At 38.0% G+C, this 144,179-nt stretch overlaps 2 protein-coding genes and 4 pseudogenes across 2 annotated transcripts; 3 read left to right on the forward strand and 3 right to left on the reverse strand.

Annotated features, from left to right (window-relative positions):
• Positions 1-18,981: 18,981 nt before the first annotated feature.
• LOC143387004 (olfactory receptor 10N1) lies at positions 18,982-19,911 on the reverse strand. The gene has a single exon (XM_076841720.2). The coding sequence runs from the start codon at positions 19,909-19,911 to the stop codon at positions 18,982-18,984; it is 930 nt and encodes a 309-aa protein (XP_076697835.2).
• Positions 19,912-19,955: 44 nt separating this feature from the next.
• Positions 19,956-72,936, forward strand: LOC143387018 (von Willebrand factor A domain-containing protein 5A-like; annotated as a pseudogene).
• Positions 48,428-49,360, reverse strand: LOC143392086 (putative olfactory receptor 10D4). The gene has a single exon (XM_076844937.2). The coding sequence runs from the start codon at positions 49,358-49,360 to the stop codon at positions 48,428-48,430; it is 933 nt and encodes a 310-aa protein (XP_076701052.2).
• A 16,371-nt stretch (positions 72,937-89,307) lies between the features above and the next one.
• Positions 89,308-90,170, forward strand: LOC143387034 (olfactory receptor 10D1B-like; annotated as a pseudogene).
• Positions 90,171-98,078: 7,908 nt separating this feature from the next.
• Positions 98,079-105,142, forward strand: LOC143387050 (olfactory receptor 8G50-like; annotated as a pseudogene).
• A 19,480-nt stretch (positions 105,143-124,622) lies between these two features.
• Positions 124,623-125,558, reverse strand: LOC143391087 (putative olfactory receptor 10D4 pseudogene; annotated as a pseudogene).
• Between the last annotated feature and the right edge of the window lie 18,621 nt (positions 125,559-144,179).

Below are 144,179 nucleotides of genomic sequence, written 5' to 3' on the forward strand. Positions count from 1 at the left end.
TCTTTCTTTCCCGTGTGTGTTCCTTTGTCCTTGATCATTCCACCATAAGAGAATACAACATAAAAACACTCACCAATGTGATCCCTCAATCTTGGACTTCCCAGACCTTTGATCATTATCCATTTCTCAGTCCCTGGTATTCTGCTACAGTAGCATGAAATGAAGAAAGATATATCTTTCCATAATTCCAACTTTTTTCTGTGTTCCTGTTTTCTCACAAGGCATCCCACTGTATGCTAACGACCAACACAGTAAGCAGTTCCATTACCTGTTTCCCAATCATTGTAATTTTGACTGCAGGTTTGGGTCTCTGGTCCCAGGGCAACAGTTTGCCCCTGATGTCTGACTTGGACACATGCTCTTTATTCCTACTGCTTCCTGTCCTGCTCTGCTAATACCTTGGGTGGTTTAAAGCCTTGGACCTTTGTGGGGCATTCCCAAGTAAACTGCCTTGCATGAGTAGTCTTAGCCTCCATTTGCCTGAACCATCTTAGAAATGAATGAACCAAAAGCAAAATACCAAAACAGCTTAAAGGAGAAAAGATTTCTCTGTTTCTTAACAGTTAATTGAGGTAGAATTGATATGAAAGTAACTGTCTATATTTAATGAATGTCATTTGATCTGTTTGGACATAGCCATGTACTAATAACACTATCACCATAATCATGGTAATTATCATATCTATCACCTCCCCAAATATCTTGTGTCACTTTGAATTTTTTTGTTGGTTTGTTCTTGTTTTTTTTTTTTTTGTTGTTGTTGTTGCTGTTATTGTTGTTGTTTGTGGTAAAAATACTTATGAGGTTTAACATCCTTTGATTTGGAAATGCAAAATACCATATTTTTAGCTGTAGATACCATTCTCTGTTGAACATCTTTAGGTCTTGCTCATCTAACATAACTGATGATTATTAATTATTGAATAACTAGTCCCCGTTTCACCCACCTCTGAGTCTCTGGTTACCATTATTGTACCTCTGCTTCCATAAGTTTTACTATTATGAATACCTGATATAAGTGAAATCACTCAATATTTGTTCTTTTGTAACTGACATTTCATTTGGCATAGCATCCACTAGGTTCATACATGTTGTATCAATTGGACAGAATCCTTTGGGGAAGAAAATGGCTTTGAATTCTAATAAAAGAAAGCAGTGATGATTCAGAACCACCAAAAAAACTGCTCAAGTATACCCCAAATTTGTGATTCATTAGGTTTTTACTAAGTTGATATAGTAACATAATGACACTTCTCATTATCCTGATTTTTTTAAACTGATAAATCTCTCTTATTAATTTTATGGACATGACACAGTTATGTAGGTGAAATTATATCCCATCTATGTATGATATATCAAAGTCCATAAATGTATTCTACTGCCATGTATAACTAATTGAAACAAATTTAATGATATTCTCCAAATCCAACCATTTACTGGCAAATATCATAATTTCACTCCTCTTTAAAGCCAAGTAATATATGAGACCAATGTATCATACTTAGGGGAACTCAGAGGATATATGAAAACTACACTTAAAGTGAGAAATCTTTGGTTACTATTCCATAGGACTTTTAATATAGTCTTGAGAAAAGGATTTTATCAATTAACTTGCATGGCACCACACAAAACTCTGTGAAGTTTAAACTAAATAGTAATCAAAATTCATATGGAATTAATGATTTCAGAAGATACTGTTGGGATTTTTACTTTTAGTAAAGCAAATTTAGCTTCTGTGAGAAGCAAAAGTTTCATTGTGACATTCAGACTGAAGAACCGTGTAATGTACAATGTCTGTCCTTCAGAATGTTGCATTCAAAAAAGGGCAGGGTGGCTGCAGACTAGACACATAGATGACTATAAGAATTGGGCTTGTCACATAGGGACACAGATATTGTAGTGCTAACCCAGAATAGCATCAAGGAAATCTTTTTAAGCATCATCTGAATGTGGAAATGTATTGTGAATCTGAACAATAATTAAAGTTGAGAAGCCTAACAGTTTTTCATTTTCAAAACATCCAGAAAAAAGCCCCTAAAAATACTGATAATTCCAAAGGGTTTATTGAAAAGTAACAGAGTACCCAAAACAAGGGTAGTGATAGATATAAGATAACTGCATCTGGTGTACTGTGCTTAATTTGGGATACTCTATTTTATGATGGTGTTTAATAAATTATAATTACCAAGAAATACTCAAGATTGAGATCAAGATAATTACACCTAGGATCCATATGATTAGCAATAAAAATTAGGATCAGACTATAGCAAATAAATGAGAGGAAGAGCTACAATCAATGAGATACACTTTGTCTTAAAATCCAAATCCCTCCAGCCACTGAACATACCTGGAAGCAGTATGAGTTGGATTGTGTAAAAGATAATTCTCTGCTTTCTGATATGACACAGAAAAGATGAATAATCTGTAAGAAACCACTGTAATATTGTGAGGAATCTCAACTTCATGAAGGTGCTTCAACCTGAGATGGAGAGTTTCTGGGACACTTGGAATTGAAGTACTCACTGTTTCTCTGCTTGGAAACGTGGGTCTGAGTCTCATGTCAGTTTAAGACCAAGTGCCTCTGAGGGCAATAGCTCTTGGTGATATTGATGGAAGTAGTTCAAAACTGACTTCTTGTGCTCATTCACTTAGGGGATCATGATGCAGATCTGTTCCTGAGTAGTTGATTGCATATTATAAATCAAATCCTATGATTTTCTCTTGCAGCTTCTTCATAATACTACCTAAGACACTCACCAAAATGATGTCATTTTTATCTAGAGATTTGAGACATAAGAGGTATCATAACAATATATAGGTGGAAGCTCCCTCAAGATTTACTTTCACCAGGGATGAGCTGTTGGGATGTAAGAGCAATTACAATTTCCTTTTTTGTTCTTTTGTATGAAACTCTCATTAACTCCCTTGTGCGTAATAGTCTCTCTGGGTTGAAGAAATAGCAATGATTGTATTAAGGTTAAGAAATTAAAGCCTCCTAGATATGGCTCTAGGAGATCTTGAAAACAAATTCTTATGTGAACACAGTTTCTGAAATATTTAAAATTATGATATCAATCCTCTTCCGCTTACTTGAGCTTGGAGAAATAGCTAACTAGTTGTAATTATTAGTGAATGTTGTTCTTTATAGGTCTGTGTTGTTCTTTATAGGTCTTATTAATTTTATGGGCATGACACAGTTATGCAGGTGAAAATAGAGACCAATGTATCATACTTCGGTGAACTCAAGAGAACATATGAAGACGACATTTAAAGTGAGAAATCTTTGGCACTTTATGGAATATCTCAGTGAAGGGGTTAAAAATGAAAGGTGTTGACCTAAGCAATTTAGGAAATAAGTAGAAATAACAAGATTAGAGACAAGTGAATTTTATAATTGCTGTGCTATAGTTGACAATAAAGTTTATTTTAGCCGTCAATAAAGGTTGTTATATGTTAGATTCCCCAAAAATTTTATGTGGGGGATGATGCAGAAATGTTCAGATGTGGAATGTCTAGACTATGAGAGCTGTACCCAATTCACTGGATGAGTTCACTTGACGGATTAATAATCTGAAAGGACTACTGCACAGGGCAGTGATGATAGGCAGGTGGAATGTGGTGGAGGAAGTATGTCACTGGAGGCATGACTGTTCCTGGCTGCCATGAACCTGTTAGGTGGGAGTTCAGGGACACCATGATGTGATGTCCAAAGGAAGTATGCAAGAAAAATGCCAGCTGGAGTGCAATGCAGAGACATGAATCATGTCCCTATTTACTGTAAGTCCCACTAACATGGCATCTCCCAACACCGAGGACTTCTTGCTCATGCAACTTCTGTCATAAGTTCAGTATTCGAATGTAACCATGGGGGTAATGTGAGCAGTATTCTAGCCAGGTATCATACGGTAACCAATGGGAGCAAATGGGGCAAGGTCTTCAATCAGGTCCAACAGGGAAGAGAACACTTTTCAGCTCAGGATATAGGACAAGAATTCCCAGACATCTGGGCTCTGAGCCTCTTTCCTCGCTCAGCCCACTTTGCTCTACCTTACAGAGTGCTATTTTCACCTTTATTTTCAATAAATTTGTGCTTTGCCTGTTACTTTTACTCATCTCTCTCTATTTTGGACCCCAACTGAACACTGTATGGGTAACCAACTTAACAGGTTTCCTCCACCAAGTCCTTATACCGTAATGTTCTGCCTCACCTTGGGCCCAGAGCTATGGAGTCTGATGATGAAAGGCTAAATTTCTAAAACCTTTTCCTCCACTAGGTTGTTCTCTCTGGGTATTTTGTTTTTGGTCGCAGTGATAAAGCTGACTAATGCAAAGGGGTTCCCCTATGATTTGACATTTCTGAAAGAAGTATAAGACTATACTAGGAATGAACAAATAAATCATTCAGGTGATAATGGTAAGTAGGTTACATGAAATGGAAGGTTACTGTTGAGTGTTGGGGAATTCGTATGAACGTGTTTTCCTAAAGTGTGAAATTTAAGTTATTCTTTCATTCTATTTTATTTCATACTTTTCCACTTACAAAAATCACATAATCCCTCAGTAAAATACTTTGTAACAAACAACTAAAGTGAGACTTGAGTTGAAGTGATATAGGACATTGTAAATCATGGCCTATGCCTTTAGGGAGGTCACAGAGAAACAGCTCAGAAAAGAGTGAATGATGAAAGTCACTGTGCAAATGAGCCAGAATGTAAATGATAGTCCATGTGAGCATTCATCATGTACTTTAGAAATCAGAGAAGGGACTGAGGAGGAGACTAATATCAACTACAAGTAGAAATGGAACTTCTACAAGAGTGGAGAAGAAGGATTGAGTGGGACATGGAAAGGAGTCATGGGTATACTTAGAATAGTGAGACAATTCTAAAGAAAATGAAATATTTTCCTCAAGTAAGGGATGATATTAGGCAGTAGAGCTTTGATGTGGATGAAATTATATCATACTTTGAAATTCATGTGGATTGGTTTAGACATGAAATTTATTGTCTTTTCTTCTTTCCACCTTTATTGAATGTAATCAGCTTACAAAAAGAAAAAAAAAAAGAAAGAAAACCCCAAATATTTGCTGTGTATATACAATTTTATAAAGTTTGGATACATTCATGCAGAGATGTTTCCATCACAACTCTCAAGGTAATAAACATATCCATCTTCTCCAAAAGAGTCCTTGAATCCCTTTACTTGTTTTGGTGCATGTGTGTGTACTCACAGGTGTACATGAGGTGTGTGGTAAGATCACTTAACCTGAGGTCTACTCCCACATTGTCAAGGGCTCCCTGCTGTGTTCTTAACAGCAGGCACTATTTTTTATGGCAGATATCTAGAACTTATTCATCTTGTATAACTATAATTCTGCACTCATTGAATAATTCCCATTTCCCTTCTGCTTCTGGGAATGACTGTTCTACTCTCTGTTTCTATAAGACTGACTACTCTAGATACTTCTTTTTTAATAGAATGATTCATTTTTTTTTCTTTTTGTGACAGACTTATTTCCATTAGCATAGTGCCTTCCCAGTTTACTCATGTTGTTGAAAATGGTAGTAGAATTTCCTTTTCTAAAGCTGAATACTATTCTAATATATGTATGTACCAAAGATTTTTTATCCACTCAATTATTTGGATGGCTTCCCTATCTTGGCTGTGGAGAATAATGCAGCAACGAACACAGGACTGCAGGTCTCCCTTTGAGATGCTGATTTCAATTCCTTTGGATATGTGTCTAACAGTGATATTGCTGCAGCATATGGTTACTTACATTCATTATCAGAAACAACAGCAAGTTCTCAGTGTGTGTCACACAGAGAGCTAGGAGTTGTGAGAGCAGCAAACATAGGTTAGATGTAAGTCTGTTCATCAAGGTCATTCTCTCCAAGAGGAAGAAGAAGGTCTGTGGTTTCCCTAGGAGTTTCCAGACCTATCTCTACTGTTTCCTGTTTGGTGCTTTAGTTTATTTTCTACTAATACTTACCTCTATTTTTGGATGATTTAATTAATCAGTATTGAGTCTCTAAAGTCAATGTCTTCATAGAACCATGGCAAGAATGTATGCATATAACTAAATATTTGTGCTTTGTATTTTCAATATATCAATATCAACAATTGGTTCTGGAAAGCAGGGATGAATTGAGTTAGACAGAAACATGTTTTTAAATGACTAAATCTGTGTGGGGACTTGTTGACGTGCATACTAAGCTACTGTTATGCTCAAATTCGGGACCCCCAAAAGATCACCAGAGACAAAGATCGATGTAAACAGCAAAGAGGTGTTTATTGTGAGCTAGCTCGGTCCTCCACGAGCACACACAGCAACTGGTGACGCTGAGAGGCCCCAGCCCAGGGTTTGCAGCAGTTTTATACATTCTTTGGAGAAGGCAGGGACCCCCACATACATCATAGCATCTCTTAGCAAATCATCACACACCGTGGGAAAATCAAATAACAACTCTAAAACATGATTAGCATATTCACTGGCAGGAACAAGTTGGGTAGGGGTGATTGGTTACTACAAGAGGGGGATTCATTTGAACTGATTTGTTTAAGCCAAGAGGGGTGTTTGTCCTGAACTACATGGTTTCCCAACACCATAAACTACTGGGAGGGTCATCTGGCATCCCAGGTATTTCCCTTTCTCATGCTGATTGGTGGCTGCTAGGGGGTTGCTATGGTTCCCCACCTAGCCTGACTGAGTCAGGGACACCTGGCCCAGCAGATCTCTCCAGTTATTTGTAGATAAATCACTTAGCAGGGTGGGAATGTGCCTAGGAGTGCTCTGTGGGTCTTTCCAAGGACAAAGGTCATGTCCCTTCCTTGGACAGGCTTTGCTCTGAGATAGAGGCTGGTTTTTCACTACTATTGCAGGTTTTAGATTCAAAGACCTACTTCTTTCAATGGTATTTCACTCTGAGTGAGAAGACACATGAAATAGAAGCTCTTTAAGTGATTTCAGATAAATCTATGGTCTGTGTTGCTACATTTAAAAAACAACAAACAACAACATAAAGGCATAGTAATCTCTATTGTTTTCAATATTCCCCCCATCCCACGCCCCTTGTGTTCAAGATTTTAGAAAATTTGTTGCTGAAAGTTCAGTCCTTGTCCCAGATGTCAATCCAATATTGAGGACATGGTTTTGAGAAAAAAGGAAAAAAAAAAAGATCTTGCTTTGCTAGTAAAGGAGAAACATAGGAGACTCCTCTCCCAAAGGCTGTGATTCTGCCCATCAGGAGGAGCAGGGGGATTGTAAAGAAACTCTACAAGGATTGCATTCCAGGTGTGCTCTGGTAGGAGGTCCCAGGGAGCCCTGATGGCCTCTAAGGATTCACTTGTTAATTTGGGAGATTTTCGCTTCCCAGATCCTCAGCAGGCATCTCCTTCCCAGAGTGGGTGTATCAAGGACAATTAACCAGGGGAAGAAAACACTATCTCCCTATTCTTGTTAGGGAGGGGGAAGGGGAGAAGAGAGAGAAAAAATGTTCTTTTCAAAATAAGCCTGAGAGCAAAGAGGGCTATATTCAGAAGATAAAGCCGATCCCTGTAACAAATTGGAAGAACAAGCAATTGAATTATATATTAAGGACAGTAATAAACAGGCCTAGTGGCTAACAATATAAAGCCACTTTTTGGAAAGCTTGAAAAGTTTATAGGGGTGATTTAGTTTCATCTTTGCCTAGAGATGTAAACAACTCAGCAGGGTGGCTCTGTGCCTGGGAGCCTCTCTGTGGGTTTTTCTAAGGACAAGGGTCACACCCCCTCCCTGTGGACAGGCCTTGAGGTAGAAGCTGGTTTCTCAAAAATGGAGTCACATCAGTTTTCAGAGACAGCAGGCTGGCTGGTGGCATCTTGTTTTTGTGCTTCTAAGGCTTTTCCTTACGTTATTTAAATGGGGAGCTTTATATCAACCCATCTCCAAGGTTGTAGCCTCATCTAGTCTCAGCTCAATTATTTCCTTGGGATCAAAATGCTCTATTTCATGAGATTCCCCAACTCATCTGAAGGCCTATTGCTAGAAGCAAACTGTAGTGCTAAGTCCTGAACTCTCAGGTGAGCAGGAACTGTGAAATTGATTATTATGTTGTGCTGTCTCTCTTGGATTCTTAGAGGATGCTGAATGACTTCATCATTAATGAAAAATAATTCTGAGTTTTTACTAATAACAAACCCCTTAAATTTTAATTCTCTCAGGGCTTATGTTCAAGCCAGGAACAGAGTATTTACTTTAATTCTAAATTAGTCTCTGCATCTATAATTATTTACTTTAATTCTAAATTCGTCTCTGCATCTATGCAGTAATGTTGTCTTTATTTTCACTCCTTTTCTGTTCTTGGGCTAAAAGCAAGTTCCTTTGTAATCATCTGATTTCTACACTCAGAATATAAACCCAGCACATCCATCGAGGGATACCAGATTCACTCTCTGTAGCTCTTGGACCATTTGCTTCCTTGTTTGTTTGGTTGGTTGGTTTTGTTTTTAGTTATACACGGACACAGTATCTTTATTTTGCTTATTTATTATTATGTGGTGCTGAGGATGGAATCCAGGGTCTCACAACAAGGTATCACACGTGCGAGATTAGTACTCTACTGCAGAGCCACTACCCCAGCCCTATTCCCTGTTTTAATTGGGTGGTCATTAGCTGGAGTAGACAAGAGTTTGTCTTCCATATCAACTTTAGACTACAGGCTGCCCTCTACCTACTGAGGAAGTGTGTTCAGAAATAGGCCCATTTTTAAAAGGAAAGAAGTTCTGTTATGACACAATACACATAGTCATGCACCACATAGTAACATTTTAGCCACATGCTACTATACTGGGTCCCCTAAGATTATGACATCTGGTGATGTCACAGCCATCTCAGTTTTTCCAATACATTCTATGATGCTCACACAAAGAGGCTATCAACTAATGACCCTTCTCATAAAGTACCCATCATTAAGCAAAATGTAGGACTGTGCCTTCAGATCTTTGGTTCTGCTTCTACCAAAGGCTGAGCTCAAGTATAGGCTGTTCAGTTATCTATTTCCTCCCATTTATAAGGAGCTTTTGCATTTAAGTAAACACTTTTTCAAGTACTATAGGATTTCAGTGAATTCCTGTGAAGATATTGTGTGATGTATGATTTCTGTTTCATAAATTAAGAAGATAAATGAAGTTCAGTGAAATTTGTTTGCTCTACAACTGGGCTTGGATTTATAATCTGTGGCAAGTATTTTATTAAAAACTCTACTTTTAAAAATAAATATAGGTCTATTCACCCTGCCTATTTTTTCTTGAATAAATTTTCATTATTTATGAAAATTGATCTTCTTTTGTAAACATTATCACAAGTCTAGGCCTGCCTTCTGTGGGGTTGTAACAATGGTCCCTTCACCTTCTGAATGTAGCCTCATTGCTGGAAGGCTTATTTATTTATTTATTTATTTTTAATTTTTTTTTTTTTTTTTTTTCTTCTTCTTCCCTCTCCTTCCTAACAAGATTAAGAAGACAATGTTAACAGTTCTTCTCCTTGTTATTTGCTCTTGAACACAGGCACTCCAGGAAGGAAATGCCGGCTGAAGATCTGGGAAGTAAAAATCTCCCAAATTAACAAGTGAATCCTTAGAGGCCAGCAGGGCTCCCAGGGACCTTCTACCAGAGCACACCTGGAATGCAACTTTTGAAGAGTTTTTTTAACAATCCCCCTGTTTCTCCAGATGGGCAGAATCACAGCCTTTGGGACAGGAGTCCCCTATGTTTCTCCTTTGCTAGCAAAGCAATAAACCTTCATTTTCCTTTTTCTCAAAACCATGTCCTTGTTATTAAATTGACATTGATTGGCATTAGGGACAGGGATCAAGCTTTTGGTTACAGGGTAATACTCCTTAAGATCAAATTAGTTTTGGAAGCAACTGCACAGATTTTTGGATTGGTCCTGTGTGTGGACCAACTTGTGCATTGGGAACTTGGAAAGTTGACCCCCTAGTTCTGTTATGTAAATGTTTCCTACACTGCTAATGAATAAGTCCATGCATATGCAGCATGGATGCAAGCCCAGAGGCTCATATAGAAATGTTATGAGGCTGATTCTTTAGACTCTGTAAATTACTAGGCAACTACACTTTTATTTATTAGTCATAATTTAATGAAACTCAAGGGCAGGGAAAAAGAAAGGAATCACTCCAGATATAAAAACACTGCATGATGTCACTTCTGTGTCAATTCTAAAAAAATGTCAAATACATAGAAACAGTAGAGAGGAACTTATCAGGGTGGGGAAATGGAGAGATGTAGATCAAAGCTTCAAAGTTGTAGTTACCTAGGGTGACTGAAACTAAAGATCTATTGTGCAACAATGTGACCATGGTTAGTAATATTGTATTATACACAGGAAACTTGCAGAGAGAACAATTTCAGGTCCTTTCATCTTACACACAAATGCAAAGTAAGTTCAAACACCCACACACACCCACCCACATACATATGGTGTGTGGGTGTGTGTGTATTATATGTTAATTTGCTTGACTTTAACAGTCATTTTCATGTTGTATACTTCAAATATATACAATTAAAAATTCATGGTGTAGATAATAAAATATTTTGAAACTAAAAGGATAAAGATTTTCTGAAAATTCACCATAACCAATATGGTGTGGAATGAACATAATATCAAAGAAATAAAAGAGAAAGTCCAATATAAACTATTTATAATTTTTAATATTTTAGAATGTAGACATTATGTCTTCATATTCTTGTTTAAGGTGTGTGTAATTTATCTTCACTCAATTATGGTGTCCCTTTAGTATATGTGGAGTTACATGTGTAAAAATCAGAAACACAGCCTCTGCTGACAAGTAGCTTAGTGAGTCCAATATAATTTAATTCATAATATTATGGCATTTTACTATATAAAATTAGAACACAAAAGAAGCATAGTCTGCGTCTTCATATGAGAACCAGATCTGCTATTTCTTGGGGGAATTCTAACAGGTAAAAGAGAAACTAATTGCATTCTAGAGTGGGAACAGTATACACAAAGACACTGAAGTTTGATAGTTTGTTTTGCAAAATGACAAGTAACTTGGTGATTTTGAAGTATAACGACCAGTGGGGAAAATAAATTAGGACATGAAATTGGGAGTGCAAATATAGCAAATTGTAAAAATTATTGTATTTTATATTTAAAAGTTTATATATTACTCTAGATACAGAAGATTTTAAAGCATTGATGTAACATCATCAGATAATGTTATGTTAACAGATAAAACTGGTTTTTTGAAATATTTAATTTTATCCTATAGCCTTGTTATATAATGAATATTTTTATCAGATTACAATAATCAACCTTATTCGTTGTAATTAAAAATATGTTGTAAAAATGCTTACAACCAAACTGATTGGCTTTAATTTTGTAACATTATTATGCAATATTTTAGTTGTTTTCATTTTTTTCAAATCTTTTAAAGAATATAATGGGGAATATCTTTGTGCATAAATTTTTATGAAGACATTGTCATCTCTTCCAAATTACCATGAAGTTTGTAAAATAAATGTTGTTCCCTATTCTGGCCCCTCCAAATACAAACAGTGCAATGATGCCTAAAGTCAGGGAGAATTGTGCATTTCACATGTTAAGATTGGAGACCTTTCTCTATCCTCCTAGGAGTAGAGGAGCACAGTTTGCAGAATATGTGCAGATTCCCAACTGAAGCACTCTATTGTTGAGGATGACTGAATTAAATAGAATCACAGATATATTATTTATATATAATAATAAAACCAGAATGAATTTATAGCAGAATAGCTGATGTTCAATTTCAAGAAGTTGCACAAAGGTTTCTTACAGGGAAAAGATTTCAGAGGAGAAAAATCAATTCTTAGCTTGGAGCATCAGGGAAAGATTTTTAAAAGAAATGGTATTCAGATTATGTTCCAAAAGTAGTATTATTTGGATTTATAGATGTGAATGAAATGGATATGAAGAGAAGTAGGAGCAAGAAGACCAACACTCACAATCACCATAGGCAGGACATATATGTGAGAGAGCCATCAAATTCAGGACCTGTGAATCAGCAGAATTTGTGCAATATGGCCAAACATGGCAGTATCGTAGTTCCTGTTAAATATTCTATAGATATCTGTGATGTCCATTTGATTGATAGCATTGTTTGAACCAAAGGTGTCCTTTTAATTTTATTTATTAATGTTGTCTCTTGTTGAAAGGGTTGTGTTGAAATCATCAGTTTTTACCATATTTGGGTCTGAATGGGACTTAAAGAAGTGTTTGTTTTATGTAATTAGTACACTTATATTTGTGGCGTAAGTATTTACTACCATTGTATCTTCTTGTTGAGTTTTTCCTTTAACAAATTGTAGTGGTGTTCTTTGTCTCTTCTGATTAATCTTTGCTTGAAATCTACTTTGTCAGATAAAAGAATAAGCTACTTCTCTTTGTTTTCCAGCTCCATATGTGTGGAATATTTTTTTCCCATTCTTTTATCTTCAGTCAGTGGATATCTTTGTCTTCAAGATGAATATCTTGCAAACCACACATGGTTAGAATGTTGCTTCTTAATACATTCTGCCAGTCTTTGAATTAGAGAGTTGAGACTGTTTTTATTCACAGTTTTTATGGAGAGATTTATGATTTCCAGTCAGTTTGGTTTGTTTCATAGATTTAACTTATTTTTCATTTGCTTCATTGCCTTTTGGGGAACTTCATCTGTTAGAGAGCTCTGGAGTTTAGAGTTCTTGTTTGTATAGTATATCTTTACCTTTAATGCAGGTTAGTTTTTTATCTTAGAGGTAAAGTTTTATTTCTTCTTTGATGCTGAATGAAAACTTTGCTGAATATAGTAGCCTTGGCTGGCAATTATTTTATTCTGGAGTTTGGCTTATCTCATTTCAAGCCCTCCTGACTTTGAGTTTGAAATAACAAGTTGTAATTGAGTCTAAATTGATCTTGTGATCTTATATATTTCTTATGTAGCTTTTAATACTCTAGTCACGTTCTCCATGTTAGTAATTTTGGTTATGATATACTATGTACTGAAAATTTTTTTCCACCTTATCTATTTGGTGTTCTCTGTGCTTTCTTGCATGTGGCTATCTAACTCATATTTACCATTTGGAAAATTATCAGCTATTATTTCTCTGAAAGGCTTCTTAATGCCATTAGGATGTATTTCTATGTCCTCTTTCATCATGATGACTCTGAAGTCAAACTTAATGTTGTCTTGAGTTCTTGTATATTCTGATCATAATCTTTTTCTTTTTTCTTTTTACTGTCTGCTGAATATTCCAGCTACAATACCCTAGGCCTGATTTTGTTTTCCACATAATCTAGTCTATTGGTGATCATTTCAATTGAATTCTTTATTCGATTTATGATGTCTTTCATTTCCAGATGTTCTGATTGATTTATTTTCAGAGTTTCTGTCTTTATTGATTAGGTTTTTCATCTCCTTTATTTTTCTTAATTTCTCAATTCTTTTTTTTTTCAGCTCTTTAATCATTTTTTCAGAGAGAGAGAGAGAGAGAGAGAGAGAGAGAATTTTTTTTAATATTTGTTTTTCAGTTTTAGGTGAACACAGCATCTTTATTGTATGTGGTGCTGAGGATCGAACCCAGCGCCCCGCGCATGCCAGGCAAGCGCGTTACAGCGTGAGCCACATCCCCAACCCTCTTTAATCATTTTAATGATCAATTTCTTAAAGTTTTTCTCTGAAATTTCTTCTATTTCCACATCTTTGTTTTCCTTTGTTGAGGACTGTAACTTTGGGGAGGAGTCTTGCTGCCTGATATCTCTAATGCCTCTCAGTTTTTCACTGAAGAACTGCTAATTTAATTCACTCTTGTAGAGTTGCTGTAACACTGGCTGTTCTTGAGCCGTTATTTTGCAATCATTCTCTGATACTCTTGTAGAAGTAGATGTCCAAGTATATGAACAGATGTCCTCTAGGCATTTCTACTTGGGGCCTAGTCATTGGTTTGGAATTTTTGCCTAACATATTCTCCGTGCTAAAGAATTGTTGAAGCTTGAGTGTGGTTAGTTTGTGTGTGGAAGTAGGTTCTCTGTCACTTCGTTGAATTGTGTGTATAGCTCAGCCACATAGTTTCTACTCTGTAGATTTGTAGTACACAATTGCTTCCCAGACACTCTCAGGAGAAAAGGAAACATACATCAGCAACAATAATAGTAATCAACATATAGTTTTAGAATAAATGTCTGCAACGAACTATTGCCTGTACACAATTAGTTACCACAGAAAGAGAAATAGTGATGTTGTTTTACCCAAGAATTTGGGGGTAATTTTCTGGGTTTTTTAACTGTTCATATTTTTATTTGTGTTTATTTTTACAGAATCTTGAATTATTTATAAATTTTCAAATTTCTTTTCATTAACTTCTTAATGAAATCACATAATATCATTATATTTGGGGATTTGAACCCATGACCTCATGCATGCCAGGCAAGCACTTTACTACTGAGCATATCCTAGCCCCTAGATATTTTTGAATATTTAGAGATTTTATATTTTTAGTCTTGATGTTGTCTTCTCTATTTTTTTCCTTGACCTAGAAATTAATCAATTTTAATCATCATTAAAAAATCCTTTTGGGGGTTTATCATCCTCTGTTATATACTTTTTTTTTTTTATTTTGTTAGTTTCTCTCCTATCTTTACCATTTTTTTTTCTTTAAAGTTTTTAAAGTATTCATTAGCTGTCCTTTTTCTACCCAAATGAGATGGATGCTTAGTTTGCTGAATTTTAGTCTAAGTTTTGTTCCTTATGTGTTTTTTAGAGCCATAAATTTAAGCATATCTATACCTGATTTCGAAATTTGGATGAAGAACTTTTAATTGGCATGCATCTATCTACCTAACAATATTTATTAATTATGATTATTTTCTTCTTTAAGTTTGTGCTGTTCACAAGTGTGTTTATTGCATAATGTTTTAGTATTTTTTCTTTAGTTTTCAATAATATAAATTCAATAATAATATTAACATCTATAACTGAAAAGTTACAGATGTTCCTGGGGTCCTCTTAATGATGTCCTCCCTCTGAGAGGTTTTATTCTGCTTATGATGGGTCACTAAACTAGGACCAGACATTCTTGATCCAATTAAGAACTAATAAACTTCAAACATGGTAATCTTCCTCTACCTCTCAGTGTAGTCCACCAGGGATCTATCCAAAACCTCAGATGCACTTCACAGCCCCATTTGCTGTTTTTCCTTTTACCTCTGTGAAGGAGCTCAGGTTTCATTCTTTCATTGTGTACCTGACACTTCAAAGCGTAAATGGACACAAGATGTCAAGCTCAATGTTTCTGGATTCCCTCTTCTCTCTGGTCTTTTCACAGCTTCTTAGTGTCTTTAAAGACAGTTGATTCAATTGCCTTACAGTTTTTTTTTTTTTTATCATTTTATTTTTATTTTTTTTAATTAATTTTTATTGTAGGTTGTTCAAAACATTAGTTTTTTTTTAATATTTTAAAAATTGTATATAGCTTCCATAGTTCTCTATTAGATTGAAACCACTCACTCTAGCATTTCTGTGAGCAGAACTCATATAAGGTGTTTTATTTGAAGTCATATATTTAAGTTCTATATAGTAACAATATACCAAAGTTATAAATTCAGTGCTAGTTCCTTTCCTTGGAGATGTTTGGAACAAGTAAAGTTTCCTTACCTGAAAATGGGCTCACTGATGTTTTTTTCTGTGTAGGTTTTTTGAGTTAAAAGAATAAATTTAAGCAAAGCACCAGAAATTATATTTAACACAACATAAGTACTACATTATGTTGCTAGCTCCTATCAATGCCTCTCTGTTTCTTGCCACTGAGAAATTACTGTGACATTTTTTCCACTTCAACTTCTTAGCTCAAATCAGCCTCACTTGATCCCAGCCTGAATTGTTCTTTCCTATCTTTTAAAAATATCTTTAAAATAAAAAAGTCACAAACTCATTGCCAAATACTCAAAGCAACAGAGAAAACATAATGCAAGTTATGAAAGTCCTCACAAACAGGATTATTCATTTTAACATTTAGGTGGACATTGTCTCCATCATTCATTTACACACAGGCAATTTATATGGAGATTAAAATAATTGCAAGTATTCACAACACTTTTTCAGCTTCCACCCACTATAAATATTTATGGCCTTTGCCTATTTTTCTATCAAGTAATTTGTTTTTGTCATTGGTGTTGGTGGTGGTGAGTATATCATGTAGTGATGTGTGTATGTGTGCCTGTTTTTTTTAAAAAAATTTAATATTTATTAATGCATTATAGTTATAAATAATACTAGGGTTTATTTTTACAAATGCATATAACACATTTTGCTTCATTTAAATCACCCATACTTCCTCTTCCCCTGTGATCCCCACACCCTCTGCTCACCTTCCTCAACTCTATTGGTCCTCTTTCTTTTTTTTTTTTTTTTTTTTTTAGATTGGTGAATTATAGTTTTATATATAAAATTCTAATGCATTGTGATATATTCATATATGCACATACATGACATAATTTGGTCAACTTCAATTCCCAGTTCTTCCTCTTTCCCTCTTTCCCTCCTCCCTCGCTCTTGGTTCCCTGCTTCGCCTCTAATGATTTCTCTTGCCTGAGTGTTTTAAATTCAATCTTGGGTTAGATGCTTTTGTCACAGGAAAGCAGGGAGTTGAACTCCAAACCTTGATTCTTGTGTTCCCATGAAAGAGAATTTAAAGTCAAGACACCAAAAGCCATGCCAGAAAACTTCATCATAAATGAAAGTAAAAGGAAAGTGAGGATTAAGAACAAAGCACTGTCAAGAGAGAGAGTGGGCCCTCTCTGAGCAGAGAATGGAAAGGAGAGGGTGCTGTCTCCAAGTTTACTACTGTTTGATGTTTTCCAAGAGAACTGGAGGCCTCCTTCAAGCCATCTTCACAAATCAAGTGACCAACTCCTCCTTCACATTGGGGACTTTAACCTTAGTTGGTCCTGTACAGAAATGGCATGGTGGCTGTCCTATTCAGGGGGCTTCATCTACTAGTCAATCCCATGTTAATATGGGCACTGGGGTCACAAGTTATCTTAGTGTGCCTGCTTTACTAAATGAATCTTCCTTCCCTGAAAAGTGGAGACACTGATAGCTATAATTCCTAGCTTTACACTAACATTAGTGGACTCTGTCAAGAGGTAGTCCCATTAATCCTTTGCTTTTGATGTGTTTTCTAATTAGCTCCTTAGATTCTGTTTATTTTCTAAAAATTAAATGCCACCCTTTGATTTCTTATCCACTTTGAAAGTAGTTTTAAAAGACCCTAAATTAGTTTAAAGAATGCCTATGATCTTGCCATGCATTTCACTGTTCATTGCTAGCTCCTACCTAACACTTTTAGATATAGGAAAGATTTGAGGTATTCTAAATAAATTGATTTTCTCAATGAATGTTAATGCAGCATTGATTTAGAAGGTGTTAAAAAAAGTGGTCTTTCAGTTTGACTTTCATTTTTCTTCAATCTTATGTAAATGTGGATATATGACAGAATTGGCTAATGCTGGTAATTCTGTATCCTAGTAGTTTAACTGATATTGCTATCTCATTGACAATAAATATCCTTTTTTATCATCATTTGAAGATTTAAGTGTTATCCATTCACACATTCTTTCAAGAGATCTGCATTGGAAGCTTATTAAATCATTGGACTGTGTCTTTTGGATACAATACTGAAAACAAACAAACAAACATAAGCCTTCTTCTTATGAACATTTCCATTGTCTGGAAAAGAAATCTGTTAAACAAGTAAACATGCTTATGGTCTAAACTTGTCCACCAACACTATCTAGGCTTTACCAGGTGTCAAGGCAAGTGGATTCTTACACCAATATTCACCATTAGAACAGTGAACTGATACTGGAATAGTTTGAATCCAGCACTTCCTCTAGGACAGACATTTATAAAGTGTGGGAAAAAGCCTCACTGTGATCTTGGATTTTTGCAGTCGGGAAGGGCCATGAAAACCTCATACTGCCTCTCATATTATTTATTTGTCCTTGAAAGGACAGTTTTTGTCCTCTTTGCCTCATTCAGTCTTTTGCTAAGGGAAACCGCAGTTTTAATTTGAGATTTACAGAGTATTTTTTGGTTTGTTTAATAGTTTAAAAAAGGATGGGAACTTTGTGATTTAATGTGGAATATAAAAACTATAAATGGCTGCAATGTCATGAAAATAAAGAGCTATAATATTAGTGCAATCCTCAGAAAATAGTTTTCTTCTTTCTCCTTGCAATCTGAGAAAATTGATGTAGAATTCTCAAGTCTATTCTGGGTGGGAAGGCCTCCCCACACCTTTTCATTAAAAAGTAATGAGAACACTGGCAGCATAGTGCAGATGCTGAGCCATGACTTGGGAAGAATTAAGAGGACTTGGCTGAAGCCTGGCTTTTATAGAAAATGTAAAGTCTACGTTTTGGGGGTAATGTGAAAATCAAATAAGATGATAGATGGGAAAATTTCATCACAGAGCCTAGGACACAGGTCAGATTCTATAAATGTTAGTGATACTTTGCAAAATAGAGATAATGAAATGATTGAAGGTAAAAATAAAACAAATTAATTGCAAGTAGAACAAGAGTATAACTGGATATGAATTGGCACAGACAGGATTTTGGGAGATAATTTCTGAGACAGCCTTATTGAATCAGGCAAAATTGACTGCCCATTATGGGGACAAGAAATCTGTCTCCGGCTACTTATTATTCTCTTTGGACTTCTTACCCAGGATAAAGGAATGGAGAATAATATAAGAGTTAATTACGAGATCTCAGCAACTACAGATACATACCAAGATAGAAAATCATTTATAGGCAAACAAAATATATGCCTTCCAGACAAAGTTTCTTATTATGTAGATATTTATTTAAGAGAAGGGCATTGGAAGATTGGTGCTCAGGCACATTAAAATTTTTAAATCCAATACAATCTCCATAATTCATTCCTGAACAATAAACACATTTCGGAACATTTTTTTTAGGGACCTTTTCACTTCTTTGTTCCTTAAGGAGTAGATCAACGAGTTCAGCATGGGGGAGACAATGTTGTTTAGTATCTGCACCACGGCCCCAAGCAGAGGGTTGGGTGTGCGCTGCAGGTAGATGATGATGACAGGTCCGTAGGCACAGAGGATGGCAGTGAGGTGGGCACTGCAGGTGGAGAAAGCCTTCTGCCTGCCCTCTGCTGAACGAATCCTCAGAATGGCAATCCCAATGTGAGTGTAGGAGACACAAACGCTGAATAAGAGCATTAAAGCCAGGAGGCCAACATTAATGGAGCCCACCCTCTGGGCCAGAGAGCTGTCAGTACAAGCCAAGGGTAAAACTGCAGGGATGTCACAGAAGAAGTGGTCCACCTGATTGGGGCCACAGTAGGTTAACTGAAAGGTAAAGGAGGTCAGTGTGGTGGCATGGACACACCCCACCAACACGGCTACCGTGACCAAGCTGACACAGACTGCAGGTTTCATGATGAGCATATATCTTAGTGGGTGACAGATGGCAACATAGCGATCATAAGCCATTACAGAATACAGGCATCCTTCCGTAGAGCCTAGCAGGTGATAGAAGAAGAGCTGTGCAGCACAGCCCTTGTAAGAGATGGCTCGGCTCAGACCAGAGAGATAAAAGAGCATCTTGGGACAGGTTACAGAAGGGAACAACATGTCAAAAACAGACAGAAGTCCCAAGAAGAAATACATGGGAGTGTGAAGAGTGGAGGATGAAATGATTGCTGTAAAGATGAGTAAATTCCCAAGCAGGGTGAAGAGGTAGATGGAAGAGAAGATGACCAAGAGCACAGTCTCCAGTCCCTCCGTCTGGGGGATTCCCAGGAGGATGAACTCATTCAGCAAGCTGTGATTTCCCATCTTGCTGGAAGGCTCTTCTGGGTTTTCACAAAGAACATGAAGACATGAATGTGGAGGCTGATTATGACAGACACAACACTACTGTGCATATTGTCAACAAATTTTGTGTAAACATAAAGTTAATGATGAAAATGAGAATTAGGAGTTTTAGTCCAAAGAGATTTAGGTGCTAGCAAAGTCTACCTACCACTTCACAACTGAAGGCATGCTCCTTCACACCCATGAATACAAAGCAAAACTGAAACACTAACAAGGTAAAATAAAGGGTGGATTAAGAGAACAAAAAATATCAATATAAAGCAGGAGAGCACAATTTAACTAATGTCCTTAACACACCATATAATATGAATTCCCTATAATTATCTGACCTGGAAGCTTGATTTTCTGTATTCCTTTTAGCGTATTGTAGTTATTCAAAGATGTCTCCTGATAGACTAAGTATTCAGGAAAATTAACTTGGGTACCCACATATCTGACTAGAAAAATGGATAACCATACATGACAAGGAGCAATAGGATGTGGGTTGTCTGAATAACATTCTAATTAGATAATTTGATATGTTCCTTAGTTTAAACTTTTTTTTCCCTTGGTACCAGGGAATGAACTTAGGAGCATGCAACCACATTCGCAGACCTTTTTATTTTTTATTTTGATACAGGTTCTTACTAAGTTGCTTAGGGCCTCACTAAGATGCTGAGGCTGGCTTTGAACTTGTAATCCTCCTGCCTCAGCCTCCTGAGCCACTGGGATTGCAGGCATGTGCCACTGCTCCCAGGTAGTTTGTACATTTTCTTATATGAAAATGGTTATTTTACTGAAAATAACTTACCAGTAGAATATACTTGGGGACTTAAATTGTTTATATATCAAATACAAATGTGAGATAGTTAAACATTGTTAATAGTGTAATTTTTTGAAAACTTAGAGCCATAAAACTAAAATATTTAATTACTACAACTTTTGGGGATTTTTTTATGTAAAAATTTGTACTTATAAATAATAATTATGGTAAGAATATTTAGCATTAATTAACTTTCTTCACAGATTTATAAATATACTGTACAGTACTGTCAAATATTTATAAATAAATACTGTACAGAGCATGTTCATCACTGTATCTCTCGAATACTATATCTACTATAATTTATTATTGGAATCAAATTTTCAAGTGCTCTAAAATGAATATTTTGTCCTAAGACAATTATCAGTCTTTTATAATAATTCGAGAATGCAATCATTGCAGTGAATCTGCATTTCGGTCTACATTCCATGCACAATGAAAGGAATTCAGATTTTCACTTAAGTGCAGTGTTTTCTAATTCCTCATCTAGGATAAATGGGATGAGAATTGACCATCCTCATAATTACTGGCAATCACTCATTCATTGTCTATTGCTGGAGTGAAAAAATGTAAAAGATAGATGGAGATTGAGAGTCAAGGGGAGATAATGAACTTTCCCAAGTACAGGGAACATCGGAGAGTCAAGAATAAAGTTCTGCAACACAAAGAAGAGAACATGAAAAGCAATGAATGTAAAAATACCTGAAATAGGACAAAACTATTCACACACCATTGCCTGTTTAAGATATATTTGATCATGCATGTTGGTTCATGAGATAATAAATTACAGAATATTGTCACAAAATGTTAATGCAACTTATTTACTTTCCTGCTGTCATGGCATTGAGTCTCTAGAGACTACGAGTATTGTGTTGGTGGGCTCTTTGAGTCTTAGGACCTTTTGTGTTTCATGTTGGAAAAAAAGATGACATTCTTTACATTTTTCCCCCTGTACTAGTGTTGTCTTTTCCCTGTGGAGGATCATCTAAACTTGAAACCAGTTTGTATTTGTACAGAACCTAAGAGAGAGTGTGGCCACTAGGTGGCGCCCATGCTCTGAAGTATCGACCTCTACACAGGCCTAGTTGGAGGTCTCTGAACAATTCAGTCAGGCTCAATTAACAGAGAGGGAGAACATGGTAACTGCCATGTAGTTTTTTTAACACACTCCTATGAAAAGATGTTTAACAAGAGAGAGACATTTTCAAAATAATATATGATATTTCAGCTGTGAAAATGCCAAGGATATGTAGAGATGTAGGCAGGTGCCTGAAATTATGATAGATTAAGTGAATGGGAAAATAGTGTTGAAACTCTGGGACATTGCTATAATGGTGCTTGATGTATGATTAATGCTCAATAAACACTTGTTATTTATTAATCCAGATAATTTTCCCTCCAAGAATTGCTATAAAGATTAAATATGATGATATTAGTGATACACTTTGGAAATGATAAAGAATTTTACTGCTGTCTGGAGGAGAGGAGATAATAGGGAATGTGATTAGAAAAGACAAGATTTTTTAGATGGGAACATTTAGTTGTGAATCTAGATTATTTTTTGCTTATTAGTTTTGATTCTGATTTCCCTTCATTTTACTTATACCAAAAATAGGGATCATATTATATTTTAAGGGTTGTTCAGTAGATTAAACACAGTAAGGTTTCATGAGGCACCTAATAAAATGTTTGACATTTTGCAGATGCTATTTAGTGCTATTCAAGCGACTGCTATTTACTATGTCATTCTGGCCAAAGAAAAGACACTCTTTTGCTGTTCTGGGTTAATATGAGAGTGCGCAAAGCTGGCATTGATAGCACAGTTTGGGGAAGTTTCAAAGAATACCCTTTGGTCTCCGAGGAGATTTTGACGGGGCTCAAAAATATGTATATAGGGGAGAAGACTGGGGACCACTGCTTAAGTGCCTACTGTATTGTTCACATGCAAGCCCCACTCAAATTCATTCAAAACAGTGAATTATGAATTATGCTAAACATGATATCATGATGCACAAGGGGAGAGAAGACTCATGTTTTTGAGGCTTAAGCAAAAATCCCATGACTTCTTTAAGATACAAATTCAAAGTACAGAAAGCCTATAAGAAATTTCTCATGAAAACTATACTATGGCAGATTGAAATTTTAGTTAAAAACAATTAAAACAATATTTATTTTTATAACTTCAAATGTTATTTTTAAATCACCAAATATTCCATCTTATTATTTCTGGACTCACAACCAGAGAGTTTCATAAGCCTCTGAGACACCTGGAATCAAGTATGATAATTTAAATAGTAATTTACGGGACACCCATAATAAAAATTAAGACAGCTTTTGTAGAAGATTGAACTCAAGGTCTAACATTTTTCTGTTTTTTTTTTTTTAAAGAAAGAGAGAGAGCAAATTATCACTATTTGCAGATGACATGATTCTATACCTAGCAGACCCAAAAGGGTCTACAAAGAAACTATTAGAGCTAATAAATGAATTCAGCAAAGTGGCAGGCTATAAAATCAACACGCATAAATCAAAGGCATTCCTGTATATCAGCGACAAATCCTCTGAAATGGAAATGAGGACAACCACCCCATTCACAATATCCTCAAAAAAAATAAAATACTTGGGAATCAACCTAACAAAAGAGGTGAAAGACTTATACAATGAAAACTACAGAACCCTAAAGAGAGAAATAGAAGAAGATCTTAGAAGATGGAAAAATATACCCTGTTCATGGATAGGTAGAAGTAACATCATCAAAATGGCGATATTACCAAAAGTTCTCTATAGGTTTAATGCAATGCCAATCAAAATCCCAACGGCATTTCTTGTAGAAATAGAGAAAGCAATCATGAAATTCATATGGAAAAATAAAAGACCCAGAATAGCAAAAACAATGCTAAGCAGGAAGTGTGAATCAGGCGGTATAGCTATACCAGACTTCAAACTATACTACAGAGCAATAGTAACAAAAACAGCATGGTACTGGTACCAAAACAGGTGGGTGGACCAATGGTACAGAATAGAGGACACAGAAACCAATCCACAAAACTACAACTATCTTATATTCGATAAAGGGGCTAAAAGCATGCAATGGAAGAAGGATAGCATCTTCAACAAATGGTGTTGGGAAAACTGGAAATCCATTTGCAACAAAATGAAACTGAATCCCTTTCTCTCGCCATGCACAAAAGTTAACTCAAAGTGGATCAAGGAACTTGATATCAAATCAGAGACATGGCGTCTGATAGAAGAAAAAGTTGGCTATGATCTACATACTGTGGGGTCGGGCTCCAAATTCCTCAATAGGACACCCATAGCACAACAGTTAATAACTAGAATCAACAAATGGGACTTACTCAAACTAAAAAGTTTTTTCTCAGCAAAAGAAACAATAAGAGAGGTAAATAGGGAGCCTACGTCCTGGGAACAAATCTTTACTTCTCACACTTCAGACAGAGCCCTAATATCCAGAATATACAAAGAACTAAAAAAATTAGACAATGAGTTAACGAATAACCCAATCAACAAATGGGCCAAGGACCTGAACAGAAATTTCTCAGAGGAGGACATACAATCAATCAACAAGTATATGAAAAAATGCTCACCATCTCTAGCAGTCAGAGAAATGCAAATCAAAACCACCCTAAGATACCATCTCACTCCAGTAAAATTGGCAGCCATTAGGAAGTCAAACAGCAACAAGTGCTGGCGAGGATGTGGGGAAAAGGGTACTCTTGTACATTGCTGGTGGGACTGCAAATTGGTGCGGCCAATTTGGAAAGCAGTATGGAGATTTCTTGGAAAGCTCGGAATGGAACCACCATTTGACCCAGCTATTCCACTACTCGGTCTATTCCCTAAAGACCTAAAAAGAGCACACTATAGGGACACTGCTACATCCATGTTCATAGCAGCACAATTCACAATAGCAAGACTGTGGAACCAACCTAGATGCCCTTCAATAGACGAATGGATAAAAAAAATGTGGCATTTATACACAATGGAGTATTACTCTGCATTAAGAAATGACAAAATCATAGAATTTGGAGGGAAATGGATGGCATTAGAGCAGATTATGCTAAGTGAAGCTAGCCAATCCCTTAAAAACAAATGCCAAATGTCTTCTTTGATATAAGGAGAGTAGCTAAGAACAGAGTAGGGACAAAGAGCATGAGAAGAAGATTAACATTAAACAGGGATGAGAGGTGGGAGGGAAAGGGAGAGAGAAGGGAAATTGCATGTAAATGGAAGGAGACCCTCAGGGGTATACAAAATTACATACAAGAGGAAGTGAGGGGAAAGGAGGAAAAATATAAGGGGGAGAAATGAATTACAGTAGAGGGGGTAGAGAGAGAAGAGGGGAGGGGAGGGGGGAGGGGGGATAGTAGAGGATAGGAAAGGCAGCAGAATACAACAGACACCAGAATGGCAATATGTAAATCAATGGTTGTGCAACTGATGTGATTCTGCAATCTGTATATGGGGTAAAAATGGGAGAGCATATCCCACTTGAATCAAAGTGTGAAATATGATATATCAAGAACTATGTAATGTTTTGAACAACCTACAATAAAAATTAATTAAAAAAAAAAAAGAAAGAGAGAGAGAGAGAGAGAATTTTAATATTTATTTTTCAGCCTTCGGCGAACACAACATCTTTGTATGTGATGCTGAGGATCTAACCCGGGCAGCACGCTTGCCAGGCTAGCGCGCTACTGCTTGAGCCACATCCCCAGCCCAAGGTCTAACATTTTTCTATGAAATATACAACATGGCATAGCTAGAAAATTTTGAATTCAAGGTTTAAAAGCCCAGATTCAAAAATATTTTTTTTGGTGGTGTGACTTTGGACTAGTAGTTTATCATCTCTACAGTGCTGCTTCTCCCTGTACAAAGCAGAAAGCTTTCCCCCGCACGGGTAATCTCACCCTTAAGTACTAAGTCAAAACTCATCATTCCACCCAGGACACTTTGAGAGTAAAAAGAGATAAAATTAATAACTTAAACATAATGATAAGGGTAAAATGGGGAAGTTCAGGCCAACGACTGAATATGCTTTCTTCATTGGCTCCTCATTTTTTCCCCACAAGTCAGTACTTTAACATCCAGCACTACAATGGTGTTCCCTAGCATGTGGGATGTTCTCAAAATTGTACTTTGAACACAGTAGGCACCCAATAAATGTTTGGTTTTCGAAAAATAAGATAATATCTACATCACCATGAAGATCAAATATAAAGATGTTCTTAAAACGTTTTGATACATTAGATACAAAATAAAATGATCAAACATTTATTACATTATACATTTATTATGGAAGTCCCATGCTGATGGACTTGGAAGGTACCTACATTCAGAGGCGAGTTCTGTCCCAAGCTCAGTGACATCACTAAAGGAGACAGGATAAGGCCATCACAAACTAAGACTGGAGGTCAAACCTTGGGAAACAATACATTTCAGGAAAAGGAGATAGAATTGGAAGAATTTAAGAAGAAATTTATTCATTTCTCAGAAAATAAGAAAGAAATTGGGAAAATTTTTTAATATCTTTGTTTTATTGTTATTTTGAACTTATCTAACTAATATTTAATTCTCAGCAATTCTCAACATGATAGATGTTGAATTGATTAGGAGAGAGCAAAAAAAACTAATAAAGGAATATATTCATGCATGCTGTGTGCTAGAGAGAGGAAATGGGGAATGGACCCTGACCATTACATCAGAAACTGATGCCCTGAGTCATGCATTCTACACCACAAGTATTCAGAATGAGGTTGAAAGGCAAAACTTGAGAAACATGGGGAGAATTTCCAAGTACTTACATGATCAAGAAGGTCATACTGGCTCAACAAAGAAAAATACAATTTTCCCTCTTTTTATCTTACTTTTTTTTTTAATAGGGCAGTGGAACTTTACATACCAAATGTGTCTCTTCCCTAGATGCCATGGAATTGAGCTTGGATTCTCTAGGTGACAACATCAAGTGGTTTTTTTCATTTGCAAACAGAAAGTGAATTCTCTACATGCTAGGTGACAGAGTGATTTCCTCCAAGTTAGTGGAAACAAAATTATCTTGTACATCTCTGGGACTTTAAATGGCTCCAAGGTCCCTCTAGAGAAGCTTCCTCTGTGATATATCCCAAGACTCCACAAGCAAGAGCTCTGTGAGCACAGGGAGCAATTAAGTGCTGAATGATGAAACAGTTCTAGAGCTACAAGTTAATACACAGTAATCAAGATCATCTTCCAAGGAATTAGGAACCAAAGAGCTTGTGAATCTCACCTGACCATCCACTTCCCTGTTTGGGGCAGATATCTCATTGAACTTTTATTCTCTATAAGCCTGGGGGAATTTGGCTGCCTATTTTTCCATTTCTCCAATTTTCCCCTATTCCCTGTCTCTTGTGGCTTCTCATTTCCCGTGGGCCAGAACTCAATTGCATGGTGACGCCTGCTTTAAGGCTGCTGGGAAATGCCTTTATTCTGAACAGCTGTGGAATTAGCTGCACTTGGTTTGGTTACTAATCTACAAAAAATTGATTATCAATATTGAAGAATATTCAGAAAGGCCGAAGCATCAGGACAGACTTTTGTGTGGAGATACCTCACTGAAGTAGTCTCTGTTTGTTTTGTGTTGCACTACACTCATGTGATTGCCAGTCCCTCCACAACTGGCCAAATCACATCTATGATGGTGTCACCTAAGAGAGTCATGGAGGTGAAAATTCCCATTTCCCAGTGAAATGTTGTTCTAACCATCATAGCATCATAGCACAATGTATCAATGTATCACTCAGGAGGGGTGATTCTGGTAGAAACAAGCCTACTGCACAGCCAGTCATGTACATGTACTGTATACAGCACATACAATTATGGAGGGTACACAGTACTTGACGGTAACTATAGATGAATAAGCGTTGGCTATATATTTACTAAATTATATTCTTTTTTGTTCTTTTCAGAGAATATTCCTACTATTTGTTTAAAAATACCTTTAAATAAAACAATGTTCTGTGTTATGCTAGCTCTAGCCTACTACCTTGTCTGTTCAGTGAATATCTTGGTTGTATTAAGGGGCCATGTCTGGTAATTAACATAGACCATCTAGGTCTATGTGAGTGTACTCTGTGGTCTCACAATGAAGAAATCGCCTCTCAGAACATATCTCATGTTTAAACACACATGATATTTTGTTTTAAGTGTTTTATTACTGGATATTTTCTCCTTTGTTTATTTGCTTATTTATTGAATTTTCCTCCTCCCCTTTATAGTGTGAACTCCAGTTGAGGATTTTTGTCTGTCTTGTTGTTGGCCATAATGTCAATGTGTAGAACAGTGCCTTGTGTATAGAAGCCCAGTAAAAACATGGGATTCAAAGACTGAATTATGTGTTTCTCTTTCATAAATTTGATCATTGGACTCATTAACTATTTTATCTGAAGAGAATGAAATTGTATATCATGTTTAAATAAATATGAATAAATACAAAGTAAATAAATAAACACAAAATAGAATACCAACAGAACTTTATTAAAGTCCTGCCTGTTTACTGGTTTATTGTGCCAGGTGTAGGGACTTTTCAAATATTTTCTTTCTCATAACCGGCAACATAAGTGTGTTTCCTGATTCAGTTATTTCCAACCAGATTATCATGTCTGGTCTGTGGTAAAATTTTAGTTCTGTGCTTTTATCCCAGCAAGATCAGATGATGAACTCTTCTCACTTTTCTAGCTTCTCTCTGTTGTTTTCCAGAATCTTCAGCTAAGAGAAAGAAAATTTATACTCTTTACCCAGATAAGTAAATCATGTCTTCTCACAAATTAATTTGGCATATGCAGTACTAATAAATATCTGCACCAGAATTTAGAAGCTATGAAATAAAATTTGTTCTTATATAGTGCTTTCTATATGTATACAGATGTGTGTGCGCGTGTGTATGTGTGTGTGTGTGTGTGTGTGTGTGTGTGTATTTACTTTCCCACCCATTAAGATCCATTAGATCGTAGAAACAACCGAGGGAGTTAGCTACACCACTATCTTCATTTCTCAGATTCAAGAATGAATACTTGGAGAAAAAAAATGCCACAACAAATACATGACAGAGACCCAAATCAAAGCTGGATAACCACACACATGGTATATACTTAACACAGATTCTCTACATTTATATGACTTTCTTTAAGTTTCAGATTAAGTGGGCTCTTTTGAAATATAGAGGATACAAGGAATTTGATCATGTGTACTGTCCTTCAGCCAGGTGTCCTGCAGGGCTCAGACCTGGGGACCATATTCAGGATCCTGCAGGTGAGATAAGATGTGAGGTGATGGAATTGTGGACATGCTTTATTTGAAGGTGGCAGCAGACTCCTGCATCTTTCCATAGACCTTTTCTATATTCAGGCCAAACAAAGGAGGCCCAGTGCCAACAGGTTACATAAATACCTTCATAAGTGCACGCTCACCAGCAGATATTTTTGACCTTGAGTACATATGCTGCATCAGGGTGCTTATGACCTTGACTACATACAAAACAGAGCTGGCTGGAAGTACCAGTGAGGTAGCCCAACTCCAGCCATCTTAGGACCACCCCACACCAAGAAAATGAGCACTGATATTCTTGACTTAAAAAGATATTCTACTTAAACTATTCTATCAAACACTTGATTTACCATCCCAATGAGACAAACAAGTCACCATACCTGGAAGGCAGGATCCCTAGAAAATGGATGCTACCTCAACAAAGTATGTTGCTGGCCCTACCTCTAGGTAGAATGTAGGGACACAGAATTCACATTAAAGATGAGGAATCAATGATACAATGCCCGTAATGTTCCTAGAAGTGATACAGGAAGATAGAGCCCCATAGGAAGCCAAGATAAGGGCCTTGGAGAAGGAATGAGGAGGGGGACATCATCAAACCAAAAGAAGACATTGGTTCTGAAAGACATTCCATGGCTTGCTACCCTGTGTTTGCCACAGTGACTTCTGGGTTAAAACCCCTGTTTCTGTTTATGAAAGCTTCAACCACAGCACTCCTTGCCCTCACCCCTAGCAATGACCGACCACAAGCATACCCCTATCTGAACTGCTTCCACTTCTTAATTGAGGTGTCAAAAAACACCATATGAAACCTGTCATTTTAATTATGTAAATCAGGCATTGAAATTATGTATTTCTAATTGGTTTATTAAGCTTAGAGCTTGAAGAGTTTGACTGGTCCCTGCCAGCAGCACTTATCCCACCAATCACCTTCACTGGACCATCAAATATGACTTTAAAAGCCCCTAGACAACAGTCACCCATTAACATCCCTCTCTTGGGGCCCCTCCCCTACAGGAACTCTGCTTTCTTTCTATTACTCTGACAAATTCTATTACTTTGCTCTCATCCTTGTGTTTGTGGATTTCATTCCTCAAATTCATGAGAACCCAACTTCCTAACTTGGTATTACATTAGCAGGGCCAGTACACACCAAGCTTTTGGTAAAGTCTGTTACAGATATATATATGTATGTAGTTATACGTTATATATATAGCTATATATATTTTTACACATATATAGTTTTTTTTATATTATTACTGATGTAACTGTTGCACCTTTTTCACCTAAAAAACAAACCCCTTCCCTGTGCCTGTCCTCTTAACAGTTCCTTTGGAGAGATCAGGCAGAGGTAAGTCAACATTCTCAATTCTCAGACTTTTCTCTGGATCCAGAGGAAAGAAGTTCAGACCTTTAAGAATTTCCCACTGATCCCTTAGTGATATGGTCCCCACTTGATTACTGGTCCCTAGAAGGGGGCAGGGCTTCAGGGAAATTTAGCCACAGTTGCTTTCACTTTGCATCAGCTCAGAGCCCTGGGAACCTCAGGAGGAGGTAGCTGACCCTGCTGCCTGCCCTGGGGGACTCCCAGCCCTGCACCTCAGGCCTGAGGGCCTCCCATTCTGCCTTCCTTTCCCCTGCCCCCGGTCTGTTGGTGCCTACTGTAGTTGCAAGTGCCAGAGGTGTGGGACTTAGCCCTGGGGTGTGTCCCCAGGGATTTCTGCAGGTTTGGCTGTTTAGGGGAACCTTGGGGGGATGCCTGGAGGGGGCATGTAGCCACTTTCTGATAATCCCCATGGCTCCCTTTCCCTTTCCTTACTTCCTCTCTGTTTCTCTCCATCGCTTTTTACTTCCCTCCCTCTCTCTTTCTCTGAGATAAGTGATGTTTTCTCAATTTTATGTAAGTTTCTGTTTGGGAAATGTGGCTTTAAGCCTCCATACAACTGAATCATTGCAGCCTCTAAGCCCATCTATGTAGAAATTCAAGAGACTGCTGCTGCCCATTTTCTAAGACTAAAAATGTAAAGATAAATCACTCTGTTTCTGTGCAGGCCCCACTGTGCAGCCCACATCTCCTCCTGGCTGCGCTCAGGCTCTCTACTTCTGCCTGCAACAGGTGGTCCACTGGGCTCACTTGCTCCTCCCCTTCCCTGCCTGCTTTTGACTTGTTTTATGCCAGAGTCTTGCATATCCAGTGTCCAACACAGACAAAGCTACCTGGCACAGAGAGAAGCCCTCTGTCCTCCCAGCTGCCTAACACTCAAGGCTTTGGCCTTGGTCAGCTGTTGTGGCCAGTCTTTACCCTAGGTATTGCTAAACACATTTCTGAAGTGCATTAGTGTAGGAAGTTCACACATAAGTCATATGTGATATGCAGGTTTTATTGTTCTTATTTTAGAAAAATAGTACTAAGGTTCAGGAGGGTTAAGGTTATGACACCTATGCTATATTCTAAGGAGTATTGTGGGAGCCTCCCCTAAGCTATTTGAGCTTCTTCACTGGGCCTTGGAGCCAAGGAGATTTTGGTTTGGCATTGCAAGCTATTTTGTCACTCCTCCTACTTCTTGGGTTGCACAATGCTCATGACCTCTGTCTTCACTTGGCTAAGAAGACTGATATTTGTCTCTGGAGTTGGGCATAACCCACTGGGAACTGGACAGCCCACCCCCTACCTTAATTGGCTAAGAACATTCTCTAAAAAGCTTTTGAATTTCCGCCATATAAATGTGTGGACGTCCCACCCCCTAGCCCTCGCTCTTTAAAACTATTTTCTGGGTTGTGTGATTTTTCACCATATTTCTCAGCCAGCCCACTCCATGTAGGGGAACCCAGCTTCTGTCGCCTGCAGGGGCTGCAGGTGAGAGAGTATTGAACATACTTCTGACTACATGGCACTGCTGTTTAAAGCAGCCACAAGGTGTTGTAGAGACTTCCTCTTTAGTGGGCACTTGGTGAATCTTACCGCCTGCCCACCTGTGGTTGGCATTCAGAAGGAGGCTTAGTATCCATATCTTCTTGCCTTTCTCTCTACCTACCTACTTCCTAGCTCCAACATTAACCCTCTGAATGTATTTTTTTTTTTTTTTTTTGCCAGAGAGAATCATGCCATACCCCTGTGACCAGCTGTCTCCACAGCCAAGTTGTATCAGCATACTGCCATCTTGTGACCTAATCAGTCTCCAAAAGGAGCCAGGTAAACCCAAATAGTGATTCTTACTAAACAATATATCCTTGGAACATAGCCCAATTCCTGGCCTGCAGGAAGCTTCTTGAACTCTTTAATACTGAACAGTGAAGAGCATCTCTGTGACCTTGTCCCTCCACAAGTTTGTGGCTGGTGTGTCTACAACCTAAAACTATGAGAATGAAGAGAAAGTCCCTTTGAATCCCTCCTTTGTGTTCCCTATGAATGAGGACTCTGCTATCTATAGCTTTAAGGCCATGGAGGATGGGAAGAAAATTGTGGCAGAACTGCAAGACAAATTGGAGGTACAAGGAAGGATGAGTACTGTATTTTCTCTTTTTTTCATTCTGCACAGTCTTTATAATTGCTACAAAAAACACCTTCACAGAAAACGCTGGTTTTGAATACTGTTTCTTGCACTTTTTTTCTAACTGCTAATGTTTGAAAATCATTTTTGGGGAAATCAATTTGAGGCATTCCAACTGTAACTGGGAACATGTCAAAATCCATAGACTGCCATTCCAACAGTCTTTGTTTTCTGTGCTCCTAGTCTCTTCATATTGTGTTTCTTTTTTTCATCCCTCATTATATTATTTTTAGGCCCAAAAGACCTGTGAAGAAGCAATGTCCTGGATCTCCATGCCTACATACTGGATGAAGACAGGTACTCTGGGGATGACTTCTGTTGGAATGTGGGGAACATTTAGCCTGGGTTGAAAGTGGAGCTCACCCTGAAGTATGCACAGGAGTTGCCCCAGGAAGCTCATGGGGCCATGTGCTACCTGCTCCTAGCCATTCTGAATCCTAGATACTATCTTTCTGGTAAGTATCTGTCCTCTTTAAAGAATAGTGGTGGCATAACTGGGAAATTTCCCTTACATTTATAGGGATGCTAAAAGTAATAGCAAGAGAAACAGTACTAAGTTAATTATTTGTAGGATAGCTTGGGGACATGACTTGATATGAAAACTCCTGTAGATGCCTTGAAGGAACTGCCCTACACACTCAGCATGGTTGTGACCATCAGCTCCCAACATGGCATCCAGAGAGTTCACTCCAACTATCCCTTAAATCCTGTTGAGTTCCTTGCAGATGATAAGACTTCTAATCACGTAATCAATAAGAGAGGACTGGTATTCCCAGAACCCTATTCCTTGGGTCCTGACTTTGTCCAACCTTTCCCAGGTGGTCCTTTCTTTTCCCTGTTAACCCAGATGGAGCTGCACTGTGCTTCCTCCTCACCCAAGTTTAATGTGCTGAGTCTTCTCTTGATTCTTCCCTCTGTTCCTGGTCGTGTTCACTGGTGGAGGAAACCTGTCTCTGACCTCAGTTCCAGGCAGCAAAGAGTACCTAACCTAGCTCCCTTGCAGGTCCTCAACTCAGATTTCCATGGGTTGAAGGACACAAGTTTGACAGGGATGTAGAACTTCTGATTTATTACAATCAGGTGCACAGCCCTCCCTCGCCCCAGTAGCTGTGGAGATAGGGATGCCTAAGAAGCCAGTTATTTTCTTTCTTCCTTTTTGGTCGCCTCCTGGGAGGTAACTCTCTATCTTGGAATCATCTTCAAATATTCTCACTTCCATTCCCTCTGTGTAGCAGCAGGAGAACTTATCAACGTGAAATACTGAAAGAGCTTCACTTCAGCATGCAAAGTGTCCAGGCCTGGGATTATCCTGTGCTATTGTCTTTAGGCAGATTTATATAGAGTAGTAAGAAATTGGGTACAGGATGTGAATAATTCACAACAGAAAACACAGTATTTATATGTATGACTCATCATTGTCATGCATGATGAGTCATGTCAGAAAGGCAAATAAAAATAATAGTGTGACACTTTTACCTTTGAAACCATCTTAGATTTCCAACTGTGGTGATGCCTAATGCTTCAAAAGGTGTGGTGACTTTTCACATTTCACAGATTGCTTTATACAAAATAATTTGATAAGAAACTTTTCAGAATTTTGTCTATATATGTCAAAATAAATGGTTATTTTGGTAATTCTAATTTGGGGCTTTTACCTAAGGAAAAAAAATCATAATAAAAGTACAAATATACACTGTATGTTTCCTGCCATCTCAATTATTAGTAAACAATGAAAATGACAGTGCCTAAATATATGTACTATGCCATGTGCAACTCAATGAGTTATTGTACAGTATTTACTGTAAATAGATAGATGGGAATAATTTGAATAAAGGCCTCTAAAGGATAAAAGTTAAGATAAAAGGGAGTTATAAAGACAAATTTTAACTACAAAATAACTTTACAGCCAAGCATAGTGGTGCAAGCCTGTCATTCCAGTAAGTTGGGAGGCTGAGGCAGGAGGATCATGAGTTTAAAACCAGTCTCAGTAACTTAATGAGGCCCTTAAGCAACTAAACAAGACCCTCTCTGAAATGAAAAAAGAAAAAAGGGCTGGGGGTGTGGCTCAGCAGTTAAGTGCCCCTGGGTTCAATTCCTGGTACCAAAAATAATAACAATAACAACAAATTTACATAAGGAAAAAAACACTTGGAAAAAAATGTAGTTTACAAATAGTAATTCTGATTGGATTAGCACTGGTGGCTTCATGTATTCTGTATAGATAATTTGATGGGTGGTTCATATGTAATAGTGAATTTCTCTCTGAATATCCCAGAGGTTGAGGCATCAATGCCTCATGGAAAATTTGGGTTTCTCATTGACTGCTCACAGAAAATGTGGTTTCCAATGAATGGGGAGGAAGGGTCTCAGCCACATATGAGAGAGCTAAGGTAAAATAAGTTTTTCTCTGAGTCACATATTCAAGTAAGGATGAATCCAAGGGGCTAAATTAGGGTTCATTTGTAGCTTTAGGACTGCTTGACAAACAGCTGGCACAACCACGCTGAGAATATGAAAGGTAAAGTGGCATAAGTCAAGATGATGATCTAGACTCTAAAGAGTTAGGTTGGCAGGGTCTGTATGCCTCACATCCTGGCACTCAGTCTCCCCATCCTCTTTCACCTCCAGAAAGCACTATTTCTGCTGCTGAAGAGTTTGCCTATGGCTGCTATTTTAACATCTATGGATTTGGATCTTCCTATCAGACATACTTTTGGAATTTTCTGGAAAGGCCATAGAGTCAAAAAAAAATTATTAGGTAGAAACTAGACTGGGAAAGAAGATAATATGTAATTGACTTGGACATTGGGGCTGTCAGTAGGATTTTTATATGATGGGGTTTCTCAGGAGTGGACTATATGGAGCTGGCATCATGCCACCAAGTACTGAAGTACAATCAGTAGATCATGAAGAGGAAGTAGAAAGAGTTAGCTTATGTGTGCAGACCTGGAAATCCTGAAACCAATCAAGGACATTCACAGGAGACCTTCCATCCCAGGTCATCCCTGCCACCACAGGTAGGAATTGGAGCAGAAGTCACGGAAGGGCAGAGACTGAAAACTGTTCAAGAATCTCTGGCCCTGAGCTTCAATGCAGTATTGTTGAAATATGGTGCGCAATGCAGTTTTCTATCATATAGTAAAGAGGTAAAACAACAGGTGGCATTTTTCTCCTTCATTAGCTCCATGGGATGGATCTGCTTGTGTGGAGTGACCCACAGGTCTTTGATTAAGCTTAAAGGGGAGGAACTACAAATCCCCAGTGTTCTGAACAGACCCTGTGAGGACACCTTGAGAGTGACTGTGGAACACTAGGTAGCTTGGACCTGTTCAGAAAGGCATCACAGCCTCTGAAATGAAACAGTGTAATTAGAGAATTCTGGCATGTTAAAAATGAGTTTGACAGAGGCTTGATGGAAGTTTTCTTTCTTTTTACACCTTTTTGTCTTCACACATGGAGAAGTTACTGATATCTTGAGGATAATTAAAAAGCTCCGGGTAATAGCAAGAAACACAGGTATGAAAGGAATGTGATTTGTGTTGTGGTCAGAGGACCCACGCAGTGCCATGTGAATTGCAGTGCCCCCTCAGACCACTGCTGACACTGCGTGCAGAGAAAAGCCTGACTCAAGAATTTTAGTTACCCACTAACAATATTTTTTTCCTCTACAAAATTTGAAAGCAATTTTCTATAAAATATCAATAAAAAGCAAACTTAGTATCCATTTTTCTAAAGCATTGTGAAAAGAAAATTAAATAGTAAATTATTAATTTTATAAGTATTTTAAACAGAATTCACATTTAGAGAATGACACAAAACTTAGAGAGAACGACACAAATTTTAGAGAACTTTCATCATTGTGATGGCCAGTCTATTTCTGGTACTCCTCTACCTCTCAGGTATAATCCTGTAGGGTTCTTTTCAATAATCTGAGGTTAGGATGATTCTGCTTTAGAAGTCTCAGTCCCTGATATTTCTCTCACCTCTGTGAAGCAGATTAGGTTTCAGCCATCCATTTGTCACTTGCCACTTGCTTCAAAGTGTAGACCGACACCAAAGGCCAGGCTCATTGCACTGGGTTTTCCTCTCTTCCCAGTCTTGTTAGTTTCTCATTGTATTTGGAGACAGTTGATTGAATTGTCTCACTGTATTTGATATTTTCAAACAAATTATTAAATGTGTTGGTTATGGATGGTGTTGGAGAAGATAATGTTAAGTAAAATTAGCCAATCCCAAAAAAACAAATGCCAAATGTTTTCTATGATATAAGGAGACTAACTCATAGTGGGGTGGGGGGGGAGCATGAGAGGAAAAGATGAATTCTAGATAGGGTAGAGGGGAGAGAGGGGAAAGGAGGGGACAGGGGATTAGCAAGGGCGGTGGAATATGATGGACATCATTATCCAAAGTACATATGTGAAGACATGAATTGGGTGTCAACCTACTTTATATACAAACAGAGATATGAAAAATTGTGGTATATATGTGTAAAAAGAATTGTAATGCAAAAAAACAAGTACATATGTAAAGACATGAATTGGCATGAATGTACTTTATACAAAGATATGAAAAATTGTGCTCTATATGTGTAATAAGAATTGTAATATATTCTGCTGTCATATATTTTAAAAAATAAAATTCATGTAATAAGAATTGTAATGCATTCTGCTGTTGTACATTTAAAAAAATAAAATCCATATCCACAGGTCAAAAAATAATAGTAAACTACCAAAAAAATATGTTTGTTATGGCTTCCCTGTTTCTCTACTGGATTTAAATACCAGACTCTAGCATTGCTGCGACCAAAAGTCACCACAGAGCAATTTGTTTTAGTCATATTTGACTGTTATAAAGTCATAATGTGTTAAGAAACCATACATGTGATTTGTACTTCTTCTACTTGCTACATGTTTGGAAAAATCTACTAACCTCTGTTAAACATTTCTTTTCCTGAAAATTGTGATACTAATATTACTTATACATTTATTATGAGAGTTAAATGAATAAAACTATGCAAAGCATTAGGAATTGTCCTTCACACAAATATTTTAGTATTTAAATTTTCCTGTTACTCTGTTATTTTTATTATCATCCACATGAAAAACTTTTGTGAATTATAGGAAGACAGCTATCAATAAAAACTCTTCAATTTTGTTTTATATGTTAAAAAAACATTTAACTATACACACAAGCATTCTATAACCCAGGCTTTAGTTCAAAGATCATGTTGTTAATGTGAAAGTGACATGATCAAGGTTCTGGCAAACTTTAAACTTTCATGTGAAGGACCCCAGGTACATCACTACAATTAGAAGTCTGGTCCTCACAAGTTAAGAGCATTATTCCTAAGTGTAAGCTCACTCTATTTGGGGATGATGACTCATTAACCCAAAATAAAAGATATTGATACAGAAGCCATATTTAGAGCATGTTAATATACTGTGAAAAAATATTTCTTTCATGTGTTCTAAAAATACTTGTATTAGTATTACCATTGTATTCTCTGTTTATAGACAGTTCTGTGTTGGAAACAAAATTGTGGACTAGGACAGGATGAGAATTTTCTAGTAAGAGGAACAGGAGGCAAACTTCCATGTCCTGGGAATGGCCATGTTAGGCAGATACAGTGCCTTAGGCTGGAAATAGTGATGGTTTCTATCTATTTCTTGATCTGCCATGGGAATCTTGTGGTCAATCCAGAACTCCCATGCCACCCTTCTATTTAATAAGGATGTAGTCTTAGACAGATTTATTAAATAAGCTGGGGCCCATTGCCTTATCCATGAAAAGAAACAGAAGCTAGCCTGTAAGAAGAATAATGATGATTAAATTGTACCATTAATTTAAAACATTTAATGTGGTCTCCAGATTATAGAATATGCTCAAGCAACAATAACTATCATACTTTTGGTCAAAAAAGAAGACTGTCTCATTGTATGCTTTTGAGCATCTGTGCTAATTTATAAGTGGATTCTTGAGTGCCTGTGTCTAACCTCCATTCATTTATAATTGCAGATGTTTCTCATTTGGCACTGGAGAAGGCGACTTCACCAGCTTAATAAAAAGCATTGCCATAGCCAAGTGTGATGACACACACCTGTAATCCCAGCAGCTTGGGAGGCTGAGGCAGGAGGATCATGAGTTCAAAGTCAGCCTCAGCAAAAGCAAGGCACTAAGCAACTCAGTGAGACCCTGTCTCTAAATAAAATAAAAAATAGGGCTGGGGATATGGCTCAGTGGTAAGTGCCTCTGAGTTCAATCCCTGGTACCAAAAAGTAGCATTGCTAGGGCGACAGAGGGCACTTCTGAGTTCATCACAGGCAAGAAAAGGATACAGTTCAAGGTGAGGGATAATCCATGTGTCCAGAGGTGGGCAATCCAGACCAAGTTTGCAAAATGGTGGGGGACACTACTATCAGGACAGGAGCCCAGCTTGCCTCCAGCATGTATTTTTCCACCCAAAACTTAGGCTATGTTCTTAGTGTGGCTGCTTTGGGCCTTTTATTAATTTATCCACTATGGTTTCTAGAGGATGTCACTTAGCCCTACTAACTGGAAGCCCAGGGATGAGAGCATGAAAGAGGGTGAAGCTTTTTTCTTTTAATATTTATATTTTAGTTGCAGCTAGACACAATACCTTTATTTTATTTATTTTGTTTTTTTAATGCAGTGCTGAGGATCGAACCCAAGGCCTTGCAAATGCTGGGCGAGCATCTTACCACTGAGCCACAACCCCACCCCTGAGTGTGAAGCTTTTGTGTTGACAGCAGACAGAGAAAAGGAAGAGCTTTGGCTCTTATATTTGAGACCCCACGTCTGTGTTCCAGGACCTCTTTTAGTACTATAGAGTATCTCTCACATGAAGGATACAGACCAGAGGAGAAAGAACAAATGTAATATGTGTAATGGATAGTGGAACAGTGTCAAATTGATATTCTGTTATCAACATGCAAAGGAGAAGATGTCTCTTGCTCTATTTCTAAGTCCCTCTATCCCAGTTGGTGCCATCACTTTTCTAATTCCCTTCTTCAAGGGTCTCATTTCTCTACAATTTCCTTCATTTACATTTATATTGTGAAACCTCTTAGTCTTAGCTTCCTCATGTGGAAAGAAAGAGAAATAATTTCCATATTCTAGAATAGGATTAAAATTTAGGCATCACATGTGCTATGTCACATACCACCTGATGCATAATTAACATTCAATTAATTGTAGCTATCCTTTTCATCCTTATTCTCTTTCCTTTCTTCCACCAGGCTCTTAAGTCCCTAAAGCACTTGCTATAGTCTGCAGTAGATAAGGCCTTTACGAGCTGCAATTTGCATCCTGGTGTATCTGCTAACATGCTTTCTCAATAATTTATTGTCATCTCTAGGGGTCAGCAGTTCAATGTTTATGCCCAACCATTTGGGATGATATGGGTGAGTCCCTGATCTTTGTTGTCCCTCTGGTCAGAGTAGCTACTGCCCTGACAGTTTCATTGAAGCTGGTTGATATATATTAGGGTTTCAGCAAGAGATTGCACTTGCCAGATAGAGCCTGCCCACCATCTTCCCAATATATTTGATGTTTGCTATGAGATGGGCTTTGTGTTAGATGATTTTTTTTTAATGTAGGCTACTGTGAGTATTCTGAGCACATTTGTGGCAGGCAAGGCAAAGCTATGATGTTCAATGAGGTAGGTGTGTTAAGTGTCATTAGTCAGCTTTGTGTTGCTGTGATCAAAGAGGAAAAGCTTATTTTTACTCACAGTCTCAGAGGTTTCCATCCATGCTTACCTGGCTTTATTGTTCTGGGCCTGACATAAGGCAGCACATCATGAGGGTGGCAGAGGTAAGCTGCTTGTGGGGAGTCACAATGAATGACCACACTCTTCCAGTCCTGATGCCTCAGATTCTGACCAACTACTGCATTTGCTCTGGTTAAAGTGGGGTCTATCTCTGATAGTAAGAAGGTCTTCTTTGTGGGATGTGCCCCCATGGTTGAGTCACACTCACCTGTCTCTTGTAGCCCTGCCCCTTCTGGCCTTTTTTGGATAGAACTTTCTAAAGAACAAGTGTCCCCAAACGTCAGCGCTTTCTCTCTCTCTCTCTCTCTCTCTCTCTCTCTCTCTCTCTCTCTCTCTCTCATCAGCCTCTCTTGACTTTCTCTTGCTCTCCCTCTTGGGGAGCCTGAGGCCAAGAGTGGAAAAGCCATCGTGAAGCTTATGTAAAGATACATTGTGTCTGTGTTTTATTTGGTGTCCCTACAAATTCACACAAGCTATCTTAAGTTCAGCTCCCGGCACAGGTCGGGGCAGCAGCTGCTCAGTTCATGGCAGCTAGAAATGAAAGAGAAAGAGACACAGAGAGAGAGAGGTAGGGAGAGAGGAAGGACCTGAAGGAAGATAAGCCCTTTCAGGTCACACCAGTGGTGTGTTTCCTACAACTGAGTTCCACCTCCCATTCAGCCATCAATGAATTAATCTACTGATGAGGTCAAAGGCCTCATGATGTAAATATTGCCTAAAAGTCCCACCTCTATACACATGAGACTTTGGGGGACACTCTACATAAAAACTAAAACAAGTGCATTTTTAAATTTTAAATATTTTCAACTTAACCTGGTCTGTTGGGACAGATCCCAATTATAAGTTAAAGAGCATGTCTAATTGATTCAGGCAAAACTCACACATGAATGATAAAACGAACACGCAAGATTTTTGAGTGGTGACTGGATCCCTACATAACTGAAAAATATTCCTACTTTCTGGAAAACATATGCTCTTTTAAATGAAAATAACCAAAAGAGAAATGACTTTACACAATATGTGATCCTGGCCTTTGTTGTTTGTTTGTTTTGACTTAAAGAACATTATTGAAATAAGTAAAATCGAAAGCATGTCTATAGATTAGACAGACATATATTAGAAAAGGAGCACATGTCTATAAATCATCTCTACAACTTACCTTGGTTCAGAAACAAATACCTATGCAACTATGTTCACATATACAAAAGAAAGAAAAGAAGAAGGAAATAAAGCTAATTTAATTCAAGATGACATTTAGTGAATCTGAAGAAAGGGTGTACATGGATTCTTTGTATTACTTTTACCATTTTTCCATAATTCTGAAATTGTCTAAATTTTTGCAAGTCAATCTAAGCTTCTATAGATATTTCATCAGAATAGAAATGCTAAAAATTTATTATTTTGTATTAGATTTTTTATGTTTGGAAAGGTTTAATTTGCTTGAGGTTAGAAAAAATATCTAAATCAGCAGAGATGCTCCCTTATAACAAAATGAAGAATAATTTTTATTTAGTATTTTTATGATTGTGATAGCTTGTTTTAAGGTTAATCAAAATCATATCGCACTAAGATAATTCATAAATTTTTCTGTTGGCATTATAAACTTGTGAAGCAAGAGAACTGGATCATACATTGGAAAATCTGGATTCTAGAGTTTGTTATGTTATTACATAAAATTTCAAAATTTAGGCTCTTTACTGGTATTTATTATTTCTAATATTGCCATCTGTTACTTTATAGTGATAAGTGGTAAACAGTTTTTAAAAATTATTTGTGTGTGTGTTTTTGTATTTAAAAAACAGAAAAGGGGAGCTTGTAAAAAAAAGAATGTCTACTTCAACATTCTTTGTGGGGACACGTGCATGGAGTACCACATACATGTCATATGTTAAGGGCATCTGAGTGGTAAACCACTCCCCTTGTGCTAGGCTCATGAGCGGCAGACCGCTTACCCCGAAGGCACAGCCCTCGGTGTGAGGCCATGTGTTGCAGTCCCTGTGCTTACTCCATGGCCCACTCCTCAATTGGCCCCTGCAAAGATGGTTAGCAAGACATTGTCTTGGTGGCTGCCTATTATCTATTTAGCTACTGTCAGAGATCCTTTTGAAGATCTATGTAAGATAGAAAATGAAAAGTGGGGTAAGGGAATACAAGCCTTCCCAGTCAACAAGGCCCTCACACAAGAGCGACCTGCCACTTGGTATCCACATACATTGGGTACCCTGAAGGAGTTAAAGAAGTCAGTAAGAGAGGATGGGTCCTGGGTGCTATTTGCAGAGCAAATGCTCAGATCACTCAGTTTTGAACTTAATTCCCCTCAAGACTGGGAAGACCTAGCCAGAACCTCTCTTGAGCCGGCATCATTTTTGAAGTGGAAGGCATTTTTCTATGATGACTGTGAACAGCAGGGAGATCATAACCACACCACAAATGTTAACCTCCCAGCTGAATATTTGCAGGGAGAAAGAATCTACAGTTCCCCTGCAGTACAAGCCACAGGCCCACCAAATTATTTTGATCAGGTGGGGCTCTGTGCTCTGAGAGCTTGGAGGAAGTTACCAGCTGGGGGAGGGGCAGTTTCTAAACAGGGCTTAAGGCAGAAAGTCACCGAAGACTTGCCACAATTTATTGACAGAGTAAACAAGGTGGTAGAAGGAAAGGTATCTCATGAAAAAGCTAGGGCAGCCTTAGCCAAGGAGTTGATCTGGGGGAAATTAAATAAGGAACATAGTCCAGCAGTGGTGCCAGTACACAATGGCACACTGGATGACTGGATTTTAGCCATTCAAGATATAGGGTCACAAGCAGCTCAAGCCTCTCTGTTGCCCTCAGCCATGGCAGTTGCATAAAAGCAAGTTTAAGGAGGTTTGCAAACAGCTAGTCAGAGACTGCAAAAAAAAAAGTGCACCCATTTTTCCAATTGGTCCTTTACAACCTGCTGGAGTGAATCCCCGAGAGTTAAAATCTAATGCTTTATGGCAAATGGATGTCACTCATTATGCTCCTTTTGGAAATTTAAAATATATTCTTATAGTTATTGATATCTATTCAGGCTGTGTATGGCCACAGCCTCCACTGGAGAAACCACAGAAATGGTCATCTCCCATCTCTTAAATGTTTTGGTTATGAATATTCCCATGTCTATTAAAACTGACAATGGACCAGCCTATACTAGCAAGACATTTCAAGCAATTTGTAATGATTGGCATATACAGCACTTAACTGGGATCCCCTATAACCCTTAGACTCGAGGCATCATAAACACACACACACACACACACACACACACACACACGGAATTAAAGACCATGCTACAATACAGAGGGGAGGAAACTATACCAATTGTCCCCTTGCAATGCCTTGAACAAAACCTTATTTGCTTTAAATTTTCTTTCAATTTCAGAATTTTCTACAGAAACAGCAGCCCATAAGCATTGGGCCCCCCTCATGGGGACCTCTCATCTCCTATGGTCTCATAAAAGGCTCCCATAACAAATGCATGGGATGGTCTGGGGCCCCTCCTAACCATGGGTTGAGGGTTTACATATGTTAACAGGAGCCTCACCGCAACTGGGTGGCTGTCAGAAAAGTTAAGCCCTGGACTCCCAAAATACCAACCAAGAAGATAAAGGAACTAACTCTGGAGGATAAATCTCACAAACAAAGGACTCAAGGATACAAACAAACCTCACGTAAAGTAACCTAGGGTGATATTAAAGGTGCTGTTGACCAAGCCACCAGATTGTCCCCTTTGCCTGGTGGCAACCTCATTCCTGGGCCTATGATGATGATTCTATTTTGTGCAGTGCTCACTGCTAACAGTGAAGCCTCCCATCAGGTAAACTGGGCTTTGGTCACTAGGCAACCATCTTTAGCTGTTGTTAATTGGAAAGGGGATTTATCTAAGTTCTTCTGTAATAATTCCAACCTTATTGATCCTCAGTTATCCATCCAGGAGGTGATGGTACCCTGAAATACCAGCATTTCTATACCTACTCTGCTCATTTATTTCTCTAAAGTAGATAATGAAACCTATAATCCAGATAGTCCCCTCTGTTTTGCTCTTGCCAATGAAACTATTATGGATAACTATAATAAGTCATATGTTGGCCTGTCTCTCACTGACCTTAGAATTATAGTTAATGCTACCTATAGCCATAGACTCCACCATGGCAAATGCAAGAAACCCTTGCTGCCAACATGCCCAACAATGCTTTTTGGAAAGCTCCCCTCGGATAATGATGGCATCCCATGGAATCAATGTGTCACTGCCTTACCTTATCTCCTTGGTAAGAGGAATTTCTCTGGGGAAGAACAACATCTATGCACCTGAGTGGGTGCAGCTCCCTGGAATGTAACTGATATTCCTCAAAGCTATATGAGCTACTGCAGTAACTGCTACACGGGACAAGCCATTACCAACCATTATGCAGGAAATCAGTATTGCGTGATAGATATCATGCCAATATTTCTGACTGCTAGACCCATCAAATGAGCAGTAGCTGGCTGGATGAATGGACTAATAATGAGCTCAGACCCTCACCATGGATTTGCTTTTATGCCAAATTATACCCATACCCACTGTACTCAAGCTTGTGTTATGCCACCCTTTGCCATGCTAATCATCAATGGTACTTTTGGCATAAATATCACTCATACAGAGATCCCTTGTGCATTCAACACATCCTGCTGGCTCACAAATTGTCTAACCTTTGCTATGAAAGCTAAACATATATTTATCCTCAGAGTGCCCCCTGTGTAATCTGACTTCCAGTGAACCTGTCTAGAGAGTGGAAGAGTCCGGGGGACATGGAGATGGAGAATCTTCTGAATGAGATCCTGCACAGGACAAGGCATGCAATTAGCCTCATCATGGCTGGGATTACTGCCCTGGTTGCCACCATCACTGCCACAGCCACTGTGGCTTATTCACTCACTCAGAGTACCCAGACTGCTCAGACTGTAAACAAGTTGTCTACTGCCATGGCAGAAGCCTTTGCTGTTCAAAATGACTTGAATAAACTGTCCCAAGCTGCTATTTTAGTCATTCAGCAAGAACAAGACCTCCACCAGGAACAACTAGATATTCTGTTTATGTTGCAAAGGCTCACTTGTGACCCTGAATTTCATTGCATTTGTGTCACCCAATATCTGTATCTGAAAATGTAACCTTACACTTCTCCAGTTTTTCTCAGTATATGAAGGGTGCTTGGGACGCTAACTATGTTATGATTATGCATAACCTTACCAAGGCAATTGTCAAAAATCAATGAGACTAAGATCTATCTTGACAACCTCATCTTTCTTCCAGGGATTAACTGAACATTGGAAAAACCTGATAGCCAAATTAACTAATTCTTAAAGTGGAATTACCCTGGCCTTGCTGTTTATGACAGTGATAAATTTTTCTTGTGTTTTGTGAGATGCTTGTATAACCATATAAAGACCATCGAACAGCAATGCTGGCTGAAGTCCTTGCAGCACAGTCAGAGGGGTGAGATGTGGGGACAAGTGAATGGAGTACTGCATACATGGCATATGTTAAGGGCGTCTGAGTGGCAAACCACTCCCCCCCCCCATAGGCGCATGAGTGGCAAACCACTTACCCTGTAGGCACAGCCCTGGGTGTGAGGCCATGTGTTATAGTCCCTGTGCTTGCTCCAGGGCCCACTCCTCGACTGGTTGCTGCAAGGACAGTTAGCAAGACATTGTCTTGCTGGCTGCCTATAATCTGCTTAGCTACTGCCTGAGTTTATATACATTGTAAATGTGCAATAAAATCAGACCCGCTTCCACCTTCGTTTCCAGAGGTCTTGATTAGTGACTCCTCAGCCACTCTCTTCTCTACCCTGTTCCGTGGACCTCCTCACTGGATGTGGACCTCCTCACTGGATGAGAGAGAGCCCATGCAATTTGTCTCCCAAAAGGCAGGTGAAGGAAAAAGAAAGAAACATATAAGTGTTTAAAACTAGAGGGACTGTTTGGGTTTTCTGATTAGCAGAATATTTAGAGTCATAACAACCTTACTCTAACAGATGAATATGTTTTTTTAAAAAATTTACATTACATATAGGAGAAAATGGAGCCACTGTTTACATTGTATTAGTTAACATTAGATATGTTTCATATTTAAATCCAATTGTTGCTTTTTGAAAGGAACATTTGTGTATCAATGATTTTTGAAATTTGCAATATTGTTCATTTGATTTCTATCAAAAGTGGAACCTCACTTCTTGTGAAAAACAATCACAGCGTCTGTTATAATTTGAATCTTGAATGCCCTTCCCAAAACTAGCATGTTGAATAGAACTAGAGGCACTACTGGAAAGGGATGGAGACTCTAGAAGTTGGACCAGGTTGGAAGAGGTGGGTAGCCTGGGCCACGTCTTTGAAGGCAATATCTTGTTCCAGACCCCTTCCCAATCTCTTTCTCTCTCTCTATCTCTCTGAGTTCCCAGAAACCAGCAGAGGAGCAGCTTTCCACTGTCATGCCCTTTTGCCTTGATGTTTCTACCTTGAAGCCAGAAGATGGCCATAAACTGAAACCTCTGAAACACTGAGCCAAATTTTTCTTTACTCTCTGAAATTGATTATCTCAGAATTTTTTCACAGCACTGAAAAACTAATGAATACATTCTTTCTTTAGAAATTCTTAGACACCACATTGCAATTCCCTGGTTACTGGCATGAGCTGCCACTGAACCTTTTAATAGTTTCTAATAGTGCATTCCACACTCTGTGATGACTTAAAGATTCTTATTGGAGAACTGATTTTTAGTCACCTGTTGATGGGCAGAAATTGAAGAAAAGAAGAAAGCAAAAACAATTTTATTACAAAGCACTATTTTATTTTACTTCTAAAATACAAATTACTTCCTCCCTCTCCTACTTTTTTCTCTCTTTTTCTCTTCTCTCTTTCCTTCCTTCCCTCCTTTCCTCCCTTCCTCCCTCTTTCTTTCTCTGTAATATTTATTTCATTCATCTGTCCAAGGGGAGTTAATGTGGCTTATAAGAAAAGTCATAAATAACTAGTAGAAAAATATAAATAGAGGAAATAATATAGAAAAAGAGGAAGAGAATTATATTTATTACACAATTTAGTATAGTTTCTAGAAATAAAACCTACCTGTTTTACCCTTAGCATTATGGAACACAGAAATTAGAGGAAGAAAAATAGCTTATATTGTTTGTTTTATGAGAAAGGAAGAAACTTCCCATGGGAGGGAAATTTATTATTCCTATTTGAATTTAAATAATTTTAGTTTGGTTTTTCTTTATAGACACAGAGATAAATCAACATCTTTTTTTAAAGCCAAATAGCAAACTATTTACTTTCAATAGGAGTTTTTTATTTTTTAATCACATTTTACAAAACAAAAATTCTTACTTTGTGTATCTAATGAGAAGCAATATAGACTCATATCTTTCCAGAGGTCTAATAATGCAATGAAAATATCTAGGTCCAAAGGAATCCGCACAATAAAAACCTCTCAAAATCACACAAGACTCTATTCCAAGAAGATATTACCTTAAATGTTAGTTAACTTAGTTTCAATTTTGTGGTTGCTTGCTGGAAATTGGAGTTCACACTCTAAAAGAAAAAAGACAGAATTCTGATGTTATGTATTAGCCTTTCTTCAATTTTTTTCTCTCACTCTCTTTTTCCTCACGATATATAAGAGAGTACTTTTAACCAAGACCATGAGGAGACAGATGTGTTTTAATTCTTTCAATTATTTAAATAACTGAGAAATGTTTTGGGGTACAATTGTGCTGAGACAGAATTCATACAGCATAAGTACAATGTCAAGTAGCAACATTATCAGTTCTATTTCATTATAAACATGGGGGGAAAAGATGGACCTGAATATTAAAATACTGAGAATAAGAGGTAGATTGATTCAGAGTATATTTTATTTCAATATGTTTTGAGAACTGCAGATGAGAATTTGTCCTATGATACGGAAAATCAGACTTCATCATAAAAAGCTTTAGAGTCTTTTATTTATTTCTTATTTATTTTTCCAGAGCAAGACTTCTCTTGGGAAATACATTCCTCAGGGCTGATTTTACGTCTTTATTCCTCAGGCTGTATATAAGCGGGTTCAGCATGGGAGTCACAAGGTTGTTCAAGATCTGAACGACAGCACCCATCAGGGGCCTGGGGTTGGGCTGTAGGTAGATAATGATGACTGGCCCATAGGCACAAAGAATTGCAGCCAGGTGAGCACTGCAGGTGGAGAATGCTCGTTGCCTGCCCTCTGTTGAACGTATTTTGGATATGGAGATCCCAATGCAAGTGTAGGAAACAAGGATGAGAAAAAAGCAAACGAGAGACAAAAGACCAACATTTGTAAAACCTACTCTCTGAGCCAGAGATGTGTTCTCACAGGCTAGAGGTAGCACTGCAGGTATATCACAGAAGTAATAGCCCACCTCGTTGGAGCCACAGAAGGGTAACTGGAAGGTGAGGGAGGTTAGGATAATGGCATGGACACAGCCACCCATCCAGGTCCCTGTGGCCAAGACAGAGCACACTCTGTGGTTCATGATGACCATGTATCTCAAGGGAAAGCATATGGCAACAAAGCGATCATAGGCCATCACTGTGTACAGGAAACACTCAGTGCAGCCCAGGAAATGGTAGAAGAAGAGCTGAGCAGCACAGCCCCGGAAAGAGATGCCATGTTCCTGCCCTGAGAGGTACAACAACATCTTGGGAGCAGTTGTGGAAGAGAAACCCAGGTCAAAGATGGAGAGGTTTCCCAAGAAAAAGTACATGGGAGTGTGAAGCCGAGAGGAGGAGATGATAGCAGTGAGAATGAGCCCATTTCCCAGGAGGGTACACAAATAAACTAATGAGAACACGATGAAAAGGGCCATCTCTAGGCCCTCTGTCTCAGGGATTCCCAGCAGGATGAATTCGCTCACCATGGTTTGATTTCTCATTTTTATAGAAGAATCAATTCTTGGTTGTCTGTAGAAAGAAAGCTGTGGTTAAATTTAATATGTATGTAAATTTGTTCTGTTTAGATGGGTGCAATGAAATGGAGAAGAAAATTATCTAGATATTTAGAGAGTGATGCTTTCTGAAAAAATTGTCTTTATCTGCCCACATCTCCCAAGATGGGAATACCCTTCCACAGTGCAGTTTCCAGTAGCAGGTGGCACTCATGAACAATCCCACTCAGCCTCATAGGTCTATTCTCCTATCTTCCATTCTGCATACACGCTGTTAAATTGCATTAATTCAATTGTTCCTTTGTGACACTTGTGGAAACCACACATGCAAAAGATACAGTATTATTTCAGTGGTCTCATCTTCTGGAGTCCCTGAAATTAGTGCAGATGAGTGACTGGTAGCATCCACCTCAGGCTCCAAAGTCTGTAATTCTTTAAGCAGGTCCAAGTTAAACAACACTAGTTTTGCACCAGTAGGAGACACAGGGGAGAGGGTAGTAAAAACACCTTTACAAGTTTTATAAATTGAAAACCTCAAAATTTTTTATTGTTTTATGTTTTCCAACACAGTAAGATCTTTATATTATAGATCGCTCCATGGATTCTAAAAAAAATGCCTAAGACCCTATCAATATCTACTATCGCTCTCTTTCTCTATCTCTCTCTCTCTCAAACGCACACACACACACATACACAAATCTATATGTGTTTGTGAGGAAAGCCAAGATAAAAAAAAAAATAAAGGTAAACTGGGCATGGTGTCCCAGCCCTGTAATCTCAGAGGCCCAGCATGCTGAGGCAGGAGGATCATGAGTTCAAAGCCAGCATCAGAATTTTAGCAAGGCAATAAGCAACTCAGTGAGACACTTTCTTTATTTTTTTTCTTTCTTTAAATAAAATACAAAAACAGGGCTGAGGAGGTGGCTCAGTGGTTAAATGTCCCTGTGTTCAATCCCTGTACCAAAATATAAATAAATAAATAATAAACAAAGGCAAAACTTCAGGTACTCACATAGCAAACACTGTGCATAACTGGCTGGATCCGTTGAATGTTGTTTTTGTTTCCTCCCCAGTAGAAGAAAGAAGCTTCCCCTGCCTCAATTCCCAGCAGCCTACAGGTTGCTAATAAGGATCCTGAATTACTCTCTTTTTTAGCTACTTTCATGTAGAATGCCACATATCGAAGGGTACTCCAGCTCCCTTACAGTCATTTCCTGTCTGACTCCAGGAACTGCAACAATTCATAAACACAGGAGATTTTAATAAGCTTGCTTTCCTTTGGGAATTAATCCTTCAAGTCAGGAACCTCATTGTGCAAGAGTGCAATTAGCTACTTGGTATAATTGGAGCTCAGAAATGAGAAAGTGAGATGAAGAGAAAGAGAGAGAGAGATTATTATAATTTCCTTTGTAAAATATACTTTGTGGAATAAAAGGTTGATCTGTCACCTATATAGCACATACTTATGTACACATGTTTTTATTTAGTGCTTTTTTATGTGCTAATGTTTTTAATAGATCATTCAAACATCATTTTACTCCACAATACTGCCTGAAATGACCTATAGCAACAGCAACTTCAGTAGCTGAGAGAATTAAAGAAATTGATGAAAAGCTAGGCCCAGGAAGTGTGGGAACAAGGGCAGCTCCAGGGCCATTAGCAGTAGAGTTTTGTGGAGCAGCCTTAGAGCAAGGCTGTGCAATGATTCAGGTTCCATGGTCTCATCCTCTGGAGTCCCTGAAATTAGTGCCCTCTGCTTTTGTGGAACTCAACTTAAAATTCTGTACAATGTCCTTGGTTAAGTCATATGCTTGCCCTGTGTTCAGGGTCCAAGGTTCAGGGGAACAAATATGCGCTCAATAGTATGGACAGGGGATACTGCCTAGATAGACAAGTAGAAAATATGCTGAAGGGCCAATAAGAGTTTGAAGCTATTACTTGAAATGTCTGCCTTATGTACTGTGTGGCATATATTGTGGCTTCTATATTAAAATGTCATGAATATTCAATAAATATTGGGTAGAGGGTACCAGACCTAATTCTTCAATGAAAACAATTATACATTAGTTTATTTACATGTACATGAATTCCACTTATTCCAACAAATATCTAGAGTCCAATTTATGACATATATTAATCACTTGCTAAGAGAGACAGACAAGTGAACTGTAAAATGGGTTAGACATATTCCCTTGCCTCAAGAAATGTAAACTATCTCTGGGAGAAACAGCATCGTACAGTCTTATTTAGATCTCAAAATTCTGATGAAATCTACAGAGATAGGAAAAAGTAAGTAATAAAGAAAGTTTTTGTTGTTTTTGCTGCTGCTGTTGTTTATAAATGCCCCAAATCAAGGAAGGAGCTAGCCTTTGGCTTGTTTTTCAGGACTTTTGTCCATGAAGTTTCTGATCAAGTTTTAGTGCTTATAGGATGTTTAGGTAGTTACACCACTCTGAAAACATCTCAAATCTGGAATCATTAAAAATTAATAAAATTAAAATTTAAAACATTATTAAAAATTAATAATGTTTTCTTACACACTAAACAAATGATAAAAGATAAAAACTAGATACTTTTATCTTTCTTTCTTTTTTTTTTTCCCTTTTCAGTATGATACAGGGAACTCAGGGCCTGGCACATGCTGGGCAGGCACCTTACCTCTGAGCCATACCCCCAGTCCAATTCTTGATTATCTTTAAATTTTGGAGTACCATGACTGGCATGAAGAATTATTTTTTATGAATAAAGAGATAATTCATATACTTGTGACGAGCAATCAAAATTTCTTTAAATTTATATTAGCTAAAATTTAGGAAGGCAAATAAAATAGACTATGTTAGATGTTCACTTTAGAACCAAGGTGGCATGTGCTAAAATACTGTGATTGTCACAGTGATAATATATCCACATCTCAAAAGGTCCAATGTTCTCAGTGATGATACTTATTACAGATTTAGTAGTCATCAGAGGGTAATGGGACAGAATTTGATAAAATAACAAAAGGTCTCTTATTTGTGCTTAAAGTTCTCATCTTCAGAAAGCAACAAGATATTCCAAAATTAACATAAGCAAAAAAGTAAAATTGCAAGTTGTTTTTTATCTGCATTTTTAAGCAAAGTTTTGCTATTTGTGTCAAATAGATTTTGTATGTGTCTAGAACACATCAAATACTAATTTTTAAGGAATTATTACTATTTAATTGAGAAAATGTAGATATATTTATGTAGTACAATATGATGTTTCCAATTAGGTATATCTTATGAAATGATTAAATCAAGCTAATTAATATATGGCTTACCTTTTTTTTTGTAGTGAAAACAACTTAAAATCTACTCTCAACAATTTTAAAGGCTACAATACAATTTTATTAACTCTAATCATAGTATTGTGTAATAGATCTCTTGAACTTGTTTCCCCTGTTTAACTGAAATTTTGTATCCTTTGATCAATATTCCCTTTTAGCAAGCCCCAGTCCTTGATAAACCCTTTCTACTCTCCACTTCTATGAGTTCAGATTTTTTATATTCCCCATACCAGAGAAAATGCACAGTATTTGTCTTCCTCTGCATATCTTATAAATAAGATCCCTGAACTACAGAATTTTGAGATACTTGTTCAGGAAAAAAGGAGAACAATATTCACAAGATCAAAAAAAAAAAAAAAAAAAAAAGAAGAAAAGAAAAAAATACAACTGTCAAAGTGCAAAAGCCTGGCATTAGCCTCATCTGATAGCATCAGAGCAGATGTTTATTTACTTAAATTTCTATGTCTGACAGTACACTAAATACCAGATTTCAATTCTCTTATCTGGATGGGCCTCCCACAGATGCCCTCTGGGAATACCTACAAGGTAGGAACCAACAGAGGAGAGCAACAAATGGGTAGGAGAATAATAAACCCCACTCAGTGGCTTTAGAACATTTTCTTGTAAATGAGTTTAGGTATAATGAAGAAGCAACGTAATTACTACTACACCACTGGGTTTTGAAATGACTCTGCTTTTTTTCCTCAAGAATAATTACTCTGAACGTTTTTCCACTTCAACATTTTAGATTTTATCATTTGCACTTGAACCCCAGTCTGAAATATTCTTTCCTTCCTCCTGAAAACAGCTTTTTAAAAAGTAAATGTTACAAACCCATTGCAAAATAATAAAGAAACACACACAAAAAGTAAGTTATTCAAATCCCCACAAATAGGATTAAATATTTTAACATTTAGGTGGACATTGTTTCCAAATATATGTCCATTTATACACGGACAATTTGTATTGGGATAAAATAATGTGTAAGTATTCACAACCTCTGTAAGTGATGGTGTGGCTCAGGCCAGGGAGATAGAATACATCTGGGGACAAGTTAGAGATGGGAACAACAAAAATAGATAGAAATCCCAAGAAGAAGTACATGAGAGTTTCAAGAATAGAGGAAGAAAGGAATGCTATAAAAATCAGTCATTTCCAAGCAGAGTGAAGAGGTAGATGACAAAGAAGATACCTAAGCGCAAAGTTCTCAGTCCCTCCATCTGAGGTATTCCCAGGGGAGCGAACTCATTGAGCACAATGTGATTTGGTGACAATGAGTGTACTGGTATTGTGTCTGTCACAATCACACTCCACCTTTCTATTTTTGTGCTCTTTGGAAAAGTCACATCTTATATAAAGATGCAAATATAGTATATTTAAACATTTCTAACTGTGCAATTTATGAAACCTTAGAGTCACAAAACTAAAATCTTTAAATATAACATTTGTGTGTTTTCTGCATTGTAAAAATTTGTATTTAAAAAGAGTATTTATGGTAAGAATACTTAACATTGATCTAATTTCTTAACAGATTTGAAAGTATACTATACAGTAATGTCAGATACAGAAGAATATGTTCATAGCTGTATCTCTAGAATACCATATTCATCATTATTTATTTATTAACAGAATCAAATTTTCAAATGCTCTAAAATGATTGCATTTGAGCAAAAACAAATTTAAACCATTTTTAATAACCCAAGACAGCAATTGTTGCATCGAATTTGTTTTTGGCCAAATGAAAAGAATTTAGATATTTGTTAATATATCATGTGGCCTAATTCTTCATATAGGATAGATAGGGTGGGTATCGAACGTCTTCACACTTGCTTGCAACTGATCATCTTCTATTGTTGGAGTTAAAAACTGTACCTCCTGCCTTTGTAGGACTTCAAATGGTTTCATGATCCCTCTGAAGCATCATTTATAATATATTCTAAAGCAGGAACTCTCTGAGCATAAGCAATTAAATACTGAATGTTCAGGGAGTTTGGGAATTACAAAATAGTGCACAGTCATCAAGTTTCTTTTCAAGATATTGGATATCAAAAAGTTTTGGAATCCTTCCTGACCATACCATTTTTCTGTGTTGGGTTCATATCTCATTGACACCCTTTGTTCTCTATAGATGTCAGGATTTTCCTGTCTGTTCTGTGAATATTTTCAATTTCTACTTATTTCCTTACTTCTTGTGGTTCTCATCTCCCATGAGCCAGAAATTAATCATAAGGTGACACTGGATTTAAGAGAGACTGGAAAACTGGAAAACGTTTTATTTTCACATAGCCATAGACCTGGCTTCACTTAGGATACCTACTAATAAGAAAAGAAGGTGAGGATCAATGTTCGAAAATACCTAGCAAGGCCAAAGCACAAGACAGACTTTCATGTGGAGATTCCTCATCTGAAGTAGCCTCTATTGGTTCTGTAACATACTACACTGATGTATCGCATAAAGGGGTTTCTGTCCACAGGTAGTAGCACATCTTTAGTGGTGTCCAATAAAAGAATTATAAATCTGAAAGATTTCTATTTCCCTGTAATGTCATACCCGTACCTAATGGGTATAATACAGGATGCATCATATGTCATGCTGTATAAATGAATCTATTGTGCTGCCAGTCACATACAAGAAGGGCACAATAAATTATGGAAGCTCATAGTATTTGACAGAGATGAGAAATGACTATGTTATTGATTTATACATTTACCATACTATATTCTTTACCATTGTTTATAGTGTACAACTATAAAAACCATTTTAAAAAAGAAAAACTTACTGTATACCAGCAGGAGCCTCATACATCTTATGTTTGATGCATATCTTGATTATATCAAGAAACAATGTTCTGTAATTGACCTGGACTTTTGGGACTGTCTTAGTACACTTTTGATTACATAATAAAGAAAATGCCTAATGAAACATGTTTCAGAATATGTTACATAGCTGAGCCATACATGATGGTTTTAGTTTCTGGAAGCACTTTCACTACCAGATATTGACTTCTTTACTTATTTGTTTGTTTATTGATTTTTTCCTCCATTTACAATATAAGCTCAAAAGGGGGAATTTGTTCTTTTTTTTCTTTTTTTTTCCAAATGCCAATGTGCAGAATAGTGTCTTCTGTTTTGTATAGAAGTCCAGTAAATACATGTTGTCTGAAAGAATGAATCATGTGTTTCTCTAATAAAAGTTTGATCATTGGATACATTAAATATTTGATCTGAAAAGTGTAAAACTATTGACTGTATTTGAACAAATGTGAATAAACTCAAAATATAATGCACCCATACTTTAATAAATATAAAGGTCTGTTTACTTGTTATTGTGCCAGGTTTAGGTCATTTCACCTTTTATATTTACACTAACAGCAACATATGTGTGTTCCATGATTCTGTCCTTCCAACCAAATTTTGTGTCTGGTCTGCATTAGACTGCAAATTCTATGCTTGTGACTCAGCTAGATCCGAGGATGAATGCTGCTCATTTTTCCAGATTTTTTCTCCTGTTGCCAGAAAATTTACCCAATAAGTGAAGATGTAGCTGAGGAAAAAAAGTATGTATATATGTATATATACATATATATACATATATATATAATATGTAATATTTATAAAATATGTAAATATTATATATATATGATTTCTATCCAGAGAAATAGACCATCCCCTATCATAATTAGTTTGTCATATATAATAGTAATATGTCTGTATTATTGCTTACTACTGATAAAACCAAATTTGTTCTTGTTCTTATGCATTGCTTTTAGGACTTATGGATGGGAAGAAAATTGTGGCAAAATTACAGGACAAGATGGAGGTACAGGAGATGGGTTCTTTGTCTTCTCCCTTCCTTTAATGATTAATGTGAACTCTTTAAGATCTCATTCAAATGTGCCTTCACAAAAAGTGCTGGTGTTGGATTCTTTACCCTCCACTCACATCTAAATTCTGATTTTCCTGAAATCATTTAGGGATAAATCAGTTAGAGGCATTCAAACTCCAGCTGTGAAATTGAGAAGACCCTTTAGTTTCTTTCTCTAACAGTCTTTATTTTCTGCAGTCCTGTCTTTTCATTTGTTGTTACCTTTCATTCCATCCCTACTATTTTCCTTAGGCCCCACACAACTATGAGGGTGTCATATCCCAGGGTCAGGAGGCCTACTTATTGGAGGAGGACTCATACTCCAGTTCTGTTGCAATGTGGGGAACCTCCAGCCTGGGTCAAAGGTGGAGCTCACCCTGAGGTATGTTCAGGAGCTGCCCTTGGACGCTGATGGGGCCCTGCGCTATGTGCTCCCAGCCATGCTGAATCCTAGATACCATCTCTCTGGTGAGACCTTCTCCCCTTTTAATACTGGGGTGGCATAATAGGAAATTTTTTCTTCATTTTAGTCTGTGCCAAAACTATTAGAAAGGAAAGCAGAATGAAAGTAATTTTTTGTAGAACATCTTAAAGATAGTTGCCTTGATATGAAAACTCCTCTAGTCCCCTTGGAGGAACTGTCCTGCACACTCAGCATGGTTGCCACCATCAGCTCCCAGCATGGCATCCAGAGGGTCCACTCCAACTGTCCCTTGAGTGCTGTTAAGTTCCTTGCAGATGATCAGACTTCTGCTCAGGTAATCAGTAAGAGAGGACTGTTGTTGCCAGGACCCTATTCCTTGGGTCCTGACTTTGTCCAGCCCTTCCCAGGTGGTCCTTACTTTTCCCTATTAACCCAGAGTGGGATGCACTGTGCTCCCTCCTCACCCAGGTTTAATGTGCTGAGTCTTCTCCTGATTCTCCCTCTGCTTCTGGTCATTGTCACTGGTGGAGGAAGCATGTGGCCCTCAGCTCTGTCCTCAGCTCCAGGCAACAAAGAGTGATGGTTCTAACCTGACTCCCTTGATAATCCTCAACTCAGGTTTCCTTGGCTGAAGGACACAAGTTTAACAGGGACATGGAACTCCTGGTTTACTACAGGGAGGTGCACAGCCCCTGAGTATCTGAGGATATGGGGATGCCTGAGAAGAGGCCAGGTACTTTTTTTCTCCTTTTGTACTCCCCTTTTGGCAGATGACTGTCTTAGAATCAGTCTCAAATATCCCCACTTCCATTTTCTATCCAGTAGCAGCTAAACCTACTATAGAAATATTGAAAGAGCTTCACTGCAGCACACAAAGAGATTGTCTTGGATGTACGCTGTGGCATTGTCTTATAGGCAAGGTTAAGCAGTAGATAGTTAGATGAATAATGTGAACAAATAATTCATAACAGAAAATACAGGCATTTATACACATGCAACAGTGATCAGTCTGAACATAAATGCAAATAAAAATGAGCATATGACAATAAATATTTTTAAATGTCAAAGATTTGCAAATATAATGCTTCATGTTTCAAAAGATATAGTGAATATGGCACTGTCATAGATTACTGTGAACAAAATGTTTTGTGTCAATCTTTTCAAGACAAATTTTGCCATATATAGCTAAATAAATGCTCAATTTGGTATCTGCAATTTTTGGAATGTTACCTAAGGAAATAAATCTAAATACAAATAAAAATATGCACTGGATACATTTTAATAACAATTATAATATCATCAAGTGTTAAATGATTAAAATTATTTCATTCACTATGCTGTGTCCTTATTAATATGATAAGTTAATATGTAGCTACTGAAATATTATACATGGGCATCTTGGAATAATTTGGAAGAAAGGCCTCCATGTAACTGGAAGTAAGTTATAAGTCATACAAGCAGGTTACCCCTATAAAATAACATATGCCATAGGAAAAAACATTTTTAAAAAAGGAAGTATGAACATAGTCATTGGGATTAGATTAAGACAATGTTTGGTTTCTTAATTTCTTTTTTTAACCCAGTGAATAACCCTTATTGATAGATTCTTCATACCTACATATAATATTCCTGACATTCTTTTTTTTAAATTGTGACAAATAATAAAATTTAACACTTTAAATATTTCAAGTGGACAGTTCTGTGACTTTAATTAATTCATCTTTCACCACAATCAACACTATCCATTTCTAAAATTTTATAATGCCCTAATTATTAATTTCTAAACTGTTTAGTGTCTTAGTAAGTTCAGTTTCTTACTTTTCCCTACTTTTTCTTATTATCTAAATCTTTCTGAACACATATGTGCTTTTGCTAATAACAAAAATTGGTACAACCAAGTCAGTCTATTGTTCTCTTGGCCTTCCTGGATGCCTGTACTGGGGTGAAGCAGCCATAAAGTATTCTTAGAAAGATACTGCCACTCAGCAGCATTTTCCACATGGTTGGAATGGAGACATTGTTGGGGACAGTGACATGGTTGGGACTAGACTCATGCTTATACATATACAACCGCTGTGCAGACAGTTCTCTGGAGTCAGTTTCCACAAGCCATCCCAGGCTCTCATTACTGATGTGTGGCCAAGGTAATTTCATACACTTGAGCTTGCAAAGTGGCATTCTTTGGGTGGCCTCACTTGGAAACCATAATTCCTTAGGGCCAGCTGTCCATGATGAGGTCCCAACCTCAAAAATGTTTGCTATAACCAGTTCATCTCTCATGAAGCTGCACTCTCTGCCTTGTACATTAGTTATCTTGTTTGATTCCTATTGGTGAGCTCTTTAGACCTGTGAAATATATTACTAGTGATTGGTTCTCAGAACATTATTTCATAATGTTCAATTTTAGAAGATAAGGATTGAGATCTCTGTCTCTTTTCTTGTCTGATATATTTCTAGGCCCATGCAGATGTTCTTATCTACTCCCATGGCCAGTTCTATAGCCCACAGAGGGACATCAAGGACATCCTTATCAGTCTCATGAATCTCTTCCAGCAATGACATTCAGGCGCAGCTTTGTAGCTCACATGTTTGGTCGAATTGATTTGCTGTACACTTACCCACAAGGAAGCAAATGAAATCTTGGAATGGCAACCTGGCTCAATAAAAACATTTTAGTGTTGTGCCACATGAATCATACCAGTACAGAGGGGAAAGCACAATACATCATTTTTTTAAAAAACTTAAAAGAATTTACTATATTAAGGAAATGATATCTTTTTAAAATTAAAATTTTAATTAAAAATAACTGCATAAAAATAACTTTTAGAAATAATTTTATAAAATTATTAAGAGTTCAATATGAGTTGAGTCCTCAGCTAAGTTTTATAAGGGTATTGTATCACTTAGCCAAAAAAAAAAATCATATGATGTAGGTATTATTACCTTGATTTTTCAGATGAGGAAACTGGGAATAGCAAGTAGTAAAGTTAAGATTTGAAACACCTGCTTTGAAAACAAGGAAGCAAAAAGAAAGAGAGAGAGAGAGAGAGAGAGAAAGAAAGAAAGAAAGAAAGAAAGAAAGAAAGAAAGAAAGAAAGAAAGAAAGAAAGAAAACAAGAAAGCAGAGATTTCTGGAGTTAAAGATAATTTGAAGGAAACTAAAGAGTTTTAGTAGACAATATACATGCAGTGCATACCATGTATCTGGTGGTGTTCTGAACAGTTCATATGTACTCAGTCCCATTCAACCTTTCTGACCTCTCAGGACAGTGCCAGCCCAACAATACCTAGGTGTCTCTTGTCACAGATAGGAATATATCTTACTCATCAAAACCAATGCTGCCACAGTCTGGCTGGGCACCAATCACGAGCCACTCAAGAGGAACAAACTTTATTTCTGAACTCCACCAACACACTCCACACACGCTTCCCAGGAACTCTCTCGAACACCAGGCGTCTCCTCCAGGAACTACCAGCTAGAAATCCCTCCTCCGGCACTTCCCCAACCAATACAAACTCTTCAGAAATCCCCACCAGAGTTCAACCAGAACTCTATGGGAACTCTGCGAGAACTTAAAAGTCATTATCTTAATGACTCGCTGGCGTCACCTCTCAACCACTACTTCTGGCAAAAATACCATGCATCATCCCGACTTGGCTGTGGCCCTCAACATCTCCCCCCTTCTGTTTAATTAAACAACAAGCAATGTGGCTTAGGGACCTTACCTGTTAGGCTGTCCATCTGATGAGCTGACCTCAAGGCGTCAGCCTCCTGTCTTAGGTTGGTACCACTGCAAATGGATCTTACCCGTTACAGACTACCAGTCCAGCATACAGCCATACTTGTGGATAGGCCTATGCACCAGTGGAGGGGAGTGAGGTTCTTTGCCTCATCTCTGTTGGCCCCCAAATTTGGCCTTTGCACCAGTGTGTGTGTGTGGGGTGAGGTTCTTTGCCTCACCTCTGTTGGCTCCCAAATTTTAGACCATCACTAGCAGAAGGGAGGAGGATACAGAAATGCCATGACACGAAGCCAATTGACGGCTCCTTTGGAAAAATAGTACCACCAATGACACCATCTGCAAAGATACGCCAGCACTACCACAATTCGCTGCACCAACAGATAGTTCACAATGCATACAAGTTATACATAGTCCAGGAAATTTCTGCAAGCAGTACCAAGCAGAGGAATCTATCAATATGTCCATTTCCTCCCAAAGTAAATTGACTCCTTGATTGAGCATTACTTGTTGAGTTATTATTCATCAATGCATCAGTTTATGCAGTTTACTGTGATAGCTATCGAAGAAGCTGTAGTTTGGTTTTATCTTTGTCTTCACCTGCACTGGGAGGAAGATAGGAATTCTGGCAATGATGGCTAAAAAGAAATTATGTAACATTCTAACAGGTACTAAGAAAGCAATTTTCTGAACAATTTACATTATCCTGAACAGAATTATTAAATATAATGAAAAGGAAAGGTGAAAGTAAACAAACAGATCTGTTAATCTCCTTTTTTGTTCACATATTAAAACAATTCTCAACAGCTGTTTATTCAATTTAAATTAAACCACTTAAATCAAGTGAATAAAGAAAAATATTTGGATCAATTTTTTCATGAGCGCTCCTCATATATGATATATGGACATACGCACATACAGAAATACAACACAAAACATAAGTGTGCACACATAACATACAACACATAAGACAATAGTAAAGCCCTTGTAGCTTTACACAGGTGAAATCTCCATTGCAATGTTTAAAAAGTCCACAGTCAAAAAAGAGAACTGATCAGAAAAACATTAACCTAGGTCTGTATGAGCTCAAAAAATAAAATAGAACTTCGTGATGTGGGAAAATGCAATAATAAAATAGATATTGAAAAAGACATCCTGATTACTACCTGGGTTTGAATCTTTTTTGGATATCTCATCCTTTTTCCTATAACTTGCATAATAGGTCTGAAGGTATTACCACAAGAAAGCCCCAAGGTTTTTTACATTTGAAATAGGTTTTAATGGTGTTCATATTTCATTAGCCTCCAGGCATGGGAGAATCACTGTTGCAGATGTAAGAATAGCCAAGCTGGAGCTCTGGATATCAGCTGTTATGGATTTGAGTCAAATCATCTTCTTTTTGGTCTGTAGAAATCACTTTGGTTAGTCTCTCTGGAATACAAATCGGCTGCTGTTCTCCCTGTGGAAACACACAAACAGAACCCCAACTCCAAACAATCACTGGGTCAGAACCTTTCCATTGTCCTGTTAGAATATCCTTCCAAAGTACCTTAGGCTTATGTACATTTTTTGAATACATATGCCTTTCCATAGCACTGAGCCCTGATGAACGCAAATTTAAAAAGTTTAGAGTAAAAAGGGTTATTTTAAGTTTATCTTTCGGGGATATATATCCCTTTCCAATTCCCTCTTTTTGCTTTAATAAGTACATTTTAATAGTTTGATGAGCTCTTTCAACGATGCCTTGTCCCAGTGGATTGTATGGAATTCCTGTTATGTGATTAATGCCAAATGATGAGCAAAATTGTTTAAAAGAGGTAGAGGTATAGCCAGGACCATTATCTGTTTTTAACTGTTTTGAAATGCCCACAGTGGCAAAATTTTTTAAGCAATGAGCTATAATATCTTTAGTTTTTTCTCCAGCAGAAAGGGAGCCCATCAAAAATCCGGAAGAAGTATCAACTGTAACATGCAAATATTTTAATTTACAAATTCTGGCAAGTGTGTGACGTCCATCTGCCATATATGGTTAGGTATCAGTCCTCTAGGATTGACTCCAAGATTAACTTGTGGTAAAAAGGTCACACAATTTTGACATTGTTTTATTATTTGTCTAGCTTGTTACTTAGTTATTTTAAAATGCTTTTGTAAAGTATTGGCATTGACATGGAAACTTTTATGAAAATTTGTAGCTTCTTCTAGTGTAGAGAAAATATGTATGTCATGTGTAGTTTTATCTGCTAAATCATTGCCCAAACTAAGGGCTCCAGGCAATCCTGTATGTGCCCTGATATGTCCTATAAAGAATGGATCTTTTCTGTCCCAGATTAGACTTTGTATAGTGAATAACAAGGAGAAAACAGTAGAGGAAGGGGAAATCCTACCAGCATCTTCAAGGGATACTATAGCATTAACTGTATACTGACTATCAGAATATAAATTAAATACAGAATCTTTAAACCTCACAAAAGCTTGTAATACTGTATTAAGCTTTACCTTTTGAGCTGATTGTTTGGATACTGAAAATGTAAAAGTTTGATCAGGGGTAACTACTGCTGCTGTACCATTATTTGACCCATCAGTGAATATATTTGGAGCATTCATGATAGGTGTTTTTCTTGTCATTTTTGGAAAAACTACAGGATGAGAAGACCAAAAAGAAAACAAAGGATTAGATGGTAAGTGGTTATCAAATGAAATATCAGATTTGCACATGATTATTGCCCAAGTATTTAACTCATTAGCTAACTCATCAATTTGATCCATAGTATATTGGGTAATAATTTTATTGGGAGAAATTCCAAACACTCCCTTTGCTGCTTTTATTCCTTTGAGTATCAATTGTCCTACAGCCTCAGGATACCTAGTAAGAATAGTGTTAGGAGAATAAGATAAATGTATCCACAATAATGGACCTTCTTGCCAAAATATTCCTGTAGGAATATTTTTTGTTGGTATTACAATAAATAATAAAGGCAAACTTATATCCATTCTATCCAAATGCATATTTTCCATATATGTTTCAATGATTTTTAATGCCTTTCTTGCTTCAGGCGTTAACATGGGGGGTGAATTTGGATCTGATGGACCTTTTAGGGTATCAAATAAAGGTCCCAACTCTCCTGTTGGTATGCCTAGATAAGGCCTTATCCAATTTATGTCTCCTAATAACATTTGAAAATCGTTAAGTGATTTGAGTTGATCTACTAATATTTGAATTTTTGGTGGTCGGGCCATGGTTGAGGATAATAGAACTCCTAAATAATTAATTGGAAAATTTAATTGTACTTTATCTTTTACTATCTCTAGATCATAATTTTTTAATAAATTTGTAAGTGAGGCATAACATTCTAGCAATGTGTTTTTATCTTTATGTGCTAATAATACATCATCCATATAATGAAATATTTGTAGTTCAGGATTTTGATTTCTAAGTGGCTGGATTGCTTTGTTAACATAAATTTGACACATAGTTGGGCTGTTAGCCATCCCTCGAGGGAGTACTTTCCATTCATATCTCTGATGAGGACTTTCATGATTCAGTGCAGCGATAGTAAATGCAAAACGTGGACTATGCTCAGGATGAATTGGAATTGAAAAAAAAAAACAATCTTTAATATCTATAGCTAAAATATACCAGGTTTTTGGCAAAGCAGACATTGGGGAATCCCTGATTGAGCAGGTACCATAATAACTATCTCATTATTAATGGCTCTTAAATCTTGCAATAATCTCCATTTACCAGCTTTATTTTTAATGACAAAAATGGGAGTATTATGGTGAGATATGGAAGGTTGTATATGTCCCTCCGCTAATTGTTGTTTGACCAGGTCATGGCTGCTTGTATCTTTTCCTTAGTCAGGGGCCACTGAGGAACCCATAGTGGCCTTTCTGATTTCCAAGTAATTTTTATTATCCCAGTGACCCCTTCTGAAAACCCAATCCATGTCTTTTTATTCCTTGATCTATTTGAATTGGTGCTGCTATACCTTGTTTTTGTTCTCGTAATCTTTTTTCTTTCCTTAAAACTTGTCTAGCCCTAATAGTGGGTGCATTTGGATTGATGTTATTTGTTAATGTCAAATCTAATTGATCTAGGACAACTCATCCCCATAAATTTATAGGAAGATGATTCAATACATATGGCTGTATAGTTCCTTCACATTCTTCAGGATCCTTCTAATCTAATACCATTGCACTTCTATGGGGATTAGTCTCCACTCCCAGGCCTCGAAGTGTTTGAGTGGCTTGTTGTAATGGCCAACGTTTCGGCCATTCCTGACGAGATACGATGCTAAGGTCTGCATCTGTATCCAGTAGCCCATTAAATTCATGTCCTTGAATATTTAGTTTTAGCATGGGGCGAGTATCTAAATTTAAAGACAGCATAGCCCAATCTACACCTGTAGAGCCTAATCCCCTGGAACCTCTTTCTATAGTACTACTGGAAAATTTATCATGCCGGCTGGGTATTATTAATAGCTGTGCTATTCTATCTCCTGGTGAAATTACTGGTATACCCCTTGAAGAACTGGCTATAATTTTTATTTCACCTTCATAATCGGAATCAATTACCCCAGGACTTATCATAAGTCCTTTTAGAGTAGAAGAACTGTGTTCCAATAATAAGCCTACTGTTCCTTAGGGAAGAGACCCTTTTACCCCTGTGGGAATGATTTGAACTCCCATCTCTTGAGTTAGTACTGCTCTGGCGGAGGCTCAGATGTCCAATCCTGCACTTCCTCTGTGTATGATGAGAGATATAATGGACAATATGTCCTGGGCACTACCCTGATGGTGTTTCTGGGTTTCCTCCAGTGCCCATTATATTTGTGGTCATGGGGCCCAGAGCATTGGGCCCCCCTGTCCGATTTTTGGCAATGGAGCCAGATGCCTTTCTCCATGATATCGTGTGTAAACACCTGGTCCTTGTCCGTTTTTTGATAACGGAGTACCCTCTATCGTGGTTTGAGAATGGCATTCATTAGCCCAATGTCTCCCTCTATGGCATCGTGGGCAAATACCTCGTATTCTACTCCTTTGATACCTAGCTTTGTTAAACCCTCTTCTTATGGGGCAATTTCTTTTAAAATGTCCTGTTTGTTCACAATTACAACATGTTTTCGGCCTGGCATCTAAAGCCTGTTGCACTGCAGCTGCCAAGACTTGCCCTTGTTCATTAATGTCTCTACATAATTTAATATATGTGTTTAAATCTCCATGTTTCCATGGTCTAATGTCCTCCTTGCACCATCTGTTTGCTTGCTCAAAGGCTAGCTGTTTAATTAATGGCGTTGCTTGTTCTGTGTCCCCCAAAACTCTGGTAGCTGTTTGAATAAGCCTATCTACAAATTCAGCATGAGGTTTATTAGCTCATTGTATTATCTTAGAAATTGACCTTTGAAATTTCCATGTCCTTGTAAAGTCTTCCATGCCCCAATTGCATTGGCAGCAATTTGTAAATATATAGCAGGATCATATTCAATTTGTTGCCATTGACCCTCATAAGGTCCTTTTTCTAACAACACATCTAAATTTCTTTGAGGGTAACTGGCTGCTGCATTTTGCCTAGCTGTCTCCATGTAAAATTCCTCATTGACAACCTTCCATAACAAATATTGTCCTCCATTTAGCACAGATTTACACATGCTAGCCCAATCTGCTGGCATCATGTCCAAGTTGGTAATGGATTCGACCATGCTTACAGTGAAGGGTGCTTGGGGACCATAGGTTGTTACAGCCTCATTTAACTGCTTCACTGTTTTGAAATGTAAAGCACGGTAAATTCGCTGCCCTCCTGCCTGCTCAAATACAGGGCAAGCCAATCTTTGAGGTCCTGTCTCAGGATCCCATCTATCAACTATGGGGGTTGGGGGCCACCATAGGATATGTTGTCTCTATAGGTGGAGCAGTTAGTTGGACACTTATACCCTCTGATGATAAAGGTGTTAGTAGCAGCCTCCTGTTGTAACTTTTTCCCTGATAGTCCTTCCTCCTTTAAATTTTCTTCCTCTGTCTGACTAGCTTGAGAGACCTTCTCTTTTACTTGATCTAAAATGTCTTTTTCCATGATCTGAACCTTTAACAATTTACTTAACACTCTTTTGGTTTGTGTTTTACTAATTTCTAATCTACTATAAAGATAACGCAACCCAACAAGATAACACAAAACAAAACCGAAACAGAATGAAACAAAAATGAACAGAAAATCGTTGTATCAATTTTCCTATTTTCTTGAAATATATTTTCGTGGTCTATCTCTATCTCTTCCTCAGGGCCAAAAAACTTCAAACCTTGAGCCAATCATTTTTCCCAGTTTGCCTGAGAAAGTTCTAGGGATAGGCAGCTTGAAACAAAAACAAAATAAATCAAAACAAGAACACATTTTTTTTGAAATGGTCACCCATTCTCTCGCCTTCCCTCAGGGGCAAGCAATTTCACGTACCTCCGAGCTTCAGGCTTTCCTTGCCCGGGCCACCAATTGCCGCAGTCTGGCTGGGCACAAATCATGAGTCACTCTTAAGGAACAAACTTTATTTCTGAACTCCACCAGCACATTCCACACACACTCCCCACGAACGCTCCCGAACGCCATGGGGCTCCTCCAGCAACCACCAACTGGAAATCCCTCCTCCGGCACTTCCCCAACCACTACAAACCCTTCAGGAATCCCTGCGAGAGCTCAACTGGAACTCAACAGGAACTCCGCGAGAACTTAAAAGTCATTATCTTAATGGCTCGCTGGAGTCACCTCTCAACCACTACTTCTGGCAAAAATGCCATGCGTCATCCCGACTCGGCTGCGGCCCTCAACAATCAAAACCAATGCAACATTATATATCTAGATGTCTGGATTATGAATACATAATTTTCTCAACTGGTCTTTATCAAATATTTTGTGGATGATACCTACTATATTCAGTAGACTGTTTGATTAGTAGAGTATCCCATGAATAAAAGATTAAACTGAAACAGGTTCCAGATCATGTTGAATCCGGGCTTCTAAGGATTTAATTCTACCATTCTAGATTCAGTTTGTAAAAATACAATAATGCTACATGATTCCATATCCTCTTGTATTCTCAGAACTATAAAAGTGGAGTTAATATAAACGAACCATTCTCATTTCATTTCCATCTCAATAATGATGTTTTAATTCCAGTCTCAATTTTCATTCACACATAAAAATAAAATCAGATATAGCTGTAACAGTTTGTCAACTCAGGGTGATCTGCTCTGTTCTCCCTCATCCCATGGTTTATGTGAAGCTATTTGAATTCAACATGAACCCAAGAACGTTCTTCTCTTTGGGAGAATATCAGTGTGTCCTTTCTACCAAATCACATGAAATTTCATTGGTGTGTATATTGCTTATAAATACTCTTGTAATTTATTAACTTCAAAATTATGCATATGAGCATCAATCTTTCAAAACTGTAATTAAAGATTTAAACAATGACCTTTGTGATAAGATTACCATTGGTTTGATATGAAGAAGGTATGCCTCTGCAGATAAATATATCTGCTTCTTTTGGCAAATGCTGGAAAATGTTCATTTAATGTGTCTTATTCATTTGCTAAGCTACCAGGAAAATAGCTTCCAGGGACACTGTTAAAAACGTTGATTATTCTTCCCTTACTTTTTGTATATGTTTATGCCTCACTTGCCAAAGCCCTTTACAAGCTAATATTGTATAAGAATCAAACACAGAAATTTAGATTTGAGATTTTGAGTTCACTATAATTGTTTTGTGGTGGCTTTAAGATTCTTGCCCTTTTTTTTCCTCACAGGATTTTTATCCCTTTTGTTTAGGTAGTTTAGTGGGAGATCCTTCTGTCATGGTGATTCTCTATTCAGATATTCCTGAAGATGAGGCATTCTATGACCTATGGAGAATTTGTCTTCCTTATGGACTGCTCAGGAAGTATGCAGTGTCCCATGAATAACCAGGATGGGTCTCAGTCACACATAGAGGCAGCCCAGGTAAATCCAGTTCCTTTTCCTGAGTCAGGTAGTCAAGTAAGGATGAATCTGAGGCATTAAAGTGGGGTGCATTTGGAGGTGTAGGGCTATTCTTCATCTGACCAGCAGCAGGCATGACCACTATGAGGTCTTGGAAGGTAATGTGGCATGAAGTCAGGGTGACAGGCTGCAGTCCTAAGAGTTGGCTCGGCAGGGTCTGAGAAGGTCTCTCACTCTCTCCTCATCCTCTCTCCTCTTCAGGAAACACTGATTCTGCTTTGCCTATAGGATGCTATTTTAACATCTATCAATTTGAATCTTCCTATGAAATTTCTCTCCATAAGTTTCTGAAAAGACCAGAAAATTAATCCTTTAAAGGAAGGGATTAGATTTTTAAAGATATTACTGAAGAATTGTTCTAGGCTTTGGGGATTTCAGGTGGGATTACTATTTGACTTGGATTTCTCAGCTGTGTGCAATGCCCAACTGCTGTTCTATACCTGGGTGTATTTGTTTCTCTCAAGAAGAGTGTGAAGTATACTCAGAAAACAATGGAGGAGGAGGTGAAGAGAGTTAAGATCATGAGCAAGGATCTAGGAGGTACTGAAATCTTGGCTCCACTTCAGAACATTTACAGAAAGCCCTCCATCCCTGGTCACCCCCTGCAGGTAGGAATTGGAACAGACTTAACAGAAGGACACAGAGAAAATGAAAAAATCAGTCCCTGAGCTTCACTGCAGGAGTTTTAAAATGTGGTGTATAATTGGAAGGCTCTATCTTGTAATACTAAACTCAGTCTGTATTGCCTTTGTGGAGTTCCCAAAAAGCCTGGATGTAGTCAGTGTGTGGAGGAGCTGAAAATCCCGTGTTACTAACAGACCTGAGAGGACGCTGTGCAGTGCCACTGGTGTGCATGTCTGTTTGAAGAGCGCTGGAGTCTCTGGAATGAAGCAAGTAGGGCTTTCAAGGGCAAATTCTGATATCTTACAATGAAATTAAAGTTTAATGTGTGTTTTCTTACTTCATACAGCTTTTTGTCTTCCTAGATGGAGAAGTTGCTGAAACATTTGGTGTAATTTAAAAAGTTCAGTTTAACCACGAGAAAAACAGGTACAATCCGAATGTGATTTCTGCTGGGGTGACCAGACCCCAGTGCTGCCACTTGCAACCTAGAGTCTCATAATACCAGTGTTTCCATCAGGAATTGTCCTCAACACAAAATATGTATTGTATAAATTTTTGCTATTATTATAATTATTGTCTTATTTTCATCCACACAGAACATTTTAGTGATTTCTAGGCAGAGATTTATGATCAAAAAAAAGTTTCAGTTTTGATTTCATACATGCAAATAATGTAAAACTATGCATGTAAGCACTCTAAATAGCATAGGGGACAGTTGAAAGATCATGTTGGAAAAGCAGCAGTGAGGGCATCAAGATGCTGGCAGAATTTGGTCTTCAGAGAGAATGATAACAAATTAATTGCATTCATCCTTATGTGATGTCACTAGATTTGAGGATGATGACTCACACTAACCCAAATGAAAAAGGATTTGTTATATAAAACTATAATATTATATAAATCTATAACATTATTTAATCCATAATATTAATTCACAATAGAAACTATTTTTTTCCTGCTGTTTATATGCTTATATTAGTATTACCAAGGCATTATCTGTTCATAGATATATTTATTTGGGAAATCAACAGGTTAAGTATGTTTTGGGGCACACAAAGTAGGACACAGTAAGATCTTTCCAACTGAAGATCAGAAGGCCATATATTAAGAATGGCCTTTCTGGGCAGATCCAGTGCCCTAATAGCACCAGGAAGGTACACAAAGAGAGTTCCTCTATTTTCTTTCATTTTAGAGTAATGTTCTGCTCAGTGTAATGCTTAGTGCCATGTTGACCATTTGGTAGGGATATGGATGTGGATAGATTTGTTAAGTTTTCAGGTCCCCAGTTTTTTATCTGGGAAATGGAAGAGAAACCTGTTGCTGAAGAGACTCAGCATGATTAAATTCTACAATTAATTTCAGGTTATTTGAAAGTTCCCTAAATATACAACATGTTCAGTGAATGGCTTCTATTACAGTTCTCATCAGGGAAGTAGATTAACTTATCCTGTAGTTGTCACCATTCCTTGTTAATTGCGTAAGTCCACTCTTGAGTGCCCATGTCTAACCCCATTTATTTATAATTGCAGATGTTTCTCACTTGGTATTGCAGAAGGTATCTCTACCAGCTTAATAAAAAGCATTGCCCAGGTGACAGGGGGCACTTCAGAGTTCATCACAGGTAAGGCCAGGATGCAGTTCAAGCTGAGAGGCCAGCCCTGTGTCCAGAGTTGGGCAGTCCAAACCAAGTACACAGCAGAGTGGGGGACACTGCTGCAAGGGCAGGAGCCCAACTTGCTTCCAGTGTGCGTTTTCCCAAAGGCCTGGGCTTTGTCCTTAGTAGGGCTACGTGTGGTCTCATACAAATGTGACCACTGTACATCTAGAATATGGCCCAATTAGTTGGAAAACAAGAAATAAGAATCTGAGAGAGGTTGAGTCTTTTGTATTTGAGAACAAATTCAGAGAAACGAAGAGCTTTGGCTGTCATGTTTGAGACTCCAGACCTGTGCTTCAGGACCTTTTTTAGTGGTAAATTGATGGTAGTGGGGATTGAACTCAGGGTCTCTCAATCACTGAGCCACATCCCCAGCCCTATTTTGTATTTTATTTAGAGACAGGGTCTCGCTGAGTTCCTCTTCCCCTCACTCTTTACTGAGGCTGGCTTTGAACTCATGATCATCCTGCCTCAGCCTATTGAGCTCCTGGGATTACAGGTATGCACCACTGCACCCAGCTCTAAACTGTTCTTTGCCAGTTGCTGCTGTCTTCTTTAGTTCCATTGTCTGGATATCAACTTCTCCTAGCATATCTTCATTCACATTTATGCTATTAAATCTCTCAACCTTTGCTTTCTCATGTGTAAAGCAAAAGAGATAATACCCACATCTCAAGATAGCATTAAGAATTAGGCATAACATGTGTTATGTCACATAGCACCTGATACATAATAAACATTCAGTTAATTGTGGGTATCCTTTTCATCCTTATTTGTTTCTGCCTATTTGGTTCCCTTTCTTCCATCAGGCTCTTAGGTCCCTGAAGCACTCTCTACAGCTATATGCAGTATCTCTCTGAGTTGGAATTTGCCTCTTGGTGTGCCTGCTACCATGCTTTCCTCAGAACCAACAGCCATGTTTAAAGATCAGAGGTTAATCATAAATGCCTGATCATTGGTAAAATGCAGGTGAGGCAGATTAGCAACTGCCCTGACAATTTCAATAAAGTTGGTAGGTAGATTTACCTTTCAGCAAAACTGCAAATCCCAGGGAGAGCCAGCCCACCATCTTCCCCATCGTTTCAAGTCTCTGACTTCCTGGGCTATCTGATTACTACTTACAAATTTTAATGTGCTGAGCTGGGGAGGTGCCTCTGTTCCAATCATTTGTCTGGTCATGTCTGCCTTCCATCACTTCTCTTCTCTAATTTTTCAGCAGTTGAGTCTACAGGAAAAGTATGCCTCAAGTATTTGCTCCAGAACAAGAGTTTTAAGCATAAGCTGACATTTTCTCTACAACCCATGCCAGATGCCAGGTAAGAATTCAGTTTCCCTATTCTTTTCCCATATTTCTCATTTTTCTTTCCTTTCTTCTTTTTTTCTGTCATCCTTGCTGTTTGGATTCCTTTTATTGATTTTGGTTTAATTGTTTCCCTACATTTGCCTTTTTCTTTATAAAACATTCAGTCTTGTCTCTGTTCTTCTCTGACCTTTTCTTCCCTCTGCCATTCCTAACATTTGGAACCCAAAGTAACTGTGGGTGTTTTCTGTAATCTCAGAATGTTTTGCTTCATTTTTTCTTTTAGATTCTCCATTCATGTTTTGCTAAAAAGTCCTTGACCAGAGAAAAGACTTGGGGTTTAGTGATTACCCAGTTAACAATAAAGAAGTCGTGTTGAAGATCAGCATTGAATCTGGAGACATCAGCTCCTTTACAGAATTTATTGCTATAAACAAGGAGCTTAAGCAGCCAGTTCAGGGGCCCCTGGCTTACAGGCAGATTCCAAGGCCAATTCTGTTCCATGATGCCTCTAGGAGGCCAAGAATGTATTTTCCTGGTGAATTTATCCCATTCAGACTCCCACAGACTAAGTGTCCTGGATATCTGAGTATACTATTTAAAGGAAAAGCTTATGAAAGACCTTAAACTGTCTCATTTTCCTTGTGCCTCCACATCCAAGACTGTCTTGTGAATGTTAAACTTTTTTGTGTGTGTGCTAAGGAGCTAAAATATAGCCCATTGGAAGAGACATTTAATATGGAGGGATATTAGAATATAGAAAGTACATACAAGCATCAAAAATCAAACAGTTCTCAGGCATGTGGCACATTCCTATAATCCCAGTGGCTCAGGAGGCTGAGACAAGAGGATCTTGAGTTCAAAGTCAACCTCAGCAAAAGTAAGGAGCTAAGCAACTCAGTGAGACCCTGTCTCTAAATGAAATACAAAATAGGGATGGAGATGTGGCTCAGTGATTGAGAGACACTGAGTTCAATCCCAAGTATCATCTCCAAAAAAAAAAATCAGTTTAAATCTGACACTGACTTATCAATGAGATGGTAAATCCCACAAATGGCTGATGTTTGTAATGACCTGATACTGGAAGTGATAGAAGAGATGACTCAAGGAAAAGAGAAAGAGCCCCTAAAGTGAGTTGGAAAGTGGAATGCCCGGGGAGAAGTAGAAACATTTGTGTAGAAGAGCGTCCAGGATCTCAATTGATATAGTGGAACCAAACTACTAAAAAGAACCATAGTGTATGTGAATCTTTTTAGCGGTACTCAGCAGATTTGGCAAAAGAATGGAGCAAGTAGAAAATTGGGCTAATTTCAATGTTGGGAGTTTGCCAGACAGGTGTGATGAAAGCAAATTAACAATATGGAGTTGGAAATATCAGTAATGGAGTGGTAACTGTTGAACTTGCGATTTAGATTGCATACAGAATAAAGATGGAAGGAAGTCGATATATGAAAAAAAATGAAGAAATCAAGACTTATATGTTTTAGATGAGGTCAAAGTTCAGGTAAAATAGGAATTTCTAGGTAAGGAACTGGATAAAAATAAATACTTTTAAAGGTAAGATTTTTTTCAGTTTATTTTTTTTATAAATGGCACAATTCTGCATGATAAAAGGCTTATCATGACAGGGAGTGTAAAACTGAAGGGGAAAATAGAGGCAAAATCATTAAATTTGAGGATGTTAAGAAGCTTGGCATTAGGAAGCTGGGTAGGCTGTCTCCATGGGTATTCTGAAAACCCTCAAGATGATGGCAGACTTTGGAATGAAGCAGAAGTCTATGATCTGGATATCAGAAGCCTCAGAGGATGACTGACTGTGATAAAGTGGTTTTTGGGTGGTGAAAGTAGTGAGGAAACCTAGAAGGTACCCAGGTGAAAGTAGAAGAGTAAACATTGGGGGCTACAGTAGTTTTTAGACTCACCTTTTAAATTTGAGTATTTAGAGTGCAGACATTGAGTAACAACCATCTGAGAGAGATAAAGGGAGAACAATTTAAAGAGGATTTGTGAGTTAAGACTTAGTTGGAAGAGGTCCCTTGTACTGATAATAAACATACAGGAAAGATTGCTTATCATGTGTTAGGAGTTTTAGGGGATACAATAGAAAGCAGAAAGAGCTCTGAGAGTGTGAGTTTGTGCCAGGGTAGGTTCACAGGAGAAGAATAGCACAGGAAGGGTGGAGACTGCATAATACCAGTTACATGACATAAATGGGAAGAAATGTGTCTCACATTACCAGACTTCATTACCTTTGCCTATTGCAGAGGGCAGGGGGTACCTAGACTCAGTGTGAGTTTGGTGTTTTCAAGATATTTCATGGAAATCAGAATGATTCATTTCTTATTCAATGCCTCTGTCTGCCTGTTATGAATTAATATCCCTTCCTTCCACCAATGGGACAAACTTATAAAGTTACCATAAAGGTGAGATAGACCTTAGCTCACTTTTCTATGGGGACTGAAGTGCTAATCTTCTTTTTAATTGTTGATGGACATTTGTTTTATTTATTTTATTTTTATGTGGTGCTAAAACTTGAACCCAGTACCTCACACATGCTAGGCACTGAGCTACAAACCCAGCTCTGAAGTACTAATATCTGATGCTCTAGTTTCTTGTAGCTTTCACTACCTAGGAGGTAATTTTTTGAAATATAAGGGATAAAATTTGTCTAGACTCTAAATTTGCCAAGGATAGCTTAGCTTCATTAGTTGACAATATAGGACCCTGAAACCTCCTACTAATGGAGTCTGGAGTGACCTGTGGTTAAATAAAATCTTTTGCTATCATTGCCAATACAGGTTGCCTGCAGTTAGAACCTGGCCCCTGCATAACTCTGCTGTCTTTCTGTTTGTGTCCCTGCTTCACTGGTTATCCTTTTACAAATTGGGTTTGAAGGTAGATATGGGTGGTGTCTGATAGCTTTCTCAGTGGAGCCACTTGGTCTGGAATAGTCTTCTTCCAAATTCAAGAACTAAAATCATACTTTACTATAACAACTAAATTTTGCTTTTATAGAATAAATGATACCTTATATTCTCTTCCAAAATTACAATCTCAAGTAATCAATTTAGTTTCAGTATTTTTTTAAAACAGGGATATCTTTGATACCCCAGTTGCTCAAGTAGAAGATAATGCTCTTACTCTTAAGAGCTCTTAAAAGAAGATGCAAGTTGTTCATCAAATACATGATACTTTTTTCTTTGATTTATTTAACTGGTTCAACATTGACTCCTGGAAATGTGTGTTTTGGGATTTTTTTAGTCTCTTCTTTTTATTGTAAAAAGAAGGAAATTAGTCTTGAGAAAGAAGGAAATCTCTCCTTATGCAACAAGATGGATAAATCTGGAGGATATTGTGGTAAGTGGAATAAGCTGAATGCAGAAAGACAGACACTACAGGATAATACCAGTTACATGATGAATTGAAAATAGTCAAATTTACAGAAGCAGAGAATGGATTGGCGATGGCCACGGTGTTAAACAAGTGGAAAACAAGGAGATATTAGTCAAAGGGCCCAAAATTTCAGTTACTAATAAAATGAATAAGTCTAGCACAGGGCTGTTAGCTGATAAAACTGCACTTTATACTTAAAATATATTAAAAGGGAGGATATTGTGTGTGTTCTTTTCATAAATAGTAATAAAGAAGGCAAAGGAAGCTTTTGGAGGCAGTGGATAGGTTTATGGTACAGATTGTGGTGATGTCTACATGGTGTATACTTATCTCAGAACTCATCTAAAAATATTAAATATATACAGCCATTTTTATCTCAACCTTACCCCAGTAAAGTTTTCAATAATATTTTAAAATAAAAATAATCACTTTCAATGAGATAGAAAAAAGAACAGTCACTCTAGCAGCTATGGTGGATCAGCATGCAACTACTAGTGCACAGAGTTTGGAAAATGTAAAATTTTGTTTCCTAGACTCTCTTGCAGTTAGGTCTTGATGTGATTGAAGTTTTGCCCAACAGTTGCACTTTAGTAAGAGTCACATGTGGCAAGAGGCAGGGCATTTGGGTATCATGTTTGCTATTGTAGACTGTGCCAGAGTTTGTTAGTTCTAGAGCAGCCAGCCATAGCAGTGGCTTCACAGTTCAGTAGGAAGCTTCCCGATCCAGCAGCTTTTTGAGTAGCTCAGGTCTTCAGATTTGGGTGCATTCCTGAAGTCTGTTAGACTTGTTTTCTTTTGCTAGCTATCTTCTTTCCTTCATTTAATAATCTTTATTAAATCTTTCTTTTTGTAAACTTTCTGATATAAACCTACCTAGCAAGGTATCAGATAGGGACCAGTCTTTTAAGCAAACTACAAGATCTAGTGTACATGACACAAGCCAATCAAGATTTGGGAAGAGTAAAGCTTTAAATAAGCAAAAAAATATAGAACACGCAGTACAGTAAAACATATCTGTAAAGGAAGTGATTATTTAAGACAAATGGAGGGATGGATAGATGAATGATAGATAGATGATAGAATCCCTCTATGTAACAGTGATTCTCCTCATGTTTTGAATAGAGACCTTGCTACTCTGCCACCGAGGCTTATTTTAAAATGGACATATTTTCTTTTCCTTTTTTCCCATTCCTCCTCCCTAAGCTGGGGTTGAGAGGTGTAACAGGATTAGGTTTTTTACTATCCTGGGGCAAGGTATCTGTCTTTGAGCACACACACACCCCAGAAACTAAGTAATTCATCATCATCAGAGATGACACCAGAAGATCTAAGAAATGGCTATCCCAAATTAGCAAGTGAACTTTAACCCAAAATCAGGGCATACCCGGGACCCATGTCAGAGTACACCTGTAATTTAGCTTTTGAATCCTTAAAAAAAACAAAAAACAAAAAAAACTGTCAGTCAGGTGCTGTGGTATATGCCTGCAATCCTAGTGGCTCAGGAGGCTAAGCTAGGAGGATCATGAATTCAAAGCCATCCTCAGAAATTTAGTGAGAACCTGTCTCTAATTAAAATATAAAAAAGGTCTGAGGATATGGCTCTGTGATTAAGTGCCCCTGAATCCAATCCATGGTACAAAAAAAAGCAAAACAAAACAAGAAAACCTCTGTTCTCCCTAATGGGCAGTACTAGTCTTTGGGATGGGAACCCCCTGTGCTTCTTTCTCCTTTGCTAGCAAAGCAATAAAACTCCCCCCCCCCCACTTTTTCTCAAAACCCTGTTTTCATCAATGGACTGGTATTGGGGACAAAGATCAAAATTATGGTAACATTACTATTAAGATAGAAGTGGGGATCTCTTACTACTCTATTTTATCCATATTAATTCAAGAACTGGGCCATTAGTCTGGCTTGCTGTGGTTACCTGACTCATATCCCAGCATATCATAGAGTTTTATACAGGAAAGAGGATCAGAGAGAAGCATGGGAAATTGTGTAGGAATTAGTGATGACTCAGATACCAAATCACTCAAGACATTTTCTGGGGGATTCATGTCCCTGATATTACTTTCATTTCTCCAATAAAATTGTAGATATTGTATATATAAATACATAATTCATTTAATATTATATAATATTAAAATTTAAATATCTATAAATATTAAATATATATACATATATATGGGGGGAGTATTTGTCCTTTTTTTTTTTATTTTAACTCTTCTGTTTGGTGGATCATATCTCTTTCACCAAAACTATTTAATTTTCAGGAAGCCCAGACATTTTTCAACCAAGAAAAAAATATATATAAAATGAAAATAAAAAGGGAAAGAGGGAGAAAGAAAGGAGGAGATAAAAATAAATATGTCCTCCATTAAATAGCCACATCCTACCTCCTTCCATTCAGGATCAATAATGCCCAGACTTAGCCTGGCTATTTATATTCTGAATTTTTTGAATGATTAGTTGAGAAGCCAATTGTTGCTGGAATATGTCTGTGATTTACTTGAAAACATAAAGGAGAATAAGGAATTAAAGTGATAGACTGACCTCTGAAAAAAGAACAATGCAAGTCTATTGCAAATTTACCCACTAGTTATATCAAGACAAGAGAGCGCTCTTGAGAAATATGTGTTGAATGTTCTAGTGGGGTTTAGCCTCATGGAACAGACTGTGAGCTAACACATTTTCTCCCCCCTACCCCTTTTTCCCCATCTATTCCCCATAATTTGGTCATGGAAACACTAATGATTTTAAGGATATACAGAACACTTATCCAAATCCCTAAAATGAATGGATTAATAATAATACACGGAGAGAGGATCAGAGAGAAGCATTAATTGTTCTCTCACGGGGTCAGCTGCAGTTGTGCTAGGAAGCCATGGTGATATTGTGGAAACTGAGCTAATCTTGGGAATGCCTGGGCTCTTCTGTTGTTTAACTTTAGGAAAGGGCTCTAAGTTTCAGTGTTTGTATTTGTAAAATTGGGTTAAGACAAACCATCTTACACATTTTTTTGGTCATCAATCCAAGCAAAATGAAAATGCATTGGAAAACTACAACAACAACAAATGTGAGGTGAAATTACTTATGAATGAGTGTTTCAAAATTAAATTAATGATGAATTTGTTTTTCTTTAATGCAAAGGAGAAGTCATACTGTTTTTGATTTGAGATACAGCTTTATCATTAACCAACTTAGTTACCTCAGTCTTTGACTAAACACTGAGAGACTAAGTCGTATACCTTAAAATAGTGGGGAGACATGACCTGTCTAATAAATTTATGGTACTAAGTGAAAGATATTGCATTTACAGAACCCACAAGACAATGCCAGAACATAGCAAATGAACAATAAGCATTAGCTATTATTTAAACTGTTGTCTAGCTAGGCTCAGTGGTTCATGCCTGTAATCTCAGTGGCTTGGAGGCTGAGGCAGGAGGATTTTTGCACTTCAGGCAGCTTTATTAACGTTTCTGAGTTTCCGTTTCTTTTCTGTGGATTTGAATAGTAATAGTAATGGTAACTTATTCTTAAAAATACATTTTAAAAATAAATCACAGTTTTAAAAGGTTGATCCAATTCTTGGAACATAAAAGCATTCATTATATGTTGTGTGTGTGTGTGTGTGTGTGTGTGTGTGTGTGTGTGTGTGTGTTCTATTATTATTTCCATTATCATTACATATGTATTCAAATATTATTACTATTATATATATATATATATATATATATATATATATATATATATATATATTCAATTATTATTACTACTATTATCATTACTAAGTAAATAATGAGAAGAGGAACCTGTAGGAGTTCTGTGTTTGGGATTGAGGTCTCTGATAGCTTCATGGCTGTGGCATGCTTGGTGGCTAGGAAGTTTCTGTGCAAAGACACAGAATGCCTGGCTGCTGGGAAACCTTCTGTGCAAAGACAGAGGATGTCTGGCTACTGTAGCAATGTTCTTCATGAGGAGGCTCTGTGTTAGTCTTATCAGCCTCAACTTTGACCTCAAGCATACAACTCCTGGGAATAAAGGAACTCTCTTGTTAGATAACTACAATGTATCACTGAGCCTAAACCTGCCCATATAACAGTAACTTTATACAATGAACTTTCTTGAGAGCTACACAAAGCTCCTAATACATTGCAACTTAGTGTATAACTGAGGAATAAGCTGCATAATGTTGCTGAGTCTGTAACCTACCTATTAATACAATGAACACTATGTACTAATGATGCCAATGACCTAAAGTAACCTATTGATATAAATAAGGCTTGGCAGCTTAACCTCTCTGCCATTCTGCCATGTTTCTTTCCTGCCTCTGCATCTTGTCTCTGCGTCCCTTTTCATTTTATTATGGGAACCTACATCTCCCAGGCACCATACTACCCTCGACTTCTTTAACCTTCCTGATTAGCAGTGTTCTTTGCTTTTATTCTACATGAGTCACCATATTTCCCACTTCATCAGTAACATGAATTTGATACTTTCTTTGCTGCTGCTATATTTTGCTAATATTTTCAAGTTGCTAAAGTCCATGTAGAATAGATTAAAGAGATGGAAAGAGCTAGAGCAGTTTCTTGCGATAGAATTGTGCATCTCAGCATTATCAAATCTAGAGGAATATAATCTGAAGAGGATGTGATCTGAGTCCACTCAATAGTGTTAACAAGACATTTACTTGAAAATAATTAGAAAATACCAGCATTAATGGAAGATGCTTAAAGAACTATGTTTCAGAGGTATAAAACAAAGAAAGATTTTTTTCTTAGGATTTAGAGGATTTTTTTTTTGAGAGAGAGAGAGAGAATTTTTCAATATTTATTTTTTAGTTCTCAGCAGACACAACATCCTTATTTTATTTTATTTTATTTTATTTTTTATGTGGTGCAGAGAATGGAACCCAGTGCCCCGTGCATGGCCGCGAGCATGCTACTGCTTGAGCCACACCCCAGCCCAAGAGGATTTTTAAAAGAATTTTTATTGATACATTATAATTACACATAGTGAGATTTATTAGTCATAATTTAACATTAAAATTACATGGTTTTATCAGTGTCATTTGCCAATATCTTCTCTTTCTCTCCCCTCCTGACTTCCTTGATGTACTTGTTATACTCAACTCATATCCCTTCTACTATTATAATTATGGCAATTTAATTAGTATTATTTTAATTAATGGATTATTATTATATAACTTATTTTAATTAATGGATTATTATTATATAACTTGTATATATATAATCTAATCATACAAATATGATTCATATATACATTTAAGAAATAAAACATTTTTTTTTTATTGTTGGTTGTTCAAAACATTACATAGTTCTTGATATATCATATTTCACACTTTGATTCAAGTGGGTTATGAACTCCCATTTTTACCCCGTATACAAATTGCAGAATCACATCAGTTACACTTCCATTGATTTATATATTGCCATACTAGTGTCTGTTGTATTCTGCTGCCTTTCCTATCCTTTACTATCCCCCTCCCCTCCCCTCCCCTCCCCTCTTCTCTCTCTACCCCCTCTACTGCAGTTCATATCTCCCCCTTGTATTATTTTTCCCTTTCCCCTCGCTACCTCTTGTATGTAATTTTGTATAACCCTGAGGGTCTCCTTCCATTTCCATGCAATTTCCCTTCTCCCTCCCTTTCCCTCCCACCTCTCATCCCTGTTTAATGTTAATCTTCTTCTCATGCTCTTCGTCCCTACTCTGTTCTTAGTTACTCTCCTTATATTAAAGAAGACATTTGGCATTTGTTTTTTAGGGATTGGCTGGCTTCACTTAGCATAATCTGCTCTAATGCCATCCATTTCCCTCCAAATTCTATGATTTTGTCATTTCTTAATGCAGAGTAGTACTCCATTGTGTATAAATGCCACATTTTTTTTTATCCATTCGTCTATTGAAGGGCATCTAGGTTGGTTCCACAGTCTTTCTATTGTGAATTGTGCTGCTATGAACATCGATGTAGCAGTGTCCCTGTAGCATGCTCTATTTAGGTCTTTAGGGAATAGACCGAGAAGGGGAATAGCTGGGTCAAATGGTGGTTCCATTCCCAGCTTTCCAAGAAATCTCCATACTGCTTTTCAGATTGGCTGCACCAATTTGCAGTCCCACCAACAATGAACAAGTGTACCCTTTTCCCCACATCCTCGCCAGCACTTGTTGTTGTTTGACTTCATAATGGCTGCCAATCTTACTGGAGTGAGATGGTATCTTAGGGTGGTTTTGATTTGCATTTCTCTGACTGCTAGGGATGGTGAGCATTTTTTCATGTACTTGTTGATTGATTGTATGTCCTCCTCTGAGAAGTGTCTGTTCATGTCTTTGGCCCATTTGTTGATTGGGTTATTTGTTATCTTGTTGTCTAATTTTTTGAGTTCTTTGTATACTCTGGATATTAGGGCTCTATCTGAAGTGTGAGGAGTAAAGATTTGTTCCCAGGATGTAGGCTCCCTATTTACCTCTCTTATTGTTTCTTTTGCTGAGAAAAAACTTTTTAGTTTGAGTAAGTCCCATTTGTTGATTCTAGTTATTAACTGTTGTGCTATGGGTGTCCTATTGAGGAATTTGGAGCCTGACCCCACAGTATGTAGATCGTAGCCAACTTTTTCTTCTGTCAGACGCCGTGTCTCTGATTTGATATCAAGCTCCTTGTTCCATTTTGAGTTAACTTTTGTGCATGGCGAGAGAAAGGGATTCAGTTTCATTTTGTTGCATATGGATTTCCAGTTTTCCCAGCACCATTTGTTGAAGATGCTATCCTTCCTCCATTGCATGCTTTTAGCCGCTTTATCAAATATAAGATAGTTGTAGTTTTGTGGATTGGTTTCTGTGTCCTCTATTCTGTACCATTGGTCCACCCGCCTGTTTTGGTACCAATACCATGCTGTTTTTGTTACTCTTGCTCTGTAGTATAGTTTGAAGTCTGGTATTGCTATACCGCCTGATTCACCCTTCCTGCTTAGCATTGTTTTTGCTATTCTGGGTCTTTTATTTTTCCATATGAATTTCATGATTGCTTTCTCTATTTCTATAAGAAATGCCATTGGGATTTTTTGATTGGCATTGCATTAAACCTATAGAGAACTTTTGGTAATATCGTCATTGTGATGATGTTAGTTCTGCCTATCCATGAACAGGGTATATTTTTCCATCTTCTAAGATCTTCTTCTATTTCTCTCTTTAGGGTTCTGTAGTTTTCATTGTATAAGTCTTTCACCTCTTTTGTTAGGTTGATTCCTAAGTATTTTATTTTTTGGGGGGATATTGTGAATGGAGTGGTTGTCCTCATTTCCATTTCAGAGGATTTGTCACTGATATACAGGAATGCCTTTGATTTATACGTGTTGATTTTATATCCTGCCACTTTGCTGAATTCATTTATTAGCTCTAATAGTTTCTTTGTAGACTCTTTTGGGTCTGCTAGGTATAGAATCATGTCAACCAGAAATAGTGATAATTTAAGTTCTTCTTTTCCTATTTTTATGCCTTTAATTTCTTTCGTCTGTCTAATTGCTCTGGCCAGTGTTTCGAGAACTATGTTGAACAGAAGTGGTGAGAGAGGGCATCCCTGTCTTGTTCCAGATTTTAGAGGGAATGCCTTCAATTTTTCTCCATTCAGAATGATGCTAGCCTGAGGCTTAGCATAGATTGCTTTTACAATGTTGAGGTAAGTTCCTGTTATCCCTAGTTTTTCTAGCGTTTTGAACATAAAGGGATGCTGTACTTTGTTGAATGCTTTTTCTGCATCTATCGAGATGATCATATGGTTCTTATTTTTAAGTCTATTGATGTGGTGAATAACATTAATTGATTTCCGTATATTGAACCAGCCTTGCATCCCAGGGATGAATCCTACTTGATCATGGTGCACAGTTTTTTTGATATGTTTTTGAATCCGATTTGCCAGAATTTTATTGAGGATTTTTGCATCTAGGTTCATTAGAGATATTGGTCTGTAGTTTTCTTTCTTTGAAGTGTCTTTGTCTGGTTTAGGAATCAGGGTGATATTGGCCTCGTAGAATGAATTTGGAAGTTCTCCCTCTTTTTCTATTTCCTGAAATAGCTTGAAAAGTATTGGTATTAGTTCCTCTTTAAAGGTTTTGTAAAACTCTGCTGTATACCCATCTGGTCCTGGGCTTTGCTTAGTTGGTAGTCTTTTGATGGTTTCTTCTATTTCCTCAATTGATATTAGTCTGTTTAGGTTGTCTATATCCTCCTGCCTTAATCTGGGCAGGTCATATGACTTAAGAAATTTATCGATGCCTTCACTATCTTCTATTTTATTGGAGTATAAGGATTCAAAATAGTTTCTGATTATCTTCTGTATTTCTGAAGTGTCTGTTGTGATATTGCCTTTTTCATCCCGTATGCTAGTAATTTGATTTTTCTCTCTTCTTCTCTTCGTTAGCATGGCTAAGGGTCTGTCGATTTTATTTATTTTTTCAAAGAACCAACTTTTAGTTTTGTCAATCTTTTCAATTGTTTCTTTTGTTTCGATTTCATTAATTTCAGCTCTGATTTTAATAATTTCTTGCCTTCTACTTCTTTTGCTGTTGTTTTGCTCTTCTTTTTCTAGGATTTTGAGATGGAGTATGAGATCATTTATTTGTTGGTTTTTTCTTTTTTTAAGGAATGAACTCCAAGCAATGAATTTTCCTCTTAGAACTGCTTTTAATGTGTCCCATAGATTCCGATATGTTGTGTCTGTGCTTTCATTTATCTCTAAGAATTTTTTAATTTCCTCCTTGATGTCTTCTATAACCCATTGATCATTTAGTAACCACTTGTTCATTCTCCAAGTGATGCATGTTTTTTCCTTCCTTCTTTTATCGTTGATTTTCAGTTTCATTCCATTATGATCAGATAAGATGCATGGTATTATCTCCACACCTTTATATTGTCTAAGAGTTGCCCTGTGACATAATATATGATCTATTTTTGAGAAGGATCCATGTGCTGCTGAGAAAAAAGTGTAACTGCTTGATGTTGGGTGGTATATTCTATATATATCAATTAAGTCTAGGTTATTAATTGTGTTATTGAGTTCTATAGTTTCCTTATTCAACTTTTGTTTGGAAGATCTTTCTAGTGGTGAGAGAGGTGTGTTGAAGTCTCCCATGATTATTGTATGTTGGTCTACTAGACTCTTAAACTTGAGAAGAGTTTGTTTGATGAACATAGCTGCACCATTGTTTGGGGCATATATATTTATGATAGTTATGTCTTGTTGGTGTATGGTTCCCTTGAGCAGTATGTAGTGTCCCTCTTTATCCCTTTTGATTAACTTTGGCTTGAAATCTATTTTATTTGATATGAGTATGGACACTCCTGCTTGTTTCCGAAGTCCATATGAGTGATATGATTTTTCCCAACCTTTCACCTTCAGTCTATGTATGTCTTTTCCTATCAAATGCGTCTCCTGTAGGCAGCATATTGTTGGGTCTTGTTTTGTGATCCATTCTACTAGCCTGTGTCTCTTGATTGGTGAGTTTAAGCCATTAACATTTAGGGTTATTATTGAGATATGGGTTGTTCTTCCAGCCATATTTGTTTATTTATGTTACTAAACATGGTTTGTTTTCCTTTTTGATTGTTTTTCCCCCCCCTTTACTGTCCTACCTCCCACTGTTGGTTTTCATTATTATTTTCCATTTCCTCTTCCTGTAATGTTTTGCCGAGGATGTTTTGAAGACATGGTTTTCTAGCTGCAAATTCTTTTAACTTTTGTTTATCGTGGAAGGTTTTAATTTCATCTTTCATCCTGAAGCTTAATTTCGCTGGATACATGATTCTTGGTTGGAACCCATTTTCTTTCAGTTTTTGAAATATGTTATTCCAGGATCTTCTAGCTTTCAGAGTCTGTGTTGAAAGATCAGCTGTTATCCTGATTGGTTTACCCCTAAATATAATCTGCTTCCTTTCTCTTGAGCTTTTAAAATTCTCTCCTTATTCTGTATGTTGGGCATCTTCATTATAATGTGTCTAGGTGTGGATCTCTTATGATTTTGCACATTCGGCGTCCTGTATGCTTCTAGGATTTGGGATTCTGTCTCATTCTTCAAGTCTGGGAAGTTTTCTCATATTATTTCATTGAATAGGTGGCTCATTCCTTTGGTTTGGACCTCTATATCTTCCTGTATCCCAATGACTCTTAAGTTTGGTCTCTTTATATTATCCCATATTTCTTGGATGTTCTGCTCATGGTTTCTTAACAGTTTTGCTGAGCTGTCTATGTTCTTTTCAAGTTGAAATACTTTGTCTTCATTGTCTGATGTTCTATCTTCTAAGTGTTCTACTCTGCTGGTAGTATTCTCAATTGAGTTTTTAAGTTGGTTTATTGCTTCCTGCATTTCTAGGATTTCTGTTTGTTTGTTTTTTATTACCTCTATCTCCCTGTATAGTTGATCTTTTGCTTCTTGGATTTGTTTATGTAATACATTGTCGAAGTGGTCGAAGTGATCTTTCATTGTCTGATTTTGCTGTCTAATGTCTTCCTTGAGACTCCAGATCATCTGAAGCATGTATATCCTGAATTCTTTATCTGACATTCCATCTGCTGCAGCTATTACCTCTTCTAAAGTTGAGTTGACTTGCATTGCTTGTGGTTCTTTCTTTCCTTGTCTTTTCATATTGCTCGTGTTTCTTTCTGCTTGGTGAAACTGTTGTGTTTTTGAAATTTTCCCCCTATATATTTATATTGCTCTTGTATAGTTGAAAAGTCTCCCTTGCAGGGGCGGGCGGCAGCTCTGCTCCTCCTCCAATTGGGGTGATCTGTCTACCACGCTGGCAGGCTGCTGGGACTGTTCTGCAGTTCGGTCGCAGGTCTGCCTACCTTGGAGGCGCGGGCAGCGGCTCTGCTCTGCCCTTCCTCCAATTGGTGTGACGTGTCTACCACGTCCGTGAACCCCTGGGCCTGTTCTGCCAGTTAGTAGCGGATCTGACTACCTTGCAGACACGGGCGGCGGCTCTGTTCTGCCCCTACTCCAAATGGGGTGATGTGGCTGCCACGCCGGCGGGCCGCTGGGCCTGATGCGGGCTCGGGGAGCGGCTCTGCTCTGCTCTGCCCCTCCCCCAAGTGGTGTGACGTGCCTACCACGCCGGCAGGCCGCTGGGCCTGTTCCGCCAGTCTGTCACAGCCCTGCCTACCTTGCGGGCACGGGTGGAGGATCTGCTTTGCCCCTACTCCAATTGGGGTGTCTTGAGTACTACGCCGGCAGGTCGCTGGACCTGTTCTGGGCGCGGGTGGCGGCTCTGCTCTGTCCCTGCTCCAATTGGGTTGACGTGACTACGACGCTGTCGGGCCGCTGGGCCTGCTCCGACCGCGGGCGAAGGCTCTGCTCTGCCCCTACTCCAATTGGGATGACGGGTGACGTGTCTACCACACCAGCAGGCCGCTGGGCCTGATCCGCCGGTCGTACGCGGGTCTGCCTACCTTGCGGACTCGGGAGGCAGCTCTGCTCTGCCCCTCCTCCAATTTGTGTGACGTGTCTACCACACCAGTAGTCCGCTGGGCCTTTTCCGCCGGTCGGTCGCAAGTCTGTCTACCTTGCAGGCTCGGGCGGCGGCTCTGCTCTGCCCCTACTCCAAATGGAGTGATGTGACTGCCACGCTGGCGGGCCGCTGGGCCTGATCCGGGCTCGGGGAGCGGCTCTGCTCTGCCCCTCCCCCAAGTGGTGTGACGTGTCTACCACGCCGGCAGGCCGCTGGGGCTGTTCTGCCAGTCTGTCACAGGCCTGCCTACCTTGCGGACGCGGGTGGAGGATCTACTTTCCCCCTGCTCCAATTGGGGATTCTTGACAACCACGCCGGCAGGTCGCTGGACCTGTTCCAGGCGTGGGCGGAGGCTCTGTTCGGCCCCTGCTCTAGCCGGGGCAACGCGACACCACGCCGGCGGGTCGCTGGGCCTGTTCCGGGCTCCGGCAGCGGCTCTGCTCCGCCCCTCTGGCCTCCACAGTATTCAGCAGGACCCGGACCGAGAAACAGTTTCCGCAGGTTCTTTATCCCTGGGCCAGAGCAGTTCTGGAGCCAGAATTCGGCCTCTCCGGACTTGGTGCATGCTCCGACAGGAGCAGGCTCCAAGAAGCAGTTTCCGCGGGTTCTATAGCCCTGGGCCAGAGCAGCTCCGGGAGCCGGATTTCCGCCGCTCCGGGCTCAGTGCGTGTTCTGATAGGAGCAGGCTCCAAGAAGCAGTTTCCGCGTGTTATTTAGCACTAAGTCTGAGCAATTTGTCTGCGAGTCGCAGACAATTGTCAGCCTGAAATGACCTGTTCTATAGCTGAAAGAGCTGCAATCAGTCGAAAACAAGGATGGTGACGTCAGCTCTCCAAGATGGTGGCCGCTGGCTTCCTCCGTGATCTGACCGGTGTGGAGAACCGAACTGGACCGTTTCCTTCCCCCGTCTCCAACCCAGAATTCAGCTCCGAGCTCACCAAATGCCTAGCTGGCAGGAGCCCGCAGAATCAGCAGCGCTATATCTCTGTGCCACCAGCCCGTCGTTTCCCAGTGCGCGCCGCAGACTCCAGCCGCGGGGGGATCTGCCGAACAAGCAGCACTCCGTATGGACAGATCGCTCGCGTTTGAGCCCCTGAAGCTGATCCTCGTGCGATGAAAATCCTTCCACTAGGTTTTGGAGCACCCCAATTTTGCTGGAAATTCCTAACAAGATAGCTTTTAGCCGTTCTAACTCGTCATTTTCCCTCACAGTGACGCAGTACACGGAGTTACTGCACTCCCTTCGCGGCCCATAGCATTATCTCTAGAAATAAAACATTTTAAAAATGCTGAACCATTGCTTGGAACATAGTAAGGATTAATTAATTTTATATTAATATGTAAATTTGAGATACATGTATATCATATACATATGATTCATTGTGGTATATTTGTACATGGACATTGCATAATTTGGTAGACTCTCTTTCCCCACACTTCCCCATGTCTTCTGTTTTCTCCCTTCTTCTTGATCCCCTTCCTCCTCTCTATGTGACTCCCTTCTATTTTTATGAGATCCTTTTGTAAGGTGAGTAACAGGTAAAGCCATTATTCATATTGAGTGCCTAGCTTCCTAACACTATTTTTTCTGCTATTTGCAGAGTCTAATGGCTAATTGGAATTTGTTACTTAAAGATATGAGAATTTAAAATATAATGGTGACCAAAAACATCATATTCATGGAAAAAAAAGTTTCCTAACTTGGGGATATTTTGAATATATATCTCTAAATTTCTCCTCTTCATTTATTATAAACAGTCATTTAATTTAAAAATAGTCTTTGCAAGATTGGATTGACTGACTCTGAAATAGCTAGATCTTATTACCTGAAATATTTACATAGATTTTGCTCTTGACTTTGATATGGAAGGTTCCTTCTTTTTAAAAACATAGTCAAAGCTTCATAATGTGACATTGTTATCCAGATTTTGGTGTTTCAGACTCCTTCTCAGGGTTAGATTTTCTTACAACTATGAGGAATCATTCATGGTGACTGAGTTTGTCCTGCTAACCATCCCAAACACAGAGGGTCTGGAGACCATTCTCTTCATCCTGTTTTTGTCCTTTTAGATCTTCACCTTTGTTGGAAACATGCTAATCTTGTTGGCAATTATCTCCTCCACTTGCCTTCATAACTCCATGTACTTCTTCCTGTGCAAGCTATCTATTTTTGACATATTTTTCCCTTCTGTGAGTTCTCCCATGATGCTGTTCTACCTTTCAGGAAACAGCAGAGCCATCTCTTATGTGGGCTGTGTGTCCCAGCTCTTCTGCCATTATTCTGCCATTTTCTGGGCTGACTGGGTGTTTTCTATACACAGACTGCTTTTCTGTGCCTACGACCACTTTGTTGCCATGTTTCCCTCTACGCTACACTATAATCATGAGCCACAAAGTGCACACCATCTTGGATGCAGGGACCTCATTGTTTGGCTGATGCAGTCCACTTTTCTGACCACTCTCACCTTCCAGCTGTCCTACTGTAATCCCAATGAGGTGGACCACTACTTCTGTGACATCCCAGTGATGCCTAAGCTGGCTTGTGTAGGCATCTCAGCCCTGGCTTTGGTTCATCAGATTTGGCCTCATGCCCTAAGTGGTTCCTCCTCATCCTCACCTCCTATAGCTGAATCATCTGCTCCATTCTGCAGATCCACTCTGCAGAAGGCTGCCACCATACCTTCTCTGCCTGCAGAGCCCACCTCACAGCCATCCTTCTTTTCTACATTTCAGTGGTCCTCATCTATCTAAGGCCAACCCCAAGCCCCTGGCTGGATGCAACAGTTCAGGTCCTGAATAACCTGGTCACCCCCATGCTGAACCCCTTGATCTATAGTCTCAGAAATAAGGAGATGAAATCTTCCATGAGGAAGGCCCTCCACTGCTGGGCTTCCTTCCTGAATAATTGCAGAGAGAGATCGGTAGCTAACACTTCAGCCACACATCAGAGCTGATGAAATACTTTTATTTGGTTTGCATAAGGTTTTATTATTATTTCCATTTTACAACATGGGGGACTGAGATGCTGAGAGATAAAGGGACTTGTCTCAGGATGTGTGAGGAACAAATATCAGAATGAAGACTCCAGAGTTAGTCTTCTGAGACTGGGATCCAATGTTTTCTTGTGGACATTGCAGGGCTCATAAAGAGGAAGGGAACTTTTCCCAGTAGGCAGAAAAAAAATGTTCCTTCTGCTCTTCAATATTAATTTTCTTCTCCTATTTCATTCCTACACCTCATCTTCTTCTCACACTGATTTTTTCATCTTGGCTACAGTGTTTGTCTCCCCAGATGCTACCATTAGACAAGCCATCATTTTATTGGCTAAAGGGTTGTTAGGGAAATGAGAGAGATATATTCCCTTGGCTTCCAATAGCATCCTATTACTTCGGAACCACAAAGAATTTGTGTAAAGAAAATGCTTCTTGTTAGGACCTTGGCCGGTTTCTTAGGTGAAGCACAAATATCAGTATTCTATACCACTTATAAACCATGACTTTTGGGCTTAAACCTGGAAATAGGCATTGGTGGTAGACATCAGCTTGTGAATGGGAAGAGAGAAGAGATAAAGGGATCCATGGAGAGGGGATTGGGCTGTGATTCCATGTTAGAAAATCTGGACTTGTCTTTGCCTCATTCAGTACAACCAATGGGCAATGCTGAGCATTGCTGGGGCCAAGCTATTATTTTTCTGTGTTTTGGGCTTCTTTATTTACTCAAAGGGTTTGGTTTTGACTTATCTTCCTCTATTTATTGATTTTTTTTTTTGGCTCAGCTAGGCTATGAATAAGAAATATTTCATTTCAATCAGGCCAGGTATAATTTTCACGACTGAATTTAACAAGGATACTATCATGCTTGGGGAACACTGCTGCTGTGAAATTTGTTGTGGAAAGAATTTGATCAAATTATGTCACGAGTATATATGGATATACCACGATGAAACCCACTGTTCTGTATGAGTAACATGTAACCATTAAAATGGTTTTTTTTAAAGCAGATGTGTCTACAAATTAAATGGAAATTATCTGAAACAAATATAGAGAAGAAAAGATCCTGGTAAGAAGGTGATGGAAAAGGAGGGGGTAGAGACAGAAGCAAGGCTTTTCTTTTGGATTCTCAGATTTAGAAAGCAGCCAAGAAAAATCTGCCAGACCCAACCAGCAGTTTTGTGTCTGCCTATACCACCAGAGTGAGCCGGCACATGATCCAGGCAAACTTTTGCCTACTACTACTGTGAACCTCCTAAAATCCTTCTATCACAGCTGTTTACCTTTTCCTTTTCAGTAAACAAAGGCCTAAATGGGAAGTGGAAATACATCCCAGGTTATTTGAATTTTACTGTATCACAAACCCTTCTCATTCCTCTTAGTATCCACTCTAATGATTCCCTTCCTCAGTTTCCTGGCTATATGCTCGTTCAAAACACAACAATGTATAAGGATAAAATATGGGCTCCTGCTTCTTTTCCAATTTTGCTCATCACATATCATTCGATGAGTAATCCCAAGCTAAAATTGGGTATTTCAGAGACACTAAGAAAGTCAGCGTTTGCTGAGGAAAAGAAGCAGATGGGCAACTGACCAGAACATCACACTAAGACCAAGGTAGAAATTAAAGCAGAAAGTAAGGAGTGCATTTCCTGAGGCCAGAGAAGGACTTCACAGAAGTGTTTAAGATTGAAGATGTGTTTGTTTGCTGGCTTATTTTATCTAGAAGAATTAGAAATTAGAAATCAGATTTAAGAAGCAGCCAAGGAACCTGCCATATCCAACCAATAGAGGAGTATTATCTAGGAAGAAACAGCATAGTTCTCCGTCTTTCTCTTAGGGGACTGGGGAGGAGGGTGAAAGAAAATTTCTTGGACTGGTTTCTCTTAACCACGAGCCATTATGAGGAGACGTCTTTACAGTAAGGTCAAATTTATTATATCTTCTGATTTCAGGGTTTGTCTCCAGCTCAGCACATTGTTATTGGATTGGGGAAGAAGCCTGAACAAAAAAACTCCATCCATATCTTCTTAAGCAAATTAACTTCTCTGTTTGTCCAAACAGCTTTGAGAGATTCTGATAGCTCTTGGATCTCTGGGTAGAACCTGAACACTGTCCTCCCAATCAGAAGGCAGGAATGCCAGGCCCAGGTTGGAGCCCCAGGTTGGCTTTCATTGTAGGATAAGATTTTTATGGGTTCTATCACATAAGTGGCAGTAAACAAAAGCATTTGAGAAAAAGTTTCAATCAAAGAACCTTAATTCAGGTAGCCCACCCCTCAGACTAATCCACAGGGGCAAATGAAAATGAAGAATCAAATTTTAAGACTAGGGAGGCCAGAGAAGAGAAATATGGGAATAGAGGTTCAGAAGATGTTTTGAGCAGGTGGGCTGCAGGGCAGCACTTCCTGAGATACTCACAAGCTTCAAGCATGGCTCAAGGGGCATCCAGCACCTCCAACCCAGATTCTAGATTCTCTAAAGGCTTCTACATTTATTCCAACAATTTCTGTAAGATACCATAATTTGTTATAAAGCCATAGCCTGTTCTGAATTTGACCTGTATTTTGATTTACCTGCAGTCTTTTTAGAGAACTAGGACATAGACACTAAAAGTGAAGCCCAGATGATGGTACTGACAAGGACAGGGACACCCTGGAGAGAGGCTTTCAAGGGAATATCCACAGGGGCCAGGCCCTGCACCAGTCATTCCCTGCTCTGCTTAGTGACTTGTTCCCAATGAAGGTGACTCAAATTAATGAATAACCAATCAGAACTTAATGTTCTCAGTCACCCCAGCTGCAAGGTTTTGGTAAAAAATCCTAACTTTACCTTTACCAGAATAATAATTCAAGCTAAGAGAATAGCATTATTATATTTTTACATAGTGTCCTCGTTGACGAGGGTTGAAGGTTAACAATGCCTGTCCTTATTGGAATGCTAGATTGGTGAGAAACAATCTTGCATATTACTTATCATTCCTTTGTTTTCTATTCCAGGGCTTAAACAATTATTTTAATTCTCATTTCAATGATATCCTAAAATGATATCATAAATCATCTGTCATTGTCCTATTGATCTTTTTAAAATGTGTTTTATCAAATATTAAAAAATCAGAAGATAATATTAGTGGGAAAATATGTAGAATATTTTTGTACCATGATACAATAAGCACATATGTGTTTATTTTCTCTACCCACTAAAGGAAAAGAGCAATTCCAGTGAAAATTCCAAGTAGTTTCTGGCCTGATCCCACTCACTTCCCTCCTTCTAGGTGCCATAATTTTCCTGAATTCCATGTTTTCTTTGAGTTTTCCCTCATAGGTTTGTGTTTCTAAACATTATACAACAAGGTTCTGAAACTTATATCAATGAAATTCTATTGATGTTTTCTTTTTTCACAAAAATGTTGTTTGGATACTTACATATTTGCATGTCTGAGATTAATTTATTCACTATTTTCAAAGTGTAGTAGCCCATTTTATAAATATATTAACTTTGCATGACACAAAGGTAACATCATCAATCTCTTCTCAAGATTTCCTTTCATAAAAAAAGAAGGAGAAAGGGGAGGAAGGAGAGGAAGGAGAAGGGAGAAGGGAGGAGGGAGGAGGAGGAAAAAACAGGAAAAACTACTCAGGATTTTCCCAAAGGTTGGGATATAACCTCATTTGGAAGAGACTCCCAGGAAGCATGGTAAGGGAATAGTGAGAAAAGAAAGGACAGCCAATCAAGCATATATTTATGGCTCACCACTGTGAAGAACTGTGCCTCAATCCAATTGGGAATCCTCTGAAAAATGGTAGAGAAAGACCTCCATTATTTTACCTGGGCACAAAGGAAGCTCGGGTATTTTTGTATCAACTATTTTTTAGTGGATGTTCTTGGGAGCATTAATTATCAGATCCTTCTGGACTGCTTCACTTATATAGGCTAAAAAATCTTCTTTGGTCAGAGACAACCCTAAGGCAGAGGACATGGGGATCCCTCAGGTCACCAAGACACTCTGAAGGTGACCTCTGGAGTAGCTTGAAGAATGTGGACAGACATCTTAAGATGGGTTATGATCATTGTTGAGGGCTGAAATCAAGTCAAGATGGCGCCTGGCACTTTGCCAGGAAGAGTGGTCTGTGAAACAATGCCAGGGAGCCATTAAGATGATGAGGATTCCTGCTGTATCTAGTTTATGTTAATTGAGTTAAGCTGTGTGTAATTAGTTAAGTATATATACCTCTGCTGTCTGGCAGAGAATCCACTCCTGCTATCTCGGGTGACTGCTACTTTGAGTTCCTGCCTGAACCTTCAAGTTGCTTGTCACCTCCCGGTTATTTGCCCAGCCAGACTGTGGCAAATCATAATTAATTTAATTTCTAAAGTACTATCTTTCCACAATGCAAACTACATGGTGCAGCTCTAATTCTTTAAAATTTTTAATAATTGTTTGTCACTTAAAATTAAATTAAAATAACTTAGTAACTTAGTATAATATCTGTGGATTTAACAACCAGAATTAATTACCTCTTTAGTCTCCTCAAAGCCATAGGATACCCCAGCACTACATCCATCTCTCTTCTTCTTATCTTACTCAAGATCCACTTTACACTTTTTTATTCATCCACTTACTTTTGATTTTTGTTGTTTGTTTGTTTTTGTACTGGAAATGGAATCCAAGGGCACAATACCGCAGAGGTACATCCCCAGTTCTTTTTAATTTTCATTTTGAGACAGGCTCTGGCTAAGTTGCTGAGTCTGGACTTGAACTTGGAATCCTCCTGCATTTGCCTCCTGGGTGGTTGGGGTTAGAGTTTTGCCACTCTGCCTGGCCCACTTGTTTGATAATAAACTATTATATCTTGATTACTTGTATGATAAGTACTGGAATTATAAAGATCTCTGAATCTTAAGAGTCTCATATCTAAGCATGGTTGGGAGACACAGAAATAACTAAAATAAAATATAGTAAATATTTAATGAAAATACATGAAATATTGACTAGGTCAATAAAGACAGAAATGATTAATCCTGGACAGATGTTGGAGATGATTTCAGAAAACATTTAAATCCAATCATTCACAATTTTGTATCTTTAACTTTTTTATTTTTGCCTCTGGTTTACTTATCCATAATTCCTCTGTGGGACAAACTTCAAGACTCAAGTTAAAAAGTCATTTACTTTGTATAATATCCCTATCTAAAATGAAGTTCTGATTTCTCTGTATCAGTTTTATATCATGACATAAACCTACTTGCCATTATTCACTGACCAGTATGTGAGTGTGTGTGTGTGTGTGTGTGTGTGTGTGTGTTTCTAGTATATAGCTATGGTGATTTTCAAAATAGTCAACCTATAGTTTTATGTAAAATACCTTTATAAATTACAATTGGAATGGAGACTACACAATTTATTTTGTGTCTATCATTTCCTAAGTTCCTTAGGCCAACACCTTTCACCCCCAAGTCTTTCACTGAGATGACGCCATAAGTGTCTTGAAAACTACAGAGACCTACACAGAGCAACTTTCACTAATTATTACAAATAATTAACGATTGCTCCAAGCCTTCAGTAAACAACAAGGATTGAAATAATGGCTTTAAACATTTCAGATATTATTTCCAGATAGGAAGGGACTGTCATGAAGACCTGCTAGAACTATATCAATGGGGCTTTAATTTCTAGTCCTTTACCTAATAACTTCTACTTTTTCAGCCCAGAGAAATTATACACGAGGGAGCTAATGACAGTTTCATATGAAAGATGAAAAAAAAAAAACATTTAACTGCTCTTACATCGTAACAGCTCATCCCTGGTGAAAAAAAAAATCCTGGGGGAGTTTCTACCTATATATTTTTATGACATCTATTATGGATCAGAACTCTAGACAAAAATGAAATTGTTTTGATGAGTGTCATGGGATAGCATTTTGAGGAATCTACAGGGAGGAATTGTGGCATTTGATTTATAATATGTAAGTTACCTCCTTGTATATTGAAATCTGCACTTTAATTCCCTAAGTAAAACAAAGCCTGGGAGTCTCTATGTGGAACTGCCACCACCAAAATCATCCAGAGTTATTTCCCTCAGAGGCTTTTGGTCTAAAGCTAATGTATAACCTGGATTCCTGTTTCCAAGTAGAGAAAGACTGAGTATCTGAATTCCAATTATTCTAGACCCTTTTACTCTCAGAAGGTAGGAGGACTTTCATGAAGTTGAGTCTCCTTATAATATAACAGTGATTTCCTGCATCTACCTGAAAATGATTATTCATTCATTATGCAACAAATCTGAAGGCAGAAAATTATGTTTTTCATAATTCAACTCATACAGCTTCCAGGTATGTTTAATGATAAAGATATAAAGATAAAATATATCTCTATGGCTATAGATCCTCCCTTTGAAGTAGGATACAATAAATCCTGTTTGTTGTACTGTCATATAGATACTAGGTATAAATTATTTTAATCTAAGTATGAAATTTTTCTGAATAATTGCAATCTATAAACCACCACCATAAAATATAGCCTCCCAGAATTAAGCACAACTCACCAGATACAGTTTCTATTGGGTATCTGCCACTTCCCTCATTTTGGATACTCTGTTTCATATAAAGAAATTACTGGGATTTTTTTTATCCAGGCCTGCATTTGTCATCCCTTACACTACTAGGGGCTGCCTTCTAGGGGGTGCCCATCCCTTCAGGTAGGGAGAGAGGGCAGACTTGTCTGGCACCTCACCTGAGCCAAAGCCTGGCAGGTGTGCAAGCCCTGGCTTCCTCACACCTGGGGGTAACTGTTTACAGGAATTGAAACTGAAACAGGAACTGGGAACTTGGCTCTGCAGCAGAGGGAGGCCACTCCTCTCAGTCACTTGGAGGTTTTCCAGGTGGTTTCACCTGCTGGTAGGAATCCCGGGCCCAATGTGTTCTGCCAGATTCTGAGAACAGGAACTCCTTGGTGGCTCAATCCCTGGAGGAAGAGATGGAGTGCAGGGAATTGCTGCAGGAATACAGGGACCTGTGCTTGTCCCCAGATTCCAGTAATTGGCAGGAAAATGTAGCTGAGCCCAGTTCTGATGAAGTGTCCTGGACTACCAAAGAGAGATTTATTTAAAATACATGCCTGAAAGTGCAGAAGCTGCAACTGAGAGAAACTGGGAGCTAAATGCACAGAGAGTGGGCCGAGCCTAGGGGTGGCCTGGACCTCAGAAGCCAGGATGAATCCTCCAGCCACTTCCCAGCCCTCCCCAGCAGAACTGAGCATGTCCTAGCACCTTCCCGAGAGAGTTCTATGGTCCACAGGGCCATAGGGAGGTGGCCTGACTCCTCCTGGCCCTTTCTTCAGTGGCCACTGGATGCTGGCTCGTGGGCTTCTGCTTGCTTTCTCTGGGTCCTTCCAGAGGCTCAGGTATTTGAACTTCTGGCAACAAGGGAAGCAACCTAGCAGTGGCCTGAGTTGGTCAGGTGGGAGGAGGCTCCAAGTGGCCCTCGGCCCTCAGTGGCTTTCCTTCCTAAGCCTTTTCCTGTAATGATTTGACATAGGCTGCCTGGTGGAGGCACACCTGGCCTCTGAAGGCTCTAGAGGCTATACCTGGCTGAACCTTGGGTACCTGGACTGACCTTTTTTTCCCTGGTGTTTCTAAAGCTGCACTTGTTGGAAGCAGGGTTCCAGGTGTTCCGGTGGTGTTCCGGTGGAGGCCCCAGGGTGCCATGACCTAGGGGACACTTCTACCCTGCCCGCCTGCATCCCCCTTCTTTTTGGCCTCAGCTGCCTTGGGCTCTGTGTTGTGTTTTCCCTGCTCCATTAGGTTTCCCTGATTGGACCTGGATGAAGCAGGGCTCCAGGGTATGTGGTTGACCCTGCACTCTCTGAAGGGGTCATGTCTCAACAAGAAGTGGCCTCTGGACCTTCTGTAGATACTATAGAGGACATACCTGGTGAGCAGGCAGCTGCCCAGCACCTCCCCAGCCAGAGGAGAATGGATGAGGCTGCTCTGTGTGAGGTCTTGGATATCTTCATTGCAGATGATGAGCAGGTAGTTAGTGTTTCTGGCTGCAGAGCCTCCTGTCAGCCTTGGAATAGCTGGTCACACTCACATCTCCACTGAGAGGACTGAGCTGGGAACTGTGCTGTTTGTGAGGCAGCAATACCCACTCAGGTTTTGGCCCTTGGGGCAGGTCATTTTGAGGGTGCCATCTTTCTGTTCTGTGCTTCACATCCTGCCTTCCCACCATGACTCCTAGCTTCTATTTCTTGTGAAAGTCTCTCCCTTGACATCCACAGGCCACAAAGGGTTCTACTTACCAGCCAGGTGGTGTCCATGTTGGGCCTGTGCCCATCAGCAGGCTGTGCTTGAGACACCAGTGGTATGGTGGGTGCCCTACAGAGCTTGATGTCTGCTCCTTGGGGCTCAGATCCTGCCCTGTCATTTTCCAGAGCATTGGTTGGGTGTGTTTCAGGTTCACTATAACACAAGAAGAGAAGCTCCATTGTGTAATGAAGGTGCTGATTTTAGTACTCTCAGCAAAAGAATCCCTACAAAAAACTTTAATGTAGAAAACTTCCTCTTTTCATGTTTCCCAGTTTTATTTGGCCACTGTCTGAAAAAACCAGCACTGTAGGTGCTAGACCCCCCCCCCCTTACTAGTTTTTCACAAAATATGTAAACAAGCCCTCTGGCCTTGAGCTGGGCTTCATAGTGCTGACTACATTTCTAAGATAAGGGTGTTACCAACTGGGCTCCATGGTAACAGCTGGCAGGGGGAGGAAAGAAAATGAAAAAAGGCTTTCCCCTTCCCAGGTGTCCTTGAAGAGTTAACTTGCCCAGAACAAAGGAAAAAAACTGCTTTTTATAAACTTTTGCAGACTGTGAACTTCTGAGCCTCACCCTTTACATGCTACGTGCAAAATTCTGAAACTACCTAAACTTGGGGTCCAGGGGATTAATTGATTACAGCAGAAGCTATGCCCTCCAAATGTGACTGCAACCAAATAAAACTGTTTCCTTATCTTTGGTGCTATCTTAGGTGCCTTGCCTTGTCTGTCCCTACAACAGTATAATTCTGTATACCTAAACATTGTTTATGTTTTCATGAAATGGTAAACAGATGTGATTTATTGTGTACTGCAAATAACAAAAAATCTCATTGAAATGGAATAACTTGCCTAAATTCAGAAATTTACAAGGATTGGTTCAAAGTGTGAATAAAGAAGGAGTTAACAGATGGGAAAGAAAAATTAGAAGGTTCTAAGTATGGATTTAATAGAAGGAAAAGATGTTTCTGGATAAGAAAGTTATGTGATTAAGTAAATAAGAGGATTTAAGCAAGTGATAAGAAGGTCTGTGTGAGCTGGTTATATATGTAAGTTTTTTAGCAAGTAATCTTGAAGGAATTAAGCATTATACAACTATGGTTAAACAATAACAGTTATTTTGCAATATTGTAATATGTTATTTCTTTAAGAATTAAACTTGATTAGTATAAAAACATCAAAAAGAGAAAAAAAGAAGAAATTACTGGTATTTATAGTTGTTTTCTCTCTGGATCCAGGGACTTTGATATGAGGAATTGTCAGGCCATTGATTCTCTAATTTGAATATTGTGCACAGCTCACTCATTTCTACTTATATGTCTACATTCAGGTTCCCTTAAAAACCTTCTTTGTCCCCACTCTGGGCTAGCACCATAATGACCATGTTCCTACAGGACCCCACAGTCATGTTCAGCATAGTAATTTGTGTCTGCCTCCCATCTCCTTCAAGATGGTATTATTCTGATGATGAGGAATTCTATAGCATTTGTGTCCTTATGCTGAATGCTCATAGCTTATCCTTGTCAAATTTGTTTTAAGATTAGTTCACATTCACAACCCAATACTATCAACTTAAGTCATTACAATCTTATAATTTTCCACCACTATTTTCTACTTGGGCTTCAATCATACCAATTTCAGTCCTCCTTAGTTATATTATTTTTTTTTTACTTTTGTTCTAGTTGATTTTTATCTCTATTAAAAGACATATAAGAAAATGTTTAGATTGAAGAGGTGCATGCCTTCTGTCTGTACCTTCTTTTCTTCTTTTCTTTCTTTCTTTTTCTTTTTTTTTGGTAAGGGATGAGGGATTAAACCCAAAGGGCACTTAACCACTGAGCCCCATCCACAGCCCTTTTTATTTTTTATTTTGAGACAAGTTCTCACTAAGTTGCTGAGGGTCTGGCTAAATTGCTGAGTTTGCCTTTGAACTTGTGATCCTCCTGCCTTGGCATCCTTCACTGCTGGGATTCCAGGTGTGTGCCACTGCACCTGGCTTGTCTTTATCTTCTTAATGGTTAATAGAAAAGCCTATCATTTTCTCATTTCCATGTTATAAAAAATACTGTTGTAGAAAATTTATTATATTTTAAGACAATATATTATAATAGTTTTTGTTTGTTTATTGGGGAGACAGAAATGCCACACTGGAGAAATGCAATGGGCATGAGAAACATAAGTGCAGAGGAAGTCCCCAGGCATAATCTAGATAAGGAGGACTTGCAGGAAGGTGGCAAATTAGTCAGTTGTGATGGAATGTTCTGTGTAGTCAGCAAGAGAATATTGTTACCTTGTGGCTGTTTTAATTTTTATAGTACTTGCATTGAAACATAATTGATGTGTCATAAAATTCACCTTTTTCAACTGTACAATTCAGTGCCCTTTACATGAAATTGCACAACCATCAACATGTTCTCATTGTAGAAGACCTTCACCACCAGCATGAACATATCCCCATACCCTTTAGCAGACCTACAACAGACTTTCCCTTCCACAGCCTCTGGCAGACATTAAACTACCTTCTATCTCTACAATATTTCCTATTATGACAACTCCTACAAATTGTATGACACAGTATATGATGGCCTTTTTTTTCTGAGTTTTTTCACTTGGCATTTTTTAAGTCCATTAGGATATGGCATATTTCAGTGCTTCATTCCTTTTCATTGCAGAATAATGCTGCTCACTTTCTTTGTCTCTCTCCCTGCCTGTCCATGCAACATTGGAGGGACATTTTTGATGGCTTCGGTTCTTAGGCTCTTATAAGTAAAGCTGCTCTTAATATTCAGGTACAAGGGTTTTGTGAATGTATGCTTTCCATTCAATTAATAAATACCTGGCAGTGAAATTGCTGGGCTATATGATAATTCTGTATTTCATAATTTGAAGAGCTTCTCAACTGAGTCCAAGCAGTTTGTAGCAATTTACAATTCCACCAGCAATAGATGAAATTTCAAATTTCTTCACATTCTTCTCAATAATTATGTTTGTCTGTCCTTTTGATTATAATATTCCTGATAAATAAAAAATGTTCTCTCCCTGTGACTTTGATTTGAATTTCCTGAATAATTAATGATGATAGATATATCTTCAGATGCTTACTTACTGGTCATTTGTATACCTCAAACAGAAGAAAGTTTATTTCAATCGTTTTACCATTTTTATTGTGCTATTTTTCATTGTAATTGATAATACTTAATAGTTCTTCATATATACTAACCTCAATTTCTCTATCAGATACATTACCTGAAAATACATTTTCCCATTCTGTAGGTTCTCTGTAATTTTCTGGATGGTTTACTTTAAATTTTTCATTGGTATGTATCAATTTTTTAGTATAGTGGGTTTCATGTGGCACATTTGTAAATTCACATGACATAATCAAATCTATGTTTTTTTTTTTTTTTTTGTACTAGGGATGAACTCAGGGGCACTCAATCACCGAGCCCCACCCCCAGCCCTATTTTGTGTTTTATTTAGAGACAGGATCTCACTGAGTTGCTTAGTGCCCTGCTGTTGCTAAAGCTGGCTTTGAACTCTGGATCCTCCTGTCTCAGCCTTCTGAGCACCTGGGATTACAGGCCTGCACCACTGTGACCAGCAATTAAATCTATTTCAACCCCTGGTACTTTTCTTTTTCCTCAACTCCCCTCCCTCCATTATCTCCTTCTTCTAGCCTGCCTTTCTCCCTTTCATTTTCATGAGTTTCACTTTCTTTTTTTCTCTCCAGTTGCCATGTATGAGGAAACACTATGAAAATACTTCTCTAAGTCTGACTTAACATGATACTCTCCAGTTACATCCATTTTCCTGCAAATTACATAACTTCATTCTTTATGGTTAAATAAAATTCCATTGTTTATATATACCACATTTTCTTTATGTGTTTATCTGCTGACATATACCTATGCTGGTTTATGAATTATCATATTATTAATTGTGCTGCTATAAACATCGGTATACATCTATCTCTATAGTATGTTGACCTTAATTTTTTTGGATAAATACTAGAGAGTGCTATAGTTGGATCATATGGTGTTGACATTTCTAGCCTTTTGAGGAACCTCCATGCTGATTTCCATACTGATTCTATTAATTCATATTCCTACCAAATATATAGAAAAGTTTTTTTTTCCCTCATTCTTGTTATGTTTAATTTACTATGTGTGTTTTTTTTTTCTGTGTTAGCCTCTGATTTGGGAATCTTATCTAAAGCTCTTACCATCAAATCCAAGGTCATAAGGATTTAGTTTTGTGTTTGTTTCCCTAATATTCTTAGAGTAATAGATCTTACATTTAATTCTATGGCACATTTCTAATTGCTTTTTGTGAACTGTGTGAAAAAACAATTTAAATTAATTGCTTTACATGTCCAATTTAATTGTCCTAGTATCACTTGTTGAAAAAAATGTTTTTTTCTTGTGGAATTGTCAATAAACCCTTATAATAACTAAATTCTTCATAGATGTGAGTTTATTTTTGTATTTCCAATTCTATTTTATTGAACTGTGCATCTGAACATATGGCAATACCATACTATATTGATTATAGTTACATTGTAGTAACTTCTCAAGTGGGAAATGTGAGAACTTCAAGTTTATTCTCCTTTCCTCAGTTTGCTTTGATTATTTTATGACCCTTGAATTGTGGTAGGAATTTTATAATCAGTGTGTAATTAACTGCTATAACATAGCCAGGATTTTAATAGGGATTGCACTAAGCTTATGCATCAATTTGGGAAGTACTGCCATTTTGACAAAATTGAGTATTGTTGAATCAAGAATATGGTATGTATTGTCGTTTAAGTAGGGCTTTTATTCCTTGTAACAATGTTTTGTAATTTTAGGCAAATTGCCTTGCATTTATTTTATTTAACTTATCATGAAGTATTTTATTCTTTTTCAAGTAACTTCAAATGAATTTTTTTGATTCTTTATTACGAGTGTAGAAAAATACAATTCAATTTTTCTATTGATCTTGAATTCTCCATATTCATGAACTTTAAAATTCATCCTCATAATTGTTTCCTAATGAGTCCTTAGTATTTTCCATAGACAAGCTTGTGCTATTTAAAAATAAAGATGATTTTATATCTTGCTTTCTAATCTGTATGCCTTTTAATTTTGTTTTCTTGCCTGATTGCACTAGCTGGATCTTGGAGTATACTGTTGAACAAAAGTTGGGTGTGGACATCTTGACATGTTCATTACCTTGGAGAAAAGTTTTCCAAACTCTTTCCATTTTGTGATATTAGTTTGTGATTTTTGTGTTGTTGTTATTTTAACATAGGCAAAATATTTGCTCTACAGAGCATTTGAAATTATTAGAAATAAGGTATGAAAAGTTCTCAAAACAGTCAATCATAGTTATCAGAACAGTTCTTTGGATTATCAGGAACCAGTTACTAATAACAACTCTTTAGCCAAATAATACAGATTAGGAAAATGCTGCTATTTATTGACATGTCCCATATTGGGGAGATCTCAAGGTTTTTGGCTGCAAACACAGATGAACAGTGGCCAAAAAAGTAGAAATCTGGCTGAAAATGCTTGAATTATGACTCACACTTCAGTGAGATAATAATTACTTATATCAAATTTGATTTCTCTTCCTCCAATAGGGTTAAAAAAAAAAAAAAATGACACAAAGAAACCATTCCACCACAGTGACAGAATTTATCCTGGCTGGATTAACAAAAAAAAAAAAAAAAAAAAAAAAAACAGAGCTCCAGCTGCCCCTCTTCCTCTTCTTCATAGGAATCTACATATTCACTGTAGTGGGGAACCTGGGCATGATCATGCTGATGGGCTCAGCTCTCACCTGCATAACCCTATGTACTATTTCCTCAGCAGTCTGTTTTCCATTGACCTCTGCCAATCCACTGTCATAACCTCCAAACTTTGTAATGGAGAAGAACATCATTTCCTACCCTGAGTACATGACTCAGCTCTATTTCTTCCTAGTTTTTGTTATATCAGAATGCCACATGTTGGCTGCAATGGCACATGACCGCTATGTTGCCATCTCTAACCCTTTGCTTTACAATGTTACTATGTCTTCTCAAGTCTGTTTCTGGTTGGTAGTTGAAGTGTATAGCATGGGATTGATTGGTGCCACAGTTCACAGTCTGCATGCTAAGAGAGCTTTTCTGTAAAGCTGATATAATCAATCACTATTTTTTGTGATGTACTTCTACTATTAGAGGTCTCCTGCTCCAGTACTTTTGTGAACAAAGTACAAGTTCTGTGCTTCAGTGTGCTTAATGTCCTTGTCCCAACCCTGACCATCCTTAGCTCTTACATCTTCATCATTGCCAGTATCCTGTGCATTCACTCCACTGAAGGCAGAGCCAAAGCCTTCAGTATGTGCAGCTCACACTTCTCAGCTGTTGCTCTCTTGTTTGGTTCTGTTGCATTCTTGTACCTGCAGTCAATGGCAGTTAGCTCCATGGACCAAGGGAAAGTGTCCTCTGTGTTTTATACTATTATTGTGCCCATGCTGAACCCTGTAATCTATAGCTTAAGGAATAAGGATGTGAAACTTGCCCTAAATAAGTTCCTTGAAAAAAAAATGCCCTGTAAAAAAATAGTATTTTGCTTTAGTAAAAATTTACAATTTCTGGAGGTTTGATAAAGAAGCAGTCCAGAGTAGCAATATATATTTACAAGTCATGAGATTAATGCTAGTGTGTGATTTCTTGGAAGACAGGTGCCAAGGATAATACTGGATACTCAGGATCAGATAGAGAACAGCACCTCTTTAAGATGTGCCATGATCTGTGCAAAATAATTTGAATCACATCTAAACACATTTATTATAAATCTTCAAAACACTCCTTAGGGTTGAATATGCCTCATTTAAGGCAAGTTTTTTTTTAATCTTAATTCTGGAAATAAATATATTTGGACAGTATCCTTTTATATTCTCAATATTTTGTATAACTAATCTTTTTTACTAAGTTTATTGGCAAATATTTTTGAAAGTTTGAGCTCTTAAATAAATAACCAAACATAACAATTTTTAATACGTAAAGTATAATACCTAATTCTTACGAATTTTATAGAATACTATTAGGAAATATGGAAGCATGTGATGAGTTATGATTATTCCAACTCACAAGGAGATAGCACTATAGTTGGAAAGATTGACAATAATATACATGATGAATAATACTAGGAATACTTTTACATAAATTAAGCAATAATCTTTGTTCCTCAGTTTAGGGATGATATTATTGCCTCTGTTTTCTTCATAATTCTATACTCATTTTCCCTAAATCCAAAGAGATAAATTTTTCCAAACTTTATTATAGAATCTCAAAGTTGGAAATGATCTTTTCTGTTATTTACTAGTGCATGAAGTATTTTTTTTCCAATGGAAAAGCTAAATTCAAAAATTATTTTTTTGAATAACTACAAATATCATTTCTAACCAAAGACCATTATTCACTCCAGAAAAAAAAATATTATTTTTTTAGCAGGGGTGGGGGGTGGGGGGTGGGGAGGAGAGATACAGGAAGAAGACTTCCAAGAAGTAAATTTGCTTCTTTCCCCTTTTCTCATATTGATGTCTTTTCAAACAGCAAACAGAAAATTTGTGTTATTTTCCTGGAGGCAATTTTCCCCCTTATTAAGACTCTCTTGGTGGCATTTATTAGATGTTCAGCTCCCACATATTCTCTTGGTGGTAGTTTAACCATGTCCACTTTATGCTTTGAATATAGTCCTTGCTGTTCTGTCACTGATGCTTATTTTTAAGTGGACATGTTTTTTCCTCTTCTCCCTCTCCCAAATTAGCAAGTAAATTCAATCCCCTGTCAGAGCACACCTGGAATGTAATCTTTGAATTACTTCATTTAAAACTCTGTTTCCATGGATGCGCAGAATCTCAGCCTCTAGGTCTGGAGTACCCTGTGATTTTCCTTTGCTAGCAAAGCTGTAAAACTTTTTACCTTTTTCTCAAACCATGTCCTCATTATTGGATTGGCATCAGGGACAAGGACCAAACTTTTGGTAACAAATTGGCAACCTAGATGGGACCCAGTGCAACCCCTGCTCCAATTTTCTTGGGCAGGTCCAGCACATTGGACACCCCCACCCACTTCCATGCTGAGGATTCAAGGTATCTGGTAAGTTTTTTGAAAGGTGACTGCTGGGGAGTTAGGAGATGGGATGAATTTCCCTTCAGCTAAATCAGAGGAGTTTTTCTGTAAGTAAAGGGAGTGACTCAGGAACTCTCCTAGCAGCTGCTGAAGCTCCTTCTCTTCAGAGAATTTCGGATTTCTTTCCTTGAACTGTACAAAATACTCCCTCAGGTTGGTCTAAGAGAAGCAATGTGTCTGTCACACAAAAGGACTAACTAACTTTGCCAAGAGATCTGTAAATTACAGTTAAAGGGATTCCTCTACTAAACAGAGACAATGCTTAAAAAAAAAAAAAAAAAGCTATTTTACAGAAATCAAATGACATTACATATCTTAACTACAGCTCAAGGGGACACCTTGGCCATTATAAAAACTAAATGCTTTGTGTGTTTCTAACAACTGTGTTAATGTTCTAAAGTCTTAAATGGCCTCCACTCACAAATCAGTGTCATATCAGTGCCATCTTAAGCTCTATTGAGTTACTGACTTCATGGTTTTCAGAGACCAGCTAAAATATTAATTGTTTTCATGCTAATTGTTTACCAAAAATAAAGTGTTGCTTGTTTATTGTTGTCCTAGCATGATACCTGACCTATGTATGCCTTTTCTAGTAATGAACAAAGGGCTACCATGGACCTCTGGACTGCTCAGAGGCTAAATACCCTTAATTGTCTATGGCTCTCAAGATAGAAAACAAGGATTTGGGGTCACTTCCCCCCAACTTTACCCTCTGTCAACAGAAAGCAGCTTGGAAATATTACCACCCACTTTTACTTAGAAATGGAAGGCAGAAATTGACAGTGGGCAAATGTCATAGTGGTTTAAATGAAGTTTGTTTTTTTATTTTGTTTTTTTTTATTAGTTGTTCATGACAATACAATGATCTTGACATATCATACATTTGAATCAAATGGGGTATAATTTCTCATTTTTCCAAGTGTACAGGTAGCAGAATCACATTTGTTATACGGGCACGTATATACATACAGCAACACTAGTGTCCATGAAGTTTAAATGAATTTTTTTTTTTGCTCTGTCACTGAGGCTTATTTTAAAGCAAATATGTTTTTTCTTCTTCTCCCTATTCGAAATTAGCAAGTGAATTTTGATTCCCCAAGTCCATCCCAGTCAGGACACACCTGAAATATAATCTTTTAATCATCTTTTAAAAAATCCTCCATTCTGGTAAATGGATGGAGTTGGAGGATGTAATGCCAAGTGAAGTTAGCCAATCCCCAAAAACCAAATGCCGAATGTTTTCTCTCACATGAGGAGGCTGATTCATAGTGGGGTTGGAAGGGTCTTGTGAGGATTAGAGGAACTCTAGGTAGGAGGAGGGGAAGGGATGGGAGGGGAAGAAAAGGGGCATGGGAGTAGAAAAGATGGTGGAATGAGAAGGACATCATTATCCTAAGTACCTGTATGAAGACACTTTGTATACAACCAGAGATATGAAAAATTGTGCTCTCTATATGTAATATGAACTGTCACATAACAAAGTAAAATAGAAAATAAATTATAAATATCCTCCATTCCCCCAATGAGCAGAATCACTGGAGATCTTGGCATTTTTCCTTTGCTAATAAAGCAATAAAACCTTTTTTTTCCCATTTTTCCAAAACTGTGTTCTTGTTATTGGATTAGCATCAGTGACAACAACTGAGCTCTTGGTAACAATAACAGTGTCTACATTTTTTTTTTTTTTGTATCTTTCTAGAAGAAGTTCTCGGATTTTTGGAGACAAGATGTTTGTATTTTACTTCAGTGCCACTTCTACATGACAGGCCATTGTTGTATTCTTTCTGATACCTCTAAGCTTCAAAGTCTTCAAAAACTTTGCATTAAAGAGAAAAGTATGTTCACCTCCAAATAACATTGTGCTCTTCCCTGCTCCTGTCTCTTCCACCGTGTCCAGAGATACAGCAAAACGACACTTCTACTTTCAAAGCTAGCATGAGAGTTTAACCTTGGTTAAGTTGTATTTCTCTCATTTAAAAGACATAAAACTGTGCTTGTGTTGTCATCAGCTGACCTTCTATGTGACAGGAACACCTCAATTCAAAGTCACCTTTATGTCACCCTATAAAACTCTTTCAAAAGCTAAACCCATACTTGGATTGAGATACTTCATTTTAAATCTACAACATGAGCTTTTTACTTTTACTCTAAAAGCTTCTCCACACCCCATTGCCCATTTTGCCTATATGCAGGTCAGCCCAAGGAGTTCTTGCCTTTGTGGTTAGCCCTACTCAGTAGGACAGGAGATTGTATAAGAAAATCACATTTCCTGTCCCTCTGGGCACCCATCTTGGGAAATATTATGCATGTTCCTAGAATGAGGAGGCATAACAGAATCTCTATGGCCCACAGCCGCACTTCATGCCACACTTAAATGTTAACTTCCCCTTCCTTCCAAGGCAGTAAAAATTATTTAAAAATCAACAGATTAAAATTCTACTTTTGCAGAATAATTTCAAACACTGCAAAGTAAATTAATTTTCAAATATATTGCAATTATTATCTCAAGATTATATTCATGAATATTTTTGGTAAGAACTTTAAATAAAATTTTTATTTCCATCAAATAACTACCTCTTCACATAAAACCAAAGTAAAACCTCTAATACACACATTTCCATTTTCTCCCAACATTTTTCTTTTGAAGAAAATAAGTCATCATTTTTCATTTATTGGCTCTTTAAAAACTCCTGATGGGTTTATGGCATCATCTACCTGATGCTTTTATTCAGTTCACAAATTAAAATATTCCTAGTGTTTCTAGGATTGTTCATTTCTCTCTCCCTCCCACTCTCTCCCCATCCCCTCTCTTCTTTTCCTTCAAGATGCCGAAAATCTAATTTAGGGCTTCGTGCATGCTAGGCAAGCACTCAACCACTGCACTATTACAGAGTACAACCCAAGTCCCAACATTCCTGCTTTACAAGTAAATCACAATATTCAATACACTTGGTGAATGTCAATGAAAATCAAAACTTTCAAATCTTGCATAGTGTATACGTTGCTAGAACTGGATGGCTTTAAACAACTGCAATTTGTAACATTCAAGGCTAAAAGTCTGAAATGAAGAATTAGTAAGCACCCTGGGAAAAAAATTTTGCTGTGCTTCTTCCTCACTGTTTGGTGATTGTCCACAATCCACCCTAGGCTTATTTTTAAATAACAATAGGAATAACTGTAAATGTGATGTAACAATTGCCATAATAATCATTATTGAGATTTTTCTGAGCTGCCATGCACTTTGCTCAGAACTTCAAATGTGATGTTTATAATGTTACTCTAGTATATGATACTACAATCATTCTCTCTGAAGAAATCACAACTTACAGAGTTTACAGTACTTGCACAATGTCTCAAATGTAATAAGTAATTAACCCTCACATCTAAGAAATAAGTTTGGCTTCAGTAGGCATAATGTAGCTCACAGTGCACTCTGACCCAAGAGATGGAGGCAGATCTGAGGACTCCTTAAGCATCCCTTTCTGTGCACTGAACATTCCTATTTCCTTATAGGACTGTGCTGCTGTCCTCAGAATGTCTTTCATCTTAATTCCAATTTTGTTTTCAGATGAAATCAAAGTAAGCAAAAATCTTTCTAATCTGTTCTGATGGAAGCAAAATGGAGAACCAGGGCCTTTTTTATTAAACAGACCCAAATTATTATAGATGATTACAACTGATTGTGTAGACCCATTTTAAATAAGATTGTCTTAATATCACACCATTGATAATGTGGCAGTTTATGAGTCAATTGCTCTTGAATTCCACAAATCTAGCTAATTCATAGCATGTCCATGTGGTGTGTGCTCTTTCATCCCATAATTCCCATAAGGAAATGTCTAAAAAAAAAGACTTTTTTCTACCCATATATTGATCTATCTGGAATGTGAATGTTAAACAATTGTTTTTTTCGTGCTAATTTTAACTCTCCCCTTTATCCTTGTCATCTCCCAATATCCACTTTGAAATTTTATTCATCCACTGACTTGTTCTTTTTGTTTTTTGTTTGTTTGAGTACTTCTTGTTGTTGTTGTTTTGTTGCCCTTAGTACTGAGATACATCCCAAGTCTTTTTTTCTTTTCTTTCTTTTTATTTTTTCAGAAAAGGTCTCATTAAGTTGCTTAGGGTCCCACTCTGGTGGTCTCAAACTTAGAACCTCAGTCCTGAGCTCCTGTTTTCTTGATTTTGCTTCTTTCTGTCTCTCAACATTCAGTATATAACAAATGTAATTTTATTTTTTAATAGTTTATGTTTAAATTATACAATATGACATCAAATCATATTGTTATACTGTGAGTATACAGAGATACATAACAACAAACCCCACCATTATGTTCAACTATAATGCACAGATTTAAAAATGGGGGGAAACAGTTTCTTCACAGCAAAGGAAACAATTAAGAATATGAAGAGAGAGCATACAGAATGCAAAAATAACTTTGGTAGGTACTCAACTGGCAAAAGATTAATATCTAGAATATATAAAGAACTCAAAACTTAAAGCCAAAATAGCCCAATTAACAAATGGGATAGTTAATTAAGCAAACACTTCTCAAAAAAGCAATACCAATAGTCAACAAATATACAAAAGTGACTTCAACATCCTTAGCAATTAGAGACATGCAAACCATAACTACCCTGAGATTTCATTTCGTATCAGTCAGAATGGCAGTCATTAATCTGATATTACTACTGTAAAAATCTACAACAAATTTATTAACATAAAAAAAAAGTTTGGTATATTATCTGTGAATTTAACACTCAGACCCAATCTACCTTTTCAGTATCCTCAAAGCCACTTAGTACCCCAGAACCATACCTTTCCCCCTTATTCTTGTTATTTACCAATATCCACTTGGAAATTTTATTCATTCACTGATTTGTTCTTTTTGTTTTTTGCATGTTTGAGTACTTCTTGTTATTGTTGTTTTCCTAGTACTGAGGTACATCCCAAGTCTTTTTTTTTTTCAAAAAAGTTCTCATTAAGTTGCTTAGGGTCCCACGAAGGTGCTGGGTCTGGTGGTCTCAAGCTTAAAACTTAAGTCCTGAGATCGTAGGATTATAGCCATGTGCCACTGTACCTGATTCACTGATTTTTTTTTAATAATAAACCATTATCTGTTAATTACTTGCTATTATAAAAACTGGAATTACAAAGCTCTGTAGGTGTTATTCTTAAGAAGTTCATATCTAAGCATGGGGGGCAAAATATGTAAATAATTTTTTAAAATGTAGTAAATATTTCATGAAAACATATAAAATGTTGACTATTAAAATAAACTAGAAAAGATTAATCATAGGACATACGTTGGAGATGGTTTCAGAAAACACTTAAAATTGAATCATTCACAATGCTACCTTTAAAAATCTTTATTTTCTCTTCTGGAATGTCTTACCCTAATTCCTCTGCTCAACAACTTCTAGCTATTCTTCAAGACCCAAGCTGAGAGTTCATTTGCTTTGAATAATTTCCCTACATCAAGCCATATCTAAGTTTTGATTTCTCTGTTTTCAGTTTTATATCATGGCATAAAGCATCATCTCATGATTCAAAATAAGATTTACAAAGTTACCTACAAGAATAAGAGTTAATGATATCCTTTGTCTGTTGACAGACAACTGGTCTGGTTCCCTAACATCAGTATAATGAATTAGGCTGCTGTGAAGAATGATGTGCCTATATCAGTATAGTGTGCTAACTTTACTTCTTTGGGCTGAATTCTAAGGAGTTGAATAGTTGAGTCATAGTGGTTCCATACCTCAATACTGCTTTCCAGAGTGGTTTTATTAATTTGCAGTCCCACCAATAATGTATGATTATATATTCCCCTATCCACACCTCACCAGCATTTGTTATGATTTGTATTCTTGATGATTGCCATTTAATTGGAGTGGGATAAAAACTCAGTTAGTTTTGATTTTCATTTCCCTGGTTTCTAAGAATGTTAAACATTTTTTATATATTTGTTGGTCATTTGCATTTCTTATTTTGAGAAACATCCATTTAGTTAATTTGTCCACTTGTTTAGCAAGCTATTAGTCTTTTTGGTGTTAAGTTTTTTGAGATATTGAAATTTTCTGGACATTAATTCCCTCTCAGAAGAGTGCCGGGAAAAGATTTTCTCTCATTCTATAAACTCTTTCTTCATATTCTTATTTTTAAAAAAATTTTTTTTTGGTTTATATAAGCCTCTTAATTTGAAGCCATCCCATTTATTTTATTTATTTTTTTTAATTAATTTTTATTGTAGGTTATTCAAAACATTACATAGTTCTTGATATATCATATTTCACACTTTGATTCAAGTGGGATATGCGCTCCCATTTTTACCCCACATACAGATTGCAGAATCACATCAGTTGCACAACCATTGATTTACATATTGCCATTCTGGTGTCTGTTGTATTCTGCTGCCTTTCCTATCCTCTACTATCCCCCCTCACCCCTCCCCTCCCCTCTTCTCTCTCTACCCCCTCTACTGTAATTCATTTCTCCCCCTTATATTTTTCCTCCTTTCCCCTCACTTCCTCTTGTATGTAATTTTGTATACCCCTGAGGGTCTCCTTCCATTTACATGCAATTTCCCTTCTCTCTCCCTTTCCCTCCCACCTCTCATCCCTGTTTAATGTTAATCTTCTTCTCATGCTCTTCGTCCCTACTCTGTTCTTAGTTACTCTCCTTATATCAAAGAAGACATTTGGCATTTGTTTTTAAGGGATTGGCTAGCTTCACTTAGCATAATCTGCTCTAATGCCATCCATTTCCCTCCAAATTCTATGATTTTGTCATTTCTTAATGCAGAGTAATACTCCATTGTGTATAAATGCCACATTTTTTTTATCCATTCGTCTACTGAAGGGCATCTAGGTTGGTTCCACAGTCTTGCTATTGTGAATTGTGCTGCTATGAACATGGATGTAGCAGTGTCCCTATAGTGTGCTCTTTTTAGGTCTTTAGGGAATAGACCGAGTAGGGGAATAGCTGGATCAAATGGTGGTTCCATTCCGAGCTTTCCAAGAAATCTCCATACTGCTTTCCAAATTGGCCGCACCAATTTGCAGTCCCACCAGCAATGTACAAGAGTACCCTTTTCCCCACATCCACGCCAGCACTTGTTGCTGTTTGACTTCCTAATGGCTGCCAATCTTACTGGAGTGAGATGGTATCTTAGGGTGGTTTTGATTTGCATTTCTCTGACTGCTAGAGATGGTGAGCATTTTTTCATATACTTGTTGATTGATTGTATGTCCTCCTCTGAGAAATTTCTGTTCAGGTCCTTGGCCCATTTGTTGATTGGGTTATTCATTATCTCATTGTCTAATTTTTTTAGTTCTTTGTATATTCTGGATATTAGGGCTCTGTCTGAAGTGTGAGGAGTAAAGATTTGTTCCCAGGACGTAGGCTCCCTATTTACCTCTCTTATTTTTTCTTTTGCTGAGAAAAAACTTTTTAGTTTGAGTAAGTCCCATTTGTTGATTCTAGTTATTAACTCTTGTGCTATGGGTGTCCTATTGAGGAATTTGGAGCCCGACCCCACAGTATGTAGATCATAGCCAACTTTTTCTTCTATCAGACGCCATGTCTCTGATTTGATATCAAGTTCCTTGATCCACTTTGAGTTAACTTTTGTGCATGGCGAGAGAAAGGGATTCAGTTTCATTTTGTTGCAAATGGATTTCCAGTTTTCCCAACACCATTTGTTGAAGATGCTATCCTTCTTCCATTTCATGCTTTTAGCCCCTTTATCGAATATAAGATAGTTGTAGTTTTGTGGATTGGTTTCTGTGTCCTCTATTCTGTACCATTGGTCCACCCGCCTGTTTTGGTACCAGTACCATGCTGTTTTTGTTACTATTGCTCTGTAGTATAGTTTGAAGTCTGGTATAGCTATACCGCCTGATTCACACTTCCTGCTTAGCATTGTTTTTGCTATTCTGGGTCTTTTATTTTTCCATATGAATTTCATGATTGCTTTCTCTATTTCTACAAGAAATGCCGTTGGGATTTTGATTGGCATTGCATTAAACCTATAGAGAACTTTTGGTAATATCGCCATTTTGATGATGTTACTTCTACCTATCCATGAACAGGGTATATTTTTCCATCTTCTAAGATCTTCTTCTATTTCTCTCTTTAGGGTTCTGTAGTTTTCATTGTATAAGTCTTTCACCTCTTTTGTTAGGTTGATTCCCAAGTATTTTATTTTTTTTGAGGATATTGTGAATGGGGTGGTTGTCCTCATTTCCATTTCAGAGGATTTGTCGCTGATATACAGGAATGCCTTTGATTTATGCGTGTTGATTTTATAGCCTGCCACTTTGCTGAATTCATTTATTAGCTCTAATAGTTTCTTTGTAGACCCTTTTGGGTCTGCTAGGTATAGAATCATGTCATCTGCAAATAGTGATAATTTGAGTTCTTCTTTTCCTATTTTTATGCCTTTAATTTCTTCCATCTGTCTAATTGCTCTGGCCAGTGATTCGAGAACTATGTTGAACAGAAGTGGTGAGAGAGGGCATCCCTGTCTTGTTCCAGATTTTAGAGGGAATGCCTTCAGTTTTTCTCCATTCAGAATGATGCTAGCCTGAGGCTTGGCATAGATTGCTTTTACAATATTGAGGTATGTTCCTGTTATCCCTATTTTTTCTAGAGTTTTGAACATAAAGGGATGCTGTACTTTGTCAAATGCTTTTTCCGCATCTATCGAGATGATCATATGGTTCTTATTTTTAAGCCTATTGATGTGGTGAATAACATTTATTGATTTCCGTATATTGAACCAGCCTTGCATCCCAGGGATAAATCCTACCTGATCATGGTGCACAATTTTTTTGATATGTTTTTGTATCCGGTTCGCCAGAAGTTTATTGAGGATTTTTGCATCTAGGTTCATTAGAGATATTGGTCTGTAGTTTTCTTTCTTTGAAGTGTCTTTGTCTGGTTTAGGAATCAGGGTGATGTTGGCCTCATAGAATGAATTTGGAAGTTCTCCCTCTTTTTCTATTTCCTGAAATAGCTTGAAAAGTATTGGTATTAGTTCCTCTTTAAAGGTTTTGTAAAACTCTGCTGTATACCCATCCGGTCCTGGGCTTTTCTTAGTTGGTAGTCTTTTGATGGTATCTTCTATTTCCTCAATTGATATTGGTCTGTTTAGGTTGTCAATATCCTCCTGACTCAATCTGGGCAAATCATATGACTTAAGAAATTTATCGATGACTTCACTATCTTCTATTTTATTGGAGTATAAGGATTCAAAATAGTTTCTTATAATCTTCTGTATTTCTGAAGTGTCTGTTGTGATATTGCCTTTTTCATCCCGTATGCTGGTAATTTGAGTTCTCTCTCTTCTTCTCTTCGTTAGCGTGGCTAAGGGTCTGTCGATTTTATTTATTTTTTCAAAGAACCAACTTTTAGTTTTGTCAATTTTTTCAATTGTTTCTTTCGTTTCGATTTCATTAATTTCAGCTCTGATTTTAATTATTTCTTGTCTTCTACTTCTTTTGCTGTTGTTTTGCTCTTCTTTTTCTAGGATTTTGAGTTGAAGTATTAGATCATTTATTTGTTGGTTTTTTCTTTTTCTAAGGAATGAACTCCAAGCAATAAATTTTCCTCTTAGAACTGCTTTCAATGTGTCCCATAGATTCCGATATGTTGTGTCTGTGTTTTCATTTATCTCTAAGAATTTTTTAATTTCCTCCTTGATGTCTTCTATAACCCATTGATCATTCAGTAACCTATTGTTCATTCTCCAAGTGATGCATGATTTTTCCTTACTTCTTTTATCGTTAATTTTCATTTTCATTCCATTATGGTCAGATAAGATACATGGTATTATCTCTACTCCTTTGTATTGTCTAAGAGTTGCCCTGTGACATAATATATGATCTATTTTTGAGAAGGATCCATGTGCTGCTGAGAAAAAAGTGTAACTGCTTGATGTTGGGTGGTATATTCTATATATGTCAATTAAGTCTAGGTTATTAATTGTGTTATTGAGCTCTATAGTTTCCTTATTCAACTTTTGTTTGGAAGATCTGTCCAGTGGTGAGAGAGGTGTGTTGAAGTCTCCCATGATTATTGTATGGTGGTCTATTAGACTCTTGAACTTGAGAAGAGTTTGTTTGATGAACATAGCTGCACCATTGTTTGGGGCATATATATTTATAATTGTTATGTCTTGTTGGTGTATGGTTCCCTTGAGAAGTATGTAGTGTCCCTCTTCATCCCTTTTGATTAACTTTGGCTTGAAATCTATTTTATTTGATAGGAATATGGACACTCCTGCTTGTTTCCGAAGTCCATATGAGTGATATGATTTTTCCCAACCTTTCACCTTCAGTCTATGTATGTCTTTTCCTATCAAATGCGTCTCCTGAAGGCAGCATATTGTTGGGTCTTGTTTTGTGATCCATTCTACTAGCCTGTGTCTCTTATTTGGTGAGTTTAAGCCATTAACATTTAGGGTTATTATTGAGATATGGGTTGTTCTTCCAGCCATATTTGTTTATTTATGTTACTAAACATGGTTTGTTTTCCTCTTTGATTATTCCCCCCCCTTTACTGTACTACCTCCCGCTGTTGGTTTTCATTGATATTTTCCATTTCCTCTTCCTGTAATATTTTGCCGAGGATGTTTTGAAGAGATGGTTTTCTAGCTGCAAATTCTTTTAACTTTTGTTTATCATGGAAGGTTTTAATTTCATCTTCCATCCTGAAGCTTAATTTCGCGGGATACATGATTCTTGGTTGGAACCCATTTTCTTTCAGTGTTTGAAATATGTTATTCCAGGATCTTCTAGCTTTGAGAGTCTGTGTTGAAAGATCAGCTGTTATCCTGATTGGTTTACCCCTAAATGTAATCTGCTTCCTTTCTCTTGTAGCTTTTAAAATTCTCTCCTTATTCTGTATGTTGGGCATCTTCATTATAATGTGTCTAGGTGTGGATCTCTTATGATTTTGCACATTCGGCATCCTGTAGGCTTCTAGGATTTGGGATTCTGTCTCATTCTTCAAGTCTGGGAAGTTTTCTCGTATTATTTCGTTGAATAGATTGCTCATTCCTTTGGTTTGGATCTCAGTACCTTCCTGTATCCCAGTGACTCTTAAGTTTGGTCTCTTTATGTTATCCCATATTTCTTGAATGTTCTGCTCATGGTTTCTTAACAGCTTTGCTGAGCTGTCTATGTTCTTCTCCAGTTGAAATACTTTGTCTTCATTGTCTGATGTTCTATCTTCTAAGTGTTCTACTCTGCTGGTAGTATTCTCAATTGAGTTTTTAAGTTGGTTTATTGTTTCCTGCATTTCCAGGATTTCTGTTTGTTTGTTTTTTATAACCTCTATCTCCCTGTATAATTGATCTTTTGCTTCTTGGATTTGTTTATGTAATTTATTGTCAAAGTGATCGAAGTGGTCTTTCATTGTCTGATTTTGCTGTCTAATGTCTTCCTTGAGACTCCAGATCATCTGAAGCATGTATATCCTGAATTCTTTCTCTGACATTCCATCTGCTGCAGATATTACCTCTTCTAAAGTTGAGTTGACCTGCATTGCTTGTGGTCCTTTCTTTCCTTGTCTTTTCATATTGATCGCGTTTCTTTCTGCTTGGTGAAACTGTTGTGTTATTGATTTTTGCCCCTATATATTTATATTGCTCTTGTATAGCTGCAAAGTCTCCCTCGCAGGCTTTGGCGGTGGTTCTGCCCCTCCTCCAATTGAGGCAATGTGCCTACCACGCCGGGAGGCCGCTGTGCCTGTACTTTCGATGGGCCTGTTCTTTCGGTGGTCACAGGTCCGCCTATCTTGCAGGCGTGAGCAGCGGCTTTGTCCCTCCGCTGGCCACTAGGCCTGTTCTGTCTGTCGGTTGCAGGTCTGTCTACCTAAAAGGCGCTGGTGGCGGCTCTGCCCCTCCCCCAACCGGGGCGATGTATCTGGCAGGCCACTGGGCCTGTTTTGTCAGTGGTCACGGTTCCGCCTACCTTGCAAGTGCGTGGAGCAGCTGTGTCCCTCCGAGAGTTGCTGGGCCTAACCTGCCGATGGGTGGCAAGTGCGCCTACCTTGCAGGTCCGGGGGTGGCTCTGCTGCTCTGCGGGTTGCTGGGCCTGATATGCTGGTGAGACGCAGGTTTGCCTACCTTGCAGGTGCCTGGCGGCTCTGCCCCTCCCCCAACCAGGGCGGGCGATGTGTCTGGCCGTCCTCTGAGCCTGTTCTGTTGGTGGTCAGGGTACTGCCTACCTAGCAGGATCGTGGGGCAGCTGTGCCCCTCCGCAGTTTGTTGGGCCTGACCTGCTGGTGTGTGGCAAGTGCGCCTACCTTGCAGGCCCAGGGGTGGCTCTGCCGCTCCGCGGTTGCTGGGCCTGATCTGCTGGTGATTCGCAGGTCTGTGTAACTTGCAAGCGCCCGGTGGCTCTGCCCCTCCCCCAATCTGAGCGATGTGTCTGGCAGTCCACTGGGCCTGTTTTGTCGGTGGTCACAGTTCCGCCTACCTTGCACACGCGTGGAGCAGCTGTTTCATTAGTGCCTGGCACACTCTCCTTGTTTGCCTCCCTCAGGCCCTAAGCTTGTAGAGCTTGGGGCTGAGAACCCCCAGCAAATTTGCTTACCTTCTGGTAGCCACGCCCCCATATCTGATGCAGGAGACCTCAGTTGTCAGCACTGGTGGGAGCGGTAGCCGTGAGTCCCACGCCAAGGCGAGTCGGTGCAAGAGACCTCAGTTGTCAGCACTGGTGGGAGTGGTAGCTGGGAGTCCCGCGCTGCGCGGTTCCTGCCGGCTCCTGTGCCAGCGCCGCCGCGGCTCCCACCGGCTCCCGCGCCGCTGCTGCGGCTCCCGCCGGTTCCGGCCAGCTCCCTTGCCGCAGCCGCGGCTGCCGCCGGCTCCCGTGCTGCCCTCAGTCTGGCTATTGTGATCACAGGAGAGCTGGGAGGGGCCCTTAAGTTTTCCCCGCTGATCTATAGCTGAAAGAGCTGTGATCAGTCAAAAAAAAAAAAAAAAAAAAAAAAAAACAGAGATGATGATGTCAGCTCTCCAAGATGGTGGCCGCTGGCTTCCTCTGTGGTCTGACCGATGTGGAGAACCGAATTGGATGGCTTCCTTCCCCGTCTCAAGCCCAGAATTCAGCTCTGAGTACAGTATTTGCACAGCTGGCGGGAGCCTGCAGAATCCTTAGCGCTGTATCTTTGCATTGTTATCTTAGCAGAGCCAGAGGGGAATGGCGGGAGCTGTCTGCCGGCCGGGCGGGGACCCTTCTTGCTGAGTAGGGCTGCCGGCGGCCGCTTGTAAAGCCGGGCGGCTGCAGCCTCGTGGCTAAGAACCAGGCGGGCGGGGTGGCTGTTTGCAGAGCCAGAGGGGAATGGCGGGAGCTGTCTGCCGGCCGGGCGGGGACCCTTCTCCCGAGCGGGGCCGCCGGGGGCCGCTTGTAAATCTGGGTGGCTGCAGCCGCGTGGCTAAGAACCCATCCCATTTATTGATTCTTGTTTTTATTCCTTGAGCCTTAGGAGCCTTACTAAGGAAGTTGTTGCCTGTGCCAATATGTTGGAATGTTGATTCTGGTTTTATCTATCAGTTGTAGTTATGATGAATGGATAAAGAAAATGGGATATATATAGATAGTAGAATTTTACTGAGCCTTGAAGAACCATGAAATTGTGCCATTCACTGGTAAATGGATGGAACATCATACTGCGTGAAATAAGCCAGACTCAGAAAGTCTAGGGTCAAATGCTTTCTCTTGTATACATAAGAGAGAAATAAGGAATTTAAAAAGAGGAGGATGATCTCATAAAAATAGCAGGGAGAACATGGAGTAGAGGAAGGGAATTGAGTAGGAGAAAGGAGTGATGGAAAAGAGGAGGAGCTGCAGAAAGAAATTGACAAAATTTTGTGAGGGACATTCATGAATATATCACAATGAATTCTACTCTTTATGTATCTATACCCCAGCAATGACAAAAACAATTAAAAATCAAGAACAATAGAGCAGATGAAAGGGGTTAGAAGATGGAGGAAGTGAGGAAAATATAAGTACTAGAGATTGAAATAGAGCACATTATATTATATGTATGTAAGAATATGTAAAAAAAAATGAACCCCACTATTATGTGTAACTATAATGCACTAATAAAAATAAAAAATAATAATAGTTACCTATGTATAGTAAGGAGAAGTATAGAGACAGTTCAGAACTGTCCAATTCTTCAATGTTGAAGAAATAAATGGAAGCATGACTTTGGGGTGACATTTCATGGATGGTCAGGACTTCAGTTTATGCATTTGCTACATGTTGTTAAGTGTCTAGCAGTAATGGGCTCAGCCTCTGCTTTGAGAAGAATAGTGATGGTCTATGTTGACAGGGGACAGAATCACATATATAAATGTTATGACTGTTAATAAATTTCTCAACTGATTCAAATTGCTACATTTTCATTAGTAGAAATATAAATATATGTGTATATTTTGTTGAATTGTAAAGTCTGACTTAGTTTTTCAATTTACCTAAAATGACATTTGAAGGTAATGAGGATTTGATAAATACATTATCTTCCCTCTTTTCTACTTTATTCTTTAAGTAAAAAGAATAAAAATAAAAAGCAATAGAAAAGCAGTGTTCAATTGACAAGAATTTTCTTTGGAAATAGGTCTTCAAGCATATTAGTGACAAAGAACAGTGTATTGAAAAAGTGTTTTCTGAGCTTTAAAGTCAGATGGATCTGAATTTAAACTCACGCTCAGCCAACTTGCCCTTGGTATATCATTAGGCAAATTTTCTGAGAACCGTATTGTCAAATTTATTAGGAGGATAAAAATGATCTAACTTGTAGGATTAATGTGACTATTAAGTGAAATCTTCATGACAAGAGCTTAGCTCAGGGCTTAGCATACACTAAGAAATTAACAAATGATAGCCATGGATGAGTCATGCTAGTCATGGTTCTCTAGAGAACCATAACTTATAGGAAGGAGGGCCATAACCCTGGATTTATGGTAGAGTTTCATGCTGATAAAGTTATGTTAAGTTGAAATATTATTAGTTGAAAGTGCATTTAATACACCTAGCCTATTGAACATCCTCTGAGCAACATAGCACAGTGTAGAGTGTTGGTGGTTCACCCTGGTGATCCTGTGGCTCTCTGGGGGCCGAGGCTTGCTGTGACTGCCCAGCATCATGACAGACTATCATATCACGTATTGATAGTCCAGGAAAAGTTCAAAGCTCAGAATTCAAAGAACAGTTTCTACTGAATATATATTGTTTTTTCATCATTGTGAAGTTAAAAAGGTAATTCAATTCATCATAAATAAAAGATTGTGTGTGTGTGTGTGTGTGTGTGTGTGTGTGTGTGTGTGAGACAAGGAATTGGCTCACAACTTTGGAGGCTAAGAAATCCCAAGTCTGCAGTTGGCAAGCTGGAGATGAAAGAGAATCAATATAAGCTCAGTGTCACTCTGAAGACCTGAGAATCAGGAAAGCCAGTGGTGTAAATTTCAGTCTGAGAACAGGAAAAAACCATGTACCATATTAATCAATAAAACCACCAGATTTCTTTCCTATTTAATCTCTTTGTTCTATTCAAGTCTTAAAACTGATTGGAAGGTGGACAGCTGCATTAGGAAGGCAATGTGCTTTACTTAGTCTACTGATTTAAATGTTATTCTCTTTGAAAATAGGTACACTCAGAAAAATATTTGATTAATTCTGGTCACTTCTGGCCCAATCATGCTGACTCTTACTATTAACCATCACATCCAGTATTGTACATAACAAAGTATTTTAACTTAATTTAATACAAATACTTTGTATTTTAATGTATAATTATGTGATATGTCAGATTGAAGCAAAATTGGCTAAGTATCTTTTTCCCATAATAGTTCTCACGATCATTTTGAATTCTTGAAATCATAGTTCCATAAAAATGATAGCTATTGCATGCTAAGTGAAATAAGCCAATTCCAGAAAACCAAAGGTTGAATGTTTTCTGATGTTTGGAAGCTAACCCACAATAAGAGGGAGAAAGAGAAGGATACAAGTTCATTGGATTAGACAAAAAGGAATGAAGAGAATGGAAATAGATAGGAAAAGGAAAGCCAGTGGAATAAATCTGAGGTAACTTTCCTATGTACATATATGAATATACCACTGTGAATCTCACCATGGTGTACATCCATAAGACTTGAATTTTAACTAGAATAAGATGTATCCCATGCACTACCCAAAAGTGATGGAAACTCTAGAAGTTGGACCAGGTAGAAGAAGTGGGTAGCCTGGGCCATGTCTTTGAAGGCAATATCTTGTTCCAGACCCCTTCCCAATATCTATCTCTCTCTCTCTCTCTCTCTCTCTCTCTCTCTCTCTTTCCCAGAAACCAGCAGAGGAACAGGTTTCCACTGCCATTCCGTTTTGCCCTCATGTTCCTACCTTGAAGCCAGCAGATGGCCAGAAACTTAAACCTCTGAAACACTGAGCCAAAATTCATGGTTATTCCCTGAAATTGATTATCTCAGAATTTTGTCACAGCACTGAAAAACTATGAATACATTCTTTCTTTAGAAATTCTTACACACCACGTTGCAATTCCCTGGTTACTGGCATGAGCTGCCACTGAACCCTTTTAATATTTTCTAATAGTGCATTCCACACTCTGTGATGACTTATAGATTCTTCTTAGAGAATTGATTTTTAGTGACCTGTTGACTGGCAGAAATTGAAGAAAAGAAGAAAGCAAAAACCATTTCATTATAAAGCACTATTCTATTTTACTTCTAAAATACAAATTACTTCCTCCCTCTCATATCTTTTCCTTCTTCCTCTCTCTCTCTCTCTCTCTCTCTCTCTCTCTCTCTCTCTCTCTCTCTCTCTCTCCCCCTCTCTCCTTCCTTTCCTCCCTCTCTCCTTTTTTCTCTGTAATATTTATTTTGTTCATATGTCCAAGGGGAGTTAATGTGGTTTATAAGAAAAGTCATAAATAATTAGTAGATAAAATATAAATAAAGGAAATAATATATGAAAAGATGAAGAAGAATTATATTCACTATATAATTTAGTATAGTTTCTAGAAACAAAACTTACCTATTTTACCCTCAGCATTATGGAACACAGAGATTAGAGGAAGAAAAATGACTTATACTGTTTGTTTTATGCTAAAGGAAGAAACATCAACTTCCAATGAGAGGGAAATTTTTTAATCCTATTTGAAGTTAAACAATATTAATTTGATTTTTATTTATAGACACAGAAATAATTCAACATCTTTTTTAAAAAAAAGCCAAGTAGCAAACTTGTTACATTCAATAGGAGTTATATTTATTTTTTTAATGACATTTTCCAAAACAGAAATTCTTACTTTGTGTATCTAATGAGAAACAATATAAACTCATATCTTTTCAGGAGTCTAATGATGCAATGAAAATATCTAGATCCAAAGAAATCCACACAATAAAAAACTCCCAAATTCCCACAAGACTTTATTCCAATAAGATATTACCTTAAATGTTACTTAATTTAGTTTGAATTTTGGTGTTGCTTGCTAGAAATTGGAGTTCACACTCAAAAAGAGAAAGGACAGAATTCTGATGTTATGTATTAGCCTTTCTTGAATTTTTTTTCTCTCACTTTCTTTTCCCTCAACATGTATAAGTGTACACTTTTAACCAAGACCATGAGGAAACATTTGTGTTTTAATTCTTTCAACTATTTAAACAACTAAGAAATGTTTTGGGGTACAGTTGTGCTGAGTCAGAATTCACACAGCTTAAGTGCAATGTCAAGTAGCAACATTGTAAGTTCTATTTCATTATAAACATGGGGGGAAAAGATGGACATATATGTTAAAATACTGAGATTAAGAGGTAGATTGATTCAGAGTATATTTTATTTCAATACATCTTGAGAACCGCAGATGAGAATTTGTCCTATGACATGGAAAACAGACTTCATCATAAAAAGATTTAGAGTCTTTTATTTATTTTCCAGAGCAAGACTTCTCTTGGAAAATACATTCCTCAGGGCTGATTTGACATCCTTATTCCTCAGGCTGTATATAAGTGGGTTCAGCATGGGAGTCACAAGGTTATTCAAGATCTGAATGACAGCACCCAGCAGGGGCCTGGGGTTGGGCTGTAGGTAGATAATGATGATTGGAGCATAGACACAAAGAATTGCAGCCAGGTGAGCACTGCAGGTGGAGAATGCACGTTGCCTGCCCTCTGTTGAACGAATTTTGGATATGGAGATCCCAATGCAAGTGTAGGAAACAAGGATGAGTAAAAAGCAAATGAGAGACATAAGACCAACATTTGTAAAACCTACTCTCTGAGCCAGAGATGTGTCCTCACAGGCTAGAGGTAGCACTGCAGGTATATCACAGAAGTAATAGCCCACCTCATTGGAGCCACAGAAGGGTAACTGGAAGGTGACGGAGGTTAGGATAGTGGCATGGACACAGCCACCCATCCAGGTCCCTGTGGTCAAGACAGAGCACACTCTGTGGTTCATGATGACCATGTATCTCAAGGGAAAGCATATGGCAACAAAGCGATCATAGGCCATCACTGTGTACAGGAAACATGCGGTGCAGCCCAGGAAATGGTAGAAGAAGAGCTGAGCAGCACAGCCCCGGAAAGAGATGCCATGTTCCTGCCCTGAGAGGTACAACAACATCTTGGGAGCAGTTGTGGAAGAGAAACCCAGGTCAAAGATGGAGAGGTTTCCCAAGAAAAAGTACATGGGAGTGTGAAGCCGAGAGGAGGAGATGATAGCAGTGAGAATGAGCCCATTTCCCAGGAGGGTACACAAATAAACTAATGAGAACACGATGAAAAGGGCCATCTCTAGGCCCTCTGACTCAGGGATTCCCAGCAGGATGAATTCGCTCACCATGGTTTGATTTCTCATTTTTATAGAAGAATCAATTCTTGGTTGTCTGTAGAAAGAAAGCTGTGGTTAAATTTAATATGTATATAAATTTGTTCTGTTTAGATCGGTGCAATGAAATGGAGAAGAAAATTATCTAGATATTTAGAGAGTGATGCTTTCTGAAAAAACTGTCTTTATCTGCCCACATCTCCCAAGACGGGTATACCCTTCCACAGTGCAGTTTCCAGTAGCAGGTGGCATTCATGAACAATCCCACTCAGCCTCATAGGTCTATTCTCCTATCTTCCATTCTGCATACAAACTGTTAAATTGCATTAATTGAATTGTTCCTTTGTGACACTTGTGGAAGCCACACAGGCAAAAGATACAGTATTTTTTCAGTAGTCTCATCCTCTGGAGTCCCTGAAATTAGTGCAGATGAGTGACTGGTAGCATCCACCTCAGGCTCCAAAGTCTGTAATTCTTTAAGCAGGTCCAAGTTAAACAACACTAGTTTTGCACCAGTAGGAGACACAGGGGAGAGGGTAGTAAAAACACCTTTACAAGTTTTATAAATTGAAAACCTCAATTTTTTTTATTGTTTTATGTTTTCCAACACAGTAAGATCTTTAAATTATAGATCGCTCCATGGATTCGAAAAAAAATGCCTAAGACCCTATCAATATCTATTATCACTCTCTTTCTATCTCTCTCTCTCAAACGCACACACACACACACACATACACAAATCTATATGTGTTTGTGAGGAAAGCCAAGATTAAAAAAAAAATAAAGGTTAACTGGGCATGGTGTCCCAGCCCTGTAATCTCAGAGGCCCAGCATGCTGAGGCAGGAGGATCATGAGTTCAAAGCCAGCCGCAGTATTTTAGCAAGGCAATAAGCAACTCAGTGAGACTCTTTCGTTAAATAAAATACAAGAACAGGGCTGAGGAGGTGGCTCAGTGGTTAAATGTCCCTGTGTTCAATCTCTGTACCAAAATATAAATAAATAAATAATAAACAAAGGCAAAACTTCAGGTACTCACATAGCAAACACTGTGCATAACTGGCTGGATCCGTTGAATGTTGTTTTTGTTTCCTCCCCAGTAGAAGAAAGAAGCTTCCCCTGCCTCAATTCCCAGCAGCCTACAGGTTGCTAATAAGGATCCTGAATTACTCTCTTTTTAGCTACTTTCATGTAGAATGCCACATATCGAAGGGTACTCCAGCTCCCTTACAGTCATTTCCTGTCTGACTCCAGGAACTGCAACAATTCATAAACACAGGAGATTTTAATAAGCTTGCTTTCCTTTGGGAATTAATCCTTCAAGTCAGGAACCTCATTGTGCAAGAGTGCAATTAGCTACTTGGTATAATTGGAGCTCAGAAATGAGAAAGTGAGATGAAGAGAAAGAGAGAGAGATTATTATAATTTCTTTTGTAAAATATACTTCGAGGAATAAAAGGTTGATCTGATACCTATATAGCACATACTTATGTACACATGTTTTTATTTAGTGCTTTTTTATGTGCTAATGTTTTTAATAGACCATTTATACATTGTTTTACTCCACAATACTGCCTGAAATGATCTATTGCAACAGCAACTGCAGTAGCTGAAAGAATTAAAGAAATTGATGAAAAGCTAGGCCCAGGAAGTGTGGGAACAAGGGCAGCTCCAGGGCCATTAGCAGTAGAGTTTTGTGGAGCAGCCTTAGAGCAAGGCTGTGCAATGATTCAGGTTCAATGGTCTCATCCTCTGGAGTCCCTGAAATTACTGCCCTCTGCTTTTGTGGAACTCAACTTAAAATTCAGTACAATGTCCTTAGTTAAGTCATACGCTTGCCCTGTGTTCAGGGTCCAAGGTTCAGGGGAACAAATATGGGCAGTGCTCAATGGTATGGACAGGGGCTACTGCCTAGATAGACAAGTAGAAAATATGCTGAAGGACCAATAAGAGTTTGAAGCTATTACTTGAAATGTCTGCCTTATGTACTGTGTGGCATATATTGTGGCTTCTATATTAAAATGTCATGAATATTCAATAAATATTGGGTAGAGGGTACCAGACCTAATTCTTCAATGAAAACAATTATACATTTGTTTATTTACATGTACATGAATTCCACTTATTCCAACAAATATCTAGAGTCCAATTTATGACATATATTAATCACTTGCTAAGAGAGACAGACAAGTGAACTGTAAAATGGGTTAGACATATTCCCTTGGCTCAAGAAATGTAAACTATCTCTGGGAGAAACAGCATCGTACAGTCTTATTTAGACCTCAAAATTCTGATGAAATCTACAGAGATAGGAAAAAGTAAGTAATAAAGAGAGTTTTTGTTGTTTTTGCTGCTGCTGTTGTTTATAAATGCCCCAAATAAAGGAAGGAGCTAGCCTTTGGCTTGTTTTTCAGGACTTTTGTCCATGAAGTTTCTGATCAAGTTTTAGTGCTTATAGGATGTTTAGGTAGTTACACCACTCTGAAAACATCTCAAATCTGGAATCATTAAAAATTAATAAAATTAAAATTTAAAACATTATTAAAAATTAATAATGTTTTCTTACACACTAAACAAATGATAAAAGATAAAAACTAGATACTTTTATCTTTCTTTCTTTTTTTTTTCCCGTTTCAGTATAATACAGGGAACTCAGGGCCTGGCACATGCTGGGCAGGCACCTTACCTCTGAGCCATACCCCCAGTCCAATTCTTGATTATCTTTAAATTTTGGAGTACCATGACTGGCATGAAGAATTATTTTTTATGAATAAAGAGATGATTCATATACTTGTGACGAGCAATCAAAATTTCTTTAAATTTATATTAGCTAAAATTTAGGAAGGCAAATAAAATAGACTATGTTAGATGTTCACTTTAGAACCAAGGTGGCATGTGCTAAAATACTGTGATTGTCACAGTGATAATATATCCACATCCTAAAAGGTTCAATGTTATCAGAGATGATACTTATTACAGATTTAGTAGTCATTAGAGGGTAATGGGACAGAATTTGATAAAATAACAAAAGGTCTCTTATTTGTGCTTAAAGTTCTCATCTTCAGAAAGCAACAAGATATTCCAAAATTAACATAAGCAAAAAAGTAAAATTGCAAGTTGTTTTTTATCTGCATTTTTAAGCAAAGTTTTGCTATTTGTGTCAAATAGATTTTGTATGTGTCTAGAACACATCAAATACTAATTTTTAAGGAATTATTACTATTTAATTGAGAAAATGTAGATATATTTATGTAGTACAATATGATGTTTCCAATTAGGTATATCTTATGAAACGACTAAATCAAGCTAATTAATATATGGATTACCTTTTTTTTGTAGTGAAAACAACTTAAAATCTACTCTCAATAATTTTAAAGGCTACAATACAATTTTATTAACTCTAATCATAGTATTGTGTAATAGATCTCTTGAACTTGTTTCCCCTGTTTAACTGAAATTTTGTATCCTTTGATCAATATTCCCTTTTAGCAAGCCCCAGTCCTTGATAAACCCCTTTCTACTCTCCACTTCTATGAGTTCAGATTTTTTATATTCCCCATACCAGAGAAAATGCACAGTATTTGTCTTCCTCTGCACAGCTTATAAATAAGATCCCTGAACTACAGAATTTTGAGATACTTGTTCAGGAAAAAAGGAGAACAATATTCACAAGATCAAAAAAAAAAAATGCAACTGTCAAAGTGCAAAAGCCTGGCATTAGCCTCATCTGATAGCATCAGAGCAGATGTTTATTTCCTTAAATTTCTATGTCTGACAGTACACTAAATACCAGATTTCAATTCTCTTATCTGGATGGGCCTCCCACAGATGCCCTCTGGGAATACCTACAAGGTAGGAACCAACAGAGGAGAGCAACAAATGGGTAGGAGAATAATAAACCCCACTCAGTGGCTTTAGAACATTTTCTTGTAAATGAGTTTAGGCATAATGAAGAAGCAACGTAATTACTACTACACCACTGGGTTTTGAAATGACTCTGCTTTTTTTCCTCAAGAATAATTACTCTGAACGTTTTTCCACTTCAACATTTTAGATTTTATCATTTGCACTTGAACCCCAGTCTGAAATATTCTTTCCTTCCTCCTGAAAACAGCTTTTTAAAAAGTAAATGTTACAAACCCATTGCAAAATAATAAAGAAACACACACAAAAAGTAAGTCATTCAAATCCCCACAAATAGGATTAAATATTTTAACATTTAGGTGGACATTGTTTCCAAATATATGTCCATTTATACACGGACAATTTGTATTGGGATAAAATAATGTGTAAGTATTCACAACCTCTGTAAGTGATGGTGTGGCTCAGGCCAGGGAGATAGAATACATCTGGGGACAAGTTAGAGATGGGAACAACAAAAATAGATAGAAATCCCAAGAAGAAGTACATGAGAGTTTCAAGAATAGAGGAAGAAAGGAATGCTATAAAAATCAGTCATTTCCAAGCAGAGTGAAGAGGTAGATGACAAAGAAGATACCTAAGCGCAAAGTTCTCAGTCACTCCATCTGAGGTATTCCCAGGGGAGTGAACTCATTGAGCACAATGTGATTTGGTGACAATGAGTGTACTGGTATTGTGTCTGTCACAATCACACTACCCTTCCTATTTTGGTGTTCTTTGGAAAAGTCACATCTTATATAAAGATGCAAATATAGTATATTTAAACATTTCTAACTGTGCAATTTATGAAACCTTAGAGTCACAAAACTAAAATCTTTAAATATAACATTTGTGTGTTTTCTGCATTGTAAAACTTTGTATTTAAAAAGAGTATTTGTGGTAAGAATACTTAAAATTGATCTACTTTCCTAACAGATTTGTAAGTATACTACACAGTAATGTCAGATACAGAAGAATATGTTCATAGCTGTATCTCTAGAATACCATATTCATCATTATTTATTTATTAACAGAATCAAATTTTTAAATGCTCTAAAATGATTGCTTTTGAGCAAAAACAAATTTAAACCATTTTTAATAACCCAAGACAGCAATTGTTGCATCGAATTTGTTTTTGGCCAAATGAAAAGAAAATGAAAAGTATAAACTATGTTACTGAGAATCAAGAAGAGTCATTCACTCATGTAAATTCAGAAATTCGGTAAGGGTGGTTGTTGTTTCTGTCTGTTGCTGTTGTTGTCCTTTTTTGTCTTTTTTTTTTTTAAAAATTTTTCTCCCAACTGTCAAATCAATTAAAGCGGGGGTGGGGGGGGGTGGGGGGGTGAGGTGGTGGTGGGTGTCAGAAAATGTAACAGGGGTCCACTTTATAGGCTTTGAGTATAAGTCTCACTGCTCAGCCACTGAGGCTCATGTTAAAACCCATATCCTTTTTCCTTTCTCTTTTCCCTACCCTCCCCCTCCCTAATCATAGGTGAAGCCATATTGACTTTCAGGGTGGGTTATCTGCCCATTGGCTAACAAATATTTAGAATTTTCATCCAGAAAATCACTTTTCTGTTGGATAACCTTGCTAGGCCTCCGATGGGTTAGAACAACAGAGTGTCAGCAGAATCGTCAGAGTTTTGTTGCTGTAAAGGTTCAGTTCTTATGTCTTCTTATTATAATAAATTCCCCCTCTTCCTTCTGAGATGCTTTGCCTCTGAGCGACACCCCCCCCAACACCTACCCCCCCTTCTCTGTCTCTCTGTCTCTCTGTCTCTCTCTCTCTCTCTCTCTCTCCCCCCCCCCGTCTCTCTCTCTCTCTCTCTCTCTCTCTCTCTCTCTCTCTCTCTCTCTCTCTTTCTGTCGAGTTACCCCAGGGCTCATAAGTTGCTGAGGCTGGGCTTAGTCTTGTGATTCTCCTGAATCACCCCACATCTCTGTCACTGGAGATGTGTGCACATCTGGGGACTAGAGTACTATGCTGTGCTGTGTCTGAGAGATTTTTTTATTATTAAAAAGTCGGTACACTTAAAGACATATAGGTTTCCTACATGAGAGGTCACTTTTTTTATTAGAACGTGTATTGTATCGAAGCTCTAAACTTATCCCATAGTCAGTGACACATGTGGAAGTTCTAACACATGCATTCGGTGTAACATTCAGATTTAGAAAAAAAAAGAAAGAAAGGAAAAAAAAAGAGAGAAAGATCTGTGCTTGGGGCTGGGGATGTGGCTCAAGTGGTAGCACGCTCGCCTGGCATGCGTGCGGCCGGGGTTCGATCCTCAGCACCACAAACAAATCAAGATGTTATATCTGCGGAAAACTAACTAACTAACTAACTAACTAACTAACTAAATATTAAAAAATTCTCTCTCCCTGTCTCTCACTCTCACACTCTCTCTAAAAAATAATAAATAAATAAAAAGATCTGTGCCATTAATGACCAGTTTTCACATCTGTTAGTTTTAATTGAAAAAGTAAGGGTTTTGTGATCATTTGTTGAAAGAACACTCCTGTACCAGGTGAGTGGCACTGTTTCCTGAATGCATAAGAGCATTTGTCCACTTGAGTCCAAGCTGTTCTCCTAGGTCCAACTGTTGGTGAGCAAAACACCACATCATGGCAGTTATCTGGCCAGAGTCATAGATTCTGAACGTGGCTTCCAAAGTCAAAGGTCAATGAATCTATGTAGGACTTCTAGGCAAGTGTGATGTGAAGATCTCTGGGCTTGTTGTACAATAAATGTGTCTGTGTTCCTTCAGCATAGAAGGAAATGTATTCATTCTAGAATGCAAAGCTTGGGCTAGGGTTTTAGCTTGGTAGTAGAGCACTTGCCTGGGACGTGTGGGGCGCTGGATTCCATCCTGAGCACCACAGAACCCAAAACAAAGGGACAAACAAGTAAATAAGGTAAAGATAGTGTGTCCATCCATCTACAGCTCAAAAAATTAAAGGTATGGGTTGGGGGTTCATGTCGGTCCTCCCCCGCCCACCCCCAAGAGGATCAGGAGGAGGTTGAGAGAAGGATTGTAAGCTCATAGCGAAAGTAACCTCGTGAGGAGACCCCTGTCTCCCAAAGAAAAGTTGTGATAGTAAAAGCAAATGGGACTCCGTTTTGTTTTATGTCTTCATTCTGTAAAACAACCAGGCCAAGTAGAAGGGTCATGACTGACGCAAGATGTTCTTTTCCTTGTGCTATAGAAACCTTTAAGAGTAAGGAACTACCTAATGGGACATTGTTTCTGTAACTAGCCCATAAAAGGGGGGGCGGGGGGGGGCTAAGCTTCTGTCACTGGAGTGGCTAGGCTGATTGTGATTGGCTGAGCGTCCCTCCGCCTGACTTCACTCTCCCGCTTCTGTAACTTGGCTTGCTTGCATTAGCTAGACGCCCCCTCCCCCCAAAACGTCCCTTTTGCAGGTTTGAGGCTTATAAGGGGCACCCTTGCAATTGTTTGGGGCTGGCCAGGGGAACAGCTTTATGTTCTTCTGCTCATTCGCCACTAGTTGTGCTTTAATAAAGGCTTGATTCCTTTATACGTGAGTGGTCTGGAAGTCAGTTTTTGAAACCCCGGGACCAAGCTTTAACTAGAACAAGCAAGCAAGCCAGAAAACAAATGAATAGATAGATGACAGATAGATAGATAGATAGATAGATAGATAGATAGATAGATAGATAAATTGAATATGGGGATGTGGCTCAGTCAGTGGTCAAGTGAGTGCTTCTGGGTTCAACTCATAAATCAATGGATTTACCAAAAATATATAAAAATATCTGTATAAAAAGGGGATGTTGGTTTAGCTAGTGGTAAACTGTGTCTGTGTTCAGTCCCCAGTTCCAGGCTCCAGGCAGAAACCAGCCCCTGTGTGAGGGGCTGGTTTCTGGTTCCATCCCCACCAAGGAAACCCTGACATGAGTATGGGGAGCCATATTTGTCTATTGGATGCCAAGGGTAGAGTGATTTCCATCTTGATCTCCCCCCCACCACCACCTTTGTCTGTGTGAGCAAGGTCTCTTCTAGTGTCTGGATTTTATTTATTTATCTATTTATCTATATATTTATGTATGTATGTATGCATTTATTTATTTAAACAATGCCTTTATGTTATTAATTTCTTTTTATCTGGAGCTGAGGATCTAACCCAGGGCCTCGAATATGCTAGGCGACCACTCTAACGCTGAGATATAAAGGACCCCAGCGCATCCCAGCCCATCCCAGCCCAGCACAGAGTCTTGATTTTTTTTTTTTTTTCTCCTTTCCCGTGGGCACTTTGAGATGAGATTTTATTGCCTGTTTTGGTTGTTTGAGTCTGTCTTTGTTCACTACTTTTGTTTCTTTTGTGATGCTAGGCTGGGGAAGAAACCCAGGGCCTTGGGCATTGGTCCACAAAGGGTCTTGATTGCTGGGCAACACCCTCACCTTTTTTTCCTTTGTCTCTTCCCTTCCCCAGAAAGTAAACCCAGGAAGGGCCTCCCTCTCCTTCCCCCAGGCCCAAATCCATCCTGTTTGGGTTTTGTGCTCAGACAGGTACACACTAGACAGACAGACAGACAGACACACACACACACACACACACACACACACACACGGGAAACATCACTGTTTTGTTTTTGTTCGTTTCTCTCTTAACCTCATCCAGGCCCTCCCTCATAACTCTCAGGGGTGGGGGAAGGTGTCCCATATAACTCAACCTTAACAACATTTAACCTAGTTATCTATATTATACTTACCACCAACATATTTATACTTCTCTATTATTATAAAAATTTTAGTACTATTTCCCTATCAAATCTATGAAATAAGTTCCCTCTTTTAACTCCCATAATTTTAATTGTATTAATATCACTAGGAGGATTACCCCCTCTAACAGGATTTGCACCAAAATGAATCATTCTCAAAGAGCTTATTTCAAACAATAATATTATTCTCTCCACATTAATAGCAATACTAGCACTCCTAAATTTATACTTCTACACACGACTTATTTATTCAACATCTCTAACCCTATTTCCATCATTTAACAACACTAAAATAAAATGACAATTCGAAAACATAAAACCCATACTTTTTCTACCAAACTTTATTATTATTTCCACTTTTTCCCTTCCATTAATACCTCTCCTCTCACTACTAAGCTAGGAATTTAGGTTAATCCAGACCAAGGACCTTCAAAGTCCTAAGCAAGTACCCAATACTTAATTCCTGCACTAAGGACTGCAAGACTCTATCTTACATCAATTGAACGCAAACCAATTACTTTAATTAAGCTAAGCCCTTCACCCCTAGACTGATGGGACTCAAACCCATAAGATCTTAGTTAACAGCTAAACGCCTTACTCAACTGGCTTCAATCTACTTCTCCCGCCGTAAAAAAGGCGGGAGAAGCCCCTGCAGAGTTGAAGCTGCTCCTTTGAATTTGCAATTCAATATGACTCATTCACCTCAGGACTTGGTAAAAAAAGAATTCAACCTCTGTCTTTAGATTTACAGTCTAATGCTTACTCAGCCATTTTACCACCTACCTATGTTCATCAACCGTTGATTCTTCTCAACTAATCATAAAGATATTGGTACACTTTACCTTCTATTTGGCGCTTGAGCTGGTATAGTAGGAACTGCACTTAGTCTACTAATCCGAGCCGAACTAGGTCAACCTGGAGCTCTATTAGGCGATGATCAAATCTACAATGTTATCGTTACTGCTCATGCATTTGTTATAATTTTTTTCATAGTAATACCAATTATAATTGGCGGATTCGGAAACTGATTAGTACCCCTAATAATTGGAGCTCCTGATATGGCATTTCCAGGTATAAACAATATAAGCTTCTGACTCCTTCCCCCTTCATTTCTCCTCTTACTCGCTTCTTCTATAATTGAAGCAGGTGCAGGAACAGGTTGAACCGTATATCCCCCACTAGCTGGAAATCTTGCTCACGCAGGAGCCTCAGTAGACCTGACCATCTTCTCCCTTCACTTAGCAGGGGTATCATCAATCTTAGGTGCAATTAATTTTATTACAACAATTATCAATATAAAACCACCCGCTATATCTCAATATCAAACCCCTTTATTCGTATGATCTGTGCTAATTACAGCGGTACTACTACTCTTGTCCCTTCCAGTTCTCACAGCAGGAATTACTATACTTCTTACAGATCGTAACCTTAATACCACATTTTTTGACCCCGCTGGAGGTGGGGATCCTATCCTTTATCAACATTTATTTTGATTTTTTGGACATCCCGAAGTCTATATTCTTATTCTCCCAGGATTTGGTATAATTTCCCACATCGTAACATATTACTCAGGTAAAAAAGAACCATTCGGCTATATAGGAATAGTGTGGGCTATAATATCCATCGGCTTCCTTGGATTTATCGTGTGAGCCCACCATATATTCACTGTCGGAATAGACGTAGACACCCGAGCTTATTTTACATCTGCAACCATAATTATTGCTATTCCTACAGGAGTAAAAGCTTTCAGCTGACTAGCAACCCTGCATGGGGGAAACATCAAATGATCACCAGCAATACTATGAGCACTTGGCTTCATTTTTCTGTTCACTGTGGGAGGTCTAACAGGAATTGTCTTAGCTAATTCTTCATTAGATATTGTCTTACATGACACATATTATGTCGTAGCCCATTTCCACTACGTTTTATCAATAGGAGCTGTATTTGCCATTATAGGAGGATTTGTTCACTGATTTCCCCTTTTTTCTGGTTATACACTAAATGATATATGAGCTAAAATTCATTTTACTGTAATATTTGTTGGAGTAAATTTAACCTTCTTTCCTCAACATTTCCTAGGATTATCAGGTATACCACGTCGATACTCTGACTATCCAGATGCCTATACAGCATGAAATACTGTATCCTCAATAGGCTCATTTATTTCTCTTACAGCTGTCATAATTATAATCTTTATAATTTGAGAAGCATTTGCATCAAAACGTGAAGTCCTCACCATAGAACTAACACCAACTAACCTAGAATGACTACATGGATGTCCTCCGCCCTATCACACATTTGAAGAGCCTACCTATATTAAAGCTTAAACCAAGAAAGGAAAGAATCGAACTTCCTAAAACTAGTTTCAAGCTAGTCTCATAACCATTATGACTTTCTTCATGAGATATTAGTAAAATAATTACATAACTTTGTCAAAGTTAATTCATAGGTTAGATTCCTATATATCTCTATGGCATACCCACTAGAATTAGGATTTCAAGACGCCACATCTCCTATTATAGAAGAACTCTTACATTTTCACGACCATACTCTTATAATTGTTTTCTTAATTAGCTCTCTAGTCCTTTATATTATCTCATTAATACTAACTACAAAATTAACTCATACAAGTACTATAGACGCTCAAGAAGTAGAAACTATTTGAACCGTTCTCCCCGCTATTATTCTTATTCTAATTGCTCTTCCCTCCCTACGTATTTTATACATAATAGACGAAATTAATGACCCATCCCTAACAGTAAAAACAATGGGCCACCAGTGATATTGAAGCTACGAGTATACAGACTATGAAGACCTAAATTTTGATTCTTACATAATTCCAACGTCAGACTTAACCCCAGGAGGCTTGCGACTTCTAGAAGTTGACAATTGAGTCATACTTCCAATAGAATTACCTGTACGAATACTAATCTCATCTGAAGATGTTCTTCATTCCTGAGCAGTCCCGTCCCTCGGACTAAAAACAGATGCAATTCCAGGTCGACTTAATCAAGCTACATTAACATCAACACGACCAGGACTTTATTATGGACAATGCTCCGAAATTTGTGGATCAAATCATAGTTTTATACCAATTGTTCTTGAATTAGTACCATTAAATTACTTTGAAAACTGATCTTCATCAATGCTATAAGTTCATTATGAAGCTATGATAAGCATCAACCTTTTAAGTTGAAGATTAGGAGTCAAATCTCCTCATAATGAAATGCCCCAACTAGACACATCTACATGACTTATTACAATTTTATCAATAATTCTAGCTCTCTTCTTTTTATTTCAACTTAAAATTTCAAATCATTCTTATCCATCCAATCCTTCTCCCAAAGACATAAAACTTATTGAATATAAAACTCCTTGAGAAAAAAAATGAAGGAAAATCTATTTACCTCTTTCATTACCCCTACATTCATAGGTCTCCCTATTGTTCTTCTTATCATTATATTTCCCAACTTACTTTTTCCCTCGCCTACCCGACTGATAAATAACCGTCTAGTATCATTCCAACAATGACTAATTCAACTTGTATTAAAACAAATAATGGCTATGCACAATCCAAAAGGACATACCTGATCCCTAATATTAATCTCATTAATTATATTTATTGGCTCTACTAACCTTCTAGGTTTATTACCTCACTCTTTTACACCAACAACACAATTATCAATAAATTTAGGAATAGCCATCCCTCTATGAGCAGGAGCGGTAATTACTGGATTTCGTCACAAGACTAAAGCATCTCTAGCTCATTTCCTTCCACAGGGAACTCCCATCCCACTAATTCCTATACTCATTATTATTGAAACAATTAGCCTTTTTATTCAACCCATAGCATTAGCCATACGACTAACAGCTAATATCACAGCCGGCCACCTTCTTATACACCTAATCGGAGGAGCAACTCTTGTATTATCATCAATTAGTCCTCCCACAGCCATCCTAACCTTTATTATTCTTATTTTATTAACAATGCTCGAATTCGCAGTTGCATTAATTCAAGCCTATGTTTTTACTCTCTTAGTAAGCCTATATTTACACGACAATACCTAATGACCCACCAAACCCACGCCTACCATATAGTTAATCCCAGCCCCTGACCCCTAACAGGTGCCTTATCCGCCCTACTTCTAACATCTGGTTTAGTAATATGATTTCACTTCAATTCCTCTTTTCTCCTTATACTAGGCCTGGCAGCCAATACCCTTACAATATATCAATGATGACGAGACATTGTGCGAGAAGGCACATTCCAAGGCCACCATACATCAACTGTCCAAAAAGGCTTATGATACGGCGTAGTACTATTTATTGTCTCAGAAGTATTTTTCTTTGCTGGGTTTTTCTGGGCTTTTTATCACTCTAGTCTAGCCCCTACCCCCGAGCTTGGCAACTGCTGACCTCCAGTAGGGATTAATCCACTTGACCCCTTAGAAGTACCACTATTAAACACCTCTGTTCTTTTAGCTTCGGGAGTTTCAATTACCTGAGCTCACCACAGCCTAATAGAAGGAAGGAAACCGAAAACATATAATTCAAGCATTATCAATTACAATTGCATTAGGACTTTATTTTACCCTTCTTCAAGCCTCTGAATACCTAGAGACATCTTTCACAATTTCAGATGGTGTGTATGGCTCAACATTTTTTATAGCCACAGGTTTTCACGGTCTCCACGTTATAATTGGATCAACTTTCCTCCTAGTATGTCTTATCCGCCAACTAAATTTTCACTTTACGTCAAATCATCATTTTGGATTTGAAGCAGCCGCATGATACTGACATTTTGTAGATGTCGTATGACTCTTCCTTTACGTATCTATCTATTGATGAGGCTCATATTCTCTTAGTATTAATTAGTACAATTGACTTCCAATCATTTAGTTCTGGAACAATCCAGGAGAGAATAATAAATCTCATACTATCACTCTTCATAAATTCTTCCATCGCTCTTCTATTGATCTCTATAGCATTTTGATTACCTCAACTGAACGTATACGCCGAAAAGACAAGTCCCTATGAATGCGGCTTCGACCCCATGGGATCTGCTCGCTTACCATTCTCAATAAAATTTTTCCTTGTTGCAATCACATTTCTATTATTTGATTTAGAAATTGCTCTTCTTCTACCTCTTCCCTGAGCCTCACAAACAAATAATCTTAGCCTTATATTAACCATAGCATTATTCCTAGTCCTAATTCTTACCCTTGGATTAGCCTATGAATGAACTCAAAAAGGCTTAGAATGAATTGAATATGATAATTAGTTTAAAAATAAAACAAGTGATTTCGACTCACTAAATTATGAGTTATCATAATTATCAAAATGCCTATAATTATTCTTAATACTATTTTAGCCTATTCAACATCACTATTAGGAATATTTATCTATCGATCTCACTTAATATCCTCACTTCTATGTTTAGAAGGCATAATACTATCAATATTTGTCCTATGCTCCCTCCTAATTATAAATTTTCTTTTCTCTTTATCATTTATAATTCCCATTATCTTGCTAGTATTCGCCGCATGTGAAGCGGCTGTGGGTCTAGCCCTTCTTGTAATAGTATCCAATACATATGGCCTAGACTATGTCCAAAACTTAAACATTCTTCAATGCTAAAAATTATTATCCCCACAATCCTACTCGCCCCTCTTGTATGATTCTCAAAACTCTCTATAATTTGAATCAACCCCTCAATTCACAGCCTAATAATTAGCCTAATTGTTCTCTTCACATTAAACTGCCCCACAAATATAGACTTAATTTTTTCATTGGCCTTTTTTACAGACTCCCTATCTTCCCCTCTATTAGTCTTGACAGCCTGACTCTTACCCCTTATAATTATAGCAAGTCAAAGTCACCTAAGTCAAGAACCATTAATCCGAAAGAAATCATATATTCTTATACTAATTTCCCTACAATCCTTCTTAATCATAACTTTTTCTGCTACTGAATTAATTATATTCTATATTCTATTTGAAGCCACCTTAATCCCTACACTAATTATTATCACTCTATGAGGAAATCAGACTGAACGATTAAATGCAGGGTTGTACTTCCTATTTTATACCCTAGTAGGCTCTTTACCTCTACTAGTAGCATTAATCTATATTCAAAAATCTACAGGATCCTTAAACTTTATTATCTCGATATATCAATCATCTATCCTCTCTATTTCCTGATCGAACAATATCCTATGACTAGCATGTATTATAGCTTTTATGGTTAAAATACCTTTATATGGCCTTCACCTTTGATTACCAAAAGCCCACGTCGAAGCTCCCATTGCCGGCTCCATAGTCTTGGCTGCTATCCTTCTAAAACTCGGCGGATATGGAATAATCCGAATTTCAACTCTACTACACCCTATCACAGGCAGTATAGCATATCCCTTTGTTTTATTATCATTATGAGGCATAATCATAACAAGTTCAATCTGCTTACGACAAACAGACCTAAAATCCCTCATTGCCTACTCATCAGTAAGTCACATAGCGCTAGTAATTGTAGCAATTATAATTCAAACCCCTTGAAGCTTTATAGGAGCTACAGCACTAATAATTGCCCATGGACTAACATCTTCTATATTATTTTGTCTAGCAAACACCAATTACGAACGAATCCATAGTCGAACTATAACACTAGCTCGAGGTTTACAATCCATTCTTCCTCTCATAACTACATGATGAATCTTAGCTACTTTAACCAATCTAGCCCTTCCCCCCTCCATTAACCTAATTGGAGAACTATTTATTATTATAGCATCGTTCACCTGATCAAATATTACAATCATCTTAACCGGCCTGAATATATTAATCACAGCCCTTTACTCACTGTATATATTAATTATAACACAACGAGGAAAACTTACGTATCATACGTTAAACATTAACCCTTCCTTCACACGAGAAAATACACTTATATTCCTTCATCTTTTTCCACTTGCTGTTTTATCTACTAACCCTACCATTATTCTGGGCCACCTATACTGTAAATATAGTTTAAACAAAACTTTAGATTGTGAATCTAACAACAGAGAATCATAACCTCTTATTTACCGAGAAAGTATGCAAGAACTGCTAATTCATGCCTCCGTGATTACACCCACGGCTTTCTCAACTTTTATAGGATAGCAGTAATCTGTTGGTCTTAGGAACCAAAAAATTGGTGCAACTCCAAATAAAAGTAATTAACATATTTTCCTCACTCATCCTTACGTCACTTGTAACTCTCTCACTCCCCATCTTCCTTACTATAACTGACCAATACAAGCACAACAACTACCCAAACTACGTAAAAATTTCCATTATTTTCGCATTGTCACTTTGTGTCATACCAACGCTAATATTTATCAACTCAAACTATGAACTTGTTATCTCAAACTGACACTGAATTACCATCCAAACGTTTACCCTCTCCATAAGCTTCAAGCTAGATTATTTTTCTATGCTATTTTTACCCGTAGCACTATTCGTTACATGATCAATCATAGAATTCTCAATATGGTATATACATTCTGATCCCTATATCAACCGCTTCTTCAAATATCTCCTCTTATTCCTTATTACTAGAATAATCCTAGTTACATCCAACAATCTATTCCAACTATTTATTGGCTGAGAAGGAGTAGGCATTATATCTTTTTTACTAATCGGTTGATGGTATGGTCGCACAGATGCCAATACAGCAGCTCTCCAAGCTATTCTATATAATCGAATTGGAGATATCGGATTCGTTTTAGCTATAGCATGATTTTTACTTAACTCAAACTCATGAGAACTACAACAACTCTTTATAATAGATGTGTCCTTACTTCCTTTACTAGGATTACTCCTAGCTGCTACAGGAAAATCCGCCCAATTCGGCCTTCACCCCTGATTACCCTCTGCTGTAGAAGGCCCAACCCCTGTATCAGCCTTACTCCACTCTAGTACGATAGTGGTAGCAGGAGTTTTCCTCCTTATCCGCTTCCACCCACTAACAGAACATAATAAGACTATTCAAACACTTACTCTATGTTTAGGAGCCATTACTACCCTATTCACTGCCATCTGTGCACTAACCCAAAATGATATTAAAAAGATCATCGCATTCTCCACCTCAAGCCAATTAGGGCTAATAATAGTAACTATTGGTATTAACCAGCCCCACTTAGCATTTCTTCACATCTGCACACATGCATTCTTTAAGGCTATACTATTCATATGTTCAGGATCAATTATTCACAACCTAAATGATGAACAAGACATTCGAAAAATAGGAGGACTATTCAAAGCCCTTCCATTCACCTCATCATCACTTATCATTGGTAGCCTAGCACTAGCAGGGACTCCTTTTTAAACCGGGTTTTACTCCAAAGATCTAATCATCGAATCCATAAACACATCGTATACCAACGCCTGAGCCCTTACTATTACTCTCCTTGCCACTTCCCTAACTGCTGTCTACAGCACACGAATTATCTTTTACACTCTAATAGGACAACCTCGATTCCTTGTACTAACTTCTATCAATGAAAACCACCCTCAATTACTTAATTCAATTAAACGCCTCCTCATTGGCAGCATTATAGCAGGATTTATCCTTTCACTTAATATCCCACCCATAAACGTCCCAGTCCTAACTATACCTATATACCTAAAACTTACAGCACTATTAGTAACCATTTTAGGATTTGTAATCGCTATAGAACTAAACTCAATAACCCTTTATCTTAAAACCAAAATATACTCAAACATATCAAACTTTTCAACCTTACTAGGCTATTTTCCCACCATTATTCATCGATTTAATCCTCACCTCAATCTCACTATAAGCCAAAAGATCTCTTCAACTATATTAGACCTAATCTGATTAGAAAAAACTATCCCCAAATCTACTACTAATCTCCACTCAACGGCCTCCACCATAACCTCTAACCAAAAAGGCCTCATCAAACTATACTTTCTATCATTCCTAGTCTCAACACTCCTAGCAACCGTAACTGTACTCTATTTCCACGTGTAATTTCAATTACAATAAAAATACTAACAAACAATGACCAACCAGCCACAACTATCAACCAATTCCCACAACTATATATAGCCGCCACCCCTATTGAATCCTCACGAATTAACCCCAATTCATCTCCCTCAAACATTATTCAATTCTCTGAACCCTTAAACTCAACCACAACTTTCAGCTCATCACACATAACTATAAATATAACAATTATAAACTCTACCAAAAATCCTAATCATAAAGCCCCTCAAATTACCACATTTGACCCTCATGTCTCCGGATATTCCTCCGTTGCTATGGCCGTAGTATAACCAAATACTACTAACATTCCTCCTAAATAAATCAAAAATACTATCAAACCTAAAAAAGACCCCCCAAAATACAATACAACCCCACACCCAATTCCCCCACTAACAATCAGCCCTAAACCCCCATAAATAGGAGAAGGCTTTGAAGAAAACCCCACGAAGCCCAAAACAAAAAACATACTCAATAAATACGTAATATATGTCATTATTTTTACATGGAATTTAACCATGACCAATGACATGAAAAATCATCGTTGTTATTCAACTATAAAAACGCTAATGACAAACATTCGCAAAACTCACCCCTTAATTAAAATCATTAACCACTCTTTTATTGATTTACCTGCACCTTCTAACATTTCCACATGATGAAACTTTGGGTCTCTACTAGGCCTCTGTTTAGCTATTCAAATCCTCACCGGTTTATTCCTAGCAATACACTACACATCCGACACTATAACAGCCTTTTCGTCAGTTACTCACATCTGCCGAGATGTAAATTACTGCTGACTTATCCGCTACATACATGCTAAGGCGCATCAATATTCTTTATCTGCCTTTTCATCCACGTAGGCCGAGGACTGTACTACGGCTCATATTCCTACTTCGAGACGTGAAACATTGGAGTAATTCTCCTATTTATAGTAATAGCTACAGCATTTATAGGCTATGTACTCCCCTGAGGC

The sequence above is a fragment of the Callospermophilus lateralis genome, chromosome 2 (assembly GCF_048772815.1).
Source record: "Callospermophilus lateralis isolate mCalLat2 chromosome 2, mCalLat2.hap1, whole genome shotgun sequence".
NCBI lineage: Eukaryota > Metazoa > Chordata > Mammalia > Rodentia > Sciuridae > Callospermophilus > Callospermophilus lateralis.

Coding starts and splice junctions, on each gene's coding strand:
- LOC143387004 (XM_076841720.2), bottom strand. CDS start 19,911: ATGGGAAATCACAGCTTGCTGAATGAGTTCATCCTCCTGGGAATCCCC.
- LOC143392086 (XM_076844937.2), bottom strand. CDS start 49,360: ATGAGAAATCAAACCATGGTGAGCGAATTCATCCTGCTGGGAATCCCT.